This window comes from Anomalospiza imberbis, chromosome 6 (genome assembly GCF_031753505.1).
Source record: "Anomalospiza imberbis isolate Cuckoo-Finch-1a 21T00152 chromosome 6, ASM3175350v1, whole genome shotgun sequence".
NCBI lineage: Eukaryota > Metazoa > Chordata > Aves > Passeriformes > Viduidae > Anomalospiza > Anomalospiza imberbis.
Window position 1 is genome coordinate 34,830,801 of NC_089686.1, and position 144,179 is coordinate 34,974,979.

General features: G+C 39.7%; 1 protein-coding gene and 1 long non-coding RNA gene across 9 annotated transcripts; both read left to right on the plus strand.

The window, feature by feature from the left end:
- Positions 1 to 10,462: 10,462 nt before the first annotated feature.
- On the plus strand, positions 10,463 to 100,794 carry PCNX1 (pecanex 1). Of its 8 annotated transcripts, none has more exons than XM_068193287.1 (36): positions 10,463 to 10,804; positions 18,531 to 18,739; positions 24,662 to 24,767; positions 27,411 to 27,456; positions 28,296 to 28,385; positions 30,054 to 31,754; positions 42,345 to 42,477; positions 46,971 to 47,155; positions 54,307 to 54,397; positions 56,074 to 56,131; positions 58,253 to 58,455; positions 59,510 to 59,663; positions 60,407 to 60,439; positions 61,476 to 61,647; positions 65,135 to 65,245; positions 65,733 to 65,824; positions 67,226 to 67,335; positions 69,067 to 69,172; positions 70,966 to 71,058; positions 72,589 to 72,739; positions 74,315 to 74,456; positions 75,808 to 75,985; positions 76,377 to 76,485; positions 77,077 to 77,206; positions 78,262 to 78,320; positions 79,040 to 79,255; positions 79,640 to 79,893; positions 80,847 to 81,077; positions 82,420 to 82,520; positions 83,713 to 83,863; positions 85,568 to 85,798; positions 86,171 to 86,445; positions 88,580 to 88,821; positions 89,861 to 90,297; positions 91,669 to 91,809; positions 95,201 to 100,794. In XM_068193287.1, the coding sequence occupies exons 1-36, from the start codon at positions 10,652 to 10,654 to the stop codon at positions 95,339 to 95,341; spliced, it is 7,035 nt and encodes a 2,344-aa protein (XP_068049388.1). In that variant the 5' UTR covers positions 10,463 to 10,651; the 3' UTR covers positions 95,342 to 100,794. The 8 variants fall into 8 exon arrangements, with proteins under 8 accessions (XP_068049388.1, XP_068049385.1, XP_068049386.1 ...); XM_068193284.1 differs by having other exon boundaries at positions 10,464 to 10,804; positions 58,238 to 58,455; XM_068193285.1 differs by having other exon boundaries at positions 10,464 to 10,804; positions 42,348 to 42,477; positions 58,238 to 58,455.
- A 16,615-nt stretch (positions 100,795 to 117,409) lies between these two features.
- On the plus strand, positions 117,410 to 123,102 carry LOC137475707 (uncharacterized). Its single transcript, XR_011000034.1, has 2 exons — positions 117,410 to 118,303; positions 121,805 to 123,102. It is a non-coding gene; the product is annotated as an uncharacterized lncRNA (long non-coding RNA).
- The last annotated feature ends 21,077 nt before the right edge of the window (positions 123,103 to 144,179 follow it).

A 144,179-nucleotide genomic window follows, 5' to 3' on the forward strand; every position in this document is an offset into this window, starting at 1 on the left:
TTAGGGTTGCCATTACAAATCCCAAGAGTGATGTAAGAGTGAGAGGAAAGAAAGAAACACATGCATTTTGGATGTAAACTTGTTTCGTTTTCTTAAAAACTCTGCAGGAGGTAAGGCAGGTTAACTAACTTTCTCTTGAGCTTTGAATAGTCTTAATTATATTGTAACTGTACATGCACAGCTAGGACTTCTTTTTCCTCAGCTCTGCTACTGATGGATTCAGAGAGTGTGACAGGTGTTCAGGTTTGTACACTCAAAGACTGACTAATTCTCAGCTCACTTCTATCCATTATATTGTATAGAGAGTGTTAGAAAGAGAAATGAATCACAAACACAATGGCCATTGCTATCTCATTGGTGGGGAAAAAATGAGGTGTTACTATAAAAGACAAGATTTCAGTAATAAAATCTCTCATTTTCCTGAAGACTACACAAGGCCACACATGCAGACTGTGCAGCCACTTCCTACTGAATTTCTTTGAAGGTCACTCTAGCTAATTGAATTTGATGCATTTTCTGGAGACATCAGTCCCCTTCCTTCTAAACATTTCTAGCCTGGAGCTGATATTCATCCATCACTCCATTAAACTCAGTCCCTCATAATTTCTCTGTTGTATTTATGAGCAAATCTGACAATTTAATCACTTGTCTCGAAGTTTCTGATATGATGAGGTACACGGAACCAGGAGATGACATTAGCTAGTGAGAATAGCATCTGACAGAAGATCCTACCAGGCCTGCCAGTCACACAGAAGTATTTTTGAGAAAGTATGTGTTGTTTAGATCAGTTCTAAGAAGTAAGACAAAAGGGAGGCCAGTGAAAAGCTGGATAATTATAAGTTCTAAATTCTTTACTTGTAAGATTCAGATCCTAGGCACATTCTGCATTAAAAGAAAAACAGAGATATGCACAGTTTTCCTGATGTCAGTAGAAGTAATAGTTGTGAATAAAGATGCTTTTCAATCTAGAGCTTTCAAAATTACACCTGAAGCTTTGACTTTAAAAAAATCTAAAATGTTTTGCTTGTTTTCCATCATATGTCATTTAAAGATTTACAAGAAAGTATTTAGTTGCATTGCTACAAGCTAACTGTGAAAAAATTCAAAATGCAGTCCAAGAGTCAAATTACTTTAGCTACCTGTATTTAATTCTCTTGTTACAAAGTGAAACTGGTTTTCCTATGATTTATGTAATGCTCAATAGTAATTAAATCTTTGGAACACTTGTCCTACTGCAAAATATCTCTTTGTGGTTAAAATATTTTTTGTAACAAAACTTTCTCTTTTCATGTCACAGCACATGCTGAAACAATGACAAAAAGATAAATTACTGCAAAACTAATTTAAACTGTTGTAAATTTTATAATGGGTTGTAATAGGGATGCTGTAACAGCAGCCCTAATTTCTATAACATTTAGAATGCTGTACATAACAGCTATAGGCATATGGCTTACAGATTTCTGACACAACCTTCACTGGCATTTCTGGGTTCTGTATGGAGCACAAAACAGAGTATAAGTCTCTCCAAAAGGGTTGCTTACTCCACCCTTCCTTTGTTTCAAAGCAGCTTCTGATTTTTTTTTTTTTTTTTGCCTCTAGGGTTATTTTTATTTTTAATGTTAGATCATTTCCATTGTTTATCTCCATAAAAGTGTTTCCAGACCATTTTGCAGTCACCACTGTTCTGGAAAGTCCTATGAAAAACTGAAAGTTATATGTTTCCCTGGCAGATGTTGTCAGAAATATACAACTACCATCAGCATCCTACACCTACAACTAATTCCTTTGCTTTCTAATAGTTTTCTCCCTGATAATTTTTCATTGCTTAATCCATCAAAAATTTCCCAAAGGATTGAATATATCTTTCCACGCTGTGGACCAATAAAGAATGCACCAAGACTAGTGCTATTAATATGGACTGTGTTCTGGAGTGAAGAACACAGCAGCTGCACAAGGCACCCATGCAAGCGGTGTTGGGAAATACAGGCAACTCTGGATGCCTGAGGATTCCTAAGGATCTGCCATGAGGGATTTACAGGCTGTTCCATGATGGGTAAATTCCCTCATTTCTGAGCAAAAGATCAGGAAGAAACTCTTCAAAGGTTTGCACCTTCTCAGAGAGTATCCTGTGGGTTTTTCCACAGAAGGGATGGACAAATGAGCAATGTTTGTAGAAAACTCTTTAGACTGGCTGAGAGCTGGAATTCATCCACCTGCAATTCTCTGACCTGTGAACTTCACCACTTCTGTGCTGGTCATTATCTGCTCCTGATACGAGCTAGGGAACACTCTTATGGGATTAATAGGTATAGGGGAAAGAATAGCCTTAGTTTCATCCCACTGCCTTTCTCTGAACCAAGAAAAAAATCACTTGTCTACCACTGACTCTGCAGAAGCTGTGATAGTTTGTGCAGATTTTATGTTCATGTAAAACCTAACTGTTTAATGGATCACGAGATCTACGTGCTGGATTTGCCTATGATTTACATCATGACCCAGAGCAGATTACTCTATTTGTAACAGTATTAACAACTGTACAAAGCAATTAAGGATACCTTCTTTGCAGGTTGCTTTCATCCAGGTTAAGAAAATATATCCAACATGCATTAGTATCAGTGCCACTTAACAGATACCTTTGAGTTGCAAAGAGTTCATCTATTTCTAAGTCCACTTTTCTTGGCTGCACATAGTTCTCAAATCAATCTGGTGCTACCGTGACACTGCTCATGATGAGTATCATCAGGCTTTACTTGTGTGGCAAAGAATTGTGATATCAAACCTCATGGACACAAGGATAAATATAAAAAGTGAAACCCAGTCTGATGTGAGAAGAGGCTGAAGAATATCAGGTCATGCAGCTGAAAGAAGATTTGCATGAAAAATTATGCTGTCTCAGAAGCTGTGGTGTAAATACACCTGTGCATGAACACACGGGTCCATACATACAGGTACGCGTGCTCTGTGTTCACTGGGATTGTCTTATTGGGTTACAGCAGAGAGCTGGCTGAAGGAAGAGGCTGCAAGGAGGGACAAGTCAAATGTGCAGGTGTTTCTCTATAGCTATGAGTTTCTTTTGCACTAAGAGCTTCCTCCCACGTAAGTTTAACATGACAGGCTGTTTTTGGAGGCTGGCCAAAGCCAGTTGCCCATTGAATGGCTGTAACAAACATATTCAATGAGCACAAGAAGGAGAAGACCTTTGTTGCCGCTGTTTCCTTGATGAATACTTGTGCCATCTCCCATTGGCTGCCAAAGGCCCTTTCTTTAGAGGCCATATGTCTCCTCTAAGAAAGCTCTCATCACACCTCCTTCAGGCTTCCATCATTCTGCTGTACTTATGCTTGATTACATTAATTCATGAAGCAATGCAACTGTAGGATGGTGGCTTTCTTCAGCTTGTGCTCAGAGGGAACATGGCCTAGGGAAGAAGAAACAATTGTCTAGCAGCAAATGTTACTCACTGGTAGCTCATATGGATTTTCTTTCTAAATAGCTCTTTAAACGGCTGCTGGAACACAAGTTATTTTAGTTCTGCAATAAAGTGGCAGTGTTTCGGGGCACCCCCCTCCCCCCGATTAATAATTTTCACATTCTGAAATCCTGTCAACTATACCTCCAGGCACTGCCAATTCAAGCAAATACAAAAAAGAGTATTCACAACACCTCAGGGCATATTTAATCTGTCCTTCTGCACTAAGCAGGTCTGACCTGCTCAGAATTAATCTGGGAGACCTCCAGAGAACAGAAAGAAGAGTACAGGAATGGGCAGATCTTGTGAGGCAGCTGAGATTTCTTGCCAATATAAATCATGCAACATCTCTGGGAATTCAAACCTTGGTTGTTTAAAAAATAGCACAGTTTCTTCTGCGATCAACCTATATTGGCACTGAAGCACTGTATGACTAGAGATGCTACCTTCCAAAAGGGATTTAAAACTGAGATTCTGCAGTTCTTTGCTCAAATTCAGGTTGTTAACTATGGACACATTCCATCTCAAGGCAATGAATTACATACTGTTTCCAATAGTCTTGAATGTCAAAATTATTCTTCACACCTCCTACTGAAGCACACAGTCACTGCCATGTTCCACTTCAGACAAGGCTGTATTCAGTGAGGAGTCTTGCATACACACTTAGCAAAGGAGTTGAAATCAGACAGAAGTATTAAGTTACTTTTCTAATTATTCAGAATGAACTTAAAATCCAAGAAAGTTCTAGGGAAGCTGCTAAGACTTGCAGCACCTCTCAACTAATTTTCCCAAGCAAATCCTTGTAAGAAATGCAATTACATGAAATTGTGACTTATATTCACTTCCACACTCTCACCTTACAGTGCCACTAGTTATTCCACAGATTTCCACAGCTCCCTGTTGACAAGCCAGTTAACACTATTCTATAAATTCTGCCCAAATTTCCTCCTCAGATTTCCTAATTTTTGCCTCTTTTCAGTACCCTGAAATTGATAAGCATTTAATATATGTTGTAATTCTGCCTCTGGCAGTGTCCTTTAAACCAGGTCAGTTTCCTAGGCAGGGGCTGACCAATACAAAAGGCTGAACTTTCTTAGAAAAATGGCTAAGAGGAGCCATAACAGAGAGAAAATCCTTCAAAACTGAGAAGATGCTCTTGGGGGCTCATTATCATACTATGGGAGATTTGTACTTCAGACAGAGAGTTTTAACTGCAAAGATCTTAAATTGCAGTTTATCCCAGTGACATCACGAATCATTGTTTTATAGAAATCTTTTACAGTGAGGCACCACTCTGCTGTACTTTAAAGAATGTGGTATAAATACTGCTAAAATACTGTCAGCGGAGTGTTTGGATATTCTAATTTTAGCCTTGTTTATTATGTTTCATCTCCATGGCATTTTTAGGCAATTCATGTACCAGCAATGCTAGCAAATTCTTCTTTTTCAGAGACCTTATGGTCAGCAGGACATTGATGATGCTTCTCGTTGTGATTTCTGTATGGACACATTCACACAATTAGGTCCTTTAATGTAAAAGTGCATGATGCCCTTACAATTTTCTTGTAAGAAGCACTGACAGAACAATTTTTAGGAGGAAAATCCATGCTAAAACTCCACTCTTCCTCCAGCAATGGGACTATTAAGCTATTCTGATTGATTTTTCAACCATGCTGAAGCAGCTACAAGAAATTAGGATAGGGAGACTGTGGCCTACATAGCTGTCAAAACTGTGGAGCAGAAAGATGCAAAAATACAAATTCTAACATTAAATAAAAGGAATGGAATTGAAGATACTATTGTTCCAGTGGCAACTTACAGAAAGCTGCTATCACCATGTTGGTAAGAATTTGTTTTTATTAGCTGTCACGGGACTTCTTTGTCTGTGTGGATCTATTTTAAACTGCTTTCCCCTTTCAGCACTCCCTGATAATAAGAAACTTATGTAAGTGCTCTTATTCGGAAAGACTCTTGCTTTGGTCTTCTTATTTTGTCTTGAGAAAACCAAAGGGCTCAGACAGTGTAGGAATAGAGCTTACATACTCAAAAGGTGCAGCAGGCAGCTGAGATAAACTGCAAGGGCAGGATTAGTGGGACTGTAGACTCCACAGTTCAGCTGTTTGCAGATGAGTAATTAGAATCCTCCACCCAGTAGCACCAGTATCTCCTCCTCAGTAGCACTGTGAGGTAATATGAAGAGTTGCATTAGTCATAGTGATAGCTGAAAAAAAAACAAAGCCAAAAAAAAAAAAAAAACCAAAACCAAACTTAAAACTTTTTTCCCCTTTCTTCTATTGTGACAGTAAGAACAATATCCTCCCACACTGAGAGGGAATAGTTTGGCCTTTCCTACAAGGTGCTGGGAAGGGTGTATCCTGAAAGCACAGGTGGATCTGGGAATGTGATTGGTGGTGTGGCTCTCTGCAATAAAGGTGGGTGTGGAGAGTAGCCTGCTATAGAGCTGGGGCTGCTGGATGTGGCGTGTGGGGTAAGCCTGCTAGCACAGTATGGAGAGGATATCTCCTAATATAGGATCTTCCTGCTAGTAAATCCCTTTCAGGTCTGTACTAAAACACTAAAGAATAAGCATATTTTTTGTGTTGTTTCTAAAGGCTGTAATCTAGTTGGGAGTCAGGGTAATATATAAGGCTAGATTTTGCGAGGTAATTTTGTACCAATCCCTTAATGTGCAAGGCTGCATCTGCTGTGACTTCTAGAAATGAAGTGGGGTCTGTGAGAGGATATGGTTCATGCTTAGAAGCTTGTTTAAAACCTGTGTAAATAGCAGGCAGGCTGCTGTCAGCTGCTGATGTCATGGCAACATGTTAAGTCCTGTAGTTGCTAAAAATTATTCTACTGTAATTAAAAGTTAACCTAAAACAACTTCCTGATAGGCTTTATAAGAAAATTAGGTATCTTACAGTGAAGTTAAGCTAGCAAAGATTATTGTAGAATGACTTTTTGCTTTCTCTCACCCTAGGAAATAAGTTTGCTTCTTAACTCTCATAGAAGATCAGAGAATAAAACACATTACTGCTCTTCATGATAATGTTTCAAATTCAGATAAAACATTTTTGAACTTGGTTGCAATTATAGGGAATGGTAGGGGGAAAAAATGTGAAGACATAAAATTACACAAAGGTTTAATTCCTGAGTAGCAAGTATACAGTTTACTACTGTTTGTTCAGAAAAGCAAAAAGTAGGTGCACTTTTCTTCTAGCCTAATCGATTATATACAAAACTGACTTTTGTCTTTTTCCTCTTGTGGTTTTGTTTTCTTTTTTTTTTGGGTTGGTTTTTTTTTTTTTTTTTTTTTGAGCCCAAGATGTTGCTTTGGATACTGTATGCAATTCACATAGAGCAGTCTGTGTCAGCAGGATGCAAAAATTGGGGTTGAAATGCTTCTGCTGCCTCATTACATATCCCAAGTCAAGAATCAATAGGAAGACATATATAAAAGTTGGCAGTGAGCCACCAAGGCCTAGTTTGTCAGACTTCATCTGAGAATAAATACTTTATCCAGCACAGAGACAAGTGCCAGCCCTTAGATCTGTAAAGAGAGTAAATTGGTGTTTTTCTTGTTTTCTGCTGACTATGTTATTAGCTGTTCAGTTTGGTATCATACAGTGATGATTTACTGTAACAAAAATTTCCAAGTCATAAGCTTTTTTCCTGGACATTAAGTTTTGTCCAATTTAGGCAAAATATGCTTTTTAATTTTCTGTTTCGCCTCTTGTCCTAACTATAAGTTATGTTCTCATACAACTTAGTAATTCTCTTCATAATTAATTTAAAAATGATAGCTTTGGGTGTCCCGTGGAAGATGTCTGGAAGAGAAGTAGAACCTCATTCCCCTGAATGAGAAGATGAGAGATTAATGTACTTCTAATAGTGCAAAGCATGCTGCAATGTTATTCTTAGGAATAGCAATGTGTTGAAGCATTTTTGTGACAAGTTTCAGTGTTTTATTATTGTTTTGGATAACTTCCTCTTGTTGGTTGCAATAGCACATATTGGTTGGCCTCCAATCACTTGATTTAATGCCCACTCTGTTTTTTCTAGAGCAAACTATTTTTCCTGTACCCAACCTGAAGAACTGTAAAGCTAAAGTACAGTGCAGACAATTAGCTCCCTATTTGTAAGTCTACAACTGGAATTGTTATCAATTTAACCTTTGGGCATGGATGGATTCAAAAATATGATTTCCCCCTCTTGTGTCCTAATGTTTTCAGTCTGTCTGCATTTAAATAGCTAAACAATGAAATCTCAATTTACCTCTCAATCATGTGGTAATCTCTTCCTTATTTTACTGGTTGCAGACTAGATTCTCCCGATGAATCGTGCATTTGAACATAGGTTATACTGTTTTGGATCAGGGTTGAGTCTGTAATTTTACTTGTATTTGATGTAAAAATATATGTATATACAGACACATGTATTAATTATGTTTTGTTTTTTCAGTATATTTTTGCTTTTAACTTCCACACCCCTGTGTATCCCTGCCCCTCCCCATACAATATCCCCCAAGCCTTTCTAACATCATGGCTAGCCCCATGATCCAGCAACTTCTAGGAGTGGGGCTGGAGAAACATCTAGAATCTTCTATAACATTCAGCTTCTTGCACAGGGGCACTGTTTAATATGAATCATTACTAGGATGCTGAGGCTAATCTGTCCAGCTTTAATCAAAGGCTCCTAAACAGGAGCATAAAGGTTTCTAAAGAATTTACTGTAGCCTTCAGACATGTTATTAATGAATGTTATCCCTCTTACCTCCTTTTGTGAAGGTGAACAGCTTTTATGTAACATTGATACAACAGCTGCTGAAAGAACTAACACTTCATAATCCTGATCATCACAGTGTCAAAGTATATGTATGGATAACACAATCTCACAAGTACATCTTTTAACAACTGTATTTATAATTTTAGTTTTTTAATGGTATTTTGGCAAATATTGCAGTTGAAACAGTTTGTTTTTTTTTTCTGAGCGTACTATAACTGGTGAGGATTGTCATGCTTGGCTTTAATGCATAAAGATAAAGGGAATCCCCCCTCCTCATCCATGATAATCCTCTGTAGTTTTTCACTGTTGGCCTTTTCCCTTCCCCCATCTTTATTTCCTTTAATATCTCAATCCTGTTTGACAGAGTGAAAAAAATGCTCTTTGGTAAAATACTGCTCCTAGTTTTGTATTTGAAAATGCACTATCCTAAAAAGGTTTATTTTTTTTATACTGGGGAGAAAGCCATTGTGTTTGAGGCTTTGTGTCCATCCCTTCTCCCTACTTTCTCACTGAGGAAACAAAAAATACATGAAATACATTTGCTTTGAGTCAGAAACTTCTGTCTTCTGGTTTTCCAAGAATAGCCAAATGCTGCCATTGGCTCACTAACTGTCAGGGAGACAGTGGAGACTGAGAAATTAATGCAGCCTCTTGAAAATACCAGCCCAAATGCATGCTCATCATGACTCATGGCTGAGTGCTTGGGTTATTTCACTCCTGCAGTTTTTCTGCAGCAGAGACCCAGAGTCACGGAATGGGTCAGGTGGGAAGAGACCCCTGTAGTGGGTCACCTGGTCCAACGTCCCTGCTCAGTCAGGGACCTCCGAGAGCATGTGGCAGAGGATTGCATCCAGACATATCTTGAATATCATCTATCAGGGAGACTCTGCAACCTCTCTGGACAGTATGTTCCAGTGCGTTGTGACCTGTAAAGAAGCTCTTCCTCATGTTCCACTGGAACTTCCTGTACATTGCTGCCTGTTGCCTCTTGTCCTATTGCTTGGCACCTCAGAGAAGAACCTGATTCTTTTGTCTGACACTCTCCCTTCAGGTAGTTATGGACAATGATGAAGTCCCCTCTCAGTCATCTTTTCTCAAGGCTGAACAGGCTCAGTTCCCTCAGCCTTTCCTTGAGAGATGCTCCAGTCCCCTCATCATCTTTGGAGCCCATAGCATTTGTAGGAAATGGACTCTTCTTGACTCTTCTTGAGAGCACTGTCTGAACTCCTTCCTAATCTGTCCCTTTCTAATTAACATGTGACTTTTGGCATGTGCATGTCAAAGGGGAAAGCTTGAAAAGAGAGCACTTGATGAGAACCGATGACCTATAAAAATAGGTGAATGTGGAAGTCAAAATTCAAGTCTGTGTGAGATTTTGCTGCACCCATGGTCTGCTGTGTTGTTTTCTCTCTGTAAACCCCAATGGTTCTGGGTTTTTAGGTGTTGCAACCTATAACAAATCCTGTGGTGGGGATAGACACGCCAGGGGTTGAGTAACACTATGTGTTGAGAGTAAATGGGGGCTGGGGGTGGCTCAAAAAATGGTGAGGTTATTATCTTGCTGTAGGTTTGGAGCCTTAAAGCAAATTTCTTCCTGTCCTGCTGAAAGGAGAGGATGCAGCACTCTGCTAGGAGTCAGGCACTGCAAGAGGGGAAGAAAGGAGGTTGGAAGGGGAAAGGACCTTGGACCAGGCTTCTTAGAGGTGAGCCTGGAGATGGCATGCCTGAGTTAGGGGCAGTGTCGGTAGCCCAGCAGAAGTGCCTCTGCACCACTGCCTGCAGCATTTAGGTTTAGGTTGGGCATCAGGAACACCTTCTTCACGGAAAGGGCGATTACACATTGGAACGGGGCGCCCAGGGCGGTGGTGGAGTCACCACGCCTGGAGGCCTTCAAGGAAAAACTGGATGTGGTAGTGCCGTGGTGTGGTTGATACGGTGGTCATAGCTCGGACCCGATGATCTCGGAGCGTTTTCTACCCTGACTGAACAGCCCCTTTCCGAGGGCCGCGTCTCCACGCTCCACGGCACCCGCAGAGGCCGGGAGCCCCGCGGGCCGCTGGGGGCGGGACCTACGCGCGGGGCCGAGCCGCGCCGCCAGGGGACGCTGCGCCGGCCGGGCCGCGCCGGGCAGGCGGGGGCGGGGCTGCGGGCAGGCCGCGCGCAGGCGCAGCGCTGCCCCCCCGGCAGCGGCGGCGCGCGTCCCCTGCCGCAAGGGCCGCCGGTCCGTCGGCGGCGCGGGGGCGGGCGGGCGGCCCGGGCCCGGACATAAGATGGCGGCGGCGTTGCTGGGGCGGCGGCGGCGGCGGTTGCGGCTGTCGCGGAGCGCGGGCGGTGCGCGGCTCTGCCCGGGCTCGCAGGGCGGATAGAGCGGGGCCGGCGCGGCGGAGCGGGGCCGCCATGGGCTCCCAGGTGCTGCAGATCCTGCGCCAGGGCGTGTGGGCGGCGCTGAGCGGCGGCTGGTACCAGGACCCGCACCAGGGCGCGGGGGTCAACGCGCTGCACCTCTACCTGTGGCTCTTCCTGCTCGGCTTCCCCTTCACCCTGTACATGGTGAGCGCAGACCCGGCCTGTGCCGGGGGTCGGCCGGCCCTTGCGGGGCCCGGAGTGGGGGGAGGGCCGGGAGGGGCCGCCGCGCGCGCGCCCCCTGCCCGCGGCGCGGCCCCGGGAACGGCCCCGGGCCCCTGCGGCCGGGCCCCCTCCGCTGGGAGCCCCCTCCGCTGGGAGCCCCCTCGGGCCTGCGGCGTTGCGGGAGCATCGGCCCGTTGCTGGGAATCTGTGGGTGGGCGCTGTCGGGGCGCGGCGGGGCTATAGGCGCTGGCACTTTGCCTTCGTTTTTCTGTTTACTTTCTTTCAAAATTGGAAATACCTCTGTCAGCTTCCGCTGCTGATCTCCTGGTAGGTCAGTAAAAAGCAGTTTCTACAGGAAGGAACTGTCAGGTTTAGCCAGTGTTTCTGGCTGGCAGCAGTAAGGGTTTGTGACTTTCGAGACTGATGGAGGGATGTGGTTCCATAACCTAGAAGTTTTATTTGGATGTAGTGTGGTGTGTTGTCTGGCAGTGTATCTGGATTGTGTGTTATCGACAAGAAGTTGGTCTGGCCGCTTTGTTTGTGTCCAGATTTCAGTGTACTTAGTTTATGAGAATTCCTGTCCTATATATCTTTGTAAATGACACTTCAGTCAAAGCTGTTAAAATACTAACCTTTAAACCTAGAAACTTCCTTGACATTTGGACTTGAGAGCACATAGAGGAGAGCTGTGATCAGATGCAAGAAAAGGGGGCGGTTTCCTGTTGGCCAGTAGTTTTTTTTTCCGTGTGTAAGCTCTGTTTAACTTATGAAATGCTAATATTTTACTTTGGATTTTCCAATAGAAGAGTGTGATCATAATAATGTGTTGTGACCAGTTTTGTCCATTTGCCAGATGCTGTGACAACCTAAAGTAGATGCTGCCTTGTAAAAATGTAGTTAGTGAATAAAATGTTGGAGATAAAATCATATGCAAGTGCAGTTGCAGAAATTGAGAGCTCTGAGGTCAGGCATTTGCTTTGTTTAAAAGGAATTTGTAAGGTTGCAGTATGCGATACTTCATACTAAGAAATAGCTAGTGTGGAAAAGGAGGTTACAACTCCATGGTTTTTAATTCATATTACAGTGTCTTGAAAAAGGCAGCTGTAATGCTTTTTGTTTCAAAACTTCTGGGCTGCTGGCAGGGAAACTAAAGGCGGAGACAAATTGCATTTAAAACTGAAGTTACATGAGAACAGCTAGATAAAACTTTTAACTAAGCAGATATTTTGTATGAGAACTATGAATCTGTATCTATTGAAAGTTCTGCATAATATGGGAAGAGGAGACACCTTTTGGTTTCAAATGTAGCTTTACAATTTTTTAAATAAAAGTACTGCTTTTCTGATTTGACAGAACAGTCTCTTTAATTAGTACTGCCTTGCTGAGAGAGCTGACCACACCTCTAAGAACAGCTTTATCCCGCATGCACAGGAGACTTTTGAAAGGGGACTGATCTATATTGCACATAGGTCTTTTGACAAATGGTAAATCTGGGCCAGCATTTGAGTCTCCTGCTGCTCTTAAAGCAGTAGGTAAGCTTCAGTTACTCATACAAAGGGGTAAACTTCAGTATTGCTTAAACACTTTTTCCTGTGTAAAGGGAAAAGACAGCAGCAAGCTGCTTTGGGTTTTGTTGAGGTCAGAGAAATTCTCTTGCTTCATAGCTCTGGACAAGTTAAAGATGCAACAAGTGCCAACTTCCCTGAGAATAAGTAGGGAGATTAGTCACAAGTTAAAGGAGATTGAATCATATTTGGCCATTTTCCCTCTTTCCACCCTCTACCGTTTAAGTGTTGTCTAGACATAAACTAAACAGGCAGAACTGTGTTGGTCACCTTAGCTCTTTAGCATCTTGTAAGCTCTTTTTCAGAATAAAAAGCAGTAAGTGTTGCATTGCTGTAGGACATACATAAATAAGCAGAATTTGCTTAAAAAGTCTTAGGTAATTGTAATCTGAATTCTGAGCATGGCTCACCGGTGTGTAGGAGGGAGTTTCTAAGCTGGCTTCAAGTGACTTGTTGCTGGCAGACAACCCTGTGTGTTTAAAAAATCAAGGTGTATAGAAAGACTGCTGACAGGTTTCATATTACTTATAAAACGTCCTCATGTAAAGAATTACAAGAACATAACATTGCTTTTATGCGTTGGATCAGTAATAACTGTAGTTATTTCCAAGTTGTTTTTTAGCAACAAAGACAAAAGTATTCCCTGAGAACTTTGCTTGTAGCTGGCTCTCAAGGCTGAATGCATTTAACAGTAGGCTAATCGCTTTTCCCCACAAATGTTATTTAACCTCCAACAGAAATATAATAAGTAATTCCTAGGATATGGGAATTTAGGTGCACTTAGTGCTTTAAGACTTGGTTTAGTGCACCCAACATTGTTGCTCTTTTTTCTGTACATTTGTTTTGTTGATCTGGTATTTTCAGAATGGAATCTGGTAATGGTTGTGGTCGGTAAGTAATGCCATAAATCTGTGTGTTCCTTTGTATGTGTATGCCTGTGTTGTTAGGGTTGATGGATTTAATGTGTGGTACAAACCTACTTTAAAAAAATTAACATTAGAATTCAATAACCAACCTTTCTTCCTTGGTCCCTCATCTGCCTTCTGAGCTTAAGCACGTGCAAGTGAGTGTTGTACCCTGTGTGAAGATGACGAGTGTATACCTAAATGTACCTATTTTGCCAATCTGGATACTTTTTTCTTGTGTATTTATACAGTTAAACTGCGCTTGTTGGAAGCGTGGCAAAAATAAACATGTAGATAATGAAGGAACTGGGGTCTAGAGTAAGATATGCCTGCTTTAGGGGGAAGCTGCTTGAATCTGTGTTCTTGCATTTGTGGCTTGGCAGTACACGTACAAAAATTCTGCTTTCTAAACTAGTTAAGTCTATCCTGTTTGTGTACTTGTATTCAGTAGCAGACTCAACTGTGCTTGTTGATGTGCCTTTCTATTGTAAGAGCTGATCCCTGCTTTTACTCTAATGCAAAATTGAAACTGGGAGAAGAAAATGTGCTTTCTATATGGGGAAGCTGTCCAATCACTTTGTAAAATCTAGTGGTAGAGTTGAAAAAAATACCCTGAATGCAGAGGCCAGTGTGATGCATCAGTGTTGCAGGGGGGAGGGGAAAGAGAGGAGGCTGCCAAAGCACTTCCCCTAGTCGGAATGCTGTTTCAGCCCCACCACGTGTGCATGAGGGGGTGAAGTCTTGGCTCTGGCACTTGTGGAATTTTGCCAGTGACTGAAGAGGAGCCAGGACTGTACCTTGCTTGGGGTGATGGGCTCACATGTACCTACAGAACTTGTCTGTCAAAGTCGAGCTCATTTAGTCAACAGTTCACTTAATTTCCTGACTTGTGTACGTAGTTATAGAAGTAGGTCATATAAATGTAACTTCACTTGGAAGTTTGTTCCACTGAAGTTTTTGAAATATGTCCTGTTTTTTACACTAAGATGTTAAATAATTGAAATTCAGTTTGTGATAGTGATCCCTGGTATGCCATATTGTTCTAAGACACTTGTAGTTTCTTGGCTACTCAAGTTTTGGTTGTATGCTTTGAGGTTTTGGTCAAATACTAGATAACTTGTAACTGAACTTTATTCCAGATAATGGCAGTTCTTAAGGGCTCTGTCCCTAAACAAGAATTGAGGACAAAACTATGTCTGTTTCCTGATCTTTCCTCTTTTCCAGGAAAACTGTTTCTATAAAATACTGGCTTCCAAATACTTGTACTTTCAAGTCTTTTTACTAGATGACTTGCTTCTTAATGTTTAGATGATAACACCTTTATGTAGGGATCTGCAATCTGGTTTGATTTTGAAGACTTAGCTGTTAACAACACTCATAGTAATGCATTTCTTTTTTGAAAATGATATGGAATTTTTGTTACATCTCTGGGGCCTAACTAAAGCTGGGTAATCAGATTAGGTAGGATCCATATAGTGTTATTTTCTTCATAAGGATGTTGTACAGCCTTTGATCAATGAAGTTTTCTCTGGTTCCTGGCACATATGTGCTGGAAACATTAATTTGAGATACTGTGACCTTCTGTAGATTGAATGGAAATATTTTAGTGCTGGAACTGATGGTGGGAAGTTTCTTTTCTATTTTGACCATTGGAATATAGGGGTGCTTAAACCTTTTTCTAACTACTCTTCTAAAAGAGGTGTGTTGTGATACAAGTGAGCTAATTTTACAGCCAGGAGGTTTCAGAAGAGATAGTCCTTCTTAACTATGCTTTCCTATATCTTACCTTTGTCCATATGTATACCTTGCATTTTTTAAGTTGACTTGAAAGATTTAAATTTGGAAAGTAACTTGTGGGAAAGGTGGTAGAAAACCAGTGTCCTTCCTTCTTCCCCCCCCACATGTGAGACAACTACTTAGCTTCTCTTTAGGACTCAGAGAAATAATCTCGGGTAGGAGTTTATCTAATAGTTGTGTTTGTTCAGTCATTAGATAACTGAAGTTTTCAACAGAACATAATTAAAAGCACACATTTTTTATATGTTTCTGTGTAGCTCTTTATATTATACAAGAGCTGCTGTTGTGATGGCTGCTGTGGAATGTTTTCTTCTGGTGCTAATGCAAGTGAGTAGAAATGTGCAGTAAAAATGGGTTTTCTCTGAAATACTGTTACAGTTGTAGCCTTGTGGCCAACTGGTGTCTAGTAACAACTCTAGCCTGAGGGTTTTAGTGTGCTGGGCTCAATTAAAATACTTTAGTATGTGAAATTATTTAGATTTTAAGATGTAATCTAGTGGGGAATTTGTATGACTTAGATTTGTATTCCAGTCTTGAAGGTGGTATCACATGGGATGCTGGTATGAAACTTGTCTTTCCTCAAATGTGGTAAAATGCTGAGCACAGTTGGAAATGGTAATCTCACTTTAACTTGCTTTGTTTTATGGGGAGAAGACCCCAAATTAATGTTAAATGTTTCGAAGTTTGGCTTAGAAAAACAGAAGTTGCAAGTGGTTTGGCTTAGGCTGCAGTAAGTTTCCTCCTGAAGCTTTGCTGCAGACAAGTTGCTGGTACCATGGGTGGCAGTGCCGCACCACAGCACCATACATGATGTCAAGTGTGTTCATATGGCAGACTAAGCTAGCTAAAGTGTCTTCTATTCCCAGAATATATACCCTATTCTGAGATGAGGACCTACTACAAATATGAAGAAGAAAAGGTAGTCAGTTACCTTAGCTTTTTAAAATTTTTTCTGCAATCCTGTGAAAACAGGATGTGAGGAAAAAGTTTAAATTCCCTGTTAGGTTTGCTGCAAGTTACATGAGGTGTTTTTCTTTTTTTCTTGTGCTTGTTCTTAAAGCTTTCCTTTGAAAAACTGGATGTGTAGATTTTGCAAGATAAACTGGATATACTATGACCTCACTGCTGACGGGGTAGAGGGGAGAAATTGATGAGCTCTCTAGACAGAAGAGTACAGGCATGTGTTTTATGAAGTAACTCTAGCTTTTGTTATCTAGCATTAGTGTGACGCTTCTGAACACTGGGTATTGTAAAGGAGAGGAAAGGTGAAGCTGTGTGTGATGGGGTAGCATACTGTCTAGCAGGTACAGGAAGCTCATGTGTTTTTCCAAAATCAACAGGCTAGCCCTTGCCTGCAGGGAACCGACTCAGAAGATTTTGAAAGTAGAAGCACCTCATTTCTTGAGGAAACCATCCTAGCATGGCTTCAGGGGTTGTAAGGATGCCGTATCATTGTGGATCCTGTTTGCTTATTGATGTTGGTTTTAAGTAGCTTGTTTCCTCTTTCTCCTCCTTAGCTGGTGCTTGGTAAGTGAATCTCTGTTCATCATGATGATGTCCAGCTCAGCACACAAAATGAAACTTAGCAAACTTCAGCTTAGTTTGCCTGGCCTACTTCAAATGTTATATTCAGTGTTGACTTAACTTGTTTTGGAGGAAAAGGTAGGTGTTGATGATGATTGTCAGACTTGACTTGTTTTGGAGGAATACCTTGCTAGGTTATAAAGAGTCATTGTGATGATCAAAGTTCCAGGGGCATCTTGAAGAGTCAAAGGGGAATATTAGTAGAGAAAAGGAAGAGGAGGCCTCTCTATTCAGGACATATGACCAGGTTGAGTCCTGTAAATTGTTTGACTATTGTGGTTAAGTTATGCTACTTAAAATCCTTCTGAGATTCAGGGGAATAGTTTTAAGTAGGAGATTGTTACATTGCATAATGTTATGCTATGTTGACAGCCAGTCAATTTAAAATAGCTCAAAATGTTTCTATGCACTGGTTAGAGAGGCATTGCTGTCTTCTACTCTGAGCATTGTTTTGACTCTGCAAGATGTTCCTGGGGCTTTTTTATCAGTGATGACTCTTCCCTTCCCATGGTCTCTCTAGGGAGGTATGAAAATAAGCTGGAATTGTCCTTCAGCCATGAGGTCTAAAAAGACAGTTCATTTGTTCTACTCATTCACTACATTAATATTCAAGCTGGATATCAGATATTTAATGCTGATTGTCATCTGTCTGTCTGTATTTTTATATTTTGGAGGTATATCTTGAACTACACTGTGAGCAGGGTGAAGTGGTGCAGTGAAATACTTCACAGCCTAAACTTTTGTTGCTTTTGTAAAGGAAATTGTCAATTTTGGGATGAATACTGAGACTTAATATCTCATTTTGTTTAATCACTGCCTAGGGAAATGGCAAAATTTAAAAACACAAATGAAGCATGTTTTAGAAGGATAAATACATTGAAGTGAAATCTGAAGTTTAACCAGTTCTTCGAACACTTCTCCTAAATAGCTGTCAGGCTGGACTTCATCAATACCCGTTGCTGAAGTGATTGATTTGTAAAAGCCTTATTTAGCTCTACAAGAGCTGCATGCATTCCACTTTTAACTTTGAGTGGAATTTCAAATGTTGCATTCAGGACTGAGGATTTTTTTAATGTGGTTTCTGGTGGCCTTTCATACAGATGAAAAATTTTCTTCAGAACATGTGTTGGCTACCTTTTCATGGGCGTACAGTGATCTAGCACAAATCTTTGCTGCCTATGGTCTTGCAAGTTGTGTTCTGCTGTGCAGTGTGTGAGTCACACATGTGAGCAACCTCTTTATGTATGCAAGGAGGAAACAGTTCGGCTTTTATGACTGATCAGTGTCTTGTCATGCAGCAGTAGCCGTTGGAAGCTGACAAGTGAAGTCAAAACACCAATGTTTGATATCTAAGCAGGTTTTCTCCCATCCAGCCATGCTGTCAAACTTGCATCAAGTTTTTCTGAAATGGACTTGGTGCTCTGTCCTAGCCCTGAAATAAGATCTCACCCCATGCTTGGTTGGTTTTTCATGTGCTTAAAATCTTCCCTTCTTTTCCTACTCACAACAATTAAAAATATTTGTCTCACACCTGCTAGCTCTGAGTTTCCTAGTCTAGGTCTTCCATTGCAAAAGCATGGAAGAAGAGAGTGAGAGTTGAACTTGGCTCTGAAGCTTCAGTCAAACAAGTTTATTTAGTACAATGCTGTGGTGATTTAGTATCTTTGGTAATGCAATGGTTTCTTTCTTCTGTGTTGCTAGACTTTTAACATTTTTCACATGAAGACTGGCTGTAGGCAGTGTAACTTTCAGAATGGTCATATTTTCTCCATTAAACAAACAGTTAAAATCTAGGGAGTCTTCTTATGGATATCTGACTTTGTGTTCATTAACTTTTTCTTATTCTTTTTTTGAAAGGCTCTTCCTTCTTCCATGATGATAGTAGCTGTCTACTGCCCAGTGATAGCAGCTCTCTTTATCGTTTTGAAGATGGTGAATTACCGTTTGCACAGGGCGCTGGATGAGGGAGAAATTGTGGAGAGGAATGCCAATGAGCATATGGACAGAGGTGCAAAAACAGAACAAAGCAGTGTTTCAGCCAAGAGGAAAGACAGCAATGGGCCCAGGTAAGTTGTCTGCTGAATTTTGCATACTGCTTCAAGTGACTAACAGTCCTGTCTTCATCAGCTGTGTAACTGGAATGGTGATTGAGATTAAACACGGGGGAATATAGATACAGACCTCTGTGGTTCTGAAAGATGGTTTTAAGTCTGGTCTTAAAAAGTAGACTTATTTATGTGTTAGGTTTGAAATTAAGCATTCACAATAATTTCCTAGTTCCTCCCCCAAAGGAGTTCAAGAACAGTATTGAACATGCTGGAAACAATAGCATGGGAAATATGAGCTGATTAGGTCACTAAATACTTAATGAACATAATTAGTACAAGTAATCTAATTTCAGTAGTAGGTGTAGTATTAAAAATCTAGCTGTCAAAGACCAGATACTACATGCTAATTCTTTCCTCACTAGGAGGAGTGTCTGATTGTGTTTCAATTTTAGTGTTGCAAAACCAGGAGTTGGATACGATGCTTGACTCCAGTCATAGTCTTTTCAAGGAGAATGCTGTCCTGTGAATTTGGAAATTCTAGAATTGCTCTGATCAGTAATGACAATAATGGTTCTGAAGTACTGTCAATAGGAGGTGATTCCTTTCCAGAGATCTCCTTTGCAGCCAGAGTAAAACAATGCCAGAGGTTTTTCTCCTCTGACCAGACTATTTGGAGAAAGAAGAGTAAAAGATGACTCATCAGCAAGGCCAGCGTAACCAGTTTGATCAGACTGTGGATGTTACAAGCTCTAATATCAAAGTCTCTGCCTGCCTTAGATAATTGTGACCATCTTAAAAGTTAAACTGTGTGAAATAAATCATCCTTGAATTGTTAGCTTTTAGCGATGACCTTTCTCTTGTCTCTGAGTTTCCGGTACTAGTAGCCATGAGTAGTTTTCAAAGTGAGATGATTTGTATGCTGTCCTGACTCTTAAAAGATTGTGTGTCTTACTAAGGAAATGTGGTTGAAAGAAGCCTCTTGAGTGTGTTTATTGTGATGCTTTTAAAGAAAGGAAGTGTTAAACTGCTGCTCTTTAAAGTGATAAGCCTTAGAAGTAAAAGGACATTCCCATGCATATATAGGGTAGCTTCTCATGGTCCTGGGTTCCTGTGTATCTTCTCTCAGCTCAGGTATTGTTGGCAAAAATGGTGTCTTAGATTCCTCTAAAGCTGATATACAGTGACTTCATGTATGAATCTTTTATAAACCTGACCCGTTTTCCATGATGTGTTTGGCAACTGAAGCTGGTGATTTTAATTGTGACTCTGTTTAGATCACCCTATACCTTACCAACACTGTTCTGAGGTATTTTGGCAGACTGCTTCCCTAATTGTATCTTAATGCTTACTCTGCTTAATAAAATTCATGGAAGTAAACTAGTGGTCTGTTCTTTCTCATGCAACCTTGGTAATGCATAGTTTAGGTGTGACTATAGGCATTTTGTCCTAGTTGTTTTTGGTGGGGTTTTTCTTTTTGTTTGGTGTTTTTGCCATGTAGCTTTTGCTTCCAAAACAGGGGCCCAAAGTTGGTAAGGGAATTTCTACTAGTGTTGTGAATTACTTCTGGATGTTTCAGTTCTGTTTTGTCTAGGGAGCAGTTGACATGGGACGAGATACTACATTATAAGCGTTGTGAGCTCAGAAGTAGAGGTTAGTTTAATGCTGTGTGTCCTGCTTGCCAACTAAAGTTTCATTAACTTTTATATGATCCTTGTTCCCACTTTCAGGTCTCTTAACTAGAACTGGGAACAAGGTCAATGCAGAAATTACGGAGTTACTTTTTGGTAAGTGGGATGTACAGTATACACTAATCTTTGCCTGGAAGCTTACAAGAACTCTGGGGTAGCATTCAAACCAGTAGATGGGATGTAGAATGAGTGTTTAATATTGAGCTGTAACCTTTTTAGTAAGTTAAATTGGAACACTAACAAAAACCCAAACTGGTCTGGGAAGAGAACGTGTGTGTAGGGTTTTCTGCTTCCCTAAATCAAGGTGGATATAGGGGAGATCTGAGCAGAGATACTATCTTAAATATTTGCAGAATCAGAATATTAATTTTGATAGCTTAGGCTACAGCATGTGATACTGAGTAAATATGCATATAGTATAGTTTGCAAAGCGATCCTTGAGTTTTTACCCTGCCACATATACAGTCATGGAGAGCACTTTAGATACAAATCTTAGTATATTTATTTTCAGGATTAAGCAGTGGTTGTGTCCAGGATTCTGTTTAGCTTCTAAGAACTGCTGCTCTTTTTTTCTGAAGATGTTTATCATCCAAGTGGTGCTTTCAGGTATCTAACAAATTATATGCTGTCATTTGTGGGCTTGCTCAAACTACTCATTTATCTTCAGTTAATTGTGGTTTGTGGATGGGGGTTTCTTTCCATGAAACTTTGGCATGTTTAAGCAAAGAACAACTTACCATTCCTTTAGAAATGCCTTTTTTTTTTTTTTTTCTGTCCTCTTTCTAAAGCTGAAATTCTCTAGTTCATGTTTTTGAAAGAAAGTCTTAATTTAGTGAAAGGAATGTGAGTTGCTGTTTTCATACTTCAGGTGTTAGTGTAGTAATGTTTGTGTGAGCTTTCATGAAAGCAAGTAGAGGGGATACAGGCCCCTGGTCTCGTAGAAATACAGAAGAAGCAGTGCAAGCATGATGTTTGGGCATCAGTGGACCCACGTAAATAATTTAAAATGCTTAAGATAGTCCTTCTTTTGGATATATGAATATAGCTCCTTGCCAGTGGCTGTTATGGTTCAAAATATCATAAAGCGTTCATCTGGTGACACTGCTGTTTCTCATCTCCATCAGCATGGGGGAACTGTAATAATGATGCTACATAAGTTTCACATTTTCTTCTACCAAGTAAAGCTAATAGCTGGAGAATGTTGCATCTTTGAAATATTTACAGTCTACTTAAATATGAGCAAATAAAACTTAAAAGGACGATCTCTAAGACTGTTGCCTTGCCTTTACTGGTTATTCTCCTTGCGGTTTTCTGTGGCTGGCAGACCTGTTCTTGAGTTTGGAGTTAGTTTTTATTTTTGACTATCATTAGTGACTCAAGCTTGGAAGAAAATTTCTCTTAATCCTTGAGTCTGTTGTGATCTAGGAATTGCAGTACATGCAGTGGTTCTTACATATTTTGACAGCAGCCTCCTGCCTAGGTACCCTAACTCTTTTATTGGACACTAAGGACAGATGATGATTTTGAAAAGAAAATAATAAAACTTCTCCTCTGCTTTTTCCAGAAATCAAAGTAACTTATTTCCGATTACCCCTTGAAGTTCTGGTCTGAATGCCAGATTTCTGTAGTCAATCAGCCTAAGTCAGATTTTAAAGTTGAATTCATGTAGACTTATGGCTTCTTCATGCTTTTGATTAGTCTCTGACATGCTGGTGAGATATACTTGCAGATAGTAATTTTCATTCAGAGTTACCAATAATTAGAAATAGTAGTTTTAATTTGCTTTATGTCAGTTTTGAGTGCCTCTTTCACAGCAGTCGCTATTGCTTGATGTAATTTTTTCAGTCTTCTTGATTTGTGTTGTAACTTCACTGTGGTTATTTTGTTTGCAAACTGTAAAGTGTAACACTTGCCTAAGAAATGAAGACCGCAAACTGTAAGAAACTGATTGTAGAATTTCGTATCAGGAAGGCCTGGCTACAGCACTAGTGTCATGTAACTCCTAAAGAACTCCAGATGTTGCAAAACTCCAGGTACTTGGGCATACAGTGGTCAATCCTAGAAATCTGTTTCCTGCTTCTTCCTGTAGACTTTATTTGCTGATGATTGTTACTAGCTTTTGTTCATCCATTCATTTGTGTGTGCTGTCACAGAATATAGAAGCTGTGAATAGAGCAGTGATGGATTTTGTTGTTGCCTATGCTGATATCTGATGGTTCAGTTTTAGACAAAATTGCTGCCTTCTTTGGCTAACTACCTGGTTCTATGCATGAAAGCTTATTTGCAATTACTTATTTTTCTACTTCATAGGATGTACTTCAATCACATGCAGTGTTTCTCAATGAATTATTCAAACAGGAAAGGAATTTCATCTTTTTGTGAAAGGCATTCTTTGTTATATCTTCCGTTAACATTGTAATGTATGCTGAACTTAAGCATTGTGAGAATTTTCAGTTTAGTCTTTAAATTCACATTATGTACTTATGTATTCTTAAAATGCTTACAGAAGGTATGCTTTGGCTGAAGCTGATGCTGTATCTTTTACAATTCATTTTCCTTACCTGCCTTAGTGTAGTTGATAATACTAGGTCAGAGAGGGCTCTGTAAACAGCCATCTCTGTGAATATGCCTGTCTCATTGCTGAGCTGTAACAAAATGATGGCTTCTCACTTATTTTTTTAATTTGCTGGAGTTGGACCATAGTTGTTCTGCTCATTAATGGCTGGTTGTCTTTTAAGTTAACTTATTTTAACTGAAGGAATATATTCCTAACTTCAAACTGTCCTTTTTTTTTTATTATTGTCACCTCTAATGCAGGAAGAATCATGTGTTTGTTATATTATCTAGAGTGATTCTTGAGGTTGTGCCTTTACACCTCTCCAAGATGACAACAGCTTAATATGTCATGCTGTAGGATGAATCATGTGTCAGATCCTTTAGTGTATCGACAGTTTGTTTACAATATCCTTGATTGATGTCCATGTATTTCAAAAACTGACAGAATCATAGAATATGCTGAGATGCAAGAGACCCATCAGGATCATTGATTCCAATTCCTGGCCCTGTGCAGGCCACCCTATTAAGTGTTTTTCTTATTGCATAAGACTTTCCTATAAGACTAGTGGTCTATTAAGTAAGTCTCGCAGTGCTTCTGTCCATTTCTGTTCCCTTCCTTAGAGGGCCTTTGTCTTTAGTGTATTTGGTCTGGCTGGACGAGTGGTGTGTGTGTGTACTTTGTTAAGTAAAACACTGGAATCTGATTGTTGAGGAGCTGTTGTTCATATTTGGGAAGAAGCAGAGAGGATCGGTGTCAAATTACCCTGTAGATACTTCTGTTTACAAGTCTCCTGGATCAAGGTGCTTTAAGAGAACTTCAATGGGATAGGAAAAAGAGTGCCTCAACTGCTTCCTCTTCGCAATTAACAATCAGTGCTAGGTTGGATCCTTGTGTTCTAGTCCTCAACTGACTTCAGACCCCACTGTCCTAATGGACAAATCCAACTTGCTTTTGTTTCGTAAAATATCTGCCTTTGACAAGCTGAATTCTGTGGAATTACAATTTGATGGTGTTGCTCTAGGAAATATTTCAAACCAATAGTTATTAATCCTGAAAGGGTGAAATCACTAGGATTCAGTGGTATATATGTTGTACCTCAAAATATTTCTTGGTAGGGACTGTAAAGTATCTGAAGGGAAGTTATTTTTGAGTAGAAAAATGTGGTTTGCATCCCTGGGAGAGATACTATGGCCCTATATGTCTCTGCATGTTTAAAAGCTTTCACATGTGGCTTTCTTCATTAGCCATCCTTGCTTTTGCTCCCAGATTCAGTCTAAGGAAGGGACAAGGAGTCCTTTCCATGCTCTGAGTACTATGTAGTATTTTTTTCTATTGGTGAATTTCTAGGTGTTGTAATTGAACAGCTGATCCAAAAGTAACATGTGTACACATAAAGACAGGGAGAATTTAATATGTCAGCGTTTTGGAATGCCTTGTAGGGCCTAAGTCTTCACAGTTTGTGTTGGCTGGTGACAGTAGACTTGTGGCAGCAGTTTCCGTGATGAGTTATGGAGTGCTCTGGCTCAGACTGAGCTTCCTGTGTCAAACAGCCAGTGTTCATCCAAGATATTGGGATATATTTGAGCCCCTGATTTTTGAGAAGGGAAAACTTGTCTTGAATATGTGCTCAACATAGACAAAATTTCGTTTAACTGGTGGGGATAATGTGTTGATTATTTTTAATGTTTCTCTCAGTGACCCTGGTGGAGGGATTGAGATGTCAGAGTTCATACGAGAAGCAACTCCCCCTGTTGGCTGTAGTTCACGCAATTCTTATGCTGGGATAGATCCAAACAACCAGGTAAGAATTAAAGCTGCTACAGTTGTTGCTTTAGTATTGCTGGCTTTGCAGTCTGTAGATAACCTCTTCCTATTATTTTATGGGGTTTTGGGGTAATTTTTATTAGATAAAACAATGTTCTTTTCTGTATGTAACTGCTTTGTTAGGAAGGTATAGCATTCTCCCAGCAGCATAGCTCTCAACCCATCTTGTACTTAAATTAGGAATGGCTGGATTTTGAAAGGGAACCTACTGTCCCATCAGAAAGTATTCCCTCTTCCTCAGTTAGCTTTCTTCTGATTTAAGAAATCAAAATGGCTCGGAGTATGGTGAGCTAAGTACTAAGAACCCACTGTGGTGGGATTCCCTTGTCCCTTTGGGTAGCTCAAGCTGTATCTTCATGCTTATGTTCTAACTTTGTCTTCCTCCCTTACTTTTGTTTGCTCTGGCATTTAAAGCTTAATTGGTAAATTTAAATGCTGTATTTGAGGAGGCTTCTGTTAAGTTATCTTAGAATGTTTCTACTGTTGATTTTCTCTTGCAGCTGTGAATGGCTTTCTGCAGGTTATTATTCCTTATAGGTCAGATTTTGCTGTCAAAAAATTAGTTTGCTAAAAGTATAAAGAAAGATAAACTGCTAGAAATGGGAAGACTAACACTGTTTATTTTTTTGGATGTCCTCTGCAAAATCTTCACTTCCTTGATTGTTCAGCATGGTTGGGAAGAAAGCATTAAATAGGGAGTCCTGCCAGATGGAAGTGCTGAAGAACATGGATTTATTACATTTTAATGTAACTTCATTATGTTCTAGTTGTCTTGTATTTCACTGGGGAAGTTGCTCTGTTCCTGTATTATATCTGCTACGTTTATGTGTTCAAATTCCATAGCATTGGATTTGCTATTCCTTCTGTTTGGCTTTTGACATTTAGCCGGTTGTGGCTAGTTTTTATCAACCCTTCATGAGTACAAGTAGATGAAGTGGCCAGGCTGTACAGTTATGTTGATGATGAACAATGCAGCATCATGGTAAAGACACAGAACCTGTCTTCAAATGACATGGAAGTCCTTGGCATGGTATTACAGTATCATGTTCTTCTAATTAGCTCTCTGAGCAAGCAGTAGATAACGAAGTGCAGTGGTATGCTAATGTTGGTGTTTTTATCTGAATCATACTCAGTTATGCAGCATAGATACTCTTAAGAGATTTTTCTTCAAGAGAGAAGGCATTTGCTGGTGCAAAGGAATAGGAAACAATGGGCCATGTAGGAAGATAGAAACATGATGCCCAGACTAGTTCTTTGACTGGTCTTTGGAAAAAATATGTTCCAAACATAACAGTTTTAATATTAAAGCATGTGAAGAAGTTCAAGCTAATGTGAAAGAACGTGTAGTGTTTAGAATCTATTTGTCCTAATAAAATGAGTATTCACTGGTCCTCTGTGATTGAATGTGCAGCATCAAAAGGGAACATGAACAGTAAGCATCTGAGTTCTGTTCAGTTTTTCTGTGTGAAATAGCTTTCCTGTGATGATGCATTTGTATTCACTGACAGCCTTCATGAAAGTATATTATTGAATGGAAAAATGTTGAAACATGACAAAATGAGTAACTAAAAGTGTGTGTAACAATGTTGTGAAGAAAATGTATTAAACAAACTCTTAGCTGCTTTTTCAAACTATACATAAACCCACTGTTCTTCTCTACTATGGCTGAATAGGATCTGCACACATCTTCAGGTTACCTGAAATTGCTGTGCTTACAGAAAATAACTAGGAGAATTATGCTCTTTTCCCCAGAGTAATTTTAACTAGGAATTTTTTGGAAAACAGCATCCCAGTAAGTATACATCTATCAATCAAATGGCCATCACATTTATGTATTATAGGTTCAGATTTTGTCTTTGAGTGCTCTTCCTCTATCTTATTTCTGAGTCATTGAATTATCTGACATCTGCATTGTTGTATGCTGTTTATAGTTGAGAGGTTGTATTGAAAATGTTATTGAAGGTAAGACCAAATTCTCTGTAGCATTTCTGCAAAGTAATCTCCAATGGATTATGGGATATATTTAGAAAGGTAGATTGCAAACCTAAATGGTGAAATTTTTTGTATGAGAAGATACCATGCCTGCTCGTTTGCCATTGAATGTGAAATTAACTGGAAAAATAGGTATCTTTTCACATGGGAGCAGTTTTTGGATTTAGCTTAGTGTTTACTGTATTGAACAGATAAGTTTTATACTGAAATTGATAAGTTTTATACTAAGATGGTGTTTTCTTTAAGCATTTTAGACAACCAAAGTCACAGCATTAAATGTTAATTTTTACAGCAGCAGTTATTAGTGTAGCATTGTGTTTGTACTTTGTTGCCACATTAAGTAAGGAGAATTCCTAGATCAGGAACTTTTTAGAATCAGCAGAGTAAAGTCTCCATGAAGACTGGCTTTTGAATGGAATAGTGCTGTGATGTAGTTGGATGCTTAATTAAATGACTTTTCATCTCTTTGCAGTGGAAACATAACCAGAATTTTATAGCACTGTGCTGCTGGATTCTTTTGTGCCTTTAAAAACCTCTCCTAGGCAAATGCATGTGTTGGAGTAATAGGAAATAACAGTTGTTTATTTTCTGGAAGTGTACACCTTTTTACATAATTTCCTGTTTCTAGGTTGGATCTGGGTTATCTCGTCTGGGAACAGCAGCAACCATCAAAGGTGAGATTTTTAGCTACTTAAACTACCTTGCAGGAGCACTTGAAATCACTATTGTTTACTGTGTTTCCAAATACTGTCTACCTTAGTCATCTTGACTTTTTTTTTCTTTTTTGAGTGAAATACAACATTTTCTAGTTGGGGGAAGTTTTCTTTGGACATGCAAATGATATAATCGAAACATGAGGAGAGAATATTCTGGGGCCTGTATTCTGCTTCCCATGGAATGACAGGTTTTCCATTTGCCTGTAAAATACAGAGCCAGAGAGTTGGTTGGAGTAGACTTCTCTCTACTATTTTGAGTTTAGTGCAACCAATTACCCTTCTAGTATTGTATATCAATGACTTGATTACTTCTTGTTGTTTGACTTTTGGCTGAAGTAATTTCCAGCCCTTGTGAACTCCTCTAAGATGAAAAGATAACAATTTTGCATATTATGGGTATTTTCCTATACATTTATCCAGCCAATAATAAGGCAAAAAAAATTGAATGCAAATTTTTGTCATCTTGATTTTGTTTTTCTCCTTGCTTTTCTGACTATTACAGGTATTTATGTAGTCTACCCCTCTTTTTTTATGGACAAGCATTCAAAAATAAATATTCCAATAGATACACCTTTAAGGGGGAAAATAAATCTTGGTTGCCATTGAGTTCTGTGGAACATAATAGAAATAGACAATACTTGTATCTAAAAGAAATCTTGTGTTATTGTAATTATGTAACTATTGTTACTTACCTATAAATGAAGAAATAGAAGCAACAGTCTTTCATGACAATTGAGAATGTAGGTGTATGTGTTAATACTTTGAGCACTAGTACTCTTTTTTCTTAAAACTTGCAGGTGATACTGACACTGCCAAGACCTCTGATGATATCAGTTTAAGTCTTGGCCAGAGTTCTAGCCTATGTAAAGAAGGGAGTGAAGAACAAGGTAAAATTTCTTCTTCTCCATATTTAAACATGGTATTTTGTTACCGAAGACCCTTTGCTTAATATGCTAAATAAATTTATGCAGTTTATTGATACCCTTTCTTAGAGTCTATCTTGAAGTTCCCTGTTTCCATTCTTAATTACTCAAGCTTCTGAGAAGTGTAATTTGAATGCTTATAACTTTATTCTTTGAATGTGTGTTCCTTGCTCTGACATCTTCCAGCAGGTAATAAATATTTACTGTCACCTTGCTGCTGAAAGATAGCTAACTTACATTTCTTTAGACAGCATCTCTTAGACTACAGGTAGCCTGTGGTTAATGGACTTCATTGTAGATTAATTTGCTTTCCTTATGAGTACAGACAAATGTAAATGTGGCAGGCTTTACTATAAAGTAAATAACCCCATACAGAGCTCTATGTTCTTAGAGCCATAGGCTGCTTCCAAGATGCAAGTTACCAGAGGTTGGTGAATTTTTAGAAGTTTTTTTTCTACTATGTAAGGAAACTGTTAGCTTGTGTTCTGCACAAAACAGGACAATTTTTTGTTTGGCTTCATTGCCAGGAAAAGACCTGCTCAGACTAAAACAGCATAAAACCAAAGGGAAATCTTTGTTTGCTGATTTTGCTTGTTTGTTTGCTGGTGATTAGGAGGAAGTTAACTTTGAGAATACCGCCATTCATTTTTGCCAGTCTAATCACTAATGGGTGATTAGAGCCATTAGATGGATGATTCAATCATTACTATGTGATTCAGTGCAAAAAGTGTGTTTGAAATGGAGCATCATAGGTGGCCATGCTGTTGTAATAGGCAGCAGGGTTCTGCGACTTTCAGCTGAGTAATGTAACTGTGAAGTCTCTTAAGGTGCATGCATTCAAATATACTCTACAGGAGTTTAACAACTGTAGAAACTTAACTTGGCCTCCAGATCTTCTATTTTTAGTGACAGTAGCAAAAGGGAAAGTAGCCTGACTTTTAGTACTGCCTGCAGATGGACACTTACAGGAGACTGCTTGTGATGGGTAACAGGAATGATTGTTTTAACCAAGTGCTAACAGCAAATCTTCATGATTTGCTTTAACAGCAAAAAACACCTCTTTTTTTTTTTTTTGGAGGTAGTAAAACTCAGTGACTTCATAGGGAGTTTCATTATAGTACAAAAAGACTTGTGACAGTGATTGCATCCTTGCTAACTGTGAGCTTACTTGGTATCTGGTAGGAAAGGTGATTTTTGTTGGGTTTTTGTGACTTCAGAGTTAATGGGGTTTACTATGTTTTCATTAATACCTTTAAAGTTTGTTTACTGTATGTAGGAACTGAAAAGAAAGGCAGGGTACACTTTTATAATTAAGAAACTTAGGGATATGTCACAGTATTAAGTCTGAGACACGTAAGCAATAGAGGAGGTTGGAGACTTGTCAGAATTGCCTTATCTTATTAGTTGCTAGGGATAAGCTGGTATTGATGGTTTCTTTTTTTATTAAAAAAAGGCCTGTCAGATTTGCCCAAATGTTATAAAATATTTTTAAATTGTAATGTAATGAATTCATAGTACTTGCAATTGATTTTTTCAGTTAATTTACTTTGTCTGATGTAAACAGTTTTAAAGCAAGTTGTATAACTTAGATGAACATTCTTCATGGATATTTCTAAATATGTACTTAAACAGATTTGGCAACTGATCGGAAGCTTTTTCGTCTGGTGTCGAACGACTCATTTGTCTCCATCCAACCATCATTGTCGTCTGGACAGGATTTGCCAAGGGACAGCGGTGACAAAGTGTGCCTCTCGAACAACCAGCTTGTGGACCAGTCTAAAAACAGTGCATGTGACACAGAAGTAGCTTCGCTGGTAACTCTGCATTCTCACTCCTATAGGAAGGATCATAGACCTCGAGGTGTACCAAGGACTTCTAGTTCTGCTGTTGCTTTTCCAGATGCTTCACTAAATGACTTCCCCCTCTATCAGCAAAAACGAGGACTAGATCCTGTCAGTGAGTTAGAAGCTTCCAAGCCCCCTTCTGGATCCCGAGAGTCTTTGGGTGAGAACTCTTGCATTTCAGGAGTTTTTCAGTTAGATGACATTCTGAAAAGTAGCAGCCCTCAACCATTGACTAAGAGTGGGAAGAGCAAATCCTTGAAAGCAGACAAAAGTATGGACAGTCTGAGAAGCCTGAGTACTAGAAGCAGTGGTTCAACAGAAAGCTACTGCAGCGGGACTGATCGTGACACCAACAGTACCATCAGTAGCTATAAAAGTGAACATACTAGCTCAACGCATATAGAAAGTGTTTTGTCAGAGCATGAGGAGGAGTCTCCGAGAGAAGAGAAAAAGGATGGTAAGAAAAAAGACTGTGGTGTCGACTCAGAGGATGACAGTAGTTCTACTACTGACAAAAGGACTAGTAGCGAAAGGACTGCTGTGGAAGCGAGTCCTCTGGGTGGTGTTCAAGAGGTAAAGGGTTCTAATGCATCTGATGAGATGCACAGCCAGAAAGGTCTTGGTGCCTCTGCTTCAGAAGAGGCCAATAAGAACCCACATGCCAATGAATTGACTACACAAGCTGACAGGCCACATGGGAAGGCTGCTGAACAAAGAGATGAGCAGAGTGAGAAACTAGCTGTGTTAGTAGATTCAAGAGCTGCTAAAGAAACTAGTGGAAAACAAAAAGAAGGAGATGTTCGACCAAAATCTTCTAGTTTAATACATCGAACAGCCTCTACCCACAAGTCCAGTCGGAGAAGGACAGGAAAAAAGCGGGCTAGTAGTTTTGATTCAAGTCGGCACAGGGAATATGTTTCCTTCCGAGGTGTATCTGGTACTAAACCTCACAGTGCTGTGTTTTGTCACGATGAGGACTCCAGTGATCAAAGTGACTTGAGCAGGACATCAAGCATGCAGTCAGCTCACCAGTTCAGCAGTGATAGCTCTTCCAGCACCACCTCCCATTCATGCCAGTCTCCTGAGGGAAAATACAGTGCTTTAAAGACCAAATATGTTTCTAAAGACCGTGGGGGCACAGACTCTGAAAATGCTCACAAAACCCACTTAAGCTCTGAAGGAATTAGCAAAAAAAGATCTACACGACGGACTTCTAGCACAAACAGTGCCAAAAATCGTGCCAGAGTATTAAGCCTGGACAGTGGTACTGTAGCTTGTTTAAATGACCCAAATAGTTTAATGGCACCAGGTAACATAAAACAGTTAACCACTTCAAAATCTGATTTGGAAGCCAAAGAAGGAGAGGTGCTAGATGAGCTATCTCTGTTGGGAAGGGCTTCACACTTAGAGTCAGTCACTCGTTCTAGGAATAGCTTACCAAGCCAGGCTACATTTCCTGAAGGGGAAGAGCAAGAATCAGCAAGTGGAGGTAAGTAAATGACCTACCAGAAGTACCTTGTCATATTTTGTTAATGAGTCTGGTATCTATGACTTAAATTAAAACTATACTTAAGCATCCTCCCTTCTCTACTCTTGCCCAGTAAAACTGAAAAAGTGTTTCCTTTGTAATATCTTGAAAGATCTACTGAAATGGGTTTGAATCCAAACAGGTTTTGCAGAATCTATAGGTAGAGATGTTAGGGGTTTGTTACCAGCAGTCCTCATTAATTAAAGCTGTATCTTAAAACTACTATTTGTGATCAAATCAAACCTGCTCTATTATATTGAGTAATACAAACGACTGCAGCCTCTCTGGCATGGCTTGAGGTGGTATCAAGAAATAAAACCAATCCCAAACTCTTACCATGTTGCCTTTAATTGTGGATTCTTACAATGGCCTTGTTACTAACCTGAATTCTCCTAGGGATTTAATTTTTGCCTAGCCTTGTCACTGCTGGCTAGACAGTCTTGTTTACTTTGGGGTTTTGGGTTTTTTTTTTTTTTTGTCTTCATTATGTGAACACAATAACCTTCCAGTGCTGGAGAGGAATGTAGTTTCCTCTTATTTTCCCCTAACTATTGTTTTGCTTGGTGTATTGTGAACAATAAGCTACCTGGAGTAGCTGTTATTAATACAGATGAGTAGTGGCATTTAAAACAAAATTTGGAGCTCTTAATATTTTTTTGTTTATTGCTTATTGTAATGTTTATTTCTTTTCTTGGTTAACTAAATTGGCTGCCTTAACTGGAAGGCTTTTTGTGTCAAGGTAGATAAGTGTCTTTACAATACATTTTCAGAACAGTATGAGGTTGGTAATTAACTCAGTCTGACATCTGGAATTTTCAAAGGCCAATACCTACCAAATAATCTGGATCTTTACATCTAGGTGGACAAACCCTTCATAAAATAGTATTTTAGATCAAGACAGGTATTTTTAACAAACTATAGCAAATTTGACTGTTCCTAATATGTAGACTGCCTAAACAAAATACAGTGATTTCTCTTAAAAAGAGGTTTCCAGCCCACAGTGAGATAAGATATATGACCAATAGTGGGGTTTTCTTTTGGTTTTGTTTGGGGTTTTTCATGGAGTTGTTTTTGTGTTGTGTCCCCCACTATTAACAAAACAGCCATAAAAATCAATACAATTGATTTCTGGGGACGAATAGAAAGTGTGCCACACTGAAGTTCAGCTGTGTATTGATTATTGATGAATTTTGACTGGTTTACAGTTAGTTCAGACCTATTTATATGGCTTTATTTTACCAGTGCATGCAGGTTTGTTCTTTTTTTTTTTACTTTCTCTGTTATTCCTAGTTACAGATTTTTGCAGAGGCTTTAATAAAAGAGTCAGGCTTGCTCTTCTAGTATTAACCCTAGAAGCTAAACACTTAACACATATTCTTTCTAAGATCTTGTTAAAGTGACAGCTCTTCATGTCCACTGAGAGTAATTTGACTAATAAAAGGTCTCCTTTGTGTTTACCATTTTGACACTATGCCCTCTTTAGCACAAAACTTGATTTCATTTTGTTTTGTGATATTACTGCTTAAAGCTGATAGGATTCTCCCATTATGTGCAAAGGAGGATTAACATAGCTTATGTTCTAGAACATGTCACACTTTGTATGTGCTTACTACTTGTCAGTAAGTAGTCTGAAAGAATTGATGGAAGACAGATGCTGAATATTGTGGAATATTTGGATTGCTCTTTTGAAAAAGTTGTTCTTCCCCACCATTTCACTCAACACATTTCAAAGCAACCTTAAAGGTACAGATGTGTAGCAGCTTAAGCAGTAAAGGCTTGCTGTCATTCTTGCTGGCCTGATCCATTTCCAGTTTAAAATTTTACGTGAGGGTCATTTGAAGATGATAGTATTTTTAATCAGTGGCAAATACCCAAGCAGTACTTCTCTGTGGATTGCAGGCTGTCTTTAAGAAGCAATCTGGAATCACGTTCTCCTGATCTGGTGACATGACATGGTTAATAACACTAGCTGTATATTGTTTCTTCCTACCAAGAGAAAAGGAAGTATTTGCTTTATGATTGTAAGAAATGAATGCCATTCTGCCTTTTTTTTGAAAGCAGAACAAAATTATGACTTAAATTTTTTTTAGTTCTACTTAAACATTTATTCAGTCTTGTCTAGCACCAAGGCAGTAATTACATTGCAGTTATCTGTTCATGATCAATCTGACTAATTCTTTCATAGTGTCCTTCTTTACTGGCTTTTCTCTTGTGTGGGTTTGTTGGGTTGTTTTACCCACAATTTATAGCTTATATTACAAGTTTTGTAACATATGTATCTTTAATTGTGGTTTTCTTCTTTAGACTTACCCATGACTAATACTAATGAGAGAAAATGTTTTAACTCTTTAGATTCTAAGTGCTTTATAGCCAGTATTTCTTACTACTGAGATGTATTCACCTTTTGGGAGGTTTTTTAAAGACATACATGTGTAATATAAATACATGTCATGTGTACATATGTATAGCATTTTTTTTGAGAAAATTAAGAAATTATTTAATTACTTGTTGCAAGTGAATTACAGAATCAACTTGGTTTGGATTTTCATAAGATCAAGGGATATTGGTTGGATGTGATTTTTTAGAAGTAGTCTGGACCAGCCTCCTGCTGAAAGGATTATTTTATAATTTTATATAAATATTTAAAAATGTCTGTGATTGCTTATGATAACTTTCTGAAACAACTAATTAACAGATGCACACAAGATAACAAAAAGACTGATATTAATACCACCTGCTCTTTTCCAGTCAGCAGCTTTCAGTTCCTGTTTTTCAAATATGATTTAAATCAGTAATTATAACTTCATTTTATGTTTCAATCTTTAGATACTAGGACTACATTCTTGTTTGTGTAACTGCTAAAATGTGTATCTTAATGGATATGGTCTTTTCTAATCTTCTACTAAGCAGGATGTTGTACAAACTTGTATATATTTCACTTCTGCAGATACAATTTAGTAGTTTCATTTCTGTATTATTATGCCAGGAAGTGGTGAATGACTCACTTGCTGTGAGATCGTATGTGCATTTGAATAGAATTTGCAATTCATTAAAATGCAGAGAAACAGCATCTGAAAATTCTGAAATCAAGTGTATGTGGTGAATGTATAATAAAAAACATGGAAGGTGTCTTAATGGTAGTTGTTATCCTTGTTCAACTATTCAGACTCCAAAAGTAGCTAGTGAATTGATGAGTCATGGGTTAGTTGCAGTTGCTCCACTGTCTAGTGATTTTCTGGAAATACCCTCTTTGCACTGTCCTGTGCCTGGTTTCTGTCAGATGTGTTTCTGGATTGCTATTTGTAACCATTTAAAGAGCCACCATAATGCTGTATGTAACACGGTGATGTTTTGTAAAACTTGAGCTGGCCTGAAAAGTCAAGTGTTCTCTCCAGTTCTATATTAATGGTAAAAGATGTGCTCTTTAAGTTGCTGCTCTGTTTTGCAGCTTGCTGCAATTTAAGGTTCATTTACTTTAAGTTTTTGAGATACATACCCTTTTGTAAGTAAAACTGCATGCAGTGTGACACATTTTTCCTTCTGTACATTGCATAGCAATATTGAAGTAACAGCTCATACTGTTTTCTGTCTTTTGAGGTCTGCAGTACATGTCTATAGGCAGGCAAAATAGGGCTTTGTGAATTTGGATTAGTCTTGTGTTCCATATGACACATGGAAACCTGTTCACCTCCTCAGTCTGTATGTATTTATACATATATGCTTAGCGTGTCTGCCTGCAATTATTACAATGCAGTTCTCTGTTACTCAGCCAATGGTCATGGCAGCTGCTGGCAGCATATAACTTTTCCCTTCTATGCTGATGTTGCACATGGCCTGTGTCATGACTTGATTTGCCTGTTTTGCAGAGCTGTTCCATGCTTCTGTTGGCTTTAATTCTTGCTACATTTTCCTGCAGATAGAATGAATGTAATTACAGAAGATGGGGCTTCTGATCTTGTTTTCTGTGTGTCTGCCAGTTCATGCTCAAACTACTAAACCAAACTGTTCTGCATGAGAAATTGGAGTTTAGAAATGGTAGAAACTGAAAAATGTGTAAAGTTCCTGTGCTTGGGTTGTGTGTATATTGGCTGTCTCTATTCATGTATTCAGCAGAACCGTGCTGTTACTGGACCCAGGTAAGCAGATCAGCAGTAGAAAGGGCTCTCATAAGCATGTTACTGTACTGTCGCAGCTTTTGTCTGTGAAGGTTGAGTTTTACAGAATTTCCTCTGATGATGGATATCTTGTCTTCTCAGTAGAGGTCAGATTGCTACCTTTAAGAACTTAAAGATGTACACAGTGTTAGGAATGATATATGAGGCTACTGTAGAATTTCTGCAGTTTTGGAACTTACCAATGAAATAACAGTTGGAATAAATCTTGCATCTATTAGTTGTTAACCACTTCCTAGTAAAGCAGAATTTTAGTATGTTTTGTGGGGACTTAGTCCTGTGTTTTGTGCCCTTATGGATAATACAGAGGCTTTCATTAGATGACTTTTGCTTGATTTGGGAAGAGTGGTTCCATTTTGTTGGCATGTGTTGTTCATATATTTGCTTAAGTATTCATCCCAAACAGGAGTTGAATAGGAATTTTTGGTATTAGGTAAAAATTAAGCTGCATCTTCATACTGGCTTGTAGAGAGGTACCTGGGTTCATTAGTATGCATATAAGCAAGAAAGTTCTAAAAGCTCTATCAGCTATGATGGAAATGCTCACTTTGCTGCAATATGTAGCTGTCAGATAAAACCCATTCATTTATTGAAGTTGGCCACTAATTAGTGTTTGGTGTTTTAGTTAAGGCTATGTAATGCAAACATGACTTTATGTGTATGATTTGCTAACATAGTATGCTGCATATGCTGGTAACACTGTATTTCGAAGATTTACAGCATCTTTTCCTTAAGGTGAATAAATCTAAACACAAAGTCAGTTCTGACTTTAATAAAGATTAATGTCAATTATGAACATTTGTCTGCTACATGAATATAATACTAGGTATTGATACCTGAACCCTGGGTCTGTATTGGGCAGGGGGTCAGATGGGGTTTAGCTTTAGTTCTTTGACCCGAAGTACATCAGCATTATATTCAAGAGGTCTATGTGAGTAGCCAGTGTTTTTAAAAGTGGAATAATTCAAGTAGGAAGTTCAGTGAAATAGAATAATTAAGACTCTATAAGATAACTTATATCTATCTTAACTATAAGATAGTTTTATCTTTGGCCTTAGTATAAAAATTTTACTGTCAAGCTGGTCTATAAAAATGCTTGGTTCAGTATTCAAACCAGATGGTTTTATTGTCCTGCTTTGTTCCCTCCTTGATAGTGTTTTGCTTTTCAGGTTGTTGAAGTGACTGTTTTGACATAATTGTAAATATTTCTTCAGGCTAGTTTCATACTTTTTTTCTTTTCTATAAATGCAACCACAAAAGTGAAGTCCTGGGCTTTACTTTCTTTCCTGAACTGTGTGTTGTTTTCTTCTGCACTCTTTTCTAGCAAAAGTTTGTAACTTGGAGATATCACACTGTTCTTCATTGTTTCTCCTTTGCTGCGCACATCTATGTTCTTCAGAAATAGTCATTAGTGATATTTTTCATTAAATATCCATAGTAAGCTATAATACTCTGAGCCAATATTTTGATTTTTTTTTTAATCAGAGAAGTATAAGTAATCCCTGCAGCTGCAGGTTTTATTAAGGTGCATAATAATATGGTGATTTACAACTGCATACTGAAGATATAGACTGAACAGACTGCTTCTTTCTACTTGGGTATCTTTCAAGTATGGTTTTTAACATAGTGTTAGGGCATGGTAAAATAAACTATAAATGCCTCAACCATGAGGAGAACAGTAGTGCTAACCCATAAAAGCATGTGAAATACATCTCTCAGGTTTTGAACACAAATGAGATATAGATGCTCAATAGAGAAGAACAGCATTTCAGCTGTTTGGTTTGGCAAAGTACATCCTGCCTTCGAAGAATTTAATTGCTCACTTGCATTTGCAAATATCATTGCTTATGTGAGTACATGAGCCATAAACTATTCATTCCAGCTCTTGCTGAGAACGTCTAGGCTTAGTAATTAGTGATTGAAAACAGATGTGTTTCCCTTTTGACTGGGTGAGAAAGGGCATGTCCAAACATCACTCAGGTTCGGTGGGCACCTTAAACCATGCTTAACCTGACTAATGTTCAAAATCATGTAGGCTTTAAGTGATGGGGGAGGCGTGTTGGATTTTTTTAGCTGTGGTTTTGTTTTTTTTTTTTCCTAAGAGTGATGGAGACTTTTTGCTGTGGTAGGTTTTTTTCTTGCTTGCTTTCTAGTTAGACTGATTGCAGTTTTTATCCTAAGAACTTTATGGTTTTCCACATGGATGCTTCACCCTTGTATTAGTTTCATACCACATCTTTCCAGGAATCTTCTTATGAAATTTTTTTCTGTATTTTAGAATTTATTGAAGGCATGTATTTCAGAATTTATCTAAGGCACTAGGTTTGGTGTTCGTAGCAAAATGAAATGGTCTTATTGACGCAATAAAATTTTGTCAGTTCTGCTTTTTCATGTTTTCCTTAAGCTTCTGTCTTCTAAGGTTTGGTTAAAAGCAGTGTTAAGTAGGTGTAGGGAGATACTGCAAATGTTTTGGCTTGTTTTTATATAAATGGTCCTGTTCAAAGGAAAATATTTGTACTTTGTTTCTTAACGCTAGGTGTCTTATACAACAGTTGCATAGTTGTAGAGTAAAACTGAGTCTTTGGGTTCTGTTGAAAACTTAGTAAAACTACAGAAGTGAGCATAAAAAGCATCCTTCCAAAATGATGAGATGTAAAGCATCTTGCTAAGTGTCTAACGACAAAATGATATCCTCACGATGTTTTAAGTGTGTAACTGCTTTTTTGGCTCTTTTCCAATCAGAAGTGTTAAGTTAATTTTAATGCACTGTGCGTGCAAACACATATTCCTTAACAGATACAAGTGTCAATATTTCTTCTTTGAAAATAGTTGTATTATATTTGGGAATAGGTATATGAGGGGTTAAGTTGGCTACAAGGTTGTCACTAGGTCTCCACTTCTTAGATTATTGATCTCTGGGCTGTAGGTTTGCATTTTTAATTTGTGCACCTTGAAAATGATTTTTGTGTTCTTGAGGATAGAAATGCTGGGGATTTACATGCAAATGACAACATGAAGAGGAAATGCTTGAATTTCTTGATACTAAGTGTAGTGATTCCGCATGGAAGCATAGAATAAAAAAGCATAGAGCACCTTTTAACAAACATTCTGTGAGCTGGAAAGTTTGTCTTTCTCTACTGATTAAACTGAAGTAACCACGAACTTCAAAAGTATTACCTGTGTTATCTCTTCCTATTACATCTAGGTTTTGTACATGATTAGATGTTGGATCTTACATTTCTGGAGTCTAGGATAAGTTGTAAGCAGTATTGGAGAAGTGTATGTGACATCGTAAATATTAAAGCTTATTTATATTGAAACGTGATAGAACTGCTCTCAGATCATGGTAGAGGGTAAGTTAGGAACTTTGTGGTACTTCCTACTGGTGAACTCACAAGCAGTTGCACTGCTCCTTCTCATTAAAGGCAAGCAGAAACACAAACAATACAAAGTAACATAAAGAGCTTTCCATACTGGAAATATAATAATATATAATTATTATTATTCCAAACTGGAAATATAATAATTAATATATATATTAATATATATATTAATTAATATATTAATTAATATATAAATATATATTTATATATTTATATTAAATATAATATTAATATAAAATAATATTAATATTAAATATAATATTAAAATTATATTAAAAACAAAAACTCGCTGAAAAGTTTTTCCCCAAGACTGAGCAAACCCAAGGGGCCAGTACAATAAACAAAACCAAACCCCTATGGTTTTCCTTTTCAACCAAAAGCAAACTTCGAGCAGTTGGGCTTTCCACACTTTATGCTAATCCTCTCTGCTCAGCTAGCATTTTTTTTTAACTTCTTTGGTCATGTTTTCCACATGTAGCTTCTTGCAGTGTTGCATAATGTTATCAGACTTGGAGCTTGTTGGTCTGAACAGCCCTGCAGTCTTTTCAAAAGAACCTGTGGACTTGTGTAGTGACCCTGAATGACACCATCTGCATTCAGGAAGAATATGTATAAAAGATGTGCATTGAACAAAAGTTTCAAGATCATAAATCAAGAATCTTGTGGTAAAACAGGTAGAAAGCTACACCAAAATCTACTTTGACTTTTAAAAGTTAAAATGAACTAATATATGGTTAGAAAATGCCAAAGCTGTTTGCCTGTACAGCTTTGAATTTAATCCCCAAGTATATATTATGTTTTTTAATTTTCTTTTTTTCTTATTTTCAAGCATTTGCTCACAGGACACTGCCTCTGTTAGTTCTTGAGACTTGCTTCAGTGTTAAATTGGAGCCATATAGGGAGAACCTGTGGTGTTTTCATAGTCTCTGTTTTAGTTATTGCAGAACATGACAGGTATCTGTCAGTGTTAAGTGTGCTACCTTAAAGAATTGCACTTGAATGGTGCTTTTGCTAAGTAGTTGCAAGTGGTAATTAAGATTCTGTGCTGATGTTTACCATCTTGATGGTAATTCAGATACTTACATTTCAGTTAAGACTAGTCACTGTTCCTTATTTTGTGGTGCTTAGCTCTGGTCTGATTACCAGAATTGCTTTTGCATCTGAACTCAGTGGAAGCTGTGTTGTAAATACGAATTTTTATATGCTGATGTGTATCCTAGAAAAATGAGCTTTATAAATTGTAATACAAAATTATTGGGTGGTTTTGACCTTGTGTGTCAGGATTCAGTCTGTCTTGTTTAGTGTGATTCACTTGCTTTGTACTTCAAGTGTGAGAGCTGCAAAGAAATGCTTAAAGAAATTAGGCAGTGTATGAAAATAAAGCTGTATATTAAACCACAGGAGAAACTGAATTCGTGCTGAAATACCCAGAAAAGGTAGTATAATCTATTGATGTTTAGATTTGTAAAAACACTTGTGGAGGAATGAGGAGAGAATGAGCAAACCTCTGGTTTTTCTGAAAGTACAGGAAAGGACTGAATTAGTGTTGCTCTGAAAATCTGTAGTTTTGATGAAGAAATACTTGTAGTTCGAATGTTAGTGTTAAAGTAAATCTCTTTATGTAGCTTCTTTTATTTTAAAGCAAGCAATAAATTGAAGCTTCAGAGAGAGAATTCATTTGGTAACCTGTGGTTCATGCATGAATTAAACTCATGTTTCAGTCAGCCTTTATTGCTTGAGCTGTGGCAGTAGTACACAACAGTAGTAGGTTGCTTTAGGTTGTTGTTCCCTGTAGGACCAGCATTAGAGTCTTTGCTGGTAAGTGTCCAAAACTTAATAGCAGCAGTGTTGTAACTTGAAGTGTGCTGAAGTGCTGAAGTGCATATAGGCTGCTCTGCCTGTGGTATTCCTGCTCTGTGTTGTGGGGTTTTTTGTTTTTGGTTTTTTTTTTTTTTTTTGTTTTTTGTTTGTTTTTTTTTTTAGGGGGGAGAGGGAGTGGGGGTTTTTTGTTTGTTTGATACAATTCTTGGTTTTCGCACTTCAGTAACAGGGTTTTTGGCCACCAAGTTGTGACTTCCCTGTCAAGATTGTGATTTTCCTCTTGTACTGACTTCATGTCAATTTTTTTTTCTCCTCCACTTGCCTGCTAAGCCCTATTTTCTCTATGGCCCATTCATTTGAGCTCTTTAGTGCTCTGCATTCAAATTGGCTAGGAGCTTCCTTGGCTCAGGAGGAAGACTTCTCAGATTGTAGACACACCATGAAGCAGTCCAAATCTGAAATTGTTCAGATTATATAGTTTAAGGAGCACAGGTGGATTTTGGGGGATAATGTGTGGATAAATATTTTTATCCCTTGAGTACATACAAACTGTTTTTTACAATATTGGTTTATAAATTTGAACCAAACCTTTTGTTTGGAAACCTGAAATAACAAAACCATCAGTCCTTAAAAATAAATTATTCTCTTACTTATTCTCAACCTCCTGCCTCTGTAAATTACGTTGTAACGAGTCCAGAAGGACCCACATGTATCCCTTGATGCTTATGAGAAAAATAAAGCTACTTTTGTTTTGTCCCCTTAAAGAGTTGTGATGAGGTTAACCGCAACCCTACCTATTTGGCAGAAGTTAAAAAATTGAGAAAATTATGGTGAGAAGTGGTAGACAACTTTACTAGGTAGCTCTTAAGGCTTAAACGGAAAGCATTTGGGATATCCGACTTCTTTTGCAACCTGGCTATTTGGATCCGGGGGTAAAAAAAAGTAAGCTGTATATTCAAGAGCACTCCCCCAGCCACCCAGGTTTTTGCTAATAACTGTGTGTTGTGGTCCTGTCTTGAAGCAGCTTGTTTGAACGGTTAGGACATAAGCTACTTTTGTTGTTGTGAGTCAAGTTGGTTAACTTGGGGAGGGTCAGAGGGAAGAAAGGAGTCTTAAGTTACTGTTTACGTAACTAGGATGGGTTCTTCTTTGACCTAAAGTCTGTCTTGATGCAGCAGCACAAGCCAGCGAGGAGACTGTCACATTTCGCCGTGAACGCAGCACATTTAGGCGTCAGGCAGTACGACGCCGGCACAATGCAGGGAGTAACCCTACCCCTCCTACATTGCTCATCGGATCACCCCTCAGGTAGGGTATCTAAATGTTCCACCATATTTAGCATGCATGCAGCAGACCACTTCCCCACACCCACCAGTGTTGCCAGAAAAGCACTTTTTACTTCTTTCCCCACCATAACCTCCTTGAGCTGTCACTGCATGTCACTGTGGGCTTGTTGAATTGTGCATGTATATGTGGCACTATTTTAAAAAAGGTCAGGATAGTCAGTCTCTAACATGTTATAGCTGTTTTCAGATTGATACAAAAATTAACTAATGCTAACAAACTTAGCCTCAGTGGTTTTTATCAAAAAAGTTTAGAAACTTTTACTTTCAGTCAAGAAGAGAAACCCAAAAAAATAGTATCAGCACTCCCAATTTTGGTTTTCGTCTCTTGAAGAATGTAAGCATTAGGGACTAGTACTCTAATCACTTTTCACATTTGTAGATTGTGAGAGATAAGCAAAATGACAGAACTTGTATAAAGAGCTAAATACATACTCTGAGAGAGACTCCAAATCTAAAATACAGATAAACCTTCATGAAGATCTTGGAGCTTTTTACAGCAAAAGAGAAATAATGAAGTGAATAGAATGCCCAGTACTGCTTAGTATTAAATCTAATTGTGTGGCACTCTGCATGCCTTGGCGATGTTTAAAATGTACTGTGTACATGTGTCTCAGGAGTCCCCCAACCTTTACTGGCCCCTTTGTTTACAATGCTGAGCCTAGTGATTTGTTACGTACAGCAGCTCTGTTTGATCCATCAGCCTGAACAGCAGAAACAGCAGCCGCAATAAGTTTTTGAACGTGTGTTTTAAGTCTTTCAATTTCTTGGTTGCTTATGGAATTGGAGAATCTGGTGAGGAGAACGTGGCCTGTAGAAGAAGGAACAGTCCCCTATAAGTATTGAAGTAATTCTTCAGTTACATGATAAATATGTAGGAGTAATTGCATATGTTATATATTCTTAATGATCTTCCTTCGTATGCTAAACTGTTGTTGTGTTTTGGGAATATTTATGTAAGTTTTTGAACTAGGAAAAACTATAGAAATGGAACAAAAAATACCTTACAATAGAGGATGGCAGAGGAATTGTGCCATCTTTGTCATACCACTAAAATATTTGAGGACTACTTTTGCAAATTTTCCTCAGGCGGAGGAGTGCAAGAGTGGTACCTAGAAATCTAACAGGTGAAGGACTGACTTCTATCATCAAGGACTGAAACTGCTTGGGTGTGGTTTTAGTGGCTAGTGCAGTATGAAGTAGTAATCATGTAATTTTAGATTTTTCTTTGTTAAGCTTTTGGTCTTCCTGAATGTAGGGTGTTCAGCTTCAAGCTAGTGATTTACTTCATAGTGAAGGATGATAAAACTTTGTCTTCTTTCAGATCACTTTTGCTTTACCTGGTTGCTTTCACTTGCTTCTGAGTTTTTTTTTTTTGTTTGTTTGTTTGTTTTTTTTTTTGTAAAGGAGGGTAGTGCAGCTTTGTGTTTTGCAGCATAAGAGGCTGTGCAGACTAGTGAAAGCTCCTTAACTATGTATTAGTTAGAAAATAGTGTTTTCTTTCTTGTAGATATAGAGTAAGGAAACTTTTGTTCTAAACTATGATTGACAGCGGCCTCATTTCCATATCTAGTGCAGCCATTAAGGTTCCCATGGCTTAAGCTTGACTTCTGTGAGACTATGAAGTAACTTCGTGAATCATGAATTTCGCGTTGTGAAGTGGGAGTAACTCTTTAATCAGACAAGATTTTCAAGGGTAAAAAAGCAGATTAAACATTCTTGCCTTGTATTTCCTCTAAGCATCTTTATCTAAATTTGTTCCATTCTAAATTAAAAACTACCCAAAACTGCTCACTGTACTTTCTCTAACATAATGACACACATTATCAAAAATGCTTTATAATATAAACATATTCAGAATTGAATGCTTATTGAGGGTAATTTACTCAAAGTACTTTTCATGATGCTAAATGACTGTCCCTTAGAGTGGAATTAAATTGCCAGCCAAACACCAAAGTGCTTTCATATTTGTTTGACACAAGTTCCATTTGAGCTGTCAACTGTGGAATGTATCTGGAAAAAGAAATCAAGTATTAATGTTCTAATTTCTAGGTGAACAGTCTAAAAATACTCTTTCCTTTACATGGGTAGCTTAATTTTAGTGTAAATACTGTGTTACTGGAAAGAGGAAACCCTTAAGAAAGATTTAAAAGAAATCATGCCTAAGGAGCAAATGTGAAGAAATATAAAGACATTTTTAGCCAGTTACCACTAAAAAGTTTTCAAAATATCGCTGCAGTTGTACTGATATAATGCCTGTATGCTGTTGGTGTGCTGCCCCAGTCTAGATTCTGATATTGCTAATCCATGACTTCAGATATTAAATTTCTAAGAGTATTAGATTTACTAATCTTTAGTTGCCCTGATATTATGTGTTTCTTATTCTTGCCAGCAAAACTTTAATCTCTAATCTTCTAACTCTGTCATGAAATTGGATGTTGGGGGAATGTTCCCTAGGACCTGTTGAATTAAACCTGATTTCTTTTTAAATTTCATATCCATGATTGTGATTAGTTTTCACTTCCTCTGTGAAATACTTAGTAAAAGAGACAATGGCATTATATATGTGTGTCTGGCAACGGTAGACAAGTCAAACCTTGTCAAATCTTGTCAAACAAGACAAGATTATTTTGCCCTGTAACTTAAAAACCAAACCCAAAATGCACCATAAAACACCATCCACCTCTGCTTTTGTCCTGTCTAAATGTCAGTAGTGTTTTGGGCACTTCAAAAATAAATGTTCATTGGCATCCCATGTAGTCAATCATGTATGCATGTGTGTAAGTGACTGTATGAAGCAGAATTTTATTCTTATAATAATCAGGGAGAGAATAAGCCTGTTTGTTTTGCAATTGGTTGACATCAGTATTTTGGTAGGATTTTTTAATTGTGACAGATGTGGATAACTATTCAAAGGGCAGCTGTGTCTATACCTCTTGAGATGTACCTGCTGTTTATGGAAAAGCAGTATTGTTTAGCATTGTTTTGGTGTTGCTTAAGGAAGGCGCTGAAAGTTGGCACATCCTTGAACTTCCATAGGGCTTTTGTTGCTGCATAGCTCACTGAAAGCCTTGTGTACTGCAGCAAAACACTGAATTTAAATGTCAGATTAAAATGTTAGAACACAGTAAATAATTAATTGCAGTTCTTTTCTTCTGAGCTGTGTGCATGTCTTTATTATTTTGCATGAGCTTTTCTTAACACCTATTCTTATATCCATATTTTGTTTTCCAGTGATGCTCTAACAAAACAACTGAAAATTAGATGATGTAGAAAATACTGTTAAAAGCAAGTACATCAGATAAAACCCTTCAACTCTTAGTAAGATCTTGTTTTTTTAGTTGCCTCAATTGCGAACTCTAGCATGATGCTGTAAACAGTGAAGTGTTAAAAGCAACAGGTGATACATATTGTTTTTCAAAAGAGTGTTTAAGCTATTTTCTGCTCTTTAAAATACAAAATCTTTTATCTAAAGTAATGCCTCTGCTAGTGCCTGTATAATGTAACTTCTTTAAATCCACAAAATGAAAGATAATAAAACCACAGCTGTTGCAAAGATAGTATGATATTAACTGTAAACATAATATACTCTGACACTTAGTCATACCTAATATTAAACAAGTTTTTAAAAAAATCTAACTTTGGTAAATAGCTTTATAAAGTTAATTTTGCAATTTAAGTCTGTGAAGAGGAGAATTAACACTTTCAAACATTGTCTGGTCATGGCTATGAGAAATGTACAAATTTCTCTGAAAGCCAGGTTGACTTTTAAAACCTGTGTTTTGGTGAGTAATAAAGCTTTTGCTGTAACTTCAGAATAACTTCAGATTCAACTTAACTTTTGCCAATTAATAACTTCGTATAGAGAGTCTTAATATGCTCAAAATATTTCCAAATCCAAACATATTACTTCAGTTTACCTACAAGGTCTGTGGTATCATATGGCTATTAACAAAGCTTAAAGACATTTTCTGGTTACTGTGAATTAATAACAAGAAAGGTGATATCTCTGTGACTAAGAAAAAAGCCCTAAACAGTTGATCAGGTCATACTTGAATAAGAAAAAAGGACCCAAATGATTGTGAGAAGACTGGAATAGTCAGTAGTAAATATAGGTGATACCTTAGGTTAGTCTGTAGTTGAACTAACTGCCAGTAATTTGCTTTTGCACCCACAAATTAAGACATGGAAGAATATACCTGTTGGGTGACTTAGGAGATCTTAGAAAACAATACTACCTAAGAAGTTGACAGGAACAGTATCTCTAAATTACTGCTGTTACTAGGGCCTAAATACTCTCTTACACAGAATGTAGGGGTTACTTTAACTCTTGGCTGCTTAATGCTACTATTTCAAAGAAAGTTTTCCTCTTTAAACTGAAAAATCTTGTTTTGCTTCACTTCTGGCTCTTTTTCACTTCTTCTTGGTAATGTGTCCCCAATGCGTGTTTTCTCGTAGCCTTCAAGATGGTCAGCAAGGCCAGCAGTGCTCCTCCCAGGTCAGAGTGCAGTCCTGCCCCCCTTCCCAGGCAGCTGTGCCCGGCGCTAGCGCCTCCTTGCTGGTGAGAAATGGGAGTGTCCACTTAGAAGCATCACATGCCACTGCATCTGCTGTAGGCGGTAGCAGTTTGCACGATGAACTTGGTATGCAGGCCTTATGTAACCTTGGTGACATGGAAGTTTTAATAGGGCAGATTTATTGGTAATAATGCAGTGCAAATCAACTAACCTGAGCGTTCTTTCTCAATCTTATAGGTGTGTTTCTAGGAAGGCTATATTGCTCAATCACCTTGCCAGGCAGTTTCTCTAGCAAATGTGTGATGGGAAATAAGGAGTCATAGATACAAGTAATGATTGTGTGAGAGCTTTCTTGATTTGAACAATGCAACACATTTAATAAATCTTTCCTATGGTCCTACAGGCAGTTGAGCAGAGATGGAGACTTTGGGGATCTTCTGGTTCCTAAAAAAACCAACTTGTTATGACTTCTAAGAATTCTTGATCTTACCTTTTTTAGATGAGTTGTTTAGCTGCTGATAAAAAAGAAATACTTATGTAAATGAATGCTTTGCTTTGACTGTACAAATTCAATGTTAATTTAGGAGCTTGGTATTGGAAGTAAATCTGGACTCTTTTGTATATCAAATGTCATCATTTTACAGAGCTTTATAGTGTCTTCTTAGTTCTACATGGTCCATTTTATGTGGTATTCTTGATTGTTAACTTCCTAATTCGCTTCTATGCAGCTAATAAAATTGCTAGAAAGAAGCTAAGATGGTCTTAATAAATGACTGATCTGCCATATAGTGAGGGGGCTGGTTTGGAAAAATTCCCGGCAGGGATCTTTGCAGCTATCTATACATGGCCTGAATTACTTATGGCTTCATCATTAATACGTCACTCTTCCTTGAATTATTAAAATGGTCATCTTGAGCACTGGCAATTATTAGTGATGGAATTTTGAGCAGCTGTCAGCTCTAATAACCTAAGAGTACAGTTTTGATCAGAACACTAACAAAACATGTGTTTCAGACCTTTGTGTAATCCAGGACTAAAAGATAAGTGAGGTGTCTCTTACCCCACTAGAGGGGAAGACTCCATGAATTGAGAGTCTGTGGTAACCCTTTAAATGTGAATTTGACTGAGTCTTCATTCTTCTGCATCACCTAGTGCAGTATAAGGAAAAACGGAATATAAGCAAAACTGAAAGCCACCTTTACCTACTCTGAGATGTTTTATAAGACTTAACTGCAAATGTAATAAATACACATGATCTGGTTATCTACTAATTTTTGTTGTAGATTCTGTTGCATTACTGTTTTCTAGATAGAAGTGTTATTGTTTCAATCTCAGTGCTTGTGTCTCTCAACTATGAAAGCTTGTTACATGAAACCCATTTTTAAATTTAATTTGGACTTTTTATTTCATATTTAAAAAGAAGATACTTGAAATATAACTCTGAAATTGTTATTCTGCTTATTTCTATCCAAGTTCAATGTTGAGCTATATTCTTGTGGCTGTCATTATTTATTTGAAGGATTTGGTTCATCTTACCCAAAACAATACGGGTGAGTTCTGTAGAATTTGCCATTTAATATGCAGTCTAGGTCTATGTTATTTAAGAGCTTTTATTTGCTCTAGCAGCAATCAACGTAGATCATATATAAAATTCAGCATGGCATTCAGATTCTCTAAAAAGAGAGTCTGTATTTTTTGTGCATTGGAGTCTTCAAATATTCATGAGACTTAATTCTTCTGAAACTTTACCTGTACTGTGCTTACAATTATATGGGACATCACGTTGTCTTTGGGAGGCACAAAACTTCTGGGATCTGCTAGATAGAAGTCTGATGTATAACAGGGATTTGTTTCCTGCTGTGAGACTCTGAGCATCTAGTTTAGAATCCTTTGAGAGAAAGGAGCTGTTATGGGCAGGATCTTCTTGTGTTATTTTAGGAAAATCAGATTTTCTAGTTTGTGTAGCAGGTTTTATGGACAGGTGCTATCTTTTGTTAAGAGTAAAATAGTTGGCAAAATGGTGCAAGCTTTCGTGTGTGTGGTTCCTTTATCAGGCCTGACAAGAAAGTATCTTTCCTTACAAGTGGTAGGTGGTTAGTTTGTTTGGGGTTTTTTTGGTGGTTTTTTGGGTTTTTTTTAACCCTCAATCAGGGATGAAGTAACACTCTTTTTCTCTTTCCATTGAATCTAAGGCTCTTGGTTTTGCTTTGTTATCCTGAAATATCTTACAGTGAAAGATGACCGTGTATTTTAGTTTGTCCGTGGTTTGGGTTGGAAGAAGGTTGTAGTTTGTTTTTTCCTTGATCAGCATCAGAATAAAAATAAAAGCGATAAAGGAGCTATGACCAATTCTTTGTTGCTGTGTAAATCATTGTGACTGCCCAGGGCAAAAAAGATAAAATAGTGGCTGGGGAAATACATGGAAACAACCTGGTTTACTCCAACTGGCAATACCAGTGATAAACATAGGTAGGGTTATATATCTGTACAGTGCATAGAAGAGTTTCTTTTCTTAATTCAAACCCTCGGAAAGGCAAACAGGGCACATATTCATTTACTGTAAACGTCCTCACATTTAGGGCTCATGTTTTCCTTTACCAGTACACTATCTACTTCTACATTTTTTCTGTTTGTGTTGATGTCAAGCTGCAGCACTTAACAAGACATAGAGTTTTTGGTTTTGTTTACTTTGATGTTTCTTGTCTGTTGATTTGATTCTGGTGGCTTATTTTACCTTGGATGAGCCTCACTGTATTATACCTGTCCCACACCCAGTCTGGTGCTGATACAGTTATCTTTAACTGGGCATTGCCCTGGGAGTAAGGCAAGAGATGCTTTGAGGCATTATCTTCAGTCTTCCAGGTTCAAAGTAGGAAGATTTTTATCAGTTATGCTGTTGGAAGGTTGAGGGAGGAGTAACTTGAAAGGATGGAAAAGGAGCTTGATGTGGAGTGGTAAATATGAAGTAAATCACAGAAGGAATGCAAAATGGAAAGGAAAGGTGGCAAACTAAATGCCATGATTGATGCAGGATTGATATAATACAAAATCTCAAAAGCAACAAAACATGTGCCATGACTTAAGTGAATGACAGTTTTCAGAGCAGAGTGTGGCAGTACTGATTATTTTTGTTTGCACTAATAACTGATTATTTAGACAGGTAGGTGGGATTTTTCAGCCCTTGCAGTGAAGATTGATTAAATTCAAATTAGAATTTGTCAAGTAGTTAGGAATCCAGGTACTGAGTTAGTAGAACAGATGCCCAGTGTCTGAAGCTGTGGTGAAAGAACAGACTCTTCTCCTTGGCTAGATGATTTTTTAAAATTGCTTTTGTGCTTAGAGAGAACTACTCATCTAGAACTTTACAAGACAATTATGCTGGTATGGTGGACCTCTGGTTGTATTGTTTATATAACAATAATCTTTCAGATTAAAATATTTTAATTTATGAAGGCAGTTGAATGGTTTTGAATATCAAAACTTTTATGTAAAGATAGACATATGCATTGGTTACTTACTAGATTAAAACCAATTTAGAAGCCATTACTCAGTACCTTTTGATATTTAAATAGATGTAATTTATTTGGGATGGATGTGGGAGCATGTTCAAATGTCTGTGTAAAAAATAAATATTCACTTTCCATTATTCCTATGGAAAATATCCATGTTGTAGTCTGGAATTTGGGATAATAGGTAAATTACTCTTTTGACAAACTTCATATAGGAACAAAAAATGAACAACTTTGAAGTGTTCTAACTGAAAACATGTACGCCTTCATACCATAGCTAATGGTAAAGTTTTGCCCTTTGGAAACAAATCTCCTAGCAGTCTACCAGGTAGTCAAATTCTGATGACTTTGGTTTTGCTAGCTAGGATTTAAAAAATACTGAAGCAGTAGACAAATTATCTTGATCTAATGATGATGCAATTTCATGATGTTGGCCTTTGCATGTGAACTACTCTGAGTGGTTTGAAAAAAAGTTGTATGTATTGGATGTAAAACTGGGAAGCACACTGAAGATAACTTAGCTGAGGAAATCATCAGAGCACCATTTTAGTTAAATCCTGAGCCACTTAAGTCTTCCGGGTTTTGTCTATGTAAGCTCATCAGCCTGTTGCTGTTGTCTATTGATGCCCTTAACTACTGTGGGAATATGAGTTTGTACAGTGTGAACTGTTACATGGCTGTCTCTGGATGTGGTGATGAGCTATTTTGGTCTTTTGGAACAGGGAAACTTGCTTCAAAGAACACACATTTATCTTCTCTCCATTTCAGAATGAAGATGTATTTTGGATTTGTGTGCTTGAGTATCACAGTGTCTTGGTTTGTTACTGTAACCTGGTCCAAATAGAATATTTTGGGTGACTTTAATTTGTTAAGAACTTACTAGTCTCTTTTTTTTGTGTGTGTGTTTGTGTGCAGAGAAGTTAGACATTTATGTTGAGTGGGCAGACATGCTATTGATCATATTTCTTGATTTGCAACATAATCTTTGGAGTCTCCCATTTGTTCACAGCTTGATAAAACTACAGGCTTTAGAGAGAGGAAATACATTCTTAAGCTTATTCAGTGTGGTGCTGTTCCAAGTATCCCATGGAGAATGCTGTGGGAGACAGGAATGGGAGAGAGTCAGTAGCGTAAATAAAAATGCTAGGTATATCCATCTGTATTGAATCTTGAGTATTGAAATTCTTTGTTAGCATTTATGTACTGTGAGGAAGCTGTTCCTATCTCACAGAGTTTAAAAATTAGGATTTTGGAGCTCAGACGTATTATCTCCAGTCACACTTTGGAGTTTGTGTTACCAACAGCAATGAACAGTCCTGTCAAGTTTTCTACTGAGATGAGTTGAGGCTTTTCTGAAAAATCTTTTTATTTAAACCAGCCAACCAAAAAAACCCCAACAGAAAGCCAACAAAACCAAATCAAATCAAAACCAGCAAAAGAAAAAGAAAAAAAGGGGGCAGAAAAAGGTTTTGTATTAATGAGAAGCTGTGCTGTGCTTGCCAGGGAGCTAACTTTCAACGGAAAGCCTCTTTAAATAAGTGTGTGAATTGCAAGCATGACATATCCTGAGTCCGTTTTGTAGTTTGTGTATAAACAATGGGAATTAAGTGTTCTGTTTGTTTGCAACCTCTTGTTAATCAGTTTTGTTATGTCCCACTGCAGCAGTGCAGTACTTACAGCAGCAACATAAATGCAGTAAATTTTGATAGATTCAACGATAAGTTGGGTGGCAGGGAACTCTAGATATGAAAAAGTGTAGTAGTTCAGTAAACTTCCTCTGAAATAAATTCCTGATGTGTTTTCCTCAGCCCAAGGGAAGGGGAAGTTGTATGTCCAAGTAGTATATTTTAACTTGTGACAAGAATTTCATTAAGTTAAAAATTAAAAAGTTTAGTTTCCAGGATCTCTATTCAGTAATGCAAAACCATGAAGAATTTAACCCATTTAATTTTTTAAGGGCTGCTTGCCCGGGAGATTTTTCCCTAATAATTAATGCACATTTTTGTCCTGAATAGAACTTGAAGTGTATTTGTATTGTCCAGTATCTCCATGTTTGCTCCAGAAACTTTTTTATTGACACAGTTAATAAATACACTTTTGTAACCAAGGGTTTTTATTAGTTGTGGGAAGATTCCCCGTGTTATCTACTAGTTTAAATTTTAAGCTTCATTATTAACTGTGTACTACACATTGCATTGAAAAACCAAAAGATAATCAGTTAAAGCACTTCATTAAAATCTTATCCAGTGAGGAAAAAGCCCTAACAAGTGAGCTTTGTACTTAAGCCTGTGGCTGATGTAATTGAATATCGAGAGAGAGATGCTGTGCATGCTGTTTGTGCCTCCTGAGCTGTGTAGGGGACTGTCTTGTCACAATGGTGGCTCTGAGCACAGCTGTGGTATTTCCCTGGATGGTCTGAAGTGGTCCCTCTGAGAGTAGAAAGCTTTATGAAGATATTTTCAATATACCAGTTTTTTTCTTTGTTTCACTTAGTTTTAAGCATGTAGTTTGAGCGATTTAACTTGCGAAGATTCAAATGCTTCAGAATCAAACTTAAAGGTCTGTGAGTCTGAAGAGAAGCTGCTTCAGGATTATATTGTGTTAAAAAAATATTGAAAATCCATGGTATTAGCAGGTTGTGCTCTCATAGAAATTGCAGAGTTTGGAAGCTCTGATCTTGTTAGGTATTTCTGAGGGGATTGCTTGTTACCTTGTATCAGCAGAAGGAAAAGCTGCAAGACATACAGCTGAGAGGTGTATACAGTTTTTCTTCACATGCTCCAAAGTGGGATTTTTCTTTTGTTTGTGTAAGCTAATACTAGAATATTGCATGTTTTGCATCATGACTTAAGAAGGGTTATAAGCTAGAAAAGATGGAGAAATTGGCAGATCATTTCATATGAGATCAGTTTCAAAATCAGGTTCCTTGCATTCAGAGCTGGAATATATTGAACCTGGCCTTCAGGGAAAAGTATCTCTCTGATACTTTTCTGCACTCTGATCAGTGCTTACCTCTCTGATCAGGCCAATGTTGGGAGGAGGGTACTGTGAAAACATCTTATTTGAGTAAGGTAATTTATAATTTGAATTACAATCTTTGGCGACTTTTTAAAATTGTGTATTTTGGAAGTAAGTCCAAATGGATTATCTAAGAAGTTAGTTTGCAGTCTTTTGTTCTTACACTGAAGCACTTGTTTCTAGCTTGTAGAATAAATCTCTGCCTCACATTCCTTTTTTGAGTTTCCTTAGTTAACTTATGAAGCCTCTCTAGCCACTTCTTTCAGTCTTTGTGTTTCTTTTCAAATAGACATGGGCGTCTCAAAATAATTTTATTCAGATACTTGGGTTATCTCTGCTGTAGCTAAATGTTCTTAGATGCTGATAGTGATTTACTGATGGTTCTGTTGGGGGTGGGGAAGAATTGAAGAAGCTAGTCACTGCAAATTTTTCATGTGGTTATTTTGTAAGGGGAAAAAAAGGCTTACGCTGTCCTTCTGTTGTGTTAATGGTGGCATCTTGTAAATACAGACTCTTTAATTCAGTACTGCAGTTACAGTAAATATGCTATGTAAAATGGTACGAAAGACAGCTGTGTAGCTAATGTCTGCACTGGTGACACATTCATGAATAATCACATTTTATATTTTGACACTGATGTAAATTCAGATGTCTGAATTGATCTCTTTAGTAAGTTAATGAATAGAAGCTGCTGCCAGTGGGATGAAACATGAGGAAATTTTGACCTGCTTTTGACCTTTTCTTTAATAGGTAAGTTCAGTTCTACGCTCTACGAGACAGGGGGCTGCGACATGTCGCTTGTGAACTTTGAGCCAGCTGCAAGAAGAGCATCCAACATCTGGTGTGTGTGAAGGCCAGTCAAGAGTGATGATTCTTGTCTTACTGCAATCCAATATTTTATTTTACTTTTAAAAGCTTATTTAGTATGGACTACCAAAAAAAATCAATACCATCTATTAACCATATACTTTTACTTTTGTGACCCAAGTGATTTTTACTAGAAGATGACATTAAGTTAAATATTATCTCAGAAAATGAGTACTACTATTAGCTTAAGCAATACACTTCCAAACTGAGAACTTGACAAATGCATTTTTTGTTGGCTTATAGAAAGTCTTTGTTAAAAAATTTAACCCATTTTTGAGAAAGTTAGATGGCTGTTGACCATAATGGCTATTGAAGCCAAGTTGTGAAGCCATTGTAAACTGATAAATTTATTCTCAAGTTCATAGATGGCATCAAACAGTAAATGGAAGTGTGAGCATGCCTGAGATTAAAATTTGACTTGCAGCTGAAATAGCCAGCTACATACCGGAAAGTTCATCTGCTGTTGGAAAGATGTCCTTTCTTTCTCTGAAGGGATAGGAGGCAGAAGAAAGAAAAGCAACCCAAAACTTCCTGTGGCTTCCCACCTGCCCCCAATCTACTTCACTATGTAGAATTGCTCTGAAGCTATTGCGCCATGCTGAATGCTGTAATTCCTGCCACATGTATGTGGAATAGCTCTTGGAATTATGGAGTAATGAATATGAAACGTCCCATCTTCAAATCTTTCTTGTGAGAGTATGCGAGTGCCTTTTGTAGAATTGAACTTTGACAAAAAGTTCTGCATTCCTTCCACAAAGCTGCCAATCCCTGCCTTTACTGCTTGCATGTTCCGGATGCAATGGCTTTGCTGATGGCTGCTGTTTTGAAGTTGAATGTGCTAATGGAAGGAACAAATTGGACACTTCAGATAATCAGATCTCGGCTGTAGAGAATACTTGAGTTTGAGTGAAGTAAAGTTGATAACAAAGAATGTTTTTATCTTAAGGCAAGGAACTGAAGGAAAGTTGCATAAATTTGATACAAGTCTTACAACCATGTGATTTACATGGAAAGCAAACATCCAAAAGCTATCCAAAATTGGGGAAAAAAGCAATGGTTGGATATGGACTCTCATACAGTAAGAGAAATTTCTCTTCATCTCTAATGAATGGAAATTGCAAAGTAATTTTGCTCTTCTTACCAGAGGTTTAAATTAAGTTTTTCAAAAGCAGTTTAAGTAGCTCACTTTACTTGTGCTAAGTATGTACTGTTTTTGGCATTTTGGGATCTTGATAAAAACAGTATAGAATTATGAAAAACTGCATGTGGACACCTAGCGTCCTCTGCACTTCTTTAGAGATGTGATGTATCTTTACAAATCACTAGCTAACAGCATATAAAATTTTTGTTTTTCAAGTGGAATGATGGCTATCATTGTAGTTCTTTTTAGACGATTTAGGGACTGGCTGTTGAGAAAATGTTAAGTGTAAGATTAAAGAGTCTCCTGGATTACTATAGCTGTGGAATGTACCACAATACATGAGACTAAGTAAGTACTTGCATTTATAGTAAGTGACTGAAAGAAAAACTGAAATATATTTAGATAAGATTCACAAGGTATCAGAATTTATTTGGGACAGTAGAAAATTAGAGTGACCTGTTGAAATAAAATGTAGTTTATAATCTGAAGTGTTTTCCCTGTTCTTGTAGTGACACGGACTCTCACGTATCGAGTTCTACCTCAGTTCGCTTTTATCCACATGATCTAGTAAGTTTTTTTTACTTATTTTTAAAGCATGCGAAGAATCAGAAGACTATCCAACTTTATAGCACTGATTAATCATTCTGTGTCGTAGTTCTCTCTTCTTATGAAAGAATTTTGTCTGGATGAATGAAGAGAAAGTATTTAGTATTTTAGTGTCTTCATATATACATGCAAATTAATCTTCTTGCATAACACTTTAAAACTTAGTTGTTTCCTCTGATCTAAAACCTAGTGCTTTAAAAACACTCACAGAAATTGTTCTAAGATGCCTTGTAAGGGTTTACAAATATAGTGTGTACAATTTGGACAGTTTTCCTTCTGTGCATTACCGAGGTTAGCAGGCAGTAGAAGGACTAAATATTGTGTTCTGACCGAAAGAAACTTCACTTGAGTAATTTTTCTGAAAGGAATTTAGAAATCTGTCATTGGAGTCTGCTGTACAAAATTTAAATTTATATGCAAGGAGTGACTTGGAAAACAAGGCAGAAACTTACACTTACTGTTTCATACTGCAAATAGCTTTATAATTCCTTAATTTTATGATCTGAAACCTTTTGTATTATTGTCAAGTCCAGACATATCTGTACTCTTAATTCTGAAGTCATATATTATGTTCTGAAAACAGTGCAAATGGTCGTGATTCTTAAGCTGGCAAGCCAAAGAGAAGTATGTTGAAGTACCTAATGATATAATCACGAGGGAGAATGAAATACAGCTTTAGGATTTGGCAGAGGAGCAATAGACCTCCGTTTGCCTGACCATGCTTTTGACCAAGAACGTGCTTTTTAAACTTGATGTCTGCTAGCGGAACTTGCTTTGCTTTTCACAGTCCCCCTCAAACAGGTAGCCTTTAAAAAAGAGGCTGCATTACCTCTTCTGTGCTTTTGGTTTGCTAGTGTAGTCCCATTGGAGGTGATGATTCTGTTTTAAGGCAAATTTGTGACTGTAAATGCTCAGCCCACACACCTAAATGGAAATTTCCACTGAAATTTATTATTAGCGCCATGAATGTTATGCCGATTCTACCTTTTAAAAAACAAAGTTTTAAAAAATATTGTCACAAAAGGATCTGTTTTCTGACACAGCTTACCTTAAATAGTATGGTTTATGTTTTTGAAATGCCTTTAGAAAGGGAGTGTTCCTCCTTGTTCTTTCATTATTATTTTTCTAGGAAGGAGAAGCTGGCTAAGCATAGCTAAGTACACTGATGATTTAAGGAGTGATGAATAAAATCTTACAAATCAAGAAATTGAATGTTAAACTTAGATGATTGTAGGGAAAAAGCCCCTCTAAACACTAAACCTGTAGTTTTGACACTTGAAGGTGGCATGACTATTGAAGTATTACTCTTTGCCTTCACATTTGTGAAGCTTTTTGATTAAAGGACATTTTAACAATTATATCACCAAAGAATCAAGGGCTGTACGTCAAGATGTTTCTCGGCCTGTTAGAAACTGGATTAGACTATACATAGGTACTATAGTATCTTATTAGCATTGAGTACTCTCCTTTAGTATCTTTCATGGTTGTTAGTATTACTGTGATTTTCATGAGAACTCTAAACAAACTACAAAATAAGTAATAGTTGTACTTGACTGTTTAGGGCACACCTTTTTCTTTGGTTCATTTCTGAGTGTATTCTGGATTCAGTGAGTTTGAATTTGACTGCTGGTGCACAAGTATATTGCTTTGTCATGCAAAAAGAACCATTCAGCATGCGTTTGCATGCTGGCTATAAGAAATGTGTTGTAATTTATTTAAATTAATAATTGTATTATTCTTGTAGTGTATGTTGTCCATGTATCAGTTTACTTGTCTTCAAATTTGAAGTTTCAGAGTAAATGGGATGATGTGCTTGGAAGATGCTTTCATTTGACATAAGGCATATGCTGAAATGCCAAAGAGTTGTTGTATACAAACTGTTATTGCTGCTAGTCCTATTCGTGTGCTGTGATAAGGACAGAAAAAGTAAAGCCTGTGACAGTGCTTAACATGTAATTCCTCAAAAGTGAAACTGAAGAGTTCTAGCAATTTTCTTCCAAGCAATTTTCAGTATCTATACAGTGATTTGATATAAAGGAGTTTTTGTTAATACTAACTTTCTTTTAGCTTTCTCTTCCCCAGATCAGGTTAAACAGGCTGCTAACAATGGATACAGATCTGTTGGAGCAGCAAGATATTGACCTGAGCCCTGACCTTCAGGACCACATGCAGCCTCAAGAGGAAGCAGCTCAAAAAGTCAAGCAGTACTATCGCTTTTGGATCCTGCCTAAACTTTGGATTAGCATCAATTTTGATAGATTAACTCTTCTGGCTTTATTTGATAGGTGAGATCCTTGTATGTTGCCAGACCTCAGAAAGCAAAGATGAAAACAGTTATTAAACTGTAATATAGATAAAACTATCCTTAGAGAATTATACTTATTTACTGTGCTCTGAAAAATGAAAGACTAATACTGAATGTAGTTTTTCTAAAATAATGGAGGCTACTCTCATTTTTTTCTGTAGCAACCAAAAAAGGAAACCGACCCTCACTTTGGCTGCGTGGGGCAATAACATAGTCGAATGATCAAATAGAAAGATTCATTGCCAATGTTTAAAGCTTCTCCAAAAATGAACTGAAAGGGTCTACAACGTGGCATGCACTTAGTCTTTTGGTAAACAGAAAGAATTTGCCTGCTGTTCCAAAACATTTTTTGAGTAGTCTTTTAATACTGTGACTTTTTGTCCTTGCTTCATTGATCTAGAGGAATAAAATTCAGGTGATCCTCCTGTTGCCAGCTTTTGGAATATGTATTTATATTGTGGTAATGAACCTCCTTGAAATAAACAGGATAGTAGTGATTCTGTCCAGGGAGGAATACTCACAACTGTTCTGAAGCACAGGCAATATCATAGGGAATTATCTGTATTCCACTTGGCATATCTTACTCAAGCGAGAATATTTTTAGTTTTTTCTTTAGAAAATCATGAGTGACAGATTATATACACAGGTAAGTTATCATGCTTGTGTTTTTTTCTTAGGCTTATCATCATTTTGGATGGCTTTGAATATAGATTTCTGTTACAGACCTTGTTTCTTGTGGAACATTTGAATTATTTCTAAAATTATCTGCTGAAGTTATCTTCTGCTGTTTAAAGTAAAATTCCATATGATACTAACTGCTTTCAGCTGTCACTGAAATCCTGGTAGCTCCTAGCTTTGATAAAGGACAGTGTGCTAGTAGACGATAGAAGTTCAAGTTTATTCTTAACTACTTTGCCACCAGTAGCATAACCCTTGTTAATTTTTGACTCTTAACTGCTCTTTTGCAGCTTTTTCTAGACATAGTTAGCTTTAAATTCCTTTTTTTTTCTTTTTTTTCTCTCCCTTTAAAACAGGAATCGTGAGATCCTTGAAAATGTATTAGCTGTCATCCTAGCTATTCTAGTTGCATTTCTGGGCTCTGTACTTCTTATAGAGGGCTTTTTCAAGGATATTTGGGTCTTCCAGTTCTGCCTGGTAATAGCCAGTTGCCAGTACTCACTGTTGAAGGTACTTTAATTTCACTTTACTTTGTACAAACAACAGTTAAAAATCCAGTTGGGTGTTGCAGGTTATTTAGGGCTTTAAGGAAAAATGTGCATGCTTATCATTTATAAAGAAATTAGTAAACTTGGCCTCATGGGAAGTTTGTAGCTAGTAATGCAGGGTCACATCAATAGAATCATTCTGCATATGCTTGTTAAACAATCCTTTATTTATTGTTCTCATGCTTTTTTTTGATTCATGAAGAGGAGCACATTCTTACGTGTTGAAAACCAACTACAAACTGAACTTGAAGTTTTATTGGTTTGAGTTTTAATTTTCTGTAGTGTCTACACCTCGGAGCATTCATATGGGGCAATTATATCTAAACATCTTTTTAATCAGATAATTAATTTGTTAGATAATGGTTTATTATAATCTAAGAATGACTGATTATTTTTTGATTTGTCTATTAGGATGAAAATTATATTTAAAGTTAAAGTTCCTAAGTTTTCCTGTTTAAAAACAGTAAAAGTCCTGAAAAAAAGGGGCTTGGGGATATTTTTTTAGAATTTTGGTTATAGACATCTCTTTTAAGTAGATTTAATGGTTTACAACATTGTGCTATTTAAAGGCTGTAATGTGGCTTGACAACTGTAAAATTAATCATATATATTGTTAAAAGAACCTCGACCAAGAAGGTGTGTGTAGGGAGGTAAACACACTTATCTGTAGATTGGGTAACTTTTCTCTTTTTATTTTGGTTTCAGAGCGTTCAGCCAGATTCTTCTTCCCCCCGACATGTAAGTCATGGGCATGTGCCACTGTACTAACCCCGCAGATGCAGAACTCCCACAGAGAATTGATCATTTTGGTTTGATTTTTTTTGGCATTTCTCCTATGTTCCTTCTTGCAGGGCACAAAAAGCTTGTAGTTGACTTAGTGTGTGAGAAGGGAATTGATATTGTTTCCCCCTGCTGTACTCTTTGTGTCTAACAAATCATGTCCTCCTGTTTGGAGCCTGGCTTTTGCTAGGGAACCATGACACAATAAGCTTTTTGAGGAATCTTTATTATTCTAGCAATTATACTGAGAAGTATTCTTAATGTTGTAATTTGCTCTGCTAGTATGAACTGACACAGCTTTGATGTTCTGTTTTAATCATGTAGATCGTTCAGTTGTCCTAGTGTGCACACTGCTTTATTTTTTCACTCTAATAAGCTGAGTTTGCAATGCTGTAGTGAACACTAATGTTTGAGCATGGAAATGTTAACTTTCTAGTATTGCACAATATGTTTGTGCATCTGCTAGATTGCCAAGACAAAATATTACCTTTATGTCCTAGATAAGATGTATAAAAGCATTATTCCTCTGCAGCAAGTCATTAATTTTGTGTAAGTGGTTTTTTTATAAACACCAATAGAGATTTTGTCCTCCTATCCAGCAGAAGCAGTATCTGAGTAATAAAATTTAATCCCTTTTTCCTTAAAATTGATTTACTCTCAGTTGCTTACACAGCCTAGTCAGAGCTTCTCTAGCATTTAGTACTGCAAGCAACATAGCATAAAATGTAGCTGAGACTAAGGGTATATATAGCTTAATCTAACTGTTGTGTCTTTGTTATATCAAAGCCAAAAAAAGCACAAACTGGTATCACTACAAGGCAATGCTTCAAGGGTTTTATGAAGAAAACTTTAGGATATGGTGAGGTGACAATATATTAGTTGATGACCAGTGATTAATTTTGATTCTGAAGCTATTTGTAGCAGAAGAGTAAAAGTTACTTTATCCACTAATAATGAACAACTGTTGGTGTTTTTGTGGTTTCTTTTTAAACAGGGTCACAATCGTATCATAGCCTATAGTAGGCCTGTATATTTCTGTTTGTGTTGTGGTCTGATTTGGCTGTTGGATTATGGCAGCAGAAACATATCTACAACAAGATTCAGGTTGTACGGAATGGCTTTCACCAACCCATTGCTGCTGCTGTCAGCCAGGGACTTAGTTATAGGTGAGTGGCTTTTTCATGGATTTGAATTGTTTGCTTTACAACAGTAGAACTTTAGGGGAACATTTTCTCCTTCTGTAGCTTTCCTGTAACAAATGCCAGAGATGCTCTCTACTAAAATTTTTATTATCCGTTATCTTAACCCTTATCCTTGAACTTGCTTATCTAACTTGGACCTCCATACACTACCCTTTGCTCTGACCTAGCTGCTTAGTAGTTAAAAAAGCATTTTAATTTGGACTCTTTCACACTTTCTGGAGGGGCTTGTGGCAAATGAGTAGGAGTTGTCTTAAGTCAGGTTATTTGTATTTAGCAATTGGCAGAACAGTACAGACACAATTTTAAAAAACATTATACAAACAAATCTTATTTAATGTGCTTCTTCTCAGAACAGGCCTATCAGTAATACCAAAAATACAATTTTTGAGCTGCATTTCCATTTTGAGGTAATCTTAGTTTTCTGAGCAGCACAGTGCATTCAGAATACTGATGACATTTAACTCCATTACCCCCCTGAACCTAATGCAAAAAACAATGTAAACCCCAAAACAACAATCCTTTCCCCTGTTAGGAAAATAATAACAGCCCTGTAGTCTCAAACAGAGCCCATAGAAGGGAGAGAGAGACATAAACATTTGAAGACTATCTTATCATGGGAACTTAGTGCATTGATTTAATAGAGCAAAGTTATTTAGGTGATCTTCTATGGATCCCTGCTTCGGGTGGGGTAAGAAAATCTGTAAGAATTCATCTAAACTGAATGCAGTTGCTTTTCAGTTGTATCAAAATACAGCAGTTAAAATGTTACGTCTGTCCAAGAAAAATGAAAACTTGGTCTCAGTGTGGGTTTTTAAAAATTTTAATTGATTAATAAGAATTGCTGAGTCAAGCATTTTGGATATTAGTTCCTATTACTTGATTTTAGGAGCATCCTGTATTTTATGCCTTATACTACTTCCCCTTTCAGTTTTCTCTGCTAATAAGTCTGTGTTTAAATGCCCAGAGGAAAAATGTCTAAGCTGCATATTTATGAACAGAAATTGTCCAGACATTTTCAAAGGTGCTTTTTGAACAAATTCTTTGGTTCTCTTCATGTACTTGCATACTTGATTCTGTATGAGTAATAAAAAAAAGAAGATGGAAGATACTTTTGACTCATTCATGATACAAAAACTGGCTTCATTTCTCTTGATAATGTTCTGTCAGTTTTGGAAGTATTTTCTTCCCTTTTCTACCACGTGGAGTCATTGCCATAATGTATACCCATATCCCCATAAGATAATACATAAATATACATGTAGGTGGTGTGTCCTCCTGTGGAAGTAAGCTACTTTTAAAAAGTACTGAAGAGTGAGTCTTTACCAGTTTTAAAAGATGTGGTAGCATTTTTACCAGGCCATGTCCATCTTGGCATTAGCTTTTGAAACTACTTAGTTCAAGAGTTCTAAGTGGGTTTTGATCCTTATGTTTTACTGTTCTTCTGAGGTATCTTGCAGCAGCATATGTGGTTTATATTTCTTAGCAGTTCTTCCAATTAAAAAATCAGTTTACCAGAACAGCTTACTCTACTTAAAAAAAAAAAAAAACCTAAAAAACCAAACAACCCCCCCAACAATAAAAAACGCAACCCAAAACAAAACCCCAAAAACCAACATGACAAAACACCAAACAAAAATACCACCTCACCAACCTGCACTGTGCACCCCACCCCATCCCCCCATGTGATACACTTGCCCTTGGAGCATCTCTTAATGTTGCTGAAGCACTGTTTCAAAAAGCTTTGTGTGTACTGCAGGCCACGCTGGCTGCTGGCAAACATACGTTGGGAGTTAAAAATCTCAGCTGCTTTTTCTCCTGTTCCCAGACAAAGCTACTGGAAGAAACAGGTACAGGGCAAGGTGAACTTTGTGTTTACATAATATAAATGTTGTCTCCTTGCCAACAGACAAGTGAGGACCAGCATAAATGCTTTATTTTGTGTCCCACCTATTGCACTTGATCAATTACTCTAAATCTACTCCACATTTATAATAATTATTTTATGTTTTTGACTAGTTGGTCACTGTTAGAAAACAATGATGTTACGGATTGTAAAAGCATCATAAATATTGACTTTTTGCTGGACTAGTCTTTAAAAATTGTGTGTTCCCATATCTGTGTAGTAATTTCGTTCCTAATGGGCCCAAGATAGTTTGAATTACAGACTTTAGGGAAACAACTTTTTAACCTGTCAGTAACAGAACACTTTATTTGCCTTCTGTGTTGGCTTCCTTGAGTAACCATTTGAAATAGATGTTTGACTTGAGAATTCTGATTAAGTATTTTCTTCAGGTATTGAAGAGCTGCTCTGTAGTCCTATATTTCCTAATTAGTGTCAGTAAAAAATACAGGATTCAGTGTTTTTCCCAGACTTGCAACATGTTTTTAAATTATATTGCTGTTTAGCATTACTATGGAGTAGAGAAAAAAGTCAGATTCTCATTATCCTTATCACTGTTGATATTTCTCATGTGATGTCCTTCAGTGTCCAACCATTCTGTGCATTTAAAATTAGAAAATGAAATTTGAGACTTCTGGTGCTTTACAAGATTCTTTAAAGTCTGTTTCTTCTTTTGGTCACTGAAGTTACAAGTCAATAAGATGGTAGAAAATCCTCCCTAAACTGCCAGATTGTGTCTGCTGGGGTTATTTTTATTATTTGATCCTTCTGTCCTTCAGAACTTAAAACTTAAAATATGCTGTTGCACGTGAGTTAGATCTGAACTACTATATCTGAACATGCATAGAAGAGGATTTCTGCGTCTTCTATTCTCTAAGATGGAAAGTAAATTATATGTACAGGTGGAGACATAACCATTTTCTGTATTGAAATTAGGTGACGTTCATTTATCTTTGTGTTCTGAAATCCTGAAATTTTCAGGTGTTTTCATGATTCATACAGTTGTCCTCATTAAAAAAACCCAAACAAACAGAAAACCCAGTCATTTAGGATTAGAATGTTTAGAAGTGGTGTGGGGAAAAGAGTAAAACTGTCAGATACTATTAGGAGCAGAAAACCTGGAGGTGGAGTGCTTGCCCTCACTTATGTCAGAGTGGCTGGTGTTAGGCTACTCCTGCAACCCCAGACAGGCAGTTAGGCTGGGATGAGTCTCACTTACAATGAGTGAAAACTTACGACTCTAATCTGTAAACACTCCTGGCTGATCTTTGCTAAATAAAACTGGAAAGCCTGAATTGGTTTGTGTCCATGTCTACAGCAATTAAAAGGAAAGTACTATTGATTTGTATGACCTCTGTATTCAGTCAGTTCCGAGCCATCGAGGTAGGTGTTTACATAATGTATATTTTCCTTAGAAATTTAGAATATAAATACTTCAGTGATACTGAGTTAAAATGGGGTGTGTGATACCCTAGAACATAAACTGAAAAATATCTTACCATGTTGGTTTTTTCATATTCACCACTTTTTCAACTCTTTCTTTTTCTGTAGTGTTTACACTATGTTTCCCTATAGTATTCTTCATTGGTCTCCTGCCTCAGGTGAATACATTTGTGATGTATCTCTGTGAACAGCTGGACATTCATGTCTTTGGTGGCAATGGTGAGTGTTGTGTTTTTTCAGTGGCAAAAGTATGAGATTTGGAGCAGCCAAGAACAGTATGTTTGTTAAAAAATTTAGTGGTTACACTATTTTTATTCCTACCCTCTAAGTATAGAATACTTTAATTGTGGTTTTTTAAAAGCCTAAAAGTCTTCTGATTGATTGTGATTGATTTTGATTCTGTTGACAAATAGAATTACTGTCCTAGTAAGTCTGTCACTTCTTCCTCAGCTGGTTTCTATTGCAGTTAACTATTCCCATGGTAAAGCTGTTCAGTAACTAAGGAGATTTAAAAAGCCACATAAAAATGCTCTTAATAAAAAATACTTGTAGGGGAAAATACAGTTAGCTGCTCTGGTTTGAATTGCCTTTTTTTTTTCCCATCAGAGGAAACTAGGGGGCTGATACCTTAAACTGAAGTAATTTGTATTCTAACTTAAGAAGATAACAATGTCTTTTCTTTTCTTTTCATTTCTATGATATTCAGCTACCACAAGCCTGCTTGCAGCACTTTACAGTTTTATCTGTAGTATTGTGGCAGTAGCATTGTTGTATGGACTGTGCTATGGTGCCCTGAAGGTGAGAAAAACTTCATGCGCTGTAAAAATTCGTGTTATGGGGTTTGTTCTCTGCTTCCTTCTGTATTAAGTAACTAAAGTATGCAACTACTGAACTAGAAATACTAGTTTGATTTACTAGGGTTTTATTCTTGTTCAGCTGTGATGTCAATAGAGGAGATGCAATGCAGGAACAAAGCAGATTTTTTTTGCTTTTAAAAGGTGTGTAATTTGTGCCGGCTCTAGTGGGCCTTTTTTTGGTTGAAAACACGTGACATTTAGCTTCATTTCCATTCTACATCAGCTCTTGAAAATATCGTGCAAGTGACTTGTTTCTAGCAGAGTCTGCATGTACTTGTAGGTTAATCTCTCAAAATGGCTCATGTTAGTATTTTTTCTGGTGCTGCAAAAGTAAAGTAGTATTTTCTAATTAATATTTATTTGAGAAGAAAGCAAGAAATAGGTTGTAGTGTCAAACTGAAGATGTGTGCCTATCTGAAGGGGAGAGTTAGAGTTACCTGGCCAAGGGACACACATACACACCCCCCACGTGCCCTCTTTTCCTTGCTTGAAATGCTGTTTGAAAACAGTATGCTGGTTCTGTTTATTCATTTCAGGTGTGTGTCAATAAGCAGACATGCTCAGTTTACAATGAATTGTAGCATGTGTGGGTCCAATTCAGAGTTGGCTGGCTTTTCCACTTAATCACAGAGAGTAGAAGGTCCTAGAGGAGTTATTCTCATGATGCTATCACCTGCAGGACATCATTAGCTTTCTGTGAATTTGTGCACTTCTCATTAGCCTTTTGTAAACACATACATTTAAGACAAACAAGCTTTAGCAAAGAATAACTCTTTCATCTTTGTAGATCCAGTACAGATCAGGAAAACACAAATAAAGCCACTGTTGAATCTGCATTCAGCACATTAGGAAAAATAAATCTTGAGTCAAATACATGTAATGTTCAAAATTAAGAAGTGACTTAATACAGCTCTTAAGAGCCTGTGTGTGGCAAGCACATTTCTCTCTCTCTCAGGATTTTTATAAAGGTGCACAGAGAGAAGTGAAAGAGAAAACAATTTCTATTTCTGCTTTTCTCTGTGCACCTTTATAAAAATCCTGAGAGAGAGAGAGAAATGTGCTTGCCACATCTGTGGTCTCAGGGAATGCAGGAAATACTTCATAAGGGTTATGAGAAATAATGACTGTTTAATGATTAAGATGGTGTAGACTTGTACACTGTGTTAGAATTTCTGATCTGTAGATAAAGATGGAACAATATTTTTGTACAAAAAGCCCTGGCTTATTTTTCTGGAATTGTAGTTAATTTCTCTGTTCTCTGTGATATACATAATTTTTGTATGTCAGGTAAAGTGGTGTGTACTTTGTCTCCTTTTTATTAACATTTTGTTTCTGTCTCCAGGATTCCTGGGATGGGCAGCATATTCCAGTTCTCTTCTCCATATTTTGTGGTTTATTAGTGGCAATATCGTATCATCTCAGCAGACAAAGCAGTGACCCTTCTGTACTTTTGTAAGTGACTCAGTTGGTATCTCCTCCCCAATGAAGAAGCAAGTTGCAAGGAAAAACTACAAATAATGTTACTACTTAGTACTGTTTGAACTTGTACTTACCAACACTAATAGTATATTAATACAAAAATACTAATATTAATATTTTGTATTAATATACTAATAGTATATTAATACAAAAATAGTATATTCTTGGTTCAATAATTAGAAATCCTCACATTTTGCATCTAGTTCCTTCTCTAACAATGACCTTTTTGTGACTTCTGGTAAATCACTTACATGCCAAAATCCCATTTAACTGCCTGCTGATGTTCTCCAGAATGTCAGTCAGGTGCCATCTTTCTGCTGCTGGGTTTTTTGGGAATAACATATACTCTTTTTGTGTTTAAAGAGGTGCTCAAGGCACTGGTTTAAGCTGAAGTCCACATGGGGACTTCTTGAATACTTCCACTTCACTTGTTGATATATTCTTAGATTCAACTTGTTCTCCAATCACTTGTTCAAAAAATTATGCTAAATTATAAGGATCTGGTTTTGTGATGAGTATTTCCATTTAGCACTGGGAAACAGGCATTCATGTTATTCTTTGTTGGAGTAGAGATCGGATGCTGAAGGTGTTTGATTCAGTTAATAATAACGCATGTAAAACAAAATAGCTCCAGTAGGAGAAACACCTCCCCAGAACAGCCAATAAAAGCTCAGCCACTTACCTAGATGAGGCAGATTGGATTTAATGGAGATTGGATTTAAACCTGGATTTAATGTTGCCATAAGGTTGGATGAATTTGATAAATAGTGGCCGGGAGTAGATAGGGAAGGACCTCCTCTGTGAACAACAAAGCTAATGATGCATGAGTGTTTACACCAGAGGAAATTTCTTATCTTTGGGTTGACCACTAAACCTTGTCCAGTTACTCTTAGTTCAGTTGATATGAGGTTCTTTTCCCTAGATACTTGTTCTTTTGTTCTTTCCAAAATCTAAAAGCCTGGATGCTCATTTTTGACTGTGACACAGTTAAGCATTGTAATACATTGCAGTATGCAATTTCCTTTGAAGATCTAGGGCTCATTCTGTAGTGATCTTCCTGTCCATAAAATGAAATAATATTTCTGCACTATGTAGGATATAGTGAGAAAAATCACACTGAGATGTTGCGAGACAACTTGTTATGGCTAGTAACATTGCACATGGGCTTCTAAAAGCTTAAGTGTAAGGTTTTGGAACTTTAATATCAGCAAGGCCTGCTAAGAATTTAGAAGTTTGGTCAGCGTAGCTAATTCATTAATCAGGCTAGAATAGGTTTCTTTTGTTGTTGCTGTTGAATTATACCAAAGAATTAATGTTTTTTTTAAATGTTGTTGCCAAATAGGCTACTTCTAAATTTTGCACATTTCTGTTCAGTTATTTATGAGTTCAAATTTTGTTTCATGAATGCTAAATTTCACTTAAAATTCAGTTTTTGTTCCATTACTCCTGTGTTGCTACTTAAGAAACTGTAGTTTGAATATCTGGCTGCTGGTCTTTAATAGTCACTGTTCTGTACAACAGGGAACTAATTCTTTTATAAAGTTGAGATCTCTGTAAATTTGCTCAACTGTGTGAAAGCACTGGTGTGCCAAAATTAACTTTTTGTGGTCAATATGTAGTAGAACTTCTGACTTTGTAATTATTATAAAACTACATAGAACAATACATGCTTTTCAGTGGGATTTTTTTGTTCTTTCTTTTAAGCTCTTTAGTGCAATCAAAATTTTTTCCTAATTCTGAAGACAAAAACCCTGAGGATCCTCTGTCTGAAGTAAAAGATCCTTTACCTGAGAAGCTTAGAAATTCTGTGGTAAGTAGGCTTCTTTACTATTATTTTTTAAATACTATTATTTTTTAAATTATTTTTAAGCATTTGCTTTGTGTTGGTTTATATAGCGTCCATCCAGATCTTGCTTAGATCACACTTGTCACTTAGCATGGTTCTAGTTAGAATGGGTATCACAGCATTTCCTTTCAATCTGCAGCTGAACTCATGTGCTTCTCCTAGGAGTATAATGCTGATATTGCAATTCTAAGTTATTTAAGAGCAGAGAGAGTTGGAATTCCCTAGTGTGGATTCACTGAAGTATCACTGAGTATTTTTTACCTCATGGATAATAATAGATTGCTTTTGCGTAGAAGTTAGTGGGAAGGAGTTAAAGGTGGCAAAACTATATCAACTCAGTGTTCCTAATAATTATGAGGAAGAGCTTTGTGCTTGCTGTTCCACAAGTGGAAATGAAAAATGATGGAAAGTATTTTGGGGCTTTTTGTGGTTTGTTTGGGTAGTCTTAGTTATTTTGTTGTTTGCTTCCATTGGAAGCAGATGTAACCTTTCCATTTATTTAAACACTACTTTGAATTTTTAGTACAAATTCATTCTAAATATTTATGGAAGTAGTAATATTTAAACATTATTCTTTCTGACACAATGTAGCAATAAGTAAGAGATTTAAGAAGCTTAGTGTATTTGACGTGTACAAAAGAAGGCTGAATATTCATTTAGCTTTGTGTAGGGCTCAGCTTTAGGCTAAGCGGTATAGCTGGGTTTTTCATAATACAGCAGTTACAAGCTTTGAGGTGCAGTGTGTGGAAACTGCACGTAAATATTTAGAATAGAGAAACTGCAATTCTTTTAACATTTAGCAGTAAAGAGTTACCATAGGAGCTGCAAGCTCCTCTTCAGCTCTCAAACTGTGGTGTTAGTCTCAAAAGGGGCAGAGGAGCTGAGGATTTTGATAGTCTTTCTTACAGAGGTTTTCAGAATCAGGACAACTGATTAAGAACAAAGTAAGTTGTAGCCCAAGAAGTTAAGGCTTTGCAGTAATAATTGCTGTGTGAGATTATTTGGCCAATTTTGGAGTAGATAATCCTTTAATGATTTCCTGGGCTGCAAATACTGATGCTGTTTGTACACAGTTGAGAACAAGTCTGCACTTGAGGCTTCGAGTTGCAACGGCCCTAAGGACGCATTGCCCCCTTGTGGCTGAGTGTGGCATTACTAGTCTTGAGGCGGGGCTTGCCCACTAGCAGTGGCTTGTTTTCATTGTTTAGCAGTAAGGGAAAACTGAGACTCGTTCCTCGGTGTCATTCCAAAGCTGACCTGTACCCTTCTGCAAAGAAGGCAGAAAAGGGTTAAAGAGCCTTTTTTTCACCTGGTTGGTAGCTGTACCTCGGCAGCACTCTTCCAGGGCTCTTAATTGCTCTGTAGTTTAAACACTTCTTAGATCATAAAGGGGAAATTTGATTGTCCCTTCAAGTGCTTTCATCAGGGCATCCTTACACCACCTCACAGTCCAGGATTAGAGAATATATTTGATATATGTATTTGTTGTGCCCCACTGTGAGTCTTTCCCTTTCACTTAGCTGGACTGATGCTCTTAGCTGTAAGGTTTGTCTTGTGAAATTTCAGATAACTTCAGTGGAAGTAGTTAACACTGGCATAATTAAAAAATCTTTAATCAGTTCCAGTGTTACTGCATTTGTGTGTTAAGGAGGTATTGAAAGGTTGCACTCTATCTTGGGAATCTTTTCCAACTTTAACGATTCTAAGAGATCAAGTAAGCGGTTATTTTCTAAAATTATTCTATTTTGACTCCACAGAGTGAACGATTGCAGTCTGACCTGATAGTGTGTATAGTCATTGGTGTCCTCTATTTTGCAATTCATGTCAGTACAGTATTTACAGTTTTACAGGTAAGACGTTACCTGGTATCTTCAATTTGCCTTCTGTATGCAAATACTCTGGTATGATATAAAGTGTATTCTGGTAGTTCACTGAGTCTTCTGGCTAATTTTAGATGGTATTTAAACATACAGCATGATAAGTACATGACTGACTGAAGGTCTTCACTTTCATGTGCTCAAAAGATCATCTTCCTTAGCTCTTTCTTGGTTTCTTCTTATGTTTTAGACTTGCATTATAGCCTCTGACACAAAACACCCTCTTTTGAGTCATTGATCTCATTGTCAGAATTGTTTTGAGATAAGGAAAAGTGAAACTTAAAAAAAAAAATGTTTAAAATGTTTAGTGCTTAAAGTTTGAGGGTCTCAGCTTTGACTCAGCAGTTCCATGCTGGAATGGCTCTTTGTAGACTATAATATAGGGCAGTACGGCTTTCCTGGAACGATTATTTACAGGACTTTAAAGATCATTTGAGTTCCAAGTTTTTGACTTGTCAATGTAGCTAGTGCTTTGGATGCTTTTAATGTGTATATGTGGCTCTTGATGATAATGGCATGGGACTAGATCCTGTGCTTGAATTTAAGTAAAGTGTTTCCCTCAAGAGCTGCAGTTACTGAGTTTCTTATTTTGGAACCATTGACTAGCTTATGAATAGCCTTATGTAAGGCAAATGAAAATTTCTGGCATGTATTTTAGAGTACATGCTGCTTAAAGTTAAAGTAAGAAATTAATTTTAAAAAGCATATGCATTTAGGTAATTTCATTTCTTCATGGTGAAGTTCATTAATTAAGCATGTGTACCTGCATATTCTGAGGAAAATACCCCTTCTACTATTGTATGGCTGGATTTCAGGACTCCACCTGAATGTTGCTTTCCCTCATGTTTGGGAGACTTGGCTGTATGCTCTTGACCAGTTGTGTATTTCAATAGACTTGGGCTTCACGGAATTTAAAGAGCTTATGACAAGAAAACGCAATCCCAGTTTTGCAGTTATCTAGACCTATGTAGAAATTTAGAGAAAATTTTAATGTGTAGAAACCATTATTGTGAAATCCAGCCATCATCCATTGTTAATTTTACAGTATTTTGTGACGTCTGTGGAAGGAATTGGTCTTGTGGGAGTCTTCTTACCTTCTCAAGTGAATGTGAAACTAATGATTTGCTTATACCTCCTTTTATCCAGCAGATGGAAATGTAAATTGGGTTCAGCCTTTAGAGACTAATACCTTTATAAAATGAAATGCATATGGGTCAGAAGCAATGGACTGTAAAAGAAGATTGGTGTACTGTTTTTAATTGAAAGTACATTTCAGCTTAGAGAAAATTTGTTAGATACAAAGGGTTTTTTTTTTTCTCATAGGGTTTCTTGTTTTATATTAAAATTGGTAATACAGTTTCTCATGAAGATATACATCAGTATTGCAGGAGCACCTGCCCATATGCTGGCAAAGAAGCATATGCTGGAAAATAACACTAGCAAAGTAATATTGTATTTTGTTTATAAAACACAAATCTTAATTTCTTCAATTGTTCTTTTTAGCCTATTTTAAGTTACGTTCTCTATGCATTGGTGGGTACGGTGGGCTTTGTGACCCATTATGTTCTGCCTCAACTCCGAAAGCAGCTTCCTTGGCATTGCTTTTCTCACCCGCTGCTGAAAACCAAGGAATACCATCAGTTTGAAGTCCGGAGTAAGTATTGTTTGAAACGCTTTCTTGAACTTGCTGTAGCTGCTGACCAACTTGTGTTACCTATTGATATACTTATTCTCTTTACTATTCTCATCACTGGAATTTCACTATATCTGGTCTATAAATGTATGTTTCTCAGTTTCTCATGCTTTGATTCCGTGACATTTTATATATCTCATAACTGATGATGGTAATATGAGTGTTAATATTGTCTCAGAGCAGTTCCATTAAAACATAGTCTTCAAAATCTTAAGTGGCAAGGTTTGTGCTTATGATTGCTCAAGAATTTTTCATAAAGATCAAATGTTTCATTCTGTATTTGCTCAGTGTAGCAAGTTTTCAGATGTTTTAGAGGATTAGCTGTGGTGAATGCTGGTGGAGACTTCATCGTTTACTGATTTGGTTTTTAATAGTATTGTTGACATGTTTAACAATAGAAAATAGTGCGAGTGGCCCACTGATGGATGAAGACACCAAGGGATCAGTCTTACAACTTGATCTGCACAGATATGTGCTTGCAGCTTGTGCTAAAGCCTATGTTTTCATGGACTCTTTCCCCAGAGATGCAGAAAAGATGAAGTTAGACTGCTTATCAGGTTTCCAGAATGGATAAATGTTGTGGTAGATTGTGGGGACTTCACTGTTGGAATGTTTTTATTATTAACAGCAGACTTAAGAAATTCCAGTCTAAATTGATTTGGAAACAAACTATTTTGGTTTTTCTTTTCAACTAGTTGTCAAAACAAGAGAGTATTCTGCTGCTTTCAGGAGCAAAGAATTATCAGAATTGATTAGCAAACTTTCTACCTTTGTAGCAGCCATTCAATGTGGTCTATTTGTTGATGTCTAACTTGTGGGATTTTTTTTCCCCAGTGACTGCATGTAAAGATGGATAAATATGAATAGCAATTGTAGTATGATGTCAGACTTTAACTGGAAGAAGTGAAAAGTGCAACTGTATGCCTTAAGTCTTTAATCTCTAAAACTAGAAAAGCTACAGTTGGTGCCCTTTATGTATGCATCAGTGTTTACCATAACTTTTGACATTAAATCTTCTAGCCTGTATTGTAGAAAAAAAATTCTATTGTAATTTGCAGTAATTTGAAACATATCTTACAATTCTTGTAGAAGTTTAAAAGAAGTTGCTCAAGTGACAGACATTTGTGTTGGCAAGTTACATAGGCCCTTTTGTATTGTGGAGTTGTAAACTAGATGTTCTTCAGATTAAATAGGGCTGAAAAACAATCTTTTTGCGTGAGATTAAAATGCATCATTTCAAAAAGCTTCATCCATAGCAATGTTGAAATTATTGAAGAGGTGGAACCCAGTTTGTTTTCTTCTGTGTACAGTAAGCAAGTAGCTTGCCAACTGTTCTGTTGTTGTGTGAACACTGCAAAAACTCTAATGGGACTACTGACAGGAACTTCTCTTTATTTTACTTAAATAAAACTACCAAAGTCCATTGTGAGAAAACAGTTATTCCAAGTTAATTGGATGAAGAGTCTTTATTTTGTAACCAGAGATTTTTGATTTCACAGTGCCATCTGATTGCTTCTTTTTAATATATCTTGACAGATGCTGCACATGTTATGTGGTTTGAGAAACTTCACATTTGGCTCCTTTTTGTAGAGAAGAATGTTATCTATCCACTGATAGTCCTCAATGAGCTTAGTAGCAGCGCTAAGAATATTGCTAGTCCAAAGAAACTGGATACTGAGTAAGTAGAAAAGGCTATTAAGTGCTCTTGAGTATGTCTGCTGTGGTGGGAAATTAGTGACTTCTGGTGTCAGTGGGAAGACAGAACACCTTAATGGTATTGCCTTAAGAGTAAGGCAAGGAATAAATAAAGCTTTTCTTTATTTAAAAGCCTGTATAAAGCTGACTTAAACTGATTGGAGTATTACACTTTTAACTGGACACTCCTGCGAAAATAAATCATTCAACTTGTAGCATATACTGTGAAGATGGAATGTTGTGGAATTACCTAGTAGTGTGATGTTGGCTTGTTGAGCTACAGAGTCTATAAAATGATTATCCAGATGGCAAGTTCAAGATAGTGTTGATATGTTCTGGTGTTTTATCAGGTGTAAATTTCAGACTTGTTCCCTGAGTTGGTGTGCCGGAGTGCTGCCTCTCTGCCCCTTTCTTCTCTCACCAAGGAATTCCCCAGGCTTCCTAGCCCCTAAGTATAATCCATATCCAGATAGAATTGCACACTGCTTCTTAAATTGAGTCGTAGTTACAATCCCTTGAGCAGTGTATCTGATTGTCTCAGCAAATGATAGCTCAGTAATAGGCACTGCATTTTTTGCCTTCAAGAAACAGTAACCAGGTGTCTTTTTTGGATTTGAAGTTCTATTCATTTAGAACAAAAGAGTATAAGTATTGAAACTAAACAGAAAATATTTTGGGGGGCAAGTTGTTCAATTAATTTTGTGGGGTGGTGTGTGGCTTTTTTGGCTTTCTTAATTTTAATCCCTGCATTTAGTAAATTCTTGCTTTGGGTTCATTATCGCAGTCACTATGAGACCTTTGGGAGGAATGTTGCCATTATGTTACTTCTAATTCTTTTTTTTAATAACCCTTTGCTATATCCGTTGCTACGTCTGAAAAAAACCTGCTGTTGCCTCAGTAGAAATTAGAGCAGTATAGTCACACAGGAAATGATAATCCAGAGTTCATTAACACCCTCTTGATGATTAATCTAGCGTTTTTTATTTTAGTAGTCATAACCTAAATTAAAGATTAGGTTTCTCTTCAGACTACAGGGATATTTCATCTCCGAATTTTTTTTTCTTTTTTAGTGGCACGCTTAGAAATAATCTTGAACATTACTTGGCTTGAGAGTACTGATGAAAAGATTTAGATAGTAATCTTTTTTTTTTTTTTAAATCAGAAGTTGTCTTTAAAAAACCAACAAATCATTAACACCCTCTGCCCCCAATTCCAAAAGCAAACCAAAATCAAAGTTTGAAGAGATTGGTATTGCATGACAGCACAACTTAAGTGGTCTTTAAGCCCCTTGCAGGTAACAGGTAATAACTGTTTTGTGTGACTTCCTTACACAGGTTGGGTGCTTTAATGATCACAATAGCTGGCTTGAAGTTACTGCGTTCATCATTCAGTAGCCCAACGTGCCAGTATGTCACTGTTATTTTCACAGTGCTCTTCTTTACTTTTGATTACAAAAGTTTTACTGAGACCATGCTGCTAGATCTCTTCTTCATGTCCATACTCTTCAGCAAGGTAACTTTTAACTCTATTTTTAGGTGTTTCAGTTCATCCAAAGGGGAAAACAGATGGATAGTCCTATCTGATAGGTAATCTTGCAGATTCTCAGTCTTTTGTACTGTAATAGATATGCTGTAAGACAGCTGAGACTTCTTTCCCAAAGCATTTATGTTGTCTTGAGAAACCATATGTAACTTTCTAAACATCTCCTGAGTTTGTACATAAAACATTCAAGTGCATCTTATATTACTTGCTTTTATAATTACATCCTTTTTTGAAGTCTCAAAGCTTCTGGTAGATAAGTAAGGACTCTAGGATGACCGGTAAATTCCTCAGGATGTAAGATGTGTTAATTATTGGTGAAAATACTGAATTGTTTTTCTCTTTTTTTTTTTTTCCTCTGTAGCTTTGGGAACTCTTTTATAAATTGAGATTTGTATATACCTACATTGCTCCCTGGCAGATCACATGGGGGTCTGCCTTCCACGCTTTTGCCCAGCCCTTTGCTGTGCCACGTATCCTTTGAAAATGCAAACCTTCTTCTGAAGTAGTGTGTTTATAACTTCTGAGTACTGCATTATAATGGATTCTGTGTTATGGGATAAAACTGCTGAAAGAGCAGGTTTGTCTAGTGAGTATTTACAAGGAAGCTGTGCAGACTTTCTGCCTTGTTACAATTCTATGAATTATATGTAATGGTAGGAATAGCATGCTGAGGTAAAAGAAACATGGACCAGAAGTTATTCTGAAAATCACATGATTTTTCTTTTGATAGTCATTCCCTTTTACAGGAGTCACTCATTATGGTTTTAGACTTGAGCTTTGCATTTTAAACTTATGTAGGCTGGTTTGAATCGAGTGTTGAGTTAGTATTTTCAACTGAATTTTTGGGAATGACTGTCATGTCTAGTGCCAGATTTCCATCTATTTCTGTTTTTAAAAACAAAAAGAATCCCCTTATTGCTGGAAATACATCTTTGCTGCATAGAAATTCATAGAGATCTTGTTTTGTTCTTCATTGGTGTTATTGTCTGTATTGAACACAATCACAGAATCTTAAAAAAAATAGTTTTTGCTTTGCTTTCCTTGATTCTCTTATCCTACAGATTCTGCCATGTTGTTTGTCCAAGCAGTTGTGTCAGCTTTCTTCTCTACTCCACTGAATCCTTTTCTGGGAAGTGCAATATTCATCACTTCATATGCCAGGCCTGTCAAATTCTGGGAAAGAGACTACAAGTAGGTGAAATAATAAAGTTTTAAGTAATTTGTTTTTAATAGAATAGATATGTCTGAAGTGTTGGTTTGGAGCATTTGTTTGTTTGGTTTTTTTGAACTTTTGAATTTCTGCTACTTTTTTCTGTCAGAGAAAACTAGTATAAAGCACTGTGAGTTTTCACTGAACTTGTTTCTGAAATACTGTAGCAGGTGTTTTTTACACTAGGCTCATTTGCTTCAGCTGCTTAAGTAATTTCTACTTAGTGATATGCCATCCTGGTGTTTTTAAACATGGAATTTATGGTATTGTGAAGTGTAATTTTAATCAAAACTAAGTTTATGTATAAGAAAGTTTTGGGGACCAGTTCATAGGTGTGTTTTACCTGTGTTCGTTATTGTTCTGCTCACAGCAAAACTGGCTGAACTTAATACAAAAATCTTTCAAAGTAAGTATTTTTTTGTTCAAGGTGGGATCAGTAGTAAAAGAACCTTCAGGTCAGAATGTGTTTGTTTTTGTTTTATTTCTCTTAAGCTCCCTATTGGTGATAGTGTATCAGACCAGTAAAATATTATGTAAACAGCGTAGGGCAGGTTGAGTGGATATTTTTGGTATTTCTTATTTCTCTTTTAACATTAGAACAGTTTAAATGAAATGTTCCAAATCTTAGGTTAAAGCGTTATAGTTGTAATTTCACATAATGAAAGAACTGTCTAAAAATTAATCTTTCAATAAACTCTACTGAAATGTTAGCTGGGCTGATTCAATTGGTCTTAATTTTTTCTCACAGGTAACACTTTGATACTTTAGATGAAAGTACATATCTTTTCTTAAGTGCAAGATTATTCTATGGCTATTTACTGTGGACAAACTTTATTAGGCATTATAATGCTATCATACACAAAAAATACTTCTACATATGAGAAGAGCAGAAAAGATGCATCTAAAATTATTTTAAAATAACTTTTTGAAACTATTTCATTTGGAATATTGAACACAGTGTTAGTAGTTTCTTTTCTTAGACATTCTTACAGTAATATATTTTGTATTAAGTACGCTTTATTTTTTTTCTTTTCAGCACAAAACGTGTGGATCATTCAAATACTAGACTGGCTTCACAGCTGGATCGGAATCCAGGTAGCTCTCCTAGCTGGATTTTGGTAGCTGGTTTGGAGTTTTTGGGTGTTGGTTTATTTGAGGGGGAGGGGGCCATTTGGGAAGTGGGTTGGTGGGTTTCTTTTATTGGATTTTTATAGGATTCATGATCACTTTGCCCTCTGATCTTATCCAACCATGCCCAACATCTGTCACTCTGTCTACTGTTAGTTTTTTTCTGTCATCTCTCTTGCCTTATTCTTTTGGCTCTCCCATAAGTTTTTTGATTTCACTCTTATGTTTGTGTTCCTGCTTTACCTTTTTATTTATAATTGTAGTAAGCATTAAACTGTTTTGCTTTTTATTCTTGAGTGAATTAAAAAGTACCAAGTACTATTTGAGGGTGTCTCAATGTCATGGTAATGAGATGAGTACAACAGACATCACCGAGATGTCTGTGCTCATTTGCTTTTGCACTTTATTATCTTGAATAGGCTGATGGGAGGTGCACGAGTGGAAGTGAAGGAATAATTTGGAAAATGGAGGAGTGACTAAGAAAAAATTGGGTTCAAAATACAAATGTTACTTGGCATTCATTTGGAGTAGTTGCCCCATAAAAAAGGGGAAGTGGGGGGTAGAGCACGACCTTGAAACAGCACTGTGGTTAAGAAAAAGATAGGATTCAATGTGAAGTAATAATTGACATTCAAGCTTGATGTTTTTCTGCAGTTTCAGATAACCTAAATTCAATCTTCCCGCAGGTTCAGATGATAACAATCTGAATTCTATCTTCTATGAGCATTTAACCCGTTCCCTTCAGCACAGCTTATGTGGAGACTTGTTGCTGGGTCGCTGGGGAAACTACAGTACGGGGGACTGCTTCATCCTAGCCTCTGACTACCTCAATGCACTAGTACACCTTATAGAGATAGGAAATGGCTTGGTTACCTTCCAGCTGAGGGGGCTTGAGTTCAGAGGTGAGTATCTTGGATGTCCTTAGCTGTCTGCACTAAAAAGTAGGCTTCTGCTTTGGAAACTGAAGTTATTTCCAGTTCTATCCTGTTAATAAATTGCTTTGAAAATGGGCTGCAGGACCTCTTGATGTTCCTGTCGCTTGATGCCAAGTCCCTCTTTCCATTTTAGTGTAACATGCATACCTCTTAGTGAAACTTAACTAAAATGGGATCCTAGAGTGATAAATTAAGCTAAATCTTTTGTGTTTATTGGTGGATAGTTCAATTAGTGTTAAAAGAATTTAATTGGAAATAGGTTGAATTTTAAAGTCTTCCAAACACAAGTTCACATTAAAGCAGTCATATTAAGCATTAAACTCTTTCTTCTTTCCTCTGTTTTCTCCTAAGGAACTTACTGTCAGCAACGAGAAGTAGAGGCCATCACTGAAGGTGTAGAGGAAGATGAAGGTTTTTGTTGCTGTGAACCAGGCCATCTTCCTCACATGCTTTCCTTTAATGCTGCCTTTGGGCAGCGTTGGCTGGCTTGGGAAGTGCTTGTAACAAAGTATGTTCTGGAGGGTTACAGCATCACTGACAACAGTGCAGCTTCCATGCTTCAAGTCTTTGATCTCCGGAAAATCCTCACCACTTATTATGTGAAGGTGTGGTTTGGCTCAGTGCAGCCTGTGGGGGGAGGCTGGCTTGGCTGCACCTGGGAACTGCTCAATGTCTTGAACCCATAATGTCTGTCACATGAGGATCATAGGGTGAGGCGATCATTACAGCTGTATGAACACCTTCTGCAAAGGAGGACAGTTTGTTGTACTGATGGTGACTCAGTAGTCTGGCACACGAACAGGACAATGACCATGTACTCCAGATTAGAGAGAGGATACCTCCTAGCTGAAGCTGGAATAGAAACTTTAGAACTGTTACCCAAACACAATAGCAGCTCTGTTGTAAGAGAGGAGTTGGTTAGTTAGTTTCTTTAGAGAAAGCCAAGCTGCTTTAGTCTTCATAAGCTGTCCAAACCCATCTTTGGTACTTAAAAAACCCCTCTTTTCCAGTTTTAAGACAACTGTAACCTCAGATCCTTTCAGGTAATTATTGTACTAATTGAGATTTTTCATAAGCTGCTCTCTTACTGAGAGCTGAAAATTTTCAGGTTAATATATTTCCAAGATACTTATTCACACATGCACACAAGGGGTGTTCCCTAGCACAGGGATCTTAAACTGTTTTGTGTTTTAGCTTTTTTTAAAATTTAGAATTTTTTAGAAATTCTGTAAGCCATCATGTTAACTAAATAAAAATTTCTATGTATTTGTTTTCTGCAAGAATTACAGTGAGGATCCTATCCCATCCTTTTTTTTCCCTTTCCTTAGTCCTTCAGTGTAGGCTTCAGAAATCCTCATAGTCTTTGAAAAATACTCCTATACACCACCTGTATTGTGTTTTCTGTGCAAATCTGTTGTACCTGTGAGCAATATAAATGCTACTGTGTATCACTTCTGCTCATTTTCACAAAAAAATTTCAAATAAGTTGAATCGTTGAGATTGACTGGGTTTTTTAAATTGCAGTATTGACTCATATTTTTAACTGCTACTGTTTCAGGGAATCATCTATTATGTCACAACATCCCCCAAGCTAGAGGAATGGTTAGCTAACGAGACAATGCAGGAGGGACTGCGGCTGTGCACAGACCGCAATTATGTGGATGTAGACCCAACATTTAACCCCAATATTGATGAGGATTATGACCACCGTCTGGCAGGGATCTCACGAGAGAGTTTCTGTATGATATATTTGAACTGGATAGAATATTGCTGCTCTCGAAGAGAAAAGGTAAGCATGTGAGGAAAGCCATTCACTAGGATGGTGTCACTTTTTTCCTGTTGGTTTAACTTACAGATGGCTTTAATGCTGATTTTTAAAATAAGTATGTATAATTAAAGTATTTTGATTGAAATGGTTTTGATCTTCCAGTTCTGAAATGTGAATTTAATAGATTCTCTAAGTAGTGTATGGTTTAACCAGTTCATTAATGAATTTTATTTGCCAGCTCAAATCAACCAGTTGAATTTTAGATATTTATCTATATGCAGAAGGGTATGTCTGCAGAATTGATGTTTTGTACTTAGGGTTGATTAGTGAACACTGATATCTAACTTAAACAAAAAAACTCCAAAACAAAAATCCCTAAAACCCAAGATACCTGTTTCCAGCTTAGACTCACTCCTCCTTTCTCAGTGATCACATTATACCATTTCCTTGGATCACTGGAATTATTGAAAACAATCATCTTACATTCAACCTTTTCTTTCCACAATCCTTCTGTCTTTTAAATAGGAGTGTTAGTATGTTTTTTAGAGGAATGCCTTGACTTTTTACTGTTTACAAAATAACTGTGTCAAATTAGTGTTGCTTTTGAGAATAAGCAGAAATTGATTGAGATTAAAGGGACAGGATATAATTGGAATTTATGTGTTTAATGAGGGACCCAGAACTTAAGGGTTCAGTTTTGCTTTGTAAGTAAAAGATCAGGTAAAGCCTGTTTTAACAGGGGTAAGACTTAGTGTCCTGTGATGAAAGGACAAACAACAACCAAAGAACATTATTTCCCTCCAAGAAATGAACATGAAATATTTTATATATGTATTGAAAAATCAGATCTAATCACTTAATTGAGTGATGCCATTTGCTAGGGCATTATATACTACTAGCCTTGAACTGAGGGCAGGTCTCCCCTAACTAACCCCTTGACTAAAGCTGTAGTCCAGGGAAGTTATCAGGTAAATCAGGCTTAAATACTCCTAACCAGTGATAATCCACTGTAGTCACAGAAAATATTTTTCTCTAAACCCTCTAATTTAGCTAATCAACAGTTTGCCTGCAAGATACACACCGTGGGGAATGTAGTGTGCATCTGTTTAGTTTACAAGTTGTCTTATTTCAAATAATCATATATTTGTGTTCACCTTTACAAGTATTCTTAAATACTTACAAAACTCTTGCTCAGACTTTGAATCAGAATTGGTTTTGTTTGAGTGACTGCTGTGGTAGGTACATACACTTGAAAACTGCTATGTTTGGGTCTTTCTGCTCCTTCTGGCAGAATCTTCCTTTTCAGTGGCCATTCCTTTATTCCATTCACCTAATTTATTATTTTTTCTTTTGTTATTACAAGCCACTGGATTCAAGTAAAGACTCACCCCTAGTGACATTGTGTTATGGACTGTGTGTTCTGGGGCGGAGAGCATTGGGAACAGCTTCACATCATATGTCTAGGTAATAAAATGTTGCTGTAAGTTTGCTGTCCTCAAAATTCCTCTGAGTTCTTAGATTAGGTTTTAGATTAGTATCTTTTCATAGAAGAAATAGATAATTAATGTCATCTTGCCTTAAACTGGGCAGATTTGCTATGTAACTTGTCTTCATTACAACAGCCAGTGAAACGTAACTAAAGAAGAGCAAATGAGGGGGAACTTGCAGCTAAGCATATTGTTTTATTGAACTAATTCAAGTTGGGAGTTCTGGTATGGGTAAGGACTAGTTATAACGAGTTTAGAACTGAGTGAGTTCTAAAAGTAAGCTCCATTTCCTGCACCACTACATATCCTATATGGAAGTAAGGGGGAAAAAGAGGAAAGTTTCTTAAAATGAAAAACTGGTATGTCTTGGTGGATGTTAGACGAGACCATTGTGATAAATATCACCGTTTAGGTGGCTCTGTGGCAAGCAGTTGTGTTTTGTACAAATCTTCAGCTCAAATCTGTTGTCATATGGCAACTTTCTTGCAGACTGACAGCCTCAATTTTAGAAAGCAAATGTAAAATACATCTATAAGGTTCAGGAAATCACAATGTGATGGCTTAAAAAGAAGCATAATTGAATGTGGAAGCTATTGGTCAGCTGGATGCTGACTATAAAACCTGTTCTACTTCAATTTCAGGGCAAGTGTTAATTAATTCCTCCAAGTACCAGCCAATTGCCTCTTGAAGGTTGTGTATATATGGATTTCCAAGATTCATCAGAGCATATTTGATTCTTCACTCTTAAGTTAGCTTAGTAATTGAAAATAGTGCCTTTTAAGCATAAAAAGTTAACAACATTTTTATTTTGTAATAAAGCATGGACAACTGAAGTTGGATACCCTCTTTAACTGCTGTGTTTCCTTGGAAAGTTTTGCCTTTAAAAATCTTTAGAATTAAATCAAGCACTCCTCATGATATTTGTTTGCTTTAGTCCATGTAAATAGTCAGTTGCATGTATAGTTTGTTCATTGCAGGTAGACATCTGATGCACCAAATTGTTTTATACACACATCTTTTCCCTCTCTTATCCTGTAGTTTACCTTGGTAGAGAAGAATTATGGGCCTTTCTGTGCAGCTTAGTAGTTTCTTTGCAGTGATGATAACTGTGGATATGTTTGTACTTCTGTTAATATTTGGGTTGTTTTCATTTCCCCCCCCCTCAACAGTAACCTGGAATCCTTCTTGTATGGCCTGCATGCCCTATTTAAGGGTGACTTCCGTATATCTTCAATTAGAGATGAATGGATCTTTGCTGACATGGAATTACTGAGGAAAGTAGTGGTCCCTGGAATACGGATGTCACTGAAGCTACATCAAGTGAGAGATTACACAGAAAGATGTGTCCATTTTTTTATTTTTGTGCATTTTTTCTTTTAAAAGTTAGTGTCTGGGAGAAAGGAGAAATAGGTTGAGAATAAAAGGACTGTGATAGAAATTGACTACTGTCAACAAGGGACTATTGTGTCTTCTCCTTTGATTTATTACAGCTTTTGTGGAAGGTGATACAGAGGAAAAGGGAATGCTGTTTATGCTCAGAGCTTGAAAATTACATTAATTGTAGATCAGAGAACATGTCAAGCCCTGTTTCATACCTATCTAGAGATTTCCCTTATGAACAGCTTCTCTGATATTTTCCCTCTTCCCTCCCTACACATGTGAAGTTGGTTTAAAAGGTTATGCGTTAAAAACTGCATAGTCCTCTCCTCCAGTGGGAGTTGTTTTTCTTGTTCTTTGAAGTGTTGTAATCACAGTTTTCAGGTGAGAATGAGAAGGTTGCTTTTCCATAAGTTGAAATTAGAGTTTGTCTTTGTAGTGAAGTGTGGGTGAAGAGGAATGATCTCAAATTCTGTCCAGTGCATGTATTAACTCAGCAAGTACACAAAAACATACTTAATGATAAGCACTCTGTAAGGGGGGAGAAGTGTTGGTATTTAGGAAGAATAGATTGCTTAAAAAGCAATAAGTAAACACATCTTAGTTGCATTTTAAAAATTAATAATAAAGGTTTCTTTTTTGCCTTTATTGCAGTCTGGAGTCTCCCAAAACTAGCAGTGGTTGAATTAACTTATTCATGTAACACACACTCTCTGAATCTAGGAGAATGTGTGTGATAGGAGTACATACAGCAAAGCAGAATAATTACCAAATCATTGTTGAAACCAGTAGAAGTACCACTTCAACAACTCTTAAGTGTTCTCAAAGGGTTGCTGTGCAAAATGGGTTTGATTGCAGTCAAAGAATGAAGAGAGACAACTAGATCATACTATCAGTGAAAAAAATAAAAGTTCTGAACATTATTCTGTTAATCTGTGAAAGATGATTTAATTCACTTGCAGTGCATCAACGTACTCAGGCTTCAGTCGGTGTGGAAATTTAGCTATTAACCAAAGCTAGATCCTTTTTTACCCAGAAAGTAATGTTACACAATCCTGAATTGAACATGCAGGTTTTGTGTTTTGTTTGTGTTGTGTCTTGCAGTTTTAATTTGACTGGCAGTAATGTAAGTTGTTTTGGTAGTAATGTAAATTGTCTTGATGCTGGAGAAGTTTGTCATCAAGTATTAATGTGAACTTTTTAATAGTAAATATTGTTTTTCTTCTTATTGCTATTTTCATACAGTACAATCTCAGTGAATAATCAGTGCTTTACTTAAGAGTCTTTTACAGTTGGAGGCTTATGAATAAGAAGAGAAGCTAAAACTAAAAAGCTTCTTCCAACATTAGAAATAGATATAAATCTAGTATAAAATTTACCTAGGAATTTACTTGAATCTGTGATAGGCAGGTCCTTCCAATCATTTTGGTTTAAGTTGAAAAATAAGCAAATACAAGCAAACAGAACCAATCCGTTGTAAAAGAAGTCATCTTTTACAGTGTTCTAAAGTAGGTATTTGATACTTTTGATGGCTTTATGTAATGTGCTGATGATTTAAAATTTTGAGGTGTGAAATGTTCTATTTTTATATGTAGTTACATCTGAAATGTTAATCACACCTTAATGAGCATGTATTTTTGCAAACAGGATCACTTCACTTCTCCAGATGAATATGATGATCCTTCTGTCCTTTATGAAGCTATAACAACTCATGAAGAAAATCTAGTTATAGCACATGAAGGGGACCCTGCTTGGCGAAGTGCAGTTCTTTCCAATTCTCCGTCCCTTCTTGCTCTGCGCCACGTGATGGATGATGGCACCAATGAGTATAAAATCATTATGCTCAACAAGCGCTATCTCAGTTTCAGGGTCATTAAGGTAAGCTTTGTGTACGTTTCATAATGTGACAGCAACTTGGGGTGTATTTTAATAACTATACCAAACTGCTGCTTCGACTGAAATCTTTACTGTTTTGTTATTAATAGGGCTGGTTTTTCTCATACAGTGCAAGTATTGTATCAGAAAATCAGTTTCTTCTCACTTATTTCTCATCCCATTCTTAAATTTCTTGATCCTCACTGTTGTAGCCTGTGTCCCTAAGTTCAGCCTGTAAAAGAACTGCGTGTGAATGCTGGCAGTTCTGCAGTGCAATGCTGCATGTGCTCACGAAGGCTTTGGTGTAACACAGCAGTCACCACATGCTCTCATTGCTTCACTTTGTGACACAGCCTCTCTTCTTGGCTTTTGCAGGTCAATAAGGAGTGTGTACGTGGCCTGTGGGCAGGACAACAGCAGGAGCTTGTCTTCCTGCGTAATCGTAATCCAGAAAGAGGAAGTATCCAAAATGCTAAACAAGCTCTGAGGAACATGATTAACTCTTCTTGTGACCAGCCAATTGGATACCCAATCTATGTCTCACCGTTGACTACTTCCTATTCAGATAGTCATGAACAGCTAAAGGACATCCTTGGGGGAGCCATCAGCTTAGGAAACATCAGAAACTTCATAGTGTCTACATGGCACAGGTGAGCTGAGGAAAGGGGTTCTCATTAGTTTGTGTTCATGCTCTCATATTCCATTAACTAGTCTTGCACAGGCCCAACACAGCATAATTGATAATATTCAATCACATTAAAATAAATAAACCTTGACTGTAATTCTAGGCACATCAGTAACACATGGCAACTGCTTTGGTACAGGATTAATCTCCAAGGCTGAGTAATATAGCACAAACTATGTAAATGAGAGCTCAGAGGAAAGAAGACAAAGTCTAGATGCAGGAACTGCAACTTCAGACCTAATGCTAGGTCTGGTGATAAAAGACAATGCAACTTCTGTACTGTGTTTTTTCAGTATGATGGCTTTTGCAGTCTATAATACCATCTTTACAGAATCAGGACTGTTTGGTAGGGTTCCTGTCTGGCAGATATTTAGCATGAGAGTGCCTATATTGCTTTAGAGCTTGCTCATCCATAGTTAAGCAAGCTTTAGCTGTTGTTCAAAATCTCACAAGTACTTATATGTTATATAATGCTGTATGTTAGTGCCAGAACAAGTAACTGGAATGATATAATTGTTGCCCCATGTGACCCCCGGGTAATCCAGTACAAACTCTTGCTGTGCTGTGTTTTATAGACCGTGAGAACTATTACTGCACTTCTGGCCATCTGTGACTGTGGCTCCAAAAGCAGCAGTGGCAGTTGTGTGGCATTCAGAAATGTGCACCCCAGTTTTTAGTAGTTCCAGGAGCTTGTGCCATGCTCTGAACAGTCCTGTAGCTGTTCTGATGGTTGTATTTATCTTAGACATCTACAGCATATCAGAACAGAACATGCTGCTTCACCCAGAGTACCAAAAATGCCACATTTACTGCAGTCTGTGATGTTTGTCTCCTATTGCCATCAGCTAGTCCAACTTGATAGAATAACTGGTGAAAGCATGAGACACAACAGTATTTGAATCCAATGTTTATACTTCAGGATTCTGCGTCCTGGGACAAAAAAATTGGAAAGGGGTGCTCAGTGTACTTGAGTATGACAGAATAGAAAATTAAAAGTAGGAATTGAAGGGAGGAGGAAATGCGCTGTGGTTTTTGTGTCCATTGGAAATTTGTTAGTGTAAACAATATGATGAAAAAACTGTGTGGTTATGTATACTGGAAAACAGCGGCTAACCTACTGTCTGAATGTTCAGTATGTGCTTCAAACAATTGTGAGTGCAGTTCTGAAGATAACAGAAACCAAATACATTAAAAATCCAGTAAATATTGTTTCCTTGCTAGTCTGTGTAGACAAAGATTTTGCAGTGTAACAGTTATATATGACTAGTGTGTTAAGTAGCATAAGTTTTACTAAACTTTTCCAAAAAAACCCAGGATGTTCTATGAGCATCTGAGTTAGAATTTTATCACTTTATTATATTTCAGAGTGTGAGAAATGACTGCTCACTTTAAAAATTTTAAAAGGTTTATTCAACCTTAACAAAAAGTACAAAAGGACTAAATAAGGAAAAACAATGCTGAAAGCCTCCCATGGCTGCCTACCTCGTGGCTGGCTCATCTTCAAGATGGATGCTTTGCCTTTCATACCCCTGGGGGTTGCATCAGCCAACCTTGACCCCTCCCAAAGTCTGTCAGTCAACTCTTCTTCCCAACTGCCCCATGAAAGGGGGTATATGTACACGCCTTCTTTCTACCTGTCCTAGACAACCCAGGCTGTCTGGTGCAACAATACAGAGGAGCAGGGGGAAGGGGACTACGGGGAGAACAGAGGACATCTAAACAACAAACTACAATAACATAACTATACATCAATAAAGCTTCTCTTAATATACACCCAATATCCATCCCTTAATTGCAAGAGCCAATCATCTCATTATCTATCTATAACAAGAGGTGGCATAATTTTTAAAAATCTAATTTATATGAGCACTTGACTTGTCATAAATAATGCTATTGAATAGCTGTCATAAAAAAATTGCAATCTCTTAGAAAGTGATGTTTCTATTTGCAAAGCATATTGTGAGAAAATAAAGTCAAGTTTTAACAATTTTTGGAAATGCTGTGGATTGTGTTGAACCTTTTGCATGTCATGAAGCATTTCTTAGAACACTAATGATCAGGAGGTGTGCCTTAATGTATCACTTGCATTATGTTTCCAGACTAAGGAAAGGCTGTGGAGCTGGCTGCAATAGTGGTGGAAATATTGAAGATTCAGATGCTGGAGGTGGAGCTTCTTGCACAAGTAACAATGCTACTATCAATGAGTCACAGAGCAGCATGTCACAAGGAGGAGGGAATGCAACTACAGGGCAGGGACCTGGAGCAGTACAGCACCCTCCTGTTGCAGCTCATCCCACAACTTTTCCTGCAGCTCATCCACCAACTCATCCCTCCACTCTGGGTAAAGTTGAAACAAAGAAACAACTTCATACCATTTTAGTCCTATAGCCAGAACAGGCCTTTCAGCTCTTTGGCCTGAGTTAAAAGAAAAAGCAAACTAAAGTGATGTGATTTTATGTTGTGTTAAGAGCTGCTGGATTCATCTCAAACTACAGTACTGTTTTATGCAATACAAGGTTCCCAAACAGATCTGATAAATAGGGGTATAGTTGTGCTGACAAAATAGATCAAATAACTCTTTATAACAGGTTTCTACAGACTGGATCTTTTCACTTCTGTTGTTTGCAAATACTGAACTCATATTTTTTTGGAAGTGTTTATATTTCTTATACAGTGAAACAAGTTATTTTATTTGCACAATATTCTAGCTGAATCTATCCAAGGGTCCATAGTGATCTGTAGTTAAGAAGGCAGCAAACACTGAAGCTGAGAAAGTCTTTCAAACATTGCCTTTACTCACAAAGAAACTACAGGTGTACATAGCTGTGGGAACATAATTAGATCTATCAGCTGAGGAGTTATCTGCAAATATTTAGTATAGGAAAAGCAATTACCCCAATACTCATGAACTGCAATCTCTGTTTTTAACTTTAAGTGTATTAAATTTGAACTTGTTTTAAAATAGCTTTTGTTCTAACAAATTTTCTGACCCAAGTTTTGAATGTGTAATCAAGCATATTATTTTGAAACACAGGCATCTGTACCTCTCTTATTGCCTTAAGTATAGTAAACTGAAGTGCTAATATAAAGTAGGAAATTGTTAATGCAAAAAGTGCAAGACTGAAGCATTTTTCAAGATACTTGTCTAATAGGGATTGTGAATTGAACAGAATATGCAATTGTGAGATAAGATGAATGGAATGTATTGAAATGTTCTGCTATGTGAGATGCAGCAGAACCTTCCGCAAAACATCAGTTTCAGATGATGTTGGTCAGACCAATCAATTTTGTGTATCTGTGTGCTAAATCATTGTGTTGGCAATCTGTTTTGTGGGGGAGGCTTTATCAAACTTTCCTGATTCTGTATCTTTTACTTTCAGGCACCAGCCACAGCTCTCACTCTGTGCAGTCCAGCCTTGTCAGACATTCCCCTGCCCGTGCCTCAGTAGCTAGCCACTCATCCTACTGCTACGGCAGCCGTCATTCATCTCTTCGCACATCCACAACAGGCTTTGTGCCTTGCCGGCGCTCTTCCACCAGTCAGATATCCCTTCGTAACCTCCCATCATCCATCCAGTCCCGCCTATCTATGGTGAACCAAATGGAACCTACTGGCCAGACTGGGGTCAGCGTGCAGCATGGACTGCCCTCTTCTAGCAGCTCCAGCCAAAGCATCCCAGCCTGTAAACAGCATGCCCTTGTGGGCTTTCTAGGGACAGAAGGAGGGAGTAATGCAGCTGAAACTCAGTCAGGTGGCAGTGCAAGCCCTGCAAACCAAATGCAAGCCAAAAAGGATGACGTTATTTACAGAATCCAGGTGAATAGTCTAGAAGAACAAGTTACCTTATGTTCCCATGTGCTTTTATTACTTGTTCCTTTGTATGTTGTTGAAATAGCTAATTACAAATACACGTTCTGGAATATCTGGTATACAGTTTCTGTGCAGTTATGTTTGGATAATTAATGGAAAGGAAAGGTTTTCTGAACAAGCAGCCTTCCTGTATGTTCCTTGTTTACATTATTTTTCTGTTTTGCTCTAGTGCAGCTCTGATAATGTCAGTGGAACACAGTTCCACTTCATATTTAGTTTACCTTTTATACTTTACAGCATGTAAAGCTAAACAGCTTCATTTGCAGGATAGAAGGCTTTTTTCTTTGAAGCCAAGTAGATTTTCCACAAAAGTAAGTGTAAAATACTTGCTTTCACTTGCATATGTATTTATTCTTTGGTTATATCCACTTCAGGGTTTACTGAGCAGCAAGCATTTCACTATTGACTAAGTTAATCATGGCAGCCTTACTTGTTTTGTGAAAATCCAGGAATGTGTATTCTTGCTTTCTTAGCTTTTATTAGCCCCACATACATGTCTTTGGCATTATACTTGTGGGAAACCTCAAGAAGTCTATTTAAGAGGTTAGATCATAATAAACATGATTTCATTGGTGATACCACCTCAGTTTAGAGTAATCCTTAGTAAATTGCATCATAGTGGGCAAAGTTAAATTGATTCTTCAGGTCTGTGCTTAATAGCTTTTGTTTGCAGGCAAGGGCCCTTTTATGAAGCTGCTTACTAATCCTCTTTGTGAGGAGGATAAAGTGGATATGTGCCCTTGGATAGTGGACATTATGGAGTTCTCTCTGTCCTTAAATAGGAAGAATTTTTCAGGAGTTTTCTCCTGCTTGCCCTGTGGAAAGGCCAGTTTACTTCAAAACACGGGGTGGGTCTCAACTAACCATGCTAGTAGATAAATATTTCTGCCTAACATTGAATTCCCCAAGTTTCTTAAGGTATTCTGTAAGTAATGAGCCTATTGTAACAACTCATCATCACTTAACTTTTCCCTGCTACTAGACCGTGTGCTGCCAATGCTTCTGTTGTGCCAGCTCCCCAACCCTGCCATGAGCTAGTGTAACTGAAAGAGGTGGGGAATGAAACCAGAGCTGTTGCTTCATTGAGCTGGCATACTCACCATATTCACTGGTGTCTGAAACCACAGCGTCATTTCCAAATTCAGTGCTCTTTGGGCTTGGAGAGCCTGGAGCTCAAGTTTCCAACCTTGAAATTGGTCAGAAATCAGTTTCAGTGGGTTAAAGTCAGTTATCTGGAATTACGCAAAAGGTTACAGTTTATCTGTTTCTTTTAAATTTTGGCTGAACTAACAGTCAAAACTCAATTCCTGCTTATAGTTAATGGATCCCAGTCAAGTACTGGAAGGGATCAACGTGTCAAAAAGGAAAGAGCTGCAGTGGCCAGATGAGGTGATACGGCTAAAAGCTGGAAGAAACAGCTGGAAAGACTGGAGTCCTCAGGAAGGCATGGAAGGCCATGTAAGTTTTGCTTGGAAGTTGGCTAACTAACCTTAAGAAAAGGCAGTGTCGTGATTCTGCGGCAGTCTGCCTATATATCAATGCAAAGATCGATGTAGTAGGTAAGTCACTGTCCTCAAAGTCACTGTTGCTGGAAGAGCAGATCTAAAATCCTAATTTGAGGCAGAGAACTATTTCTGCAACTCTGTGCAGAAGATGCAGGATGATGTTTCAAATGTTGTAAGCCACCACTCCTGCCTTGCCTTCTTTCAACTTGTAATGATTTCTCAGGCATTGTTCTCATTCATCCAACATTCATTTTCCTTTCTTTAAACTGTCAATCCCTGAACAGATTTGCTAACAAGTAATTGAAAGATTAACAGTATTTTATTTTAAATTATTCTCATCAAAATAGAGCCAAATAAGATTGTCTTTAAATGTCTCTTTATTATATAATAGATACGTGGTATGTGTTTACTTTTCTTCAAGAAGGAAATCTGTTCTAACTAAACCTTGTGAAAGCCCATGACTTGAAATTGTGTCTTCCTTTTCTGTATGGATGTTACATCTGCAGTTTACAAAAATTCACTGCATTGGCTAGAAAACTTATCTCCCAATTTAGGCTCTTTTAATGAGCAAAAAACCCAGTGGTCTTTGAAACCTTTTGATTTTTACTGAGACTTACTTTTTTTTAAAGATCCTGTTGTCTGTAAAGATGCTCCAGTATTCTCTCAGTGATAGAGGGAAGAGTCACTGACATGGTCTACAACTGTTCTTCAATACAACTGTATTTTCATTTGGAATAGATCAGTTTTGAGAAAATTTCTTTGACTGCTTACCTCAGTTGGAGACATTATTTATAAATTTTTTTTAGGGATAGATTTTGCCATTTGAAAGTCCACATCACTGTGCATATATATGCAGACTTCAGGTAACAAATGGAGATATGCCAGTAACACAGTGTACACTGTATCTACCTTGCTGTTGCATCAGCATTAAGAAAAGGCCCTGGAAACACAATTATTCATGGGAGCAATCTACCAGAGTTGACAGCCCACTCTTAGGACAGTAAGGTTACGTTGTAGGTAACACCTGTGAGTAGAATGCTGTTGTAAATGTTCTCACTTATCTTGGGTTTAGACATACTATTGCAGATGAAGAATGTGGTAAAGATGGTGAATGTAAAGGGTTATAATTGAAACATGTCCTCTTGCCTGGTGTTGGTGGACTATTTTTTTCAGGAGTTTGTGAGTGTGTTTTGTGAATTGCAGCATGCTGACATGTACGGTGATTGATGCTATAGAAAGATTAAAACAAGAAGATTTTAAGGTCAGAGTAAGCTGTTGTTCTGAATGCTTCTCATCTATTTTTGGTACAGCATATAGGCAGGTTTTTTTAGAAGAGCATCTTTTAACCTTACAAGAAGGGGGGAAAGCACCAGATTATCCTGAGTGTGATTAGGAGGAAAGGATTTAACTTGATGACATGGTTTCCACTGCCTGCTTCAGCTGCCTGTGGTTAAACATACTAGTATCAGTAAGGCTCTTAGGACAGTCTTCCTTTTCTGATCCTGTGAAAGGACTGCAGAAAGGACTGTGGTCCTTTCTGCAAATAGGCAGAAATTATTCTTACCTGCTGAGATGCTGCTCATTAAGCAGTTTACCTTATGTCTGCTCTCATGAAGTTCAGCACTCAGTAGTTTAAAACTTTGCTGCTGCTGAAAAAAGCCTTTTTCCTGATTTAGTTTATCTTACTAAGTGTGCAGTGCAGTGTGTGTATAAGGCAGAAAGACATTATAAGGTTTCTTCAAAGAAATTAAATTTAGCAGTCCTCTTTGGAAAGTAGCTGCTTTTTCCAGGTTTTAAGAGGGTATGCCCAGCATTATCTTTCTATGATAACATGATGCTGGGGTGTAGAAGAACCCTTTTCCTCCAAGAGATTCTTACCACCTCTTGACTACCTAGTGACACTATTTTGCATGTACCAAATAAATGCCAGTCATTATAGAAGAGATGGTAAAACTGAGTGTGGCAGTATGGCAGTGATGACTTCTAATCTGTGTACAACTTTTTGCATATACACAGTTTTTAAGGAGCCTTGATATTGCCTGTAGCAATCTCAAAGGTACCAGTGTTAAATTGGACGACAAGGATCTAGTACTTGGGACTTCATTGGAAAACTCTTTACTGTGTCTGGGGATGGGATATTCCTCTTCTCATTCCATACAACAGCATAAAAACTATATGGGGACACTTTGGAGTCAGATTTGAACAGACACTTAAATATACTGTTGCATCAGAGGAACTAAAGATGCTGTGCTTCCCTGGTTGAACTGCTCTCCCTGCAGTATAGATCTCATGGAATGGACAAAGCTAAATGTCCTTCACCCAGTGTTAAGAGAAATTGCCAGCTCTGTATAATGAAGATTGAGTCTCTTGGATTTGATCTTGGAAGATTGTAGTTTTCTGTCATTTTTTTCCCTTTATATCTTTAGGACTCTTGAAAACTTTACTGTTGAGGAAATTGTAAAAATTAGTTTTACTTGCTTTTTGACTTACTTTGTCTTGAATTAAGGGTTGTTTTCCCACAGCTGGGAAATTTGAAGTAATTCTATTTCTATGAAGTTGATGATACTTATACCTGCGTTAATGGAGCATCCTTATGGTTCCTTTGGGGCGCCCAGAAGTGAAGGGTGTGTTTTTAAGGAGGTAGATGAACCAAGACGTACAAGGTTTGAAAAAGGGACCTTCTGGCAGTCAGTATCAGGCAGGATCCTTGGAAGTAGCAGATCAAAGTACTGGAGTAGATACAAGGAAGTATGGTACAATAATTGGTAGCATTGTTTCTGAACCTCTTCTTCTTTGTAATATTTTTAATTTAAAATTATCTTTGAATAACTTGGTTTAGAAGATCAACCTTGAATTCACAGTGCATAGGTAACAAAATCACGGCAAGAGCTGTAACTTGCAAGAGACAGTAGTTTACCGCTGACTCCTGGTGAACTGCGGTTCTGTGCTGCACAACACTGAGGTGTTTTAAGATTATTAGAAACTGAGCAAGAAAATAGCCCAAATCTCCATGTGTGCCCTTTGGTCAGTTGCTGCTCACTTTGGATGAGCTGTTTGGTTCTGATTTAAGTCAAGTTGTTCCTACTCAAATCTAGGTCAGACTGGCTGCTCTCATGGTTGTAAAAGACCTAACTGTGATTTTAAGAAGCAGATCTTCAGCAAGACTTCAACATGCAGCTTATCTATGGGTATGCTGTCACTGAAAAATGAGCAACTAAGTCATATAGCTCCTGTATTTTTGCTCCTTTGGCCTTGTAAGGGTCTTGAGTTGTCAGCCACAACTTTGCTATGACAGCTCTCCCTGTGGCGCTTACAGTTATACTTTGTTTTTTTTTTCCCCTCAGGTGATTCACCGCTGGGTGCCTTGCAGCAGAGATCCAAGTAGTCGGTCACATATAGATAAAACCATCCTGCTGGTTCAAATTGAAGATAAATATGTTGCTGTTGTTGAAACTGGAGTCCTTGAACTTGGGGCTGAAGTGTAAATCTCTTTGAGACTGAAACTTCCCCTTCTCCAATGATTCAGAAGAGAGAAGGGTCCAGAAGAAGCAGCTCCCAGGACACGAAACTTTGGTCCGGTTGTAGGAAAGGACTTGAAACACAGATTTGTCTAAGTCCCTTTCCCCAAATAAACAAGTGTAAGAAATTTTTTTAAGTTGTTAGCTGCTGAAGAAACACTTGCATGAAGGATAGATTTGTTGAGACATATCTTTTGTTTATAAATTTTGTTATGCATTGCGTAATGCTTTAAATCAACAAACTTTTCAGTTCTAAGATCAGAGCACCTCATATTTTTCTAATTGTTTTGCCAAAAATTGCCATGTCTTGTCACAGAGTGCGTGGAATTCATCCACCTTATTTTAATGAAATTGACTACAAACCTTCAGTTTGGTGAAACAGTGTAAGGGTTTCAGGTGTGGCAAGAAGAGACTGAACAGATGTATAGATTCTTATTCCTTATGAGCTAAACATTAATGAGAACTGCACTAATTTTTTTACAGCAATGCACTAAAAACAACCCTGAGATTGCTGAGAACATTTATTTATATATATAAATATAAGTATATAAAATACCATTATTTAAATTGCCTTTGGGATTAATCCCCTCCCTCTCCATATACATGTTGATGGTAAGGGCTGTGCCATGGGTTTGGTTCTATGTTCTGTATTTCATACAAGTGCATTTGCTGCATCCTCTTCACAATAAATGTTAAAATAACAAATGTGTAGAAAAGCACCTGAGTATCCCTGTACTACATCAGACTTTATTGTGGTGGCAGTGGTACCTCAAGCCTGTACAACAAATCTAGCTTTAAAGTGGGCCCCAATATGACTCTCCATCTGTCTTCCCTTCACTAGCCATGGCTACTTTGCTTCTTTACACGCAGAGCTGGCTGTGTTGTTTCATTGGCTCTTCTCTGGCAAACACAGTGGTTTTAGTTTTGTAGTGGGAGGTACAGGTCCATGATTACTTCACAGATGCTTGAAGGTTTTTTAATTCTATCCAATTTAAAAAGAAAAAAACAGTAAAAACTCTCCAAACAAAACAAAAAAAGAACCCAGCAAAACTTGACTTCTGCTTTCAGTGATCTTTTACAGAAGGCACAGCCCTAAACTTGTATCACTTTTACCACCTTGCCTTTTCTTTCCCTTTAGTCTTCATTCTTTTCTATGACTTGAATTTTATTTTCTGTGATTATATATTCTATGTAAGTGTAATTTGAGTATTTATAACTGTGAAGTTGAATTATTCATGTGTTACATATCCTAGGTTTTATTGTATTTTTTTAAAAGTGTGTATTCAGGGAAACAAGTAACTCAGAACTATCATGGGAGTGTGAGAGGGAAACTGGTTTGTTCTTGACTTGCAGTTCCTATGACTCACTTTTCTTAATCCGTAAGAAAGAAATGTACCTGTTGTGATTGTTTCCTGTTTCTGACCTGTAATTATATAGGACTCTGTGGGGAATTTGCATACAGTTCTAGCTTTTGGGAGCAGCCATCTTCTTCCCAGTCACCTCCACTTCTTTATATGTGTTGTAATTTGATGAGACTTCTGATATACCACAGAGGTTATGATAATTAATTCTCTGACATCAGAGAAACATTGTCCATTATGTACCTAATGTAAGAGTGAAATTACATGGGATAAGCAAAAAGGAAGAAAGCGCTACCTAAGAAACACTGGTATTCCAGCTCAGGTCACTGTGTGCCATCTGGCCATGAAAGGGTAAGTCTGGTGTGCCTGGTAGCTACTCAATTCCAGTTACCTTTCCCAGTGAATGATACTGGGACTTTGCTTGCATCATCGACTATGCAAACTTGTCCTCAAAATGCTGTGCATCTTAAAGTTGCGTATTACTATTCACTTTATTCATACAGTCCCATTTAATCATGGTATAAAGGCACAGATCTGCCACCCTTGAAACTATGTGGAACAGCAAAATTATTTATCACATGTATCACATTATAGAGTAGTTGAATTAATCTCCTGCATATATGAAAATGTAGTGCCGAAAATGAAACTTCTGTAGTGGTCTGGTAATGCTGCTATCAGGAACAAAGAAAATGTGTAAGTTTTGAAATGAAGGCCTTTTCGTGAAGGTTTTATTCTATGTCCTTCCCTTCAGGTAAATACTTTTAATTAATTAATACCTTTAATTAATTAACCTTCCAGGTTTTCTGTTATCACTAGGAACATTGCTTCATTTAAAAGGGAGAAGTTTGTTTGAAAATAAGCCCCTGTTTGACATCAGTTGCACAGAGTTGCGTTTTTTTCCCTTGGACTGAAGCCTTGAGGTAAACAAATGACTGAAAACCAAAATAAATTTTTGCTTTGTGTTTTTTTAAAGCGGACTGAAACAACTTTCAGTATATTAACCCTGATTGAATGATGTCTTGCTCTCTTTGGGGCAAGGTAACGACAATGTCCATTGCTGGTAAAAGATATGATAGGAATTAATGGCTCGTTAATGTGGAAATTTTAGCGCATATGTGTATCTGCCTGGAATTACATTGGCAAATAGCAGATAGGGAGAGAGAGAGACCTTTTTTTAAGGGCAAAGAGAATTAATGAATATTTCTATTTTTTATAAAACATAAGGCTTTTGGTATGCTGACTTCAGGAGATGGATTTTAATGTGCAGAGCTAACAGGTTAACACTTCCTTTCAGGTACTCAGCTGACATCTGTTGTGAAGCCGTTCACATAGCGCTCATACCTATTCAGATCTGCTGAACAGAAGCCACCTAGTTGAAATTTCACTTTTCCATAAGGCTTTGGAAAATTAACTCTAAAGATTTTCCTGAACTCGTTAAGATTCATATGATTGTATGTTGGTTTGTACAGAGTTTGTCTTTGGTTTCTACTGTGCAAGTGACAAAAATGTTTTTCTTCTGACTCAGAATCACACAGAATTAACTAGGTTGAAAAAGACCTTTGAGGTCACAGAGTCCAACCTATGACTGAACCAACCACCTTGTCAACTACTAGACCATGGTACGAAGTGCCACATCCAGTCTTTTCTTAAATACCTCCAGGGATGGTGACTCAACCACCTCCCTGGGCAGCCCATTCCAATGCCCAGTCACTCTTTCTGTGAAGAATTTCTTCCTAATGTCCAGCTTAAACTTCCCCTTACGACTGGGGAAGTCTTAACTTCCAGCTTAAGACTAGTCCTCTTGTCCTGGCACTGGTTACCTGGGAAAAGAGATCAGTCCCCACCTGGCTTCACCCTCCTTTCAGGGAGTTGCGGAGAGTGATGAGGTTTCTCCTGAACCTCCTCTTCTCCAGGCTGTACAACCCCAGCTCCCTCAGCCTCCTCATAGGATTTGTGCTCCAGACTCTTCACCAGCCTTGTTGCCCTTGTCTGGATGCATTTGAGCATCTCAGTGTCCTTCCTAAATTGGGTGGCCTGGAACAGGACACAGCACTCAAGGTACAGCCTCATCAGTGCTGAGTACAGGGGGGATGATCTCAACCCTGGTCCTGCTGGCCACACAGGCCAGAATACCATTGGCCTACTTGGCCATGTGGGCACACCTCCCCACAGGATAGACCTGCCTGTGGAAAGCTCTGTTCTAGATGGTAATTATTTCATTTTTTGTTTTATTTTCTTGGCCTTTGTCTTGATGTGTAATATTTCTCTGTTGTTGTAAGGATGGAAAAGATGGGTATTTTCAAATTAGTCCTGTCAGTCGAAATTGAACCTTACCATAGAGCAGAATTTTTTAGATCTTTCTAGACTTTTATGAAAACCCTTACAGATGTTTGCTTTTACTCTATCCCCTTGCATTGTGATAGTCTCTTGCCATAAAAACGTTCCAGTTAAGTCCTACTGTTGTAGCTTCCAGGTAGATCCCAATCTGTTTTCTTTCAGATTTCTTTGGAGGTTGTATCTATGTGTACGTATGAAAGGACTTCTCCCTAAAACACTCAGTTGCAGAAAAGGGCTTTAAAACCCCATTAAGCAAATAATGTCATTAGTAAAAATGGCTACTACATGATGTTTGAAAACCTTTACTCATTTCACTTCTCTGTGAAATCTTTTTAAATGTTCTGATTAAAAAACCCAAAAATGTAGAACTGTGTATGTGACACCACTGATGACACCTAGACTTGTGTGCTACTTTAAATGGATGATACTAGTGCTGGATTCTGGGGATCTCTCATGATCCAGCATGTGTGAAATAGTTTCAGAGTTTGGGGAAGATGATGGTGATGATTATTTCTTGAGGTAATCCCATGTAGGCTGAATGGTCCTACAGCCACTTTGCATGGGACATCTGGCATATTGCTGAGTGGTGATGTCAGTTTTCCAGTCAAGAGTCATCACCAGTCATTCCTCATCCCATGGTCACAATGCCTTTGGGAACTGAAGAACTCTTTGAGAAGCCTGGATGACTGATGAGATGACAGATGAAGATGTGGCACAGGTCTATGCCTTTGGCAAGAGGCTATAAAGCTTTGTCTGGATTTGGGCAAGGGGTGAAGAGATGCCTTATGATTGATTCAACCTTCTCCGATAATGCACACACCACCATGCAACCTAGGAGTGTAGATAACAAAGACACTGCTTTAAAGACCTTTCTCAATTCAAGAACTCTTAATTCATGAAACTGAGCTGGATAAATTGCATTTCTTACCATTAACAATATTATTCAACTTATATTGGATTTGGGGTTGTACCACCACAGGTTTTATGTACTTAATTTTATTAAGGAATTTTATACCTATTATATAGGCATCTATTATTTTCTTGTCTGGCTTGCTATTTGATATTCTAATGCAGTACATTCAGTGACGCTGGACTCCTTCAGAAATTATACTGGTAATTCCTGGTGCCTTAGTAAAAACGTGGGTACATAACACCTTGGTGGAAGGTAAAGCATGTGACTTGTTTCACCCCAGCATGATATGCATATTTCTAAAAAGGTGATTAAGATGGCTGCCCCAAAAGATTTTGGGAGTATACCTATATCACTTGGTCATGAACATTTGAATATGAGCAATTTTTATGACTTCTGGTATGTACAGTTTGACTAGATAAGCCCAGTATGCTTAGGCCACAACTTTGAAAGATGGCAATCAAATAGCTGGATATGTAACTTCTTACACAGATGCCCTTGAAAGCCTGACAATAGCTGCTGGTTAGGAAATGGAGAGGGGAGTAGAGCATAAATGAGAGGATGGCATTGGTTTTTAATGGACAATGAAAATACATATTTCCTCTACCAGCAAAAGGTTACCTTGCCAGGGATAGGGATAAACGTACCTGCGTGTCTGTGAGTGTGTATGTGTCTGCGTGTGTTATTGGAAACAGCCTGTAAATATTGTAGCTGTTTAAAATGGAAAAGGCAGAGTTTTTTTGCAACATGTTGCAGCAAAAGGACAGTATTGACAGTGGAGAAACACTGATAAATAAAATAACCTTTTTTCACTTGTTGTCATTTATTGCAAGATTACATTCTTTTAAGATGTCATTCTCACAAATTCCCTATAAGGACTGTTTTAAGTTTACTCAAATCATCCTTTAATGAAGGATTCTCTTGTTTAAAAATTGTCTTTTGTAGCTATGCAAAGAATAACATCACCTATTGCTTATTTTACTGCCAGCATCATCCCTGTTTTCATGCTTTTGCATAAATAAGTGCCACATACCCTCTCTTCTACAGTTAAAATGTTTTGTCTTTGTTGAAGCATTTTCTCTGTCAGTGATTTCCCTTCTCTTGAATGTTTTTTAAAGCCCAGAACACTCTTGTGCTGTCTTTGTCCTCAGTAATTTTTCACTCGTCATACTTTGCTGGGAAATACCTTACCTCGCATGGTTTAATCAGTCATTTCTAATTTTCTGCCATCCTTGATCTGATAGTCAAGGGCAACACTGGATGGAGTCCTCTTGATGACTCTGTTTACATGAAACACTTTTTGATGCTAGTTTAAAAATACTCAGTTGCTGTCTGTCCAGTCTCTCAAATATTTCACACTTGTACAGAGGCAACATTATCTTGCACCTTAGAGTTTAAAAGATCACTTCTGACATAAACAGTGGTGATTGGAGAGCTCTGTGTCTCTAAAGATTGGATGTTTGCTTTGTATAAAACCGAAACAAAGCATCTGCAACTTCTGCTTGCCTGTGACACTTGACCCATAGCTGCTTCAGGCCTCAATTGAAGAATGAGAGAGAAGAACACAAATAGAACAAGTGTTCCTAAGGAAAAACAACTCCTTGTATTTTTTAACGTGAGCAAGTGAGTCTCAGTGAAAAGATTAAAAGTTCTGTATCTGTTGTGTTTATAAGAAGCAGCTGCGCTTTCAGCTGACAAGGTCAAAAAAGAAGGAACACTTCCAGACTGCTGTAGGGGTGGCAAAGGGTAAGATTGTTGCTGTAGTCCACTGTTTCTTGCTCTTAGTGTCAGCCGAAGGCATGCAACTGGTAAAAATTGGGGAACCTGAGCCCTGGTTAGTGGCTGGAGGCTGTTTCTTAGGGTAGTTTGCCCTGAGAGAAATCCAGTTCGCTTACTCCAAGACAGTGTATCCCTGTGAGCCTATCAAGGATCTGGGAGCAGTGTCTTTGCTTCTACAACACACACCTGGCCTGGTGACTGGATTGCCTATTGCATGGCTTCCTTGTATTGCCAAAGATGGTCCTCTATCCTATTTTTACCTGGACTTCCTATGACCTGTAATTCTTGTGTAGAAAGATGGTACTTCGGTAGTGGCACTTTATAGATCTCCTTGGTTGAATCACTTTATGTGGATTTTCCTCTGTTCATCAGAAAGTGGTTTGCATTTCTCTCCGAGCCCTTGGGGCAGAACACCGTGTCTTGGTAGGGCAGTGCTGCTGCAGTGGCTCGCCGAGCTGCCGGTGCGAACCCGCGGCACGCGAGTGCTGCTCTGCCGGCTTGGAGCTGCTCCTGCGGGGGCTGTGCCGCGCCTGTAAGTACCGTGCCGTGTCCCGGGGCCTGTGCCGCGCCTGTAAGTACCGTGCCGTGTCCCGGGGCCTGTGCCGTGCCGTGTCCCGGGGCCTGTGCCGTGCCTGTAAGTACCGTGCCGTGTCCCGGGGCTGTGCCGTGCCTGTAAGTACCGTGCCGTGTCCCGGGGCCTGTGCCGTGCCTGTAAGTACCGTGCCGTGTCCCGGGGGCTGTGCCGTGCCTGTAAGTACCGTGCCGTGTCCCGGGGGCTGTGCCGTGCCTGTAAGTACCGTGCCGTGTCCCGGGGCCTGTGCCGTGCCTGTAAGTACCGTGCCGTGTCCCGGGGGCTGTGCCGTGCCTGTAAGTACCGTGCCGTGTCCCGGGCCTGTGCCGCGCCTGTAAGTACCGTGCCGTGTCCCGGGGGCTGTGCCGTGCCTGTAAGTACCGTGCCGTGTCCCGGGGCCTGTGCCGTGCCTGTAAGTACCGTGCCGTGTCCCGGGGCCTGTGCCGTGCCTGTAAGTACCGTGCCGTGTCCCGGGCCTGTGCCGCGCCTGTAAGTACCGTGCCGTGTCCCGGGGGCTGTGCCGTGCCTGTAAGTACCGTGCCGTGTCCCGGGGGCTGTGCCGTGCCTGTAAGTACCGTGCCGTGTCCCGGGGCCTGTGCCGTGCCTGTAAGTACCGTGCCGTGTCCCGGGGCCTGTGCCGTGCCTGTAAGTACCGTGCCGTGTCCCGGGGGCTGTGCCGTGCCGTGTCCCGGGGCCTGTGCCGTGCCTGTAAGTACCGTGCCGTGTCCCGGGGCCTGTGCCGCGCCGCGGAAGCCGGCCCGGCCGGGTCACGGCGGGGAAGCCGCGGCCGGCAGGGGGCGCCGGAGGCCGGCGGGCTGGGTTGTGTGGGAGCGGGGTGTGTGGGAGCGGGGTGTGTGGGAGCAGGGCGGGCGGGCGCTGGGCCTGTGAGGGCAGCGAGCGCCGGGGGAGCCGCGCCTGCCTTTCCGCCCGCTCCTCTGCTCCGGCCTCGCCTTGGGGTTGTGCTCCCAAAGATACCGCTTTAATTCCCACCCTCAGCGCAGCATCCAGCTGATCCTGCTAAACCCACCGGTGAGTCCGCGCTGCTGGGCCGCCCCGGGAGCCTGGGCGGCCCCGTGCCCTTCCCTCTGCACAGGAGGGAGCCATGGATGAATGAATTTCTGGTTTTTTTTTTGTTTTTTTTTTTGTTTTTTTTTTTTTTTTTTTTTTTTGTTTTTGTTTTTTTCTTCTTTTGCACTATTTCATAATGTCTGTTAAGATATCACAAAGAAAGGAAGACATCCACCCACCTAATTATTTTCTTTTGCATCAGTGATCCCATGACCAGGGGAGTAAGAAGAGGGGAAGAAATAGCAAGAAAAAGGAAGACAAAGATAGTGGGGAAAATATACATGAGGAAAGAGAAAGATCACTTTTGTCTTTCCAGAAGCTGGAGGAGATGGAGTAGGCAGCCCCAATATAATTTTTCAGCCTCTTGCTAGTAATCCCCCTATGTCAAAGTGAACCAGAGATGAACTCCTCAAAAGTGCAAATTGATTTTAAATGTAATTCTGATTTAGCAGACGTCAATCTTACAAACTACTAAAAAAGTCATAATGGGCACCTTTCTTTTACTCAGTGTATTGTATATATTATGGTGTATTGTCACACTCAGGTAAAATTACAAATTAAACCTTGGTTTAAAGGGCACAGTGTTCTTGCCCCTTTGTGATGCTGGGAATGAAATGGCTGCTGTTTCCACATGTGGTTCTTAGGAATCCTGCAACCCAAATAAGTATCCATACTGCAGCTGCAGTAGAACTGTCAACTGATGAGGATCTGAGCCTCTCCTCCTTGTTTGGACCCCACATCCATTCTGCTGTGGCAGGCATTACAGGATGGCTCAGAGCAGTGTACCGTGACCATGCACAGCATTCAGTATCTCTTTTTTACTTCAGCTAGGGACCTGGGCACTTGTGAAGCTCTCCTGTGAGCCTACCTGTGCTGTCTGATGGTGTCAAACCATGACAAGGTGCCAGAAAAGACAGGCAGGAAATTGTTGCCAGGAAGTCAATGCTGTCTTTATAGAAAACAATTTTTACCTTGCTAGTGGAGCACATTTTATATGTCCCAGCAGTGGCTTACGGGGACAGAGAGACCTTAGCAATGTTTCCCAGCAACAGGAACTGTTCCAGTTCTCCTCCTTTTCTCATCGTGGGAGGTTTGGAACAGACCAGCTCCCCTTCCCCTGCACTGTCATTGCTGTGGTACATTAACTTTTTCTCTCTTGTTTGTGTTTACCTGGAGGAGTCAGCCCTCTGTGCTCCCTGACTTCCTCTGGGGGAAAAAGCCAGTGCCCTTTGCATCCTCTGTCTTTGCTGGCACATTTGCAAGTTCTGCCCATCACTCAGAGGTGTGGAAAGCAAAACTGGTAGCTCGTCCCTCTGCAGGCAACAAGACAGCAGCTGTCTCTGGAAAAAGCAGTGCTCAGATATATTTAGGGCAATTATATACCACAGCTTTGTGCTTCTTATCATCCTTGTTGTTTGCTACTAATGGAGAGTTTTGGTCCATCAGTGTTGTGGTACATCTACAGCGAGACTGGGCTTGTTTCATCCCCTTGATCTGCAAAGGCCTCTCTCTCAAGCTCTCTTTCCCAGCCATGGTAGAGCCTGGAGTTTCTATTTCTTACCTTCTCAGGATCTCTCCTGTGAATAACAAGATAATCTTTTTGCTGCACCCTGGTTTTAGTGCACTTCACTTACCTTTGCCTAAGGCTTGGAAACCTCTGGGTGGTAGCTTCCTGCAGCACTCTTGTCTTTTATCACTGAATCTATTACAATGATCCCTGAAAGTGATTCTTGACTGTGGCCTGGGTGATCTGCTTTCCTGATACTTTACATGAGTTTAAAAAAAAAAAAAAGTTGTATTTGGGAAATACCTTGTACTTCAAGGTAGGCTAGTTGCTGTCAGGGAAGTACCTGGGTAAGGCACAGCTCACTGCCATCCAGGGAGCCTGCTGCTGTCCCACCCCACTGCTGCACATGCTGTATCCACCTCCCCCTGGACCCCTCTGCTTGTCCTGCCCATCAACACACTTGGCCACAGTGCCTGCCAGCCCATTTGCCTGCTGCCAGCTCACAGGGAGCCATGTCTGAGGTCTGAGACATCCTTGTTTTTCAGTTTGGCATGATGCAGAGTGCATTAGGATCAAGGAAGCCAGCGCCCGTGAGAAGAGACAGCCCTAACATCATATGAAAGTGTCTCTAATTTGAGTCAAGTGGGCACCCTGTGCATGGGCAGGTCTTCCATCTGTTGTGTGGACCCTCCAGTCCAGGTAAGGATTAGATGCCACCTGAGAGCTTGCACCTGAATAACTTGTACTGGTTGGGTACGTGTGTGGGGTAACATCATAGGATGGCTTGGCTTGGAAAGGACCTTCAAAGATTATCTAATCCAACACCCCTTCCACAAGACCGGGTTGCTCAGTCCAGCCTGGCACTGAACAGTGCCAGGGATGGGCTATCTGCAACTTCTCTAGGCAACCTGTTTGAGTGCCTCACTACCTTCATAGTAAAGAATTTCTTCCTAATATCTCATCTAAACCTATCGCCTTTTAACTTAAAATTGCTGCTCTTCCTCCTTTCACTAGGGGCCTTGGTAAAATGTCTCTGTCTTTCTCATAAGCTCCATTAATACAATGAAAGATGAGGTACCTGCTGGGTGTGAGAAATTGGGGGCTCTAGACATCAAAAACAGCAAAGCTGATCATCAACTGATGATCACCGCCTGAGGGGTGATTCAGTGAAAGCCCTGTACATCTCTGCCTGAGCCCCGCCACCACTTCAGCCTTGCTGTTGTAGCCCCTTGGAGCCCTCAGTGTGTGCTGGATGATCCCTGTGAGCACCCAGCCGCTCCACGGCCTTGCGCTGTGCAGCAAGTAATGAGAGCTGCAAGTACATAATGAGAGCTGCAAGTGACTCGTGTAATGAGTAATTGGCTTGGAGCATGGCACTGCCCACGATTACAAGTTTATCTGTACGTGATGTTGCACTGCACAGCTCCCTAACTATTTTCAACACAATTGATTTCCATTATGGACAACGTGTTCCCCGAAGGAGATGGCAGCAGTGATGTGCGGTGGCACAACAGAGGTGGGCTTCATCTTGGCCATGAAACACACCATGTAATACATATCAGCGTCAAACTCAGGGGAAGTGGTGTTTTTTCCACTGCTGTTCCAAGATCAAAAACCCCTGCTCACCCTTCTCTGTGGCCAAGGAACTGTCAGCACCAGGGGAAAAAAGAGGGAGGGGAACAGCCCCTTGTTTCTCTCATCCCGGGTTACTACAGCTCCTCAGGGGTGGGAGCAGATGGACCCCCCTGAGCTCACTGTCACCCTCTTTCATGCCTGGTACCCCCACTGCAGGAATGGGGGTGAACACTGTGGTGCTGCCCATGAGTCCTTGGCATGGTCATTCTTGAAAACTGTATGGGGATCATTCTGCAGCTACCAGCTCAGGTATTGGAGGCACACCATGACTTACTGCTAAGGTATTCTCTTTTTTATTAAGTATTTAGTGGCTGTTCTAGAGATTAGTGGAGAATGACAGGAAAAGAAACCCCAAACCCCACAGATGACTCTTACAGTCAGGTTTGGTGTACCAGTACTCCTACACCCGTGTTTCTCTCCCAACAGGAGCCAAATTGCACAGCCTTATGTAACCAGCTATATAAAGAGTGCCTTGAAGGAAGCCTAAAATGCTGCCTAGTCTCCACCACCAGCACCCTCACCCCCAGCACCTCCTGCCCTCCTCCACATGGGTGGGCTGCCCATGGCCCATCTGCCTCCCCAAAGGGACCTGCAGCCTGAGTGCTGCTGTTTAAAGATGCCCAAGTGCCATCTCCATGCGTGATGTAGCCAAGGTGCATCTGTCCTTCTCTGTGCCTGGGAAACTGCCTCTAGCTCTAGTGTGTCACTGGCTGAGGTGCTTCCATGGTCAGGGGTGGCGGGATGGAGGACAAGGAGAGGAAGTTTACACACACCATTAAAAGCATAATCTGGGCAGCGTGTTCAAGCTGAGAGCCTTTGCTTGCCCAGCTGCAGAAAGCATTTGGGACAGGTGAACGATCATTCAGCCTTATGGTTTGTCTCTTGGAACTTTCAGAGTAGTGCAGGGGCAGTCCCAGCTTTGCTAAAGTGTTCCCAGGACCTACAGTTTTGCATAAGTGTGTGCATATGTATCTATACAGACACTCCTGAAATGAAGGCTGCCTTACAGAGCTATGACCTGGGATGTCTGCAGCAAACTAGGCATCACACAGAGATTTAGGCACAAAGCACATGGGTTGCATGATCAGAAAGCTGGAAGAAAATTGTAGCTGTAACTCAGCGTTCCCGCCTGGCCCAGCTTGAGGATTTGCTACAGGGTGCTCACACCTGCGCTGCAATTGCCTTTTCCTTTTCATCCTGAAAAGGTTTTGCAAACAATGCCTGAGGACAAGCATGGCTTTACCAGGTCTCTCTCTCTTTCATAAACATGCAGATGGCTCACCTTTCCTAAACTGTTCTCTAAATGTTTTCCTCCAGCTCTAAATGACACTTGGGAGGATGTGAAAGGCAGCAGTGAAGGGAGCTGTGCCTTCGTTGTGTAGATACTTCCAAAACAGTCAAGTAAAACACAAGTTCTTGCTTGAGCAAGAACTGCCTAAAATATGAATTCTAACTCAGCTCACAGCTGCTGTAGCAGGGACCAAGAATGCTGTGGGAGAACATGTCTGTGCAGAGGTTGAAGCAGAGCAGCAAGGCACAGGGTGCAGGATTGCTGTCAAAACTCTGCTGCTATGGGGACTTTTGGTCAATTATAATTTTTTTCACCCCCCTTTTCATGCCTTCTCATAGAGGAAAACAGTTTTATCCACCTCATCAGAGAGAAGTGTTGTGGGAGGCAATTCACATATATACATATATGTGTGTGTATATATGTTGTGCTATAAGATTTTACTAATACTGATGTAGATGGAGGATTCAGTTTTTTCTCATATTTGGTGGAAGACAGGATTTATGAATTAGCTCAGTCAACACTAAGCTAGAAGCCAGCCAGGAAAGCAGCCCAGCTCCATGAGTGCTGCCATGCCCAAAGAAAATCCAAACTGCAGTTGTAGCACCTTTCCCTATAGTAGCAGAGCCACAGCTCTGAGGTGGAGGCCTCTTTGTAGCCCACAGGAGTCAGGAGAAAAACCTTTGGAGTGATATAATCATCCCATGTACCAGCAAAAGTCAGGTTGCCTGTCACAGGGCTGGAGACAGGGAAAGGGTTTTCTGTGAGAAATACCTGCCCAGGGGAAGGAGAGATACATAGGCTGTTTTCACCACAGGAGCACTGCCTCATGAACTCTTTGCTCTGGACCTCCTTCCCTGTATTACTGCTTCTCATTTTTATCTTCACCTCCCTTATTATACTTTGCCATAGGCTACATTCAGTGCACAAATCTGCTTTTTAATGTTTGTACAGCTCCTTAGACAGTATGGCCTTTGAACACTTACGGTAACATGATTATTTTAGGGCATTGACAGCTGTTCAGATTTCCTTTATAGTATTGTTTAGATCCTTTTCGTTTAAATGTGAAAGTAGTGCTAATGCAGGCCATGCTGGTAATGCAGACTCAGGCTAGTTTAATTCAATATGTATGCAATTTCTTCCTGTGCAATACAGGAACATTCCTGAAGTAGAAATGAGTCATTACTCCTTCATAAATCCACTGCAGACAGTCCCCTCCACTGGCAGCAGCTCAGAGCCATCTCCGTGCTATGCCACTTGCTCAGAAATGGCTCTGTGTGTGTGTCTCTCTGTTTTTCTTCCTCTCCCCCCACTTTTCATGGCTTTCCAGTAATTGTCATTCTCTTCCATTCCCACAAGTACAGGGAGAGCTACTGGAAATTATATTGCTAATTAAGCTATAGAAGAGAATACAAAAGCCCTAAAGTATAACTACTCCATCTGTGTTAAAAATACAAGCGACATGTATTGTCCTTGCTGGTTGGAAGCCAGTGCAGCCAAGGAGCTAGACAGAGACTTTGGGAGCAGGCAGTGCAGGCAGCATGCTCCCAGAGAGCCTCTGACTGCTGCCCCCAGACTCAAGTCACAGCAGCACTGCAGCAAAAAATCGGGATCACAAGCAAAACCACGATTCCATGTTATTTGGCTTTTCTAACTACAAGCTGCTCCAAAGTACAGGTGATGCCTGTCAGGATTTTTATATAGTGTCAGGCTTAAAGCAGCAGCTTTCTAGCAGCAGCGTGCTCCGTGGTGATGGGATGAAGCTGGAAGGTCGTTCACAGCCCTGCAGCAGCACCCCCAGTGAAGGCGTGCACTGGTGCACTAGTGCATTATCACTGTGCCCCCGCACATGTGAACCTGCTGCACCTGCCTGGAGCATCGCCCCGGGCACAGCCCGCTGGTGCCTGTAGCAGCTGTCTGGTGCCCAGCTCACCCACAGCCAGTGCCTGCAGGTATTGCCCGGCTGGTGGGGCTGTGGGGCCTTCCAGAAGGACAATTCCTCAGGGTAAGGATGTGGGACAGGCGCCTTGCTGGGTGCCATTCATTGCCTCTGAACACCCACTTTCTGCCTGGCCACCATGTGCCTGCACAAATCTGTACTTCCCGTCATCGGCCAAGTTCCTGCCTCTAAATCCTGGATTTGTGCAGAGGTGTTAAAACCACTTTGTGTTATTTGGTACTCAGGCTGAAGAGGGAGAGCCAGCATTGGAAATGGTGCCTTCTACTACTGCACCCACAGGCTGCACCTCAGCTACCAGTTTTTCTTTACAACCAAACCAAGTTAGGTTTGGAATAATCCACGCATTTTTTGTTTTGATGGAATTTAAGATGTCCCTAGTCTTCACAGCAAGATATTTAAGAAAAATACCAAATACTCAGAAAAAGGGCAACGAACCTTGATACTCGGTAATGCTGTGTGTGCACAAAACTCTTGTTTTCTAGGTCATAGAAATAGGAACAGGAACAGAGATCTGATCCACAAAAGTACTTGCACGATGCTACTGGTCACTACAAGTGTTTCAGTTCAAAGTCTCAGGCCTCAAGAACTGTGCCAAGATGCTGAGTTGGCACATGTGCAGAAATTCATACCCTTTAGTCAGAGCTACGGGAGGTGCTGGCAGTGCTCCTTGGCCCTAAATTGATGCACAAGATCAATTAGCTAAAACACCCAGCTGTTTATCAGACTGAGGGGGCCACGGTGATGCACTCTCATATAGACTTGTGCACAACTGGGCATTGATTTGGTTTTGTAAATCATTTTTTGAGGCAGTTTCTCATAGTAAAACCAAAATTACACTTAAGAGCTACATGCAAAAGGACATATGTCCTGGTGGAAGCACTCCAAATTCAAGCACTTAAAAAGTTGTGCTTTCCTCCTTAACTTTGACAGTCGATGCCTGTTTGTTACAATGCCTGTTTGTTACAATGCTGGTTCACTACTTACTTATATATCTCTCTTTGGCCCATGTTTCTTGCCTAACATGCTTCATGTTGTGCAGTGAATGAAACAGAGTTTTAGACAGCCCATTCTGCCTAGAGAATGAGGCAGGTGTCCTGCAGGACAATAATGCCATAAACAGCTTTATTGTCATTTGTGCATGTCAAGAAGCCAGATCATTGTTTTAAGCAGGTTTCATCTCACCTCTGTTTAGCACCAAACGGAAATTTGCACCTTGGAGCCAATGTGATCGAACTGCTCTCTGCTCCCTCTGCCATGGCTCCCAGTCAAGGGGTCCTCTTGCTCCCAGTTTCTGTTCCCCTGGGACTTAAAGAGGTTGCCTCTGCCAGTTCAGGGAGCAGAGCCAGCTCTGAGGGCTGCCAGGGCTAGTGTCAATGCAGGGAGGGAAAAATAGGACTTCTCTCCTTGGCAGCAGGCTGTTAGATCAATGCAAGCCATAAATAATATCAACCGCCCTTTCTAAGGAACAAGCACATTGCCCCAGGAAAGTGCTCTCAGTTCTTAATTAACTGCCCAAGCTACAACATAAGAACTCTCTTCTGCACAAAATGAAGTGCCTGCAGAATGAACTGCCCTGCTTACCATGGCCTGTTCTGGTTGGGAGAATTATTTGCCCACAGGGCTTCTGTGTGCAGTCCTGGGGCAGCAGGATAGACACTCACCAGGCACTGATGAAGAGCAGAAATACCTGCTCACCAGGCAGTTGTTTCTCTCTGAATGCCCCCTCCTTCCCCAGGTAAGGGACAGCTACAGAAGGCTTTCAAAACCCAAATCCTCTGGAGAAAATCCAGTGACTGCATTTGAATAATGCAGGCTCTTCCCCAGTGACATTAGAGGCACCCATCTTCCCCCCCACACCGCAGGCACCAACATGTTTTTTCTGGGTAGCAGTAGCTGGTTATCTGGTTACCCAGTGAAGCTCAAAGCTTAGCATGACTGGCATGAGCCACTAGATTGCTGCAGTGAGCAGTGATCTGTAGTTCTGTAGGGTTCCTCTGCAGTCACTGGTGGGAGACAAGCAAAGCAAAGTCATAGAATCACAGGATAGTTTGGGTTAGAAGAGACCTTTAAAGGTCATCTAGTCCAGCCCCCTGCAATAAGCAGGGACATCAACTAGATCAGATTGCTCAGACACCCATCCAACCTGACTGAATATTTGCAGGGATAGGACATCTACCATGTCTCTGGGCAACCTCTTCCAGTGTCTTACCACCCTCATTGTAAAAAAACTTCTTTGTTGCATCTAGCCTAAATCTGCCCTCCTTTGGTTTAAAACTTTTAGTCCTTCCTATTGGTACAAGCTTTAGTATAAAGTGTGTCCCCATCTTTTTCATAGCCCTGTTGAGCCACTGAAAGGCCACAATGAGATCTCCCTAGAGCCTTGTCTTCTCCAGGCTTTCCTCACAGGAGAAGGGCTCCACACCTTTGATCATTTTTGTGGCCCTCTTCTGAAACTATTGCAACAGGTCCTTGTCCTTCCTGGGCTGGAAACCCCAGAGCTGGATGCAGCACTGCAGATGGGGTCTTCACCACACTGCAGCACCTCAATGTCTTTCTTGTCGGGAGGGGCCCAGAACTGAACACAGGATTTGAGATACAGCCCCACCAGTGCTGAGTACAGGAGGACGATCACTGCCCTGGTCCTACTGGATGCACTACTGTCCGTTATGTCCAGCTTTTCTTCCACCAGCACCCCAAAGTCCTCCTCTACAGGGCTGCTCTCCAACCCTTCACCCCAGCCTGTATTGATGCTGGGGGTTGCCCCAGTCCAAGTGCAGGACTTTGCACTTCACCTTATTTTTCAACCTCATTGAACCTCATGAGGTTGACATGGGCCCATCTTGAGCTTATCCAGGTCCCTTTGGATGGCATCCTGCCCCTCAGGCATCATCCTCTTTACCTTCTCACAGATGAAATTTAGTTGAATATGCATTTGCTGAGCCTTGTGTACTTGGCTGCCATGACCCTTTAGTACTTTTGGAATATAACCAATATTTTCTTAGTGTAGTGCTGTAACATACTTTCCCCTTTTTATATGATGGCTTGTAAATGAGTTTTAACTAAGCTGAATATCAGAAGGATGGGTGTTCAGTCTTATGACAGCCTCCACGCTCAGGGTGCCTTCACTTTCACTACAAACCATTCTTGCGATTTCTCTCTTTGAGAAGCTCCCAGCTCTGCTGTGGAACTATGAACAAGCCCTCACCTGACCCGTGCAATTCTGCTGTGGTAGACTGAGCTTGTTAACTACTTCCCTGCTTTTCTTTGCATATCTTAGAAAAATGATGGTCTCCTACAGAACCAACTGTGCTTTCTGAGGGTAGGGAAATACCTCTCTAAAGCAAATGCTGTACATGCTGGAGGGAAAACTAGGGGCTTCCTAATGCAATTGTTAAAGCTTTCTCCTCTCTCTGGAGCAGCAGAGCACCAGTAGCTCAAATCTCAACCCACCATGAGCTCAATGACCATGAGCTCAATGCTGAACAAAAAGCATGTCAACATGAGCAACTTTATCAGTCACAGCCTCGCCCAGCAGTTCTCTGCAATCCAGTTTGAGGGACCCACCCGCATCTTGACAGCCATCAGCAGGTAGGGAGATGAGAATGGTTCTCATGACCATCCTCAAACTCTCATTTTCTTAGAGAAGGGCCTTTTGGCTGCTGGCTAACACAGCTGGTCTTGCAAGGCACATGGTGTTAGTCTAGGCTGGATAGCTGTCAGGACTGGATTCTACATGTTGTTTGTGCACCAAGACATCACATTTTTAATTACACAGTTAGAGATGTTTTGGGGTTTTTTTCCCCATTTGAGCGTTGTTTCTTTAAGAGTCCCACTAGACACACACTAGGAGAAAGAATTACAGCACCACAGAAAGCTGTCAGTTTGTTCCATGCAATTTTCAGATGCATGCACCTCTCTTAACTAACCTGTGTCAGCAATGCTGCATCTGCATATACATCTGCATACATACCTATATGTGCATACATTTTGTATAAAGTGCTTATATCACAAGGCAAAGGATGGAAAAATGTGCTTCTTGTGCATGAGGATGCTTATACTGTTCTGCTAATGGAGAAAGATTTGCATGAGTTTGGACATGTAGTTGTATTAGGATTAGTAAATCATTCATATGCATTTTGTCAATTTAAACTAAATACTATATCTAATGCCTTATAGGTGAAGTCATTAGGCTTTATAAGGCTAACTCAGACATGATGTAAGCATAATGCAAGGTGTTCATCAAAAGAATAAGGACTCTGTTCCCTCAGACTGGGCTGTAAATGAGACTTATGCAAGCATGTATTTGTTTCATTTGATGGGAAGATTTAAACCTGTTCAAATGTCCAGGGTCTTTTAAATGGTCTTTTATCCTTGTTGTCATGTTTTGTACTAGAACAAAATGCCAGTGAGTAAGAAAAACAGAGACCATGTGGATATCTCAGGTATGAACCCCTCCAATGAGTAAGTCTGTATGTCTGTCAGTCTGGGTGTGAGAGATTTTTCTTTCCCTTGCTCCAAGGTGACAGCTATTTTGGAAAGTTGGGCAAATGACTTCCATGTGTATAAATGCTGCAGGTGTCATTTCATAGCTGTGCTCTCCTGAAAGCTGAGGTTGGAAAGGGATGATTTATTTCCACCTGTAAAATTCCTGGGTTTGCTAACTGAGATTGTGCTTCTTCTCACTGGTGACTGAAATACTTATGCCACTTGTGGGTGACATAATGATGTTACCACACATACCTTTGTGATTCATATCTCAAATCATATAAAAATCCTTTGAAAAACCCCAAAGAGTAACTTGTCAGGCTGATACGCAGTGCAGGTACTCTTAGAGAGACACTGTTCCCAAGGGCTGGATCAAATGCTGGTGACAGTTTCTGATAAATTGATGTTTACAGCATGCTAGTACCAAGAAAAAAGGAAAGCATTTGGCAGTAAATCTTTTGGGAAAGGACGTGGCACAACTAGACAGGAAAAGGTGGTGTCATGCTGCCATAATTTATGCTACAAGGTGCAGTGAGAAGTGCAAGACTGGAGCCCATATATTCATTACTCCACACAGACAGCCCAGTGGAGCTGAAGAGATGAGCTGGAGCTGCACTGGCACAACCCAGGATGAGGCAGCCCAAGGGCTGGGGGGCAGCAGGTAAAAGCAGCAGTGTAGGGTTGCTGTGCTGCAGGGTGAGCTTGACCCCCTGCATTCTTCTGTATAGGAATAGCAGGAAATGCTCTGCTCTCCTTGCAAAGAGCAATGAAGATTGCATTTAGTGAGTTTTCATCATAAGCTTATCATTGAACCCGTCACACTATTTAAGGTTCTCCCACGAAATGACAATTTTTTGAATGAATGGGAATCCTATCCTGAGATTTTACAAAGCAATTACTGAAATTTGGGAACTGTTTGTTCTCTGGATGACATTATTAAAATGCATTAACCTTCATGACAATCTTGCTGATGAACTAAAATGGGCAGGAAGCAGGCAGAAGTGCAACATCCCAGTGTTGCTGGCCAGTTTTTGTGTCAGATGTACTTCCTTTATTGCTCTAAAGTGGTGTAAGGAAATAGATTTTTTTTTTTTTTTTACTGCTTTAGATATCCATCCATCACCTGAATTTTTCTTGATATCATTGCACTGCTCTTGGGGGCATCTGGCATCTGTTTATTTGTGTGCTGAGAGCTTGCTTCAGTGAACTGCTGACGGAAGAGTTCAGCATTTCTCTGCTCATCAGAGCTGGTTTATTTGTTTAATCAGCAACTCTGTGCTCTTGGTTGTCTGTGCCCTGTGAAGCTGGGACTGTGCTTTCACATCAGTATTAGAGAAGGATTACATTGCAATTCAGCTTGATCTTTCCATTCAACATGCAGCTATGCTTACTTTTTCATTTGTGTTAGTCCAGACCATCACATTGCAACAAAGCTACATCAGTTTATGCTGGGTGAGGGGTCCTGCAAATGCTGTGTGCGTCAAAGTACTGCCAAAATAAGCCCCTGAGAGATTAATTGGCCACAGCTGTCAACAATCAATGCAATCACTCTCAGGTGAGTCTGTGAAGAGCCGGAGGGGGAAACCACTGACCACACCATTGCTTGAAGGAGTAACATGTGTGCGTCTTCCTTTGCCTCGTTGCTGTCTTTTGGGTAAGCACTCATCCCTGGAAACTTGTTTTTGTAATGGCAGAAAATTGGATACGGAGTGTAAAAAGATTTACTGCCTACACTGTATTGCTTACTTGCTGTATTTTCCGGAAGTGATAGAAAGAGGTGATGGTTAAGAGTGTTAAGACATGACGAAGAAAGAAGTCTGTTACTACCAGTGAGGGTGCATTTTTAATGGATCTTATAGCAGATATATTCAAAGCGATGCATTAATAAAAGGCAGTACCTGCTGTTTTGTGTTTGTAGGAAGAGCAGGAAGAAAAGGAAGAAAATTACTTTCAATAAACTGTTGAATGTAGAATTTTTAAAGGTCTAGAGAGGTTACATCAGACAGGACTGGTAATGCCATGCAGCCATAATGGATGCACCCTTCTAGATGAAAATAAATAGGTCAGGCTACTTGGAGTGAATATAGAAAGGCTGGCAGATTAAGTAGAAATGAGAGAAAGAAGGCTGAGGTCCATCTGGAATTAATTGTGACCATGGATATCAAGGACAACAGGAAAGATATGTCAATAAGAAAAGGAAAATTAAGGATAACATGGACCTGTTGGCAAATGAAGGACGGGCCCTGATAACAGAGGCACTGAATGCCTTCTTTGCATTTGTCGTCACTGACAAGACTAGCTATCAGGAAACCCTGATCTGGGAGCCCAGAGTAAAGAAATGTTGGAAGACTTTCCTTTGGCTGAAGAGGATTGGGCTAGAGGATATCCACAAGTCCATGAGCCCAGACAGGATGCATCTGTGAGTGCTGAGAGAGCTGGCAGATACCATACCGGGCCACTCACCATCATCTTTGTGGCAATCAGGAGAGGTGTCTAAAGGACAGGAAGAAAGTGAATGCCACCTCAGCCTTCAAAAATGGCAAGAAGGAGAACCCAAGGAATTACTGGTCATTCAGCTTCCCCTGAGACCCTGGAAAGGGAAAGTGTTCTAGAGGTCTGCTGGAAAGCATCTCTGTAGAGAAGGACCTGAGAGCCCTGGTGGCCAACAAGATGTCCATGAGCCAGCAGTGCCCTTGTGAACAAGAAGGACAATGGGATCCTGTGCTGGATTAGGAAGAACACTGCCAGCAGGTCAAGGGAGGTGATCCTGCCCCTCTACTCAGCCCTGGTGAGGCCACATCTAGAGTGCTGCATCCAGTTCTGGGCTCCTCAGTACAAGACAGACATGGAGCTCCTGGCTTGGGTCCGGCAAAGGGCTACGAAGATGAAGAGGCAGTTGAGACATTTCTCTTGCAAGGAAAGACTGAGGGAGCTGGGCCTGCTCAGCCTCAAGAAGAGACAACTGAGAGGGGACCTCATCAATGTATTTAAGTATCTGAAGAGGATGGAGCCAGGCTCTTCTTTAGGGTGCCAAAGCAATAGGACAAGAGGCAATGGGTAGAAACTGATGCACAGCAAGTTTTAGCAGAACAAAAGGAAGAAAACTTCTTTACTCTGTGGGTGAGTGTGCAGTTGTCAGAGAGGTTGTGGAATCTTGCTCACTGGAGATATTTAAGAACTGCCTGGATGCAATCCCATGCCATGTACTCTAGGATGACCCTGCTTGACCATTAAGGTTGGACCAAATGATCCATTGTGGTCCCTTGCAACCTGGCCCATTCTGTCACTCTGAAATTATTCATGCACCATTAATAATTCTCGCATAGATATTTGATGTCTGATCATTTTACTCTCTGATATTTTACTGATTCATTTTGTTCCTAATTGAAGCTTTCTATTGTCCTAGAGGAAGGCTAGGGGACACAGCGTAAGTAACAGGCTGATCCACTGGGTTTTCTGTATTCATGAGCCTCCAATTCCATGAAGAGGAACTGGAAATCCTTTTCACCAGGGGTTAATGTACGAGGCTTAGAGTGGATGAAGTTTGTGTGCTCTTCTTAATAAGCGCTGCTTTTCTTTGCATAGACACTCAAACTGCCTGAATTAGAGTGCTGCCTGAAGGGACAGGTATTATGAAAAGAGCTGCCAAAGCCTCTGTGTGTAAGTGGGAAGCCACTGATTATTACAAGAGGATCTAAATGGAAAGGTGACATTCAAAAGACCATTAAGATAAAAGCCAGGATAGATTTCCTTCCAACCTCACTTAATATAAACTTTAGTTTAAAATCCCCTTTCCTGAGAGAATGTGTGATTTCATATACACAGCTTATTCCTTAATTGGGTACAGTCAGCTGCTTTAGAAAGCAATTGCTTAGCCAGGAGAGGTAGTGAGATTAATTGCAGAGGTAATAAGAATGCCAATATATATGACAAATATGTATTTCTAATCTTTCAGCCATGAAAGCCAAGTGGAAAACACTGTACTAGCTACTTCCAGATGGTTTTCCAGGAGAACGAGGACATATGTTGTATGGACAACATTGCCTCTACTGCCTCTACACCAGGTTTCCTCATGCATGGTTTTGTGGAACTTTAGGAAATTGAAATGAAGGTGTATATGGTGAATTTTTGTTGCTATATTTGCTTGTCCTCTGAACTCCCTTCAAGACTTGCCTACAGTGTGCTCTCAAAGGCTCTATATAACCTGGTTTTGAATGAAGCCTGAAACTGGGATCTGTCCTTTCTGCGTGAAAACTGTCCCATAATTTCACAGTTCTCCCTGCTTGGCTAGGGCTTGTAGCTGAGAAATGTTTCAGTACTGTCCCATTTTTCCTGTTACAACTGTGTGACTTTTCCCAGAAAAATACATAGGAGTGTGTGTGTGTGTGTGTGTGTGACTGGTTCTCCCTTCTGAGCATTAACCAGATTGCAATATGAGCCTGAGACTTGGAAGTGTGGATTGAAGAAAAAGTGATGACAATCACTGCTAGTAGTTACCATTTGTCAAGCATAAAATATACTTCCATTTTGCCAGTCTTTTCCCTGTAAAGCCAGTGATGCTGTCAGCCTGGCTGGTCCCTGGGAGTTGCTGCTGATCAAAAGCTGCTGCTTTATCCTGCAGCTTTGGGATGACTCTGACCCAGACTAGTATCTAAACAATGCATCTCCTGTGATAACAGTCATTGGCAGCAGCACAAATCCAACTTGCTGTGTCTTTTCCCTCCCATCATGTCTTAGCCATGTGCAAGTCCCAGTAGTAGCAGAAACAGGCAGCAAATGGACTGCCTAATGTGCTGAAGTCAGATCTCTAAGTATCACTTGGCTGTATGATGGTGTGCTGGTGCTGCACATCTGGGCCTTGAAGTTCTCAGCTATTGTTGAAGGAAATGCATGAAATGAGTAGGTCACTTTTGTGTGCCAGTTCAAAAGTCTGCTGTCTTCAGGAGTTATGGCAGGCTTTTTCAACTATTTTCTTTTTTCCTGAGGGTTGTCTATGTCTTGCAATGCAGGATCAAGGATCCACCAAACCTGCAACAGGTACAGAGCCAGACCCACAGTATACCACATCATGCCTTCAATCGGATCCTGCTGTGAGTGGTTGCAGCGAGCTGCCCTTGACCCTGTCTCCCACTCAACTTCTTGGCTCACCACCGTGTTAAGGCTGCCTGAAACTCAGCACCTGGCTGAGAAGCTTTGCAAAAGAGCTGTTTTAGCCTTCAGGAGTTTAAATACTTACATTAAATTCTCACTATAGTAGGCTTTGATTTTGCTAACCACACGTTAGCTAAGTCCCTGTTTCTGTGCATGATTAATATTTAGCCCAGATGGGAGAGGTTTGTCTTCAGAGTGATTTGAGCAAGAAGCATAAGATGAAGCAAATTTGGCAAACAGTCTCATCCACTGTCATGTTATCAGGGTTGCTCTGGGGAAGGTAGAGGAGGTGACTTTGGGTTTTGCAGGAAATCAGTGGTAGAATCCATCTCAGCCCAGCCCTGACTTCTATTGCCACAGGAATGCAGCTTTTTTTCATCATCTCCTGTAATAAATTTCCTCATTTAATCTGGCTCCAGAAAATAAATATTGATGACACATCTCTTTTACAAGGCAAACTAAAAAACTACTTTTAAATTTCTCTCACACACTCTTTATTTCAGAATTTTCTTTTGTGTTTGATATTTCTGGATTTAGCATAGAGTTCAAAAGCATTCCTCATGTTTTTTCCTGTTCTTCATAGATCTGTCTCCAAACTGTCCCAAAATTGCCAGAGATGGTAGTAGATACAGGCATAGCTCTCTGCTACCTGCTATTCTGTGAAGACTTTTAGTTTCCTGCTTGGAAACAATCATGCTAACTGCCAGCTCCAAGGAGTTGAGGATGAGAATAGCCTGAGTCTGCCTTCCTGCTGGATCAGAACTGTTATCTCTCATTCAGTCACTATTGCTTTGTCTAACTTAATTTTAAATGTACCAAGCAGAAGAGCTTCTGTCACATTAATTTTGAGAGGCAATTTTTGTATACCTCACTGCCAAGAAGTCCTTCCTCAAACTCTACATTTTCCCTTCCTACCTTTACCCCTGAATACTAAGTCTATCCTGGTGTATTTTGCTGATTGTGTCCTTGCTCTTTATAATATATAAACCTCTCAGGTATTTCCTGTCATCACTTGACTGTGCTACAAGCATTAGCCCCTTGACCCTTAGTCTTCTGTTTGTAAGTGATTCAAGTTTTGCCAACAGCTTAGGAGACAACACCACAAATCTTCAAACCTGCCTCATAGGCAGAGTGGTGGAAATTACTCTTTGAACCACCCTAGTAAAAAAAAAAAAATAAAAAAAGGATCAAAATGTCAGCACAAACCGAGAAAATCAACATTAGTTTTGATGAGAAATTGCAGAATAAAGCTGCCTTGTTTTTAGCAGTCCACCTCAACCTTTTTTGCAGTCATTCATTGCATTGTGTTTAGTTTGTTCATTTACCTCCACTGACTTCCAGCTACATTAGTTAATGAAAGGTGCTTAGTCAGGCAGATCTTTAAATGCTTGCAGCATCCAAAAGTAAGAAGGTTAATAGTCCAAATGCTCTAGCGTTTGAAGATGCTTACAGCATAAAAGATTTTTTTTTGCATTTTTATTGCTTTAGAAGCCACAGTAGGTGATTGGAAAATACTTTGAGGACACGCTTTTGGCATGTGTTGAAAGACACATCCCTGCAGTGGTGCATGGGCTGTGTTTCTTGGGTAGGGGTGAAGGGCACCGGGGTCTCAGGATCCAGGAGTTCCTGTTAAACACTCACTGCAGTAGCTGGTTGGGAGAGTTGGTCTTTACTTATGAATGTGCTTATTCAAACAGGATCCCCTGAATTGCTGCATGGAAAGAACAGAGTACTTGGGGGTGTTTAAAAAGTAATTTTCCATGACTGACTGTGGTACATCACCAGTTGCTGTCTGCATGGACATGGATTCCTTTTGTCACTGATTGTTCACCCTTACCCTGTTCTGAATCTGAGTATTTTGTGATCTGCTCTTCTCTATCAATAAAACACCTTCCCTTCTGCAATCCTCTCAGTCTTTCTTTTGCTTCCCAACTAGGATACCCATGTTCTTGACAATCCCTGACCTTGCATGGTACAGAGATACCTGCTTCAGGAAAATCTGCAAATGTGGATACTGGCACATGGAATAGATTACAAAGGTCAGGGATCAAACACAATTGTGTTGATCAGGAATCTGCAAGGTGAGAGAAGCACAGCGCAAGCAAATACCTCTCATCTTGTGGGGTGTGCAGCTGCCACTTGAACATGCATGTACTCATGGCCAGCCACCCCTGGGCTGGGACCTACCATGTGTTTTGATAATACACTGTTTATACAGCTTAAGTCATCCGTTATTCCTGTCTGTTCTGGGATTTCTTTACATATAGAGAGGTTTTTGAATTGGGCTACACCCTGAATAACAGATATTAAAAAAAAGAGAAAAAAAGCCCAAAATCTTCAGCAAGGCTGAATAATTAGTATTCTGCACATATTTACAGACAGTCCAAAGCTTTTTCCTAAGTTCTTGGACTGATGTTTTTTCCTGCCTCAAGCACTTAAAGAAAACAATGCATGACTTTTTTGTCATCAGATGAATATGCTAGAAAACTGTCCAGGGAAATCTGTAGCCTAGTCTATATCCCACAAGGCAGGTCTTCTGGATGCTGCCCATCTGACTGAATTGAGCTCCACAGTAGTTGCCAGGGCTAGGAAGAAATCAGGTATTCCTGCAGGACTCTGGCAAGGGGAGTACTGAGGCTGGGAGCTTGCTATCACAATCGACTATCACAGAAAAGGAGCAGAAGACAAGAGTCTCTAACATGCCTGTGACCCATAAGAAGGCAGCATGAAGTTGGAGACTGAGATGAAATCTCTTCCAATGAGTGAATCACTGCAGGGGCTGGGTGTGAACTAAACCCTTTTGGACTTTGGTCTTCAGACTTCCCAGCAGCAAAAGCTTGCCTAAAAGGCAGTTTCCTCTGAATATAGGATAAGCAGTCTAGCAAATGTACATATGCCTCAGCAAAATGAATTTTAAATGAATCTACCATGTAGAATTGCAAGCGAAGTAGATTCAAGGAGCATGTGATAAGGTGGAATAAATTTGGGTCTCAGTAAAGCATTTAAAAAGAGTTCATCAAAGATGATTCAAATTGCCTTGGTTCTGACATAGACTTAGCCACTTTTAAAACTGCCCCAGATTCTGCTAATTTAGGATAGCTGGCAACAAAGTATCAGTGGAGAGCACAAGGGAATCAGGGAGCCATGATGAGATACGCAATGTTAAATAGTCTGAAATCTGTATTCAGAATAACCCCCATGCAGGAACCAAATGAAGGAATAGGCATTACCTGGAAGCTGTTCCTGGAGAGTACTGAACAGCAAGGAGCTGTAGGTTCAGGGAAAGGAAAGATGGTTAGAAACAATATGATGGTGAAATTTGTGGAAAGTGCAAAATGATCACAAAATATATCAACCTACTGGGGCCAGCCTGGGGGAAGAGACCCCAAGAGTGTTTTAATCTTGGCAACAGTAAATGATACGTAAAGCTGCAGTGCAGCAGGCTCACTATGATATTATTCTTTACTAATTTCCATGGTATCTGAGCACTGCAGAGATTATCTAAATAGACACTTTCTGAAAAAAGTCTTCTCCCTGCTAGGATACATTAGGAATTTTATTTACCAGGTTTTGCATTTTGCAGTGATGGGATGGGATATATTGAGAAGAGGGGCTTGAATTCAGGCTTGGTTACAGTAAGATCATCCTGTTCCTGCGAGAGAAAAAAGAAGCTGTACTTGTAATATTACTGGTGACACTCTTCTGTTCTGATCTCCTGCAGGGTTTACCCTGATGCAGAAAGGACCACTACCCCTGATAAACGTTGCTGGTGTGTGTGCCTGTCTCTGCAGCAGGAGTTGGAGCCTGAATCTAATCTGCTCCCAAAGCAACAGCCCAAGGACTGCCCAAAGCACTGGTATGGTACCTTCATAGCAGCGTGTGTGGGAGAACATGTAGGCTGCTGAATCTTCAGGCAGATGACATGATATTTTATTTCACTCTATTTCTAGAAACCCCAAACCTTCGTTCCTAAGTGGTGTATGGTGCATTAGTGGTGGTGGGAGGTGGCAAATGCGTGATTCAGCGGTGCCTGGGTCTTTATCCTTCAGTACAAGCCCATCATAAACAGTGGGAAGAGCTTCTAGCTGAGGGCTGGAATAGACTATTTGGCTGTGAAGGCAGTCCTGAAGAATGCTCCTGGGAGAGGGCATGTTCTGCTGCACATGCTCTCTCTGTCTTGTAAACCTGCCCTGCTTCCTAACACAGCACACTCCACCTAATTTTAGGTATGTTTTAGACCTGTTTCTTATGGAACTTTCATGGGAATCTTGTAGACTACCCTCTTCGTCACCCTTATGATTAAACTTGTTAGCCAATTTCAGCCATAAAAGGGCTCCAAAAATAGTACTGGTCCTCTAAATTTCACCAAAAAAAGTTGCATGCAGAAGAAAAGAGAAATTGTTCCCAGGATTTCCTCTGAGAGTCACCAGTGCTGCAGCACATACCAGCTTGCGTGTTGTCACCAAAGTATGCTTCTGGGGAGAGCTGTAAGGCAGAAAAAGCTGAAGGGTTAGGAGGGAAGAGTGAATTGTACTGTGATTCACTTAGAAAGCCAGTTAACCCCAGGGCACAAACCCAGAGAGAGCATGTCTGGTCACTTCTGTTATTCACTGACTGCTCCATCCTTGCTCTGGACTTGGCCCAGCCCCAGGCAGCTGGACAGTGCTGGCCACGTAGGGTCAGGGACTGAGGTTAGGGACAGTGGAACAAACCCCGTGTTTCTGCACAAAGAGATCTTATGCAAGGAGCAGAAGGCATCAGCTGTGTCCAGGATGTCCCACACAGTACACTAATGTCCATGAATCATAAGTTGCTCTGCAATCACAAGGCTGAGTCCTGTCCTTTTCTCCCAGTATAATCCTATTAAAGATCACAGGGTTACAGCTCATCGTTGAAAAAGAATTTGACCTGTGCTTCCCCCCAAGCTGTCAAATGAGGGCTAGTCCATGGTGGGGGTTGTTGCTATGCTGAGGGGAAGGCAAATGAGGCAGGTGTTCGGGCAAGACATGGTGTTTTATTAGTTTTTAACTGCTAATAAGCCAGCAGAGGAGAACAGCACATTGATTGATTCAATGTGTCTTGGGACTGGAAACACCCTCATTTGCAGCTGCAGGAGCTGCTCAGCTCTGTTAGCTGGAAAAAAACACAGGACATCAGCTGGAGAAGTGCAGCTTCTGCATGTTTCCTTTCACATAAAATTACAGTGGTGGGCTTACTCCTTGCTCCCTTAGTCTAGCTACAGCTTAAGTGCCTCAGACCCCCACCTTGGAAGAGGTTGAACTGGAGCTGAAACACGAACATTTAATGGCACAGCAATAAAATTACACTCTAAGGTGTGATGGCCCTTCACAGGCACAGACTCCTCTCAGAAGCAGCACAGTCTGCAAGCCAAGATCCCAGCAGAGGGAGTTTTTGTCAGAGGGAACTGTGCAAATTACAGCGCATCAGTCCAAGAACATTAGAGGTCAGATAATACTGAAGGGCATTTTACCCCCAAAGGTCCTCAAGCTTACAGCCTCACAGTCAGATGCCTGCAAGGGTGTCATGCTTCATGGACACTGCCATCTGTGGAGCACAAAAAAGAGAGAGGAATCTGCCAAATGATTTGCAACCACAATAATCTAGAGATGATAAATGATGAGCAACAGCAGTGTCATCAGCTCTATCCAAACCAAGCATTAACTGTTCCTGTGAGTGCCAATAAAGGAAAAAAGATAATATTTTATACTGCCGAGGGACATTCTGTTCGCTCTTTATAAACACTGAATTTCACCTGACTTCCCTGTGCAAGGCAACTTGTGCTATTGCTAATTCACTGCCTGAGAGCCTGGCAGGCAACATCTTAGTGCTTTGGCTAGGGTTGTGCAACAAGCCTCCAAAAGGAGGGTCTTCTGAACAGGGGCTGTGCCCTGGCCCTGTACTGGCCACTGATTCCCTCCTGGATACTCAGGAAGGCCACCAGTTCATGGCATTCTCAGGGGATTTCAAACAAGTATGAAGCCCTTTAAAGCACACCTCAGCCTCTTAGACCAGTACAACTCATGGCCACTGGGAAAACGATGCTGTGCTCATAGAAAGATGTAGCTGAGTTATTCCTAGTACATTTGTTTTAGGTGCATTAAAAAGTCATTGAAAATATTTTACTTTTACCCTTCCTGTATAGCTCCCACTCCTCTGGAGAAGTGCTAGTGATTAACCTGGATTGAGAAGATCCCCCTCCAGCCTGGCTAGGCAGGCAGCATAAAGCACGGCAGGGAACATGAATGTGCATGTGCAAAGGGCTTCTTGAAACTTGGGGATTACTGTTTTTATTAAGCCCGTGTTCTTGTTTTTTTTTTTTTTCCAATGCATAGATGAAGATGCCCTTTCCAGAATTCCCCAAGACTCAGAAACAACCAGAAACATGATGGCAGACATAGCTACTTTTTTGCATTCCCTGCGGTGAGACACAATTCACAGACCTGGGGTAGCTGCTGCTTTGAAGTGATGGGATCTCTGCTGTTATAGTAGAGAGGTCTGAGTGCACATATTCAGCTGCAGAGAGTGGCAGAGATGACAAGGACTATGCCAGTTTTAGTCAGCAGTTGTCAAGGGCTTCCTGAGTCCATATCTCCCAGGAAACACTTTATCAGGGAGTGTAAAATCCCTGCATTCCCAGCTATCACATCTCTTTCAGTGAAGGGCTGGGGAAGTGTGGTAAATTCTGGTGGGTTCCTGAGGAGCCAGGAAACTTGTGGGGAAAATCCATGTGTGGTACTGATGCAATGCTACTTGCCAAGCACCTTTGGAAATCTCCCTTCATGTTTGAAATTCCATGGAAAATAAGGTTTGAGAGTTATTAGCAACTTAGTATTTTTCCACTGGAAAAAAGTTTCTTGCAAAATTTACTACTGTTTCCCCTTATGTCTCTAGGGCCTTTATTTGGTGAAAAATGCATCTTGCCCGGATGTTTGTCTCGCAAGTGGAGACAAACAGCACATAGATATCTTCTTAACATAACCTAAGGTTGAAATCCTAGGTCATTGTGGGTACAGAAAATTCCACTTTAGGACAGACCCTTGCACATGGCAGCATTTGCAGACAAAGCAATTGCAGGCTCTCAAACCAGTCACCAACACAGAGGTGAGAGTTGTCCTTCTGCTTTTGTACTCAGCTTGCTGTCTTACTGAATAACTTGGCTGCAGCTAAACTTGGCTCTGCTACCTGGACTTCTTTTAATAAACTTAAGTCTGTCAGAGTGCTCAGGAAAGTTTGATACGACATCACTGCTGAATCAACAGAAACCGGTGTTGAGTGGATTTGCTTGCAAATGCATCCAAGACCTCAGCTATAATGCCAAAGTTTGGAGTCATTCAAAACACCACAGATCCCTTGTGATTTATAACCATCTAATTAGTACTTTAAAGCAGTTATGGGCAGAGAAAGCAAGGGTGACATCCCACAAGTATTATTTGCTCATGAGAATAGGAAGAAACTAGAATGAGATCACACCAATTCTGGAAGCAATTTAAAGCCGTGATGTGCCTCTAGATAGCATTCTGAAAAGAGATGCCCTATAGCCCCAGGTTTATGGGTATATTTTTATTCATTTTTATGGAATGGACTCCAAAGCAAGCACTCTCCTGTGTAGCCCTTCCTGCAGTACTAAACCTTGGCCAGAGCCAAGACAAGTAATTCGTAATTAACTGCATCACTCTTTCTCCCCTTCACTGCTACCATGTGCCAGCCTCTGGTCCCCCTCCAGCTCCAGATGATGTGGGCAACACAAGGCCAGTTGTTGTTTAAGTGTTTCTAGGCTGTCCACAGGGGGAAAAGTTAATAGTCATCTGAAAGAGGAAGCTGTATTTTGTGGTTGAAACAGTATTTCCCAACATTGTGGTTACCAGAGTAGTCCCAGAGGGCCCACAGACCAGAGGAAAAGTGCATGGCAAGTGCAAATGGGTAGGGGAAGCTGTGTCTGATGATTATATGCTTCTGCTGCTTGGATGATAAAAGGATCTTTCTTCTATTTCTGCCTCTAACACATGTAGATACAGGGTTATCACAGCAGGCTGCTTCCAAGCAGATCCCTGAGACAGCACCGTAGGTGAGTGTCTTCCAAGCTGCCTTCAATGGGGAGTGTAGGAAAAAATACCACTGGAGAAAATATCAGCAATGGAGGAAGAAAAAGAAACAAGCTGAGGTGGGGAGGACCAAAAAATAAAGGAAAAAATGCTGGAAGGTAAAAGAAAATAGAGGGGACATTAACAGGAAACAACAGCTGAGGAAGGAGATGCCAACGAACACAAGACATAAGCCACGTAGCCAGTGGTGAGGTGCTCCAGCTGAAAGCAAAAATGGAATGGTACTACAGGACAGAGGTGGATGCCTGCAAGGTGTTCCCAGCTTACATTTGGTCTCTAGGGTGTGTTGGAGCAGTAGACAGAGAGTAGCTCCCTGAGCAAGCTGTAAAAGCAGCAGAGGCAGGTCAGCAGCTGGATGTCCAGTCCTGCTGTGTCCTGCACTGACACAGCCACCACATGTGCCAGGTCTGCTGGCAGCTCTGATAACAGCAGGGATCTTCTTTAGCTCAGGCTTTGACCAGGTGCCCTCATCATGTTGCTTATCCCAGCACCAGTAACTGGCTACAGCCCCAGAGCACCTGAACACTGCACGACTTCTTCCTCCAGTGAAGCAGAAAAGAGTTAACTCCTCCTCAGTTCTCATCCAGAAGAGAGAAGATGGAAATGTTTCATACTGTGCTATTTTTAAATCGTTCAAGAAACATATTACTAACAGAAGAACAGCATAACTGACATTTCCCAGAATCAGCTGATGAAAGTGCACAGCACAGCTCCTCTTGGGCAGTCCAGGGAAGGTAGAACAACTTAAAATAGCTTCCAAATAGAAGAAAAATGCAGGAAACCATTTTAGAGCTCTGTAGGCAACACCCTGAAGTCCACTTTAGCTATTAGCCATTGTATTTAAGGCAATAGAGAGAAATTAAGCAATGAGACCACTGGAAGGTTTGTTTCCCCATTGAATCCTAAAATATCTTCAACTGATTGCTAGTGAAAAGCATCACAGTGACAGGCCAAGGACCAGAGGCATCTACCCAGATGTTACATAAACCTCTGTAACAAGGGTCTCATTTAAAGGAGGGGTCCCCAGCCCTTTAGACTGTGGGATGAACATTCAGGAGTGACCTGTGGCATTGACATCTCTCCACTGTGGCCTGATCTGAGACCCACAACTGGCTTTAGATGACTTGCCAAATGATTCACATTTTCCTTATGGAAGCTCATTCAGAAACAGGGACAGGTAGGACAGCTCATAACAGTTATATATGCAAGGATCTGAAATGTCCCATGTGATCAAATAATTACTGCTACACTGAAGCAGCAGAACAGTGTCTTTCTGAAAGCTCTTTACTTCTGAGGGCAGTTAAAGATAAAATTTGCAGTGGCTAGTCCAGACTAATTTTCATGTATAATAAATTCAGATACAAAAGAACTTGAACTCTTGTGTGGTCTGCAGGAGGAAGGAGGTCAGGCAAAGAGAGTACTCTGGCCTCTTCTCAGTTTATAGTGTCAGAAGGAACACGGTTCCTTGTCAAAACACATCAGTGAGCAATAGTGGCAGCACTGCTGGGAGGTGTGCTGCAGTGAAAAGCAGGTGTCCTAAAGGGCCTGTGAGGAAATGCTCTTCCTGTTGGAGTGGATAGTAAAATGTTGACCCAGGTAATAAATGTGGCTTCCCCACTTCCCCTTTGTTTTCATTGTAGGTTACAAAAAACCCCAAATCTTTCTTCCTTTGTTTTAAGGAAGCAAAAATGAAATGCAGTTTTTGTGCTGCAGCTGGCTGTGCTCTCATCCTGAGGAGTGAACAGACTTTAAGGTAATCGTCTTCTTCCAGCTGAGGAACACAATCCTTTGACAGTGCAGGATGCCCCAAAATGCTTTTGGTGCTACCTTCAAACCTGGCATATGCAGCAGTCACCAGAACAGTGCTGTGCTTGTAATGTCCTGAGCCCGAGCCAGGCTTGCATCATCTCTGTGCTGTGCTGCTGCTGCTGCTGCGGTGGATGCTGGAGAGAGTATCCCCAGCCTTTGAAGAGTTTGCAGAGAAGAGCAAGCTAACAAGCCTGGGAGCAGTACAAGCATATCTAACGTGTGACTAGCTGTGCCTTCCTCACTTACAAACCATCATTTGTAAATATTTGTGGAGGTACCTAGCAGGAGGCAGGCAAAATGCACAGAAATAGGGAATTTTTTTCTGTCATAAAGAAGATATATTAGCAGCTACCAGTGGTAGCATAGATATGCCCTTGGACAAAATACAGGCACTAGGAACTGCCTGGGGACCTGGTATGGGTTATTCTCTGAACAGCTACTGTGCACAAAGTCACAGTTATGTTTTGATTCAATCTTTTCACTGCAGGGCACCTTTTAGATACAAGGAGCCTATCTTACTGCAGAGCAAGCACGGTGAGTTAGTTAGAGACGGTTGTTAAAAGATAACTAACATGCTTTGTTCTCTGGTAGAAAGGTTGCATTCATCTCATGAAAGAGATCCAGGCCCAGTGGTTACATTTTCAGTCTGGCTGTGATGGTACTGCATGTGGAGAAAAAAAGTACTCCTTCAAGAAGGTTTAAGATTTGATACTCTCCTTTCAGGAGGCTTCTCTGTGCAAACCCCAAGTTTTCTTTCATAATGGGATTCTTTAAAATGTCAGGCATATTTGTACAAAAGCACTGGATCTGTTTTCCTGTGGTCTCTTGTCCTTCTACATGGACTCTGTCAATGCAGGCAACCAGTGGCTCCCTGGTATGGTCCTACACCTTAAATCAGGTGGTGGGGTCATCCTGTTTGCAATTCCCCTAAGGCAGGGGTTTCAGAGCTATCCTATCCAGGAAACAGGGCTCTGGCCTGAACAAACTTAGTCCTTTTCTATCTAATGTCTCCTACTAAAGGAGGTCTAAACTGCTCTGTGAACAATTAACCAGTGAGAAGAGTGATGGGATGGAAGGACACTGCTTGTCTCCTGGCCATATAGATGCAGAAGCTGTCTCAAAGAGGGGTTAAGGTATTTATCTGGGGCTGCAAAATAAGTAGGCAGTAGAGCTAGGAGCTGACTCTCACACTTCTCTGACCCAGTCACTAGAGTAATCTTCCTTCCTGGTGAAAAACCTCCAGGAAGGACAGCTCAGAAGGAGTGAAGAAGGGAGTGAGTGAGTGAGTGAGTGAGTGAGTGAGTGAGTAACTCTGTGTGTAGGGTAAAAATGAGCATATCCATTGTTATTCTATGTTTTGTGTGTGCAAAGTGGAAGAGATGGTGCAATTTGCCCAGAGGGTTGTCTCCACAACTGGAAATATTTAATTAATCAAATTACTTTCCTAGTAGTAGTTTAAATGGTATTAGACCTAGCCTGAGCCTCATTCTGATATGCTCAGTGGACTGTGAGGAATTTACTGTCAGATTAAGAGAGACAAAAAAGGTAGAAGTCAAATTGGTGGCAAAATGCAGTTTTTGGCTCCTTGTCAAGGCACCCACATGCCTCATTACCTTGGTTTAAAGCCAACAGACTAGCTTAACAGGGCTGTTTATTACTCCCTCCCCTTCCATCTATACCAAAAATGGGGTTTCAGCTACAAATCCTCCTTTTGCTAAGTTGCACATTGCTTTTATTTTTTTTGGATATATACTCTTAGAGTGCCTCACGGAAGCACGGTGTTTGCATACAGCTGATAAATGCCACCTGCTGAGGACGCCTCTTGGGCCATTTCAAACAATATCCTGTCTCCTTACCAGCTGTTTCTGCTGGGAACATTATTGTTCCCTGCTGCCAGTCTTGGAGCCAAATGATCTTGGGGAGGAGGGGAGAGAGTGTTAATGAGATAATAAAAGTATGCAGTCACTATTTTCTACTGCAGCTTTTTCTTGACTTTAAGTCTGTTTAGCCATTGGAATGTGGCTCTGTCAAAAAGAAATGTTGATTCCTCTTTTTATTGCAGCCCTCACAGCACTGTGCCACATGAATTGTCAGCCTTTTCTTTCCCTTTTAACCAGAAAGCATCTGTCCTGTTTTCCTTCATGTCCCACGTAGCACAGACACCCAAGCATGGTGTTCGTTTCCTTTGCACCAACCAATCTGCCATAAAGACACCCCCAGGAGATGGATATAAATGAGGGACATAAATGCTCCTGCTACAGCAGTGTCCCTTATTGCTGAGGGGATGGGACCAGATGAGAGTCTCCAGAGAAAAACATAGCTTCAGGAAAGGAATTAGCTGTAACCTGTCCTAAAGTTGTCTACCCATATTAGGTACAGTAAATATTCAACAGGGAAAACAAAGCACAAGTGCCACAGCTAGTGCTAGAGCTGCTTAACCACAGCCCCACTTCCATCCCTTTCTACACTGCAAAGGCAGTTCCACACATGGGAAGGGGTCAGAAAATGTGCAGACACACAAGTGGCCTTTTTTTCCTGCTCATCACTCACTGACTGAGAGCTGGACTTGCACCTCCAAACTGCCCACAGAGCCATTAGCCCTTGACCTCTGGATTTATATCCAGCTAAGTGGTTTCTCTTGTAAGGCTGTGCCAGGTCCCCATGGCCAAAGCTTCTCCCTTCTTTTTCTGCAGGCTCTGCTGAGGAACATGTTACTTAGCCTGTATCTACACCCTACTACACAGTGCTTCACAGTGATTGAGCTCCTGGTGTGCTGAGACCACTGCCTGCTGTACAGACAGTACAGTGTCAGCAGTTTGTTGCAGCCTCATTCGTATCTGTATCTTTCTTTTCTTCCTATCTTATCCCCAGTGTGTCAGCTGTTTGCAGCAGAAACCTTCCATGTAGCTGTCAGCCACCTCCATCATCAATGGCTCCTTAATCACAAAATACTAAAAGTTAGCAATAACAGGGATAGTCATCTTAGGTCAGCAGTGTTTAAAAAGTCAGGGGTTGAATAACCATATGATTTTGCATTCAGTTAACCTAAATTTTAACAAAGCTTTAGTCTGACCAATCATGCTGTTCCTACTTATCATGTAGTCTTTCCTCCATACAAATGCAAGCAGAGCTCCCAGAGAACCAGCCTGTAGACTTAGCTAATTAGTCAGCTTGCTTGTGGGGAGCACAGATAACACCTGGCTTCATCTCTGCTGATGAGCTGTCTTCAAAAACCTGTTTAGGAGGCAGGGGAGCCCTTCACTGAAAGGAGTTTTTAATAAAGTCTCTGCATGCTCACCCAGAGCGGAGAGATGAGGATTTTGCTCAGCACCTGTACTGCCAACAGTGTTCAAGCAGGGATGTGCGGAGTGGGATGGGGTGACAGGTTCCATCATCCAGCATCCATTGTTGCCTGGTGGAGCAAGCAGCACACATAGTTTGCTTTTCCATCCTCACCTACTTCCCTTTGGTTTTAATAGGGATTTGTTGCAGCTGTAAGCACTACTCCAGTTCTTCTGAGGCATTGTGAAAGAATGTGATGATGTAGCTTTATTATTTTTAGCCTATGTTGCAAAGTGAATTATGCTTACACAACTACATCTCTGCAGCCCTACCCTCCCTGCCCCTCAGATGCAAGCACTCGTAGCTTTTACATTCATATGCTAATTTTAAACAAATTTGAGAGGGAGCACAGGTCTCAGAGCTGTGAAGGATAACTCCCAGCACTGGCATGTGGGCAGGAGAGAGACACACACATGGCTCATGAGCTTGCTTGCTGGCAGGTAGGCTGGAATAGCTTGGCCCGGGACTGTGTCACAGGTGGCTCCCAGCCAGCCTGACCTCACAGGGTGTGGAAAAGACCGGGAGGGGTCAGGCATAGGACACAGGGGAAATTGCAGGGAAGGCTAAAGGATATATAGAGGATGTAAATCTGTGGCAGATCGGACCTCAGCAGTGCTGGCACTGAGGAGCTTCCTGATTTGTCCAAGAGTGGTTGGTGCCCTCAGCGCAGGTCTAAAGAAGTTTGTCTACAGTGTTCCTCAGTAGGACTAAATTCTGCTTGAATGGATTAAGGAAACAGTGGTAGAACCTGCCTCGACATGTTTGCTGATTCTGGTTCTAGCTTAGGATAAAAAACAACCTTAGCTGAGGGGGAAATGACTGGAGGATGGGAGTGTGCGTCATTCACTCTTCCTATGAAGAGTAGCCTGAAGATGTAAAAGGAAATCTCAAGTTTAGTCCCAGGCTTTACCCTTCCAGGTGAAGGTCATTCTCCCTTAATGTACAAGGGAGAAAAAGCTCAGAGACATTTGTTAAAACCCATACAAAGGCACATCCAGGTGAGAAATAATTTGCACAGTACTTGTAGAAGGGGTTGTGTGAGTGTGTGTGGAAGCTGCTGCCCTGCTGGGCAGGGACTCCTAAGCCCTGTATGATACTAGGCCAGCCTGACAAAGCCGAGATGCTGCTGTATGTAAAATACCTCCCAGGGATGTCAACAATCTGTTTATGGTTTCTGAGGCTTCACAAGCTGGGGTAAATAGGTGATGGGACTTTCTGGGTAGAAATGCAGGGTACGTGGGTGCCTGTATCACCACTCAACATGTCATAGGCATTTGATACTCAACATCCACCTGAAAAGTGATAGTCATTAGACATCAGATTTCTAGTGTACAAAGGATGAGGAAATAACTAAATTCAAAGGGCTTATAATAAGTACATGAGGCAGTTTGGCCTTTTATTTCTATCCGAGCATTGTCCTCCAAACTTTCCCCAGAAGAGTAGTCCTGCTGGAGAATTGGGCTCTCTCAAAGGGGTCTTTCTTTGATGGTGCTGGGTACAAGCTGATGTTTAAAGGCAGAGCCACAGCTAACACTGTCTCTTTGGTGACACTAAAATCAGCCTGAGTATATTCTATTTCAAATATTAAAATATTTTCTATTTTATAATCCGGACCCTTTAATTTTTTTTATAGTAACTATGGCCAGTAGCCAGTCTTTCAACAATTAGGACATTCTTTCACTCTATCAAGCATAAAGCTTAGAGAAAACTCAATTCCATTTGAATTGAGTTCAAATGGAACTCATAGTGTAAGAGAAAGAACCTCTTACCTTGAAACTGGAGCGCTGCTGACTGTCAGGAGACCTGAGCTGCCTGTGGGGTCAACCTGCCTATGCCCTGGAGAAAAGTACTGGGATCAAACTCTTTTCTGAGTAACCTTTCATTTTGAAAGTCTCACTATTTGCATACCTGTCCCGAGGTTGCTGACAGTTTTCATCTTCCATTATTTGTGGTTGCTTCTGGAAATAGAGCCTGTGTATGATCCTTTTATTTTAAATTTTTTATGTCTTTAATTTTTGGCTACACAAGCTTTGTATAATTGAGCTCCCGTGACTATATTACCATTGACTTTTATAATCACAAGAAGCTTGTAATCAAAGAGAAATGTAAAATTACTAAAATATCAGCTTAGCTCTTATTTTTAAACTAAAGTAAGCACTTAAATGAGACACGTACTTGAAAGCAGTCAACTTACTCTGACATTGTGATTTCACAGTAGGTCAAATCCAAACCTTATTACAAATCTATAGAAGATGATGCCTTGGCCACATAAATCAGAAGTGCCATTTCACAGGAGGTAAGTGGAGTTCAAAGGAAGCCCTTTCTGCATTTGAAATGCCAAAATTTCATATGATAATATTTAGACCACTCATCAAAATAAAACAAATCCACTTTCTCCACTATGACTGCAAAATATAACAACTGTTTTATATTTAGCCCATTTAGATGGTAAACCACCTATCATTGGACAATGCCATCCCAAGGAAGACAAAAGGTACTAAAATCAAACCAGTCAGGTTATCAATGACTCAGGCAGCTAAAATCAAGGAATTAACTGAAAGCACAATAGCTTTTAAAGCCATAAAGCACTACAAGGATCAGTTTCTACTTGTTGTAGAGTATGGTAAAGGTCAATAGTGTCTTCTGCTATAATTCCTTTGCACAACAGGACATTCACAAAGCAGTTTAGGGAAGGTTGACCCAGCTAAGTGGGACATTCAGAGATCTCTTCAGGTAGTAAGGGGAATCGTGAAAGGTGAGGGGAGCTGCAGAGGACCAGACACTTGGCCAAAGCTTGATCCTGCTGTATCCTGTCCATGGTGGTTGGAGCATAAGAAGCCAGCTGTGCCAGCTGAGTAGTTTCCAGGCATGAGGAAAAGGCAAGCTATTACTGCTGAAGTTGGAGCATTTCTGAGCTCTGTATCTGAAACCTTTGCATTTTAATGTGCAGGGGAAGCATAACAGAAAAAGTGTGCTCCTCTTGCCATGATCAGTCCACTTGTTTCCATGCTTTGTTGAGGCTGCATGGCCTGTGGCAAGTCCTTTGAACCAGAGTTTAGCTTCCCCATGGAGAGGAAAATGGACATATTTCTTACTAATGGGGATAACTTCACTGGAATGATATGTACTCTGGGTTTGAATGAAAAATGAGAAAACCCCTCCTATGGACCTTTTTCCCTGCGGCCCACATAACAAGTTTGTCTCACTGTCCCCTTGCAATTATAATCCCACCAGTAAAGGAGCTCTAGTCTTATTACCTAGCTGCATAATGAAGCATATTAGCAGGACAGATGGATAGTTGGCAGTAGAGGCTGCAACAGGCAAAAATCTAAAGTGCTTTGAAATATGCCCTTGGGCTTTCTCCGAAGCCTATTTGCTTTTATAAGAGGATTTTAACATTCAGGACTTCATAAGAAGCTTGCTTGGTTCACGAATTTGTCATTGTCCATGGTGTAGAAGCCCCAACTGATGCTTGGATTCTTCGTTTGTCAGCTAAGACTGGTAGTTGTTACACTGTCCTTAAGATTTTAAAGTTGAGTCACTCAGGGACCAGCACCGCTAGTGCCATGAATTGCACCCTCTCTGCCAGGAGTGATCCTCGGGAAATCCATCACAGAAACCCCACAGAAAGCAACCACCCTTTGTACAGAATCTTCTGAAAACTGTCCTGTGGTCCTTAGACCTCAAAGTAGTACTTTATTTTTAAAAAAAATTCTCTTTTCCCACAACTGTTTTGGTAGCCATACCGGTTTCTTTGTCAGGAGGAGAGGAATGTCTGCACTGACATTCCTGACAAATACTGATATACACTGACAAGCAGCATGGGGCTATATACTGCCTAGCCAGGGAAACTGAATTTTATCCTACACATCCAAGAGTCTTTGTTTAATATTTTCCTATAGCATGTGCTGATATCCTTGTATATTTTTAAGGCACAGAAATTTTCCTAAGCAATTTTTCTGCTTGCTATATAGTAATATTTCATATCACTGGCAAAAAATGATACTGCTGTTGGACTCTGCAGCAGGTGCCTTGTATGGAGATATATGAGGCATCCTTCTATTGCCTACAGGGGCATGATGTCCTCCCTTGGCAGTGCCAGCTTTCTGCACTGTGCATGGCAGGCCGGTGCCTTCTGCCAGGAAGGGATCTGGCTTGCTGCACCAGTGAACATTTCTGCTATGTATTAACTGCTCTGCTGAATCCCTTGAAGCTCAGAGACTACAGTTCAGCTCCCCAGGAAGTGGTTACAAACAATCATGAAAATAAAAGGGCAAGTAGCAAAGACAAACCAGTAGCAAAACAAGTCTTATACAAGTGCATAAGAGAGTAAGGTAGGGATAAGCAGTACCCCAGCCCCCAAGGTTGCCTGTAAAACCAGGAAAGACCTCAGCTTCTCCTTCAGATCTCATGTGCTATTGGGAAAGTGGTGTCCTTGAGTGTGGTTCCATAATTTAGATTCCTACTGGTTAGGCTATCAACTCCTTGGCTGTGCTGGTGTGAGGGACCAGAAGGAAAGGGTTGCTCCCATGTTGGAGCCTGCCTGCCATGCTCAGGTGAGTGGGCTAGGAAGAGGGTTTGTGTTAGACGTGAAGGCAGCATCCTGTACTGATGAAGTGGAACTGACATTTGTCATTGAAGAGAAAGCACTATCACTTGAGACTACCCATATGATCTGGCAATGTTGAGAACAGGAAAAAATGTTACGTGTCAGAGTGCACCTGCCACTCAAAGGTTTCAAAAATATTTACAAATCCTGCATTTCTGTATTAGCCTTCCCTAATTACTTTGCAAGGCAAGCAAACATGACAGCACCATTCTGCAGAACACTGAAGTAAGCCATGTGGATGCTCTCCTGTAACTCACCAGGCCATGTCCCACTTGGGGCTGATGATGGATAATCCAAATGCTCCTACCCAGTTCCTTTGTCATCATTTGAACATATGGCTTCTCAAACTTCCTTTATCTATTACTTCAAAGGCGTTTCTCTTTGCAATGTTAACTTGAGCTAGAGCACAGGTGTTGCCCTACTTTAGCTGCCATCTGTACACAAAACCCTGCTGTAGCTTGGATCTCTTGGCTGAGATGGTCAAGCGGACATCCTACATACACTGCTTCATAGGGTAGCTGCAGGCTAATGCCTTAGACCACCTGTGGTCCTCCACAGCTTTCCCAGAATTCTCTGCCAAGCATCCAGAAAGGATAAGCATGTTCTCCCACTGTACTGTCAAAAGCTTACTATATGTCTGTGATTTGTGCTAGGCCATGTATTGCTCAGAAATGAGCTCAGGGCAGGTGTGGATCATACAGCATTTCTGCTGTCAGGGGTGCCAGACTCACTCAAGGTCAGCAGTGTGACCATAAGTAACTCAAACTGTAGCTGCTGGGAGGGTATTGCAAAAATGCAGAAGGCAAGAACAGAAATATCTTGATGAAAGGTTTGTGTTATGTAACTTGATTGACAAAACAAAAAAGGAGGAAATTAAGGAAAATCATTAAAAACAAAAACAGAGTGAATTCCTTGAAACCATAGGTCTGAAAGTACTGTATTTATTCAACCCAAGCCTACAAAAATACTAAACAAACTGAGGAGCTTAGTCTTGGGGTTTTAAGGAGTGTCTAGCCCATTTATCTCTCTGCCAAGGGTTTGGGTGAAGTACTGAAAAAACATATCCAGAAAAAAATGGGAAATTGTGTTTTACTTAAGGAGGAGGAGAGTCAGAGCAATTAATGATGGCCAGAGGCCATCTTCTTCCTTACAATGAGTAAGTGTTTACTGCTCCTGAGTGGAGTACAGGTGATGTGTACTTTACAGCAGACAAAGATGAATTATCTGGAATAGATAGCGGACATCGGAGCTCATGAAGAGAGTGAGGGGTCTGCTGGGCTGGGAATACACTGGCCAGCAATTCAATATCATGCTACCTAATGCAAAGACAGATTAACTACTTTTAGCCCTTATTAAGGCAGTAGTATGTAACATTGGATTCAATGCTGTCAGGAAGGCAAGGGTATGTATGACTCATGGTTTGGTTCCTCCCTCCCTCCCTCCCCCTTTTCTTTGTTTTGATTTGCTTCTGAAGGAGGTGGTCATGTTTTAATCTCCTTGTAACGAACATGAGGATAGCAAGCCAAAAATAGTTTAGGGGAGTATTTTGCAGTCTCTGTAGCAACAAAACATATAGATACGTCTCAGTAAAGCTTTACTAAACATGCACTTGTTTATGATCTAGGACGGGAAAGGTAGCAATGAAGAACTGAATGCACTCTGCATTTTTGACAGCAATGTGCCTTTGTAAAACAGAGGATGTACTGATCGATCCTGTAGTGATTCTTTCAGATTTGGATCCAAAAGTTTACATTTCCCTCTGTTTCCATTAAACCTCCCACAGAATATGACTTGAAAACAATACATTTAATGTCTGCCCTTTTTTTTCTTTCACTTGCTCGTTTTGAAGTTTGTTTGAATGTGGACATGAGTGAAGGCAAAACACAATGGCTCAGACAGTAAAGAACATCATGCATCTTGTCTTAAGGCTGTTAATTAAGCCATTAAAGATTGCTGGGGTTGGCAATACCACGTCTACAGGGAACTAATTACTTGTGCAACTGATAAAATACCATGACAACAACAAAGAATGATATTTTGTAGACAAGTAACAATGACAAGCTCCTGCCCTGCAGCATGAAGTTGGTAAGGTCAGCTTGTACCCTTCTAAGTCAGGGAGGTGTCTCAAGTGAATAAGAGCAACCTGGAACCCCGATTTTTGCTGAGAATGTGATTAGAAAGAATGCAGTAAACTCTAATAAATATACAGAATAGAGATGTGTCAATCAGTGCAGATACACTGCAGCTATATAGTGCATATAGCTGGCTACTACTTTAACAGCAGAGAGATGAGCCCAGGGGCCTGCTGATTCACTTTTTCCTGGTTTTCATTTTACACCTTCATAGAGATCGTGGGTTTGGTTTAAAAGTCTCTCCAAGGGCATCTGCTTTGGTGTTCTTTTTTATCTTTTCTCACCAATACCCCCAAAGGAGTTACACTGACTTCCCTTTCTGTGCAGCAACAGCAGCACAGGGGCTCTAATTTGCTGGAAGCATGTTTTTGTGTTGAGAATTATGTGTGTTCCTCTGAGACCTTTCAAAAGAGCCTACCTTGTGTAATTGCAGGAATTCAGCTGAGGTCTGACTGTTGAAGGATCTCTTTTTACTCAGTAACCTATATCACTTACTTCTTTCCCTGACTATAAGAGCCTTGATTTTTAATTAATTTAATATTCATTAAGAACAGAGACTAGTTGAGGCATCTGCTAAAATCTATTCTTGTAGTTTTTTTATAGGAAAAGAATTCAAAGAAAATTTTTATGGGGTGGAAGCTTAAAAGCCTTAAGGGTACTGGCATTAAAACATGGACAAATACAGACTGGGAAGAGAATGAGTTGAGAGCAGCCCTAAGGAGAAGGATTTGAGGATGTTGTTAACAAGCTCAACATGAGCTGGTAACAAGCCAGCCAAATTAAAGACAACCATATCCTGGGCTCTGTATCAAAAGAAGTGTCAACAGGTCAAGGGAGGTGATTCTCCCCCTCTACTTCACTCTCATGGCACCCCACTTGGAGTAATTGATCCAGTTCTGGGGCCTCCAACATGAGAAGGACATGGACCTGCTGAAGCAGATCCAGAGGAGGGCAATGGAGCTGGAGCACCTTTTCTGTGAAGACAGGCTGAGAGCTGGGGTTGTTCATCCTGGAGAAGAAAAGGCTCTGGGAAGATCTTATAGCACCTTCCAGTACCTAAATTGGGCTACAAGAGACTTGGAAACAGACTTTTTACAAGGGCCTGCCAGACTTTTTACATGGGAAATGGCTTCAAACTGAAAGAGTATAGATTTAGATTAGATATTAGGAAGAAATTCTTTACTGTAAGGGTCATGAGACACTGAGGTCACTAAGAGAAGCTGTCTACACAGTTTTATAGGCCTTGATCACATTCAACCTTGATTTTCTCTCCAAAGAGAGGAACACAAGCCTTTTTAGTCTCTTTAAGTCAGCTTCTCTATCCTCTCAGCTGTTCTAGTTGCTGCTCTCTAACTCTGCTACATCTTTCCTGAGATGTGGAGACCTAAGCTGCACTTAGCTGCTGTGGATGCATCAGGACATTACATAGCAGAAAAACAGTACCTTTTGGCCTCAATCTCAGTGCTCTTTGTGATGAGACAGAAGCATTTCATGGTACATGGTGGGTGTCTGTATTACTATATATATGTCAGGACTAATAGTAAAAAAATGCAGCTGTTAGCCTATCCAAACAGCACAAAATTCCCTGAAAAATCTATCAGGGGATATTTGGATATTTCTGAAGACTGAATTAGCCATTTATTCTGGTGACTGCTGTTTTTCAAATGAGGTAAAGGGAAAATAATATCCCATAAAATTGAAAACCTGCCTGACACTTTTGTAGCCACATATTTTTTTCAGCATTGTGGAAAATAACACTCAACAGGAAGGGTCTAAACTCTGAATTGATGCAAAATTGCTAGGCACAATTTGAAATGAGGAATTTTGAAGTCTCTGAGACCTGGACTTCAGCCACCTTCCTGCAGCTCCTTCCTTTTCCTACCCCCACTGGGCAGCATAAAGCATCCAGTGAAAGAAAGAGCTGTGGTGACTGGGACCTAACTATAGGCTCCTGTTTGTGGACACCAGCTGGGTATCTGCTTCAAATTAATACCACCTTATTTTTCCTCCTGAAATGTTTCTCAAAAAGGCAGTGGCTGGAAGCAGAACTTGTGGCAATCCCACTCCACTGAAAACCTGGCTTGTGAACCTCAGGAGAGAGGGAAAATTGTTCAAAATTATGAGACAGAAAGCTATTGCAGAAACCACAGAGTTTTCCTGGCCTTCTCCAATGGATTTTTCCACCAAAAAGAAAAAAGAATGCTTTGGCCTAGCAGCAGTTACTTGAGGTTCAGTATGCCCAGCAAAGAGTTTTCCACACCCAGCTTCCTGTGAAACCCACAGGAGAAGCTGATCTGTTCCACACAGGCACACAGAGGGAAGGCTTGCAAGGACGGAAACACAGTGAACTGCTACAAGAAGCACCCAGGTGGGAGTGCTCATAGTGCCAATTCAGCATTGAATTTCAACCACATTGCTTACTAAACTTCCTGTACCTTCAGCATGAGATGCTGTTGGTGCTGTGAAGGTCACATGGAGGAGGAAGTCTGGCTGCGAGGGTGCTGTGGTTTCCCTGCTCGCCTGTCTCTCTCTCTCAGTGGTGGTCAGGAGGGCTGGCTCAAGGCGAAAGAAATGTTCCTCACTCCTCCACATGACTTACAAGGCCTTGCTATGGAGCTAATCTCAGCACGCCTCACTTTGCAACCTGTTATATAACGTTATACTACTTTTGGCTGGGGTAGAGTTAATTTTCTTCACAGTAGCTAGTATGGGTCCATGTTTTGAATTTGTCCTGGAGAGAGTGCTGGTAATACAGGGATGTTTGGTCACTGCTGAGCCATGTTCACACAAAGCCAAGGGCTTTTCTGCTTCTTGTACCACCCTGCCGGCCAGTGGCTTAAGAAACACAAGAAGTTGGGAAGGCACAGAGCTGGGAGAGCTGACCCCAACTGACCACAGGCATATCCCACAGGATATGGCACTATGTGCAGCATGGAAAGCTGTAGGAAGAAAGAGGCAAGGGATACGTTCAGAGTGATGCATGTGTCTTCCCAAGAAACCATTACACATGATGGAGTGTTTTCCTGGCGATGGCTGAACACTTGCCTGCCCATGGGAATTGGTGAAACAATTCCTTTTTTTGCTTTGCTTATACCCACAGCTTTTGCATTTCCTATTAAACTGCCTTTATTTCAACCCATCAGTTTTCTCATTTTCACCCTTCTGATTTTCTCCCCCATCCCATCAGGGGAAGTGATTAGTTGGCTGTGTGTGGTTTAGTTGCCAGTTGGAGTTAAGCAACAAATATATATGGGCTTGGTATTACAGTCCAGGATTTACATTCCTGTGTAAGGTGTGTATAGTGCCTGTCTTGCTACTGCAGGTATGGAATTTACAAGTTTTCAAATGGCCTTTCAATGGATGGATGGATGGATGAAGTGAGTTCCTACTGGATTGGGGTCTGCATGGCAATCTGCTAGAGACTGGTGGACATGATATTGCATACATTAGTCATTTACAGTGAGAATGTGCAATAACATCATGAAACCTGTCTGGTCTTGGAAGGCGACTTTTGTGCTATGCAAGGAAAATGGGGTCGGGGTGGGAGGTTGTTGTCTTAATTCTGCAGTTACATGTGTCTCAAAGTTTCTCCTAGTTCCCTTTCCTGATAGATCCCTGCTTCTAATAAAGGAATGCTGCTAGAGGAAAGATATTTTTGTTGAGCTCTTTGTTCTTCTGTAGGTCAGGAAGGATCAGCACTGTCTGTTTAACCTTTGTGCTCAAAGACTGTACCATATTTCCATACACAGAGCTGTCTCTTGGTCCTTTTCTGCCCTTGATGGTTGGCTGGTCAAAGGGATTCCCTTAGATATTTATAAATATGTGTAAATACACTTCAGACCTATCTGGTCCATCTCATCCAGTCCTCTTTCTGTAATTGCCCAAAGTGAATGCTGCAAGCTCCCAGTATCACTTCATGAGATGCATATGAGCCTGGACTCTGCACGAGGATGGGAGAACCAGGTTCAGCAGCATTGCAGCTTGCAGGCAGCTGAAGGAAGACAGCCATATGAAAAAGAAATCATATAAAAGAGCATATAATGCAAGAAAAAGCAACCAGTAATGTTGGACCTAAAGCCTGGAAATCAGCTTTCCAGAAAAAACAGTGAGGAGAATCAAACAGAAATTGAATTCAAATTTCAGTTTTCATGTTTAAAACCATTTTTTCATTAGTTCCAAGATCCTAGCACTTATCAAAGGAAGAGCCTTTTTACATCCTCTCTTTTACTATTCAAGTTGAGTACTGCATCCTGACCACAAACTACTAGGGTCACGGTGATTTACCTTTCTGCCACTAGTTATGGTCTTTGCATCCATTTCCAGCTTACTAGGTGGACAGTAGGGAAATAGTCCAGTAAACATAAGTTTCAGCAGAGACAAATATAAGCAAAAAAAAAAAAAAGGAAAAAGAAAAGAAAGAAAAAAGAAAATAAAAAAGAAAAAAGAAAAGAAAAGAAAAGAAAAGAAAAGAAAAGAAAAGAAAAGAAAAGAAAAGAAAAGAAAAGAAAAGAAAAGAAAAGAAAAGAAAAGAAAAGAAAAGAAAGGAAAAGAGGAAATAAAGACTTTAAAAAGGGAGTGGAATCATCTGCATTTAATTTTTGTGTATGAGTTTTTTGAATTCACATTATGTAGTCTGCCCTCATGACTCTGAGGGCAAAGAATGTAGATTTTAAGTTCAATCCAACTAAATCCACGTTATTTCAGAATTCACCTTAAAATGACAGTGCACACACCACTC

Bases quoted from the DNA above. Each gene is read 5' to 3' on its own strand.
- PCNX1 (XM_068193284.1), top strand. From the start codon at position 10,652: ATGGGCTCCCAGGTGCTGCAGATCCTGCGCCAGGGCGTGTGGGCGGCG. The intron at 61,648-65,134 runs GTGAGTGGCTTT...CTTTTTCTGTAG, and splicing joins AGCCAGGGACTTAGTTATAG to TGTTTACACTATGTTTCCCT. The intron at 71,059-72,588 runs GTAAGACGTTAC...TGTTCTTTTTAG, and splicing joins CAGTATTTACAGTTTTACAG to CCTATTTTAAGTTACGTTCT.